Below are 144179 nucleotides of genomic sequence, written 5' to 3' on the forward strand. Positions count from 1 at the left end.
ATGGTAACATTGGCATCCGACCACCTGCCTATACTTATTTCGCTCGAGCGTACCGCCGACTTCATCGTCACCGAAAAACACTTCCCGGCGGAGGCCGCAAACTTAGCGAGAGAACGTGACCTTATAAGGCAGCTTGATCCAGGCGACCCCCAAATAAGGGATATAAACCAACGCATCAGATTGCTTGTGGATGAACACAAGCGGGCGAAATGGGAGGAGCACCTAAGAGGTTGTAACCTCTCTACCGGTGTGGGTAAACTTTGGTCCACCGTAAAGTCCCTATCGAATCCGGCTAAGCACAAAGACAAAGTTTCCATCGCCTTTGGCGAAAAAGTGCTGTCGGATGCGAAAAAATGCGCGAGCGCTTTCTGCCGACAATATATAATACATTCTATGGTCAACAAAGATAGACGGAGGGCCAACAGACACGCACATAAATACAAATTCAGCGCGTCACCAATCACCATCACCGCTAAAGAAGTTGAGGACGCCATTGGTCGCACTAAACCATCCAAAGCAGTGGGCCCAGAAGGCATAGCCATGCCGATGCTTAAAAGCCTAGGGAAAGAGGGTTTCAAATATTTAGCGCAGGTCTTCAACTTGTCTCTTTCCACCTTTGTCATACCCGAGAAATGGAAAATGGCCAAGGTGGTCCCGCTACTAAAGCCTGGTAAACCAGCTAACATAGGAAAGTCGTATAGTCCGATATCTCTCCTATCGCCAGTGGCAAAGACGCTCGAAGCCATTTTGCTCCCTTATTTCCAAGCAAATTTGCAGCTAGCCTCTCATCAGCATGGCTTCAGAAAACTCCATAGCACTACCTCCGCGCTAAATGCCATTAGAACCCAGATAAATAGCGGTTTAAATCAAAACCCCCACCATATAACAGTACTCGTAGCGCTAGACCTATCAAAAGCTTTTGATACGGTCAACCATGGCTCGTTACTGGAAGACCTGGAAGGGTCTACCCTTCCCACATGTCTTAAAAGGTGGACCGCAAATTATCTGGGTGGTCGGCAGGCATCGGTGCAATTTAGAAACGAAACATCACAACCAAGGAGAATTAAACAAGGGGTGCCACAGGGTGGTGTCCTATCCCCACTTTTGTTTAATTTCTACATATCTAAGCTACCTTCACCACCGGAAGGAGTCACAATCGTTTCCTACGCCGATGACTGCACAGTAATGGCGACAGGCCCAGGCCGACAGATCGATGAGCTATGCAATAAAATAAACGGCTACCTCCCTGATCTCTCCAGTTTTTTCGCCTCGCGAAACCTGACATTATCACCGACTAAATCTTCCGCGACCTTATTTACAACATGGACGTCCCAAATGTCGACCATTTTCAACATCCACGTCGACCAAACAGTTCCTGTTAAATACCCAGAAACCTGGGCATCCCAACAGACATCTGATTGATGAGCCAGCACCGCCTAGGGGCTTAAGGAGTCATCTCCGTAAGCATTTTGAGGAAATACGGCACCTGAGAACTCAGCCGTATGAAGCAAAAAAACACAATCAGGTCCTTGGTGAACTCCACAAACAGGCGTCGGACCTTTATGCCAGGAATTGTCCGGTGAATCCAGTACTCAGGGAACAGTACCCAAAACTTGCGGAAGAGGAACGTATACTCCCCAGGGAAACGCGAGTCACTCCGGCTCAACTTCGTTCTGGATACTGTAACAGGTTAAACTCTTACATATCCAGAATCAACCCCGACATACAAAATGTATGCCCCCTTGCAATGTGTTCCCACATGAGACCAACCATCTCTTTAATTGTAATGTGGAACCAACGCCTCTAACACCCCTTTCATTATGGTCCACCCCTATTGAAACCGCAAGTTTCCTTGGACTCCCGTTAGAGGATATTGATGACAATTTGTGATCGGTCGCAGCTATTAGGTGGAGCGAAACATTAATACAACAACAGCAACAGGCTAGCTGCAAATTTGCTTTGAAGTAGGAGAGCAAAATGGCTTCAAGCGTCTTGGCTACTGGCGATAGGAGAGATATCGGGCGATATGACTCTCCTATTTTAGCTGGTTTCCCAGGCTTTAGTAGCGAGACCACCTTGGCCATTTTCCATTTGGGAATGACGAAGGTGGAAAGAGACAGGCTGAAGACATGCGGTAAATATTCGAAACCCTCTTTCCGTTGGCTTTTAAGCATCGTCATGGCTATGCCGTCTGGGCCCATTGCTTTGGATGGTTTAGCATTACCGATGGCATCCTCAACCTCTTAGGCGGTGATGGTAATTGGAGACGTGCTGAATTTATGCTTATGTGCGTGTCTGTTGGCCCTCCGTCTATCTTTGTCGACCGTATAATGCATTATATATTGTCGGCAGAAAGCGCTCGCGCATTTTTTCGCATCCGACAGCACTTTGGAAATTTTGTCATTGTACTTAGACGGATTCGATAGGGACTTTACTGTGGACCAAAGCTCACCTACACCGGCAGAGAGGTTACAACCGCTTAGGTGCTTCTTCCACTTCTCTCGCTTGTGCTACCGGAGCGTACCTTATCTGTATCCGGCAAAGGACCATCACATCGATAACACTCCCCAAAGCTTTCAGGGAGCAACCTTATCACTACAACAACAACAACAAGAAGGGGTGGGGGCTGATGTTCGGCATTGCTACCCACTCTACTACGGAGCTTGTAGTTATGAGTGAGAGCGGCCGTATGAGCTGGTGGCGTCGTAGGGCGCGAGCAGCAACGGGTACTTGTTGTGGCTTGCTGAACAGCAGAGCTACTGGAAGGTAGTGGGGGGCACTAAGGCGTAGACTACGGGGCGCCCTTGGGCGTGAACAGCAAGGAGCCACAAAAGATTTATAAAAGTTACGAGGACGTCTGGTTTTGGGATCTAGCCCAGAACAACCTGTCCGATGCAACCATCCCTTGCACGTGACACACTGACAAGAGTATGACCGTCCTAAAAGGATTCTTTTCCGGCAAACGCAGCAAAACCATTTCTCAGGACCGGGGCCAGGAGACGGACCCGGATTGGGTTCGATACCTTCCCGGAGCAGGAGATTATGGCGCAGTCCCGCTGCAAGGAGCTGTTGGGAGGATGACAACTTGTGGGAGGGGCACAACAAATTAAAAGGGGTTACACTGAAATGACAGTCCTTGGTCGTGAAAAACCCGAGTCGCTCTGGTACATAGAACCGACAGCCTTGGGAAGCGAACTTTACCTACTCTTCTGAAATTGCTGCGCATAAAATTAGTACTAAATTTGGATACGCATTAAACTCAGATGCAACTGAAATATGTGTCTATGTTCACCGCTATTTATTACCTATACAAATGGTGTGTGTTCACTATTCACCGCAACCGATTCAGCTTTAACAGGTTATACACTATGACCACCAGAGGTGCGTATCTCCGCTTTTCGGTACAACATGTACTGTAGCTAGTTGCCGCTAGATGGGTCTCCTAAACATTGTCTAAGTGAGGACAAGCATTTTTTTTACCCGCAAACGTAGACGTATATACGTGTAAAAACAAAACGGATATTGTTTTTTTCTAGTATGTATGAATTATTCATGTTAATAGTTTATATCATGATACAAAAAATGGAGGTAGTTCCATTTGGTGTGACGTCAGCCACTTGACTTTTGCGGGGACAATGACAATTTCACCAAAAACAAGCTACCAGATTGAAAAATGTTACGAATTTTTCTAATTTTGATGTATTTCATATTAACGAATACGACTAAATTACTTTCATAGTTATTTTAAATAAAAAAGAAAAAAATTAGTCTTGGAAATATTTCAATACGAAATATCAGCCTAGAAAAGAAGGGTTTCAATAAGTTTTTAGAGCTCCCGAAAATTGTTTTGGTGGAAGAAATATGGAAGTATGCAAAGCAAGTGAATATAGCCTTCTTAAGTGTCCGTACGTTTGCTCAGAACATTTTGACAAAACATACACGTTTGTCAATTGATTGCTCAAAGGAGGTCGTTATAAACCAACACCGCAATTTCTTGGTAAATTGACTACGAGTCCACTTATTTTATTTTTTTATTTATTTAATAATTCAAGTGTTGCGCGTTAGGAGGGAATTGTTAAACCATTTTTTAGGGATAACCATTAGCCTGCAGGATAGCCACTAGTTATGAGAGTGTTTTTGCCGGTTGTACCAGGTTCACCTTGGGGCAACCCTGCCTATACACATTCTGTGCCCTTTTAGCATTGACATAGGTGTGCAGACTTTGGAGGTACACTTTTTCTCAACATGCCCTGAGAAATTTCCACTTTAGAGGCATGGTAATGGGGCCATGCTAAAACAACAAAATTTTCGTGTATTTTTTTTTCTGTCTAGGGGTCAAGCTGCCATAAAATTATGAGTCATTAACCAATGTATGAGTCATTATCCACTATTTTTTAATAAAATTGCATGTTTTACTCTATTCTCAATCGATATATATGCACATAAATCGTGCTAAAGCATATTATTATTGTCTCAGATGACCATTGCGTTTTCATCCTAAAGGAAATTTCCATCTCGAAAACCACAATTTCGCCTTAAACAGTAACGGTATGGCAACGCTTCTGCCAAAACAACCAACATTATGAAACTTCAAAAATCCCCAAATACGTCAACAAATTTTGAGTGGATCTACCTTATTTTTGTATCATGGTTTAAGCTGGAGTCATTGGTGCCGTATGTCGTATCGCTGTATCCGTATCCCTAACGTAATCAGCTGTTTATCGTTACGACGGTAAACCAAAACCCAATTGGTTGGCTACGATACGGTTACGACTTTAGCGGCACCAATAATCGATTGCATTGATTCTCATAAGATTGGTCGAATCAGCTGTTATAAGGTTACCGATACGGTTACCGATAAAGCACCAATGTCTCCAGCTTTATACAACAATCATATTGACTTTTTAAATTAATAAACGAATTCAACTACCATGAGTTGCCCTTTGGTGTTTAAAACCAACTTTTATTTGGAATGTGTCTATAGAAAATGTAAAAAATAAGAGCAGCTACTTAGCAAAAAATTTTGAAATATGTTAAAAAGGGTTAAAAAATGTTTGGAAAAACTATGGAAAAAATGATATAAGTAATCGAACAGCTATTAACTTGTGATTGATTCTGTTTATTAATGTGAACGTTTTTTAAAACATTCGCCACTTGCATGAATTCACAATGGATATATATTCAACTACTTTTTCCGACTCCTACTTAGAACTCCGTACAAAACTATCGATAAGAGATTTTTTTGATATAGAACCCAAAGTATTGGTACCTAAATGTAATCTTATTAGGATCGTACCATCTCTACGGCCATAGGCTCACTGGTGTGCGATTATTCAGAAGTTAACAAATGGAAATAACTGGAGCCGAGCAAACTGAAAATAAATATGAGCACAATGAAGATGTGGAACAGGAATATAAACTGATTGAAAAAGCTTATGAAAACTTTAGCAGGTTAGCCACAAATACATATGACACAAGTAGACTAAAGAAATATTAAATTCTTCACTAGTGGTAACTATGAGCGTTGCTTGGAAGTTCTTGACGAGCTGGAAAAATGTAAAGGAATCAATAGCAAGCTTCAACATAATCGCGCAGTAACAAAATTTTATCAATCGGGATGTAAAGATCATGGCACACTATTGATGGCGCTCAGCTGCGAAAATGCCGACCAAGTGAGTAAATTTTATTTGCTTTATTTCAGATCCATATTAATAACAATTATGTATTTTGTGGCCTGAGTTCGTTTAGTAATTGCCACATGGCTAATTCATCCTCTTTTAGTGTCTGCATACGTTGATGCTTCTCTTGGCGAATTTGTTCTGTAAGCATTTTTGCTTGTTCAGCATGTTTACGCAGAGTTTTTCCTATTGACTTGTGCTGCTCGTCTAATTCGTATATGGTACGGTGGCAGTGATTAAGTAAAATTAACACCTTTTCAGCTTGAAAACAAAAAAATTACTGAGTTTTGTGAAAAATTTGGAAAAAATAGCAAAAAAAAAAAATACCTTCTTGTGTTTTCTTCTCACAATCCTTTTCCACTTGAGATTTCATGTCATTAAAAGTGTTTTGAATACCTTCTTTGTAGCTTTCGCGTAGCATACGAATAAAATCAACATGAGATATGTAACTATAATTAACGGATGTGTCGCATTGCGAAAGTGATGAATTTGTATCCATTTTCAATAGAGAATAAAATTTGTTTGTAGTTCCAAAAGCTCAAACTGTCAACTGATTGATTGTATGATATAAAAATATAACGGCTTCCGGTTATTTCTTTTTACCGTTACCCACGATGCAATAAAAGACAGGTGATGTCAGTAGTAAAACAAACAAAATTTGACGGCGCTCTAAATCCGTTCTTGAATTTTAAGGCTGTAGGGATGGAAAATTGTTGCTACTATTTTGCTGATTTGAATACTTAATGAAATAAGTGTCTCTTTGTGGAAAAATGCCAACCTTGTTAATATGTACTTTGGCGCTGGGGGAATAATCTACCTAACACACGTTTTCACCCTGTTGCTGAAGTCCTTTGTCATTCCGGAACAATGGAAAATGGCAAGGATAATTCCACTACTAAAGCCCGGCAAACCAGCTAACCAATAGCTAGTAGCGAAGACATTAGAAACCGTTTTGCTCCCCAATTTCACGGCAAATCTTCGCGTAGCCAACGGCTACCACAAAATGCGCACCACGCTAAATGTGATTAACACTCAGATTGATTACGGACTAAATCAGGAAAATCCCGATCATAGGACGGTGCTCGTGGCACTTGACCTGTAGAAAGTTTTTGACAAAGTCAACCACGGAGCGCTACTCCAAGACATAGAAGGCTCACATTTTCCCCCTTGTCTAAAAAGATGGACCGCCAATTATCTGAATGGTCGGCAAACGTCCGTTCAATTTAGGAACGAAATCTAAAAACCTGGGAAAATTATACAGAGGGTACCACAGGGTAGTTTCCTATACCTGCATTTAATTTCTACATATCAAAACACCCAAATCATTTCCCATACCGACAACTAGACAATTATGGCAGCAGGACCTGGCTCTCCAATTGATGAATTAGTTTCTAAAATAAACAACTATCTCCCCGATCTTTCTAGTTTCTTCATCTCGCGCAACCTGGCATTATCACCGACACAATTCACGGCCACGTGGAACGGATGTCGTTGGACGTTCACGTCGATGGTGTCACCCCACCAACTGTCAGTCACCCAAAGATATTAGAGGTAACGTTCGATAATACTCTGACCTTCAAGACGCATGTCACCGAAATTGTATCTATGAGTACAAACCCGCAACAAAATCCTCAAATCGCTTGCCAGAAGCACCGGGGAAGAGATAAAGAAACGGCCGGCCGCTAATGAGCCACTCGTCACCAGTTTAGTCGCCCGGTCTTAAAAACACAAAGGGCTGCAGGCCTGTTAAAACGCTACAATTAGAACTGCCACTGAATGTCTCCTTATGACCCCGAACACCATAATGGGCCAAAGAGCTCAACATTAAAGAGCACAACGAAATGCTGAACAAGCAGTTGTAACATTAAATTGTCATAAACCAGGACATCCTAGCAAACAATTGCTGGAGCTAGATCCGCCTACACGGGGGTTAAGGGAACATCTCCATAAGCACTGCGACGAAATCCGGCACCTACCAGCACAGCCATTTGATCCAGACAAGCATAAGCAGGCCCTAAGCCAAATCCACTCAAAATCGGTAAAAGCTTTTGCCAGGATGCGCCCAGTGAACACTAATATGCAATATCCCACACTTACAGAAGAAGAAAGCACACTACCAACGGAAACACGAGTCACCCTGTCCTAACTTCGTTCTGGATACTGTAACAGGTTAAACTCTTGTCCAGAATCAACCACGTCATACGTAATGTATGTGGGATTAGGTACTTAAGTACTAATTAGTCAACCATACTGGCAACATCAAAATTGGTATGTTAAAGGCAACCCTTTAACATAACCGTACCAACTTGACGAAAGAAGGCCAACATGGTCGACCTAGCCCCCCAGCGGGTTAGGTGGTTAGGCGGGCACACCGCCGCCGCCGATTAAGTGACCGGCGTAAACCTCTGATTTGAATGCTGCACTTCAGAGTATCAGATTGTCCACAACTGATGAATATGGAAATATACTGCTGACGTCAATGGTATGTTTTATGATCTGGAACAACATCATTAACTTGCGGATGAGTATCTGGGAGGCTTGTAAAGCGAAAATTAAAAAAATAATATTTGGAAAGGTTTTGTTTATATGCATTTAAGGAAATCGATCCTCGGCTTTTGCTTCAAAATCTTGCGGATCGATCAAAACATTTCGGGAGTAGCTCCTTGCGGAGAATGGTCCCATTTTGTAGCGTAGTTTCACCGAAGGAGATGTGCAGGGCTAAGTCTAATGCCCGTCGTCGGCACGATTTCTTTAAATCATTTGTGGCTACATGCTGGTCACGCACAAAGGCGACTTACGGATGCTATCAATTGCACAGTTTTAACGATTAGCATCAATGCTGGCTTATTGTTGATCGCGCCAAAGGGCGCCTTCAATTTTTTCGGCTGTTTCTAAGAGCTACAATTCCCGACGTGCAAACAGTAGCAATCCCGACCACCAGTCGCTACCACGCATCCTGGTCCTTATACCATATGCCAGCACAGATGCTATAGGACTGCGACTTCGAACTCATCCTTCGTCGACGTCACTTTCCTAGAAGCTCTAGGTGTAGCTCCGAAGACTTTTTGGCGGATGTTTTTGTCGCACTATGCTTCCGAGCTACACAAAAAAAAAAAACACCTTGAAACATTAGGAAGTAACTATTCTGCCAAGGATGCCGAACTTGACATCATATGCAGTCTAAGTGGATATCATTGCGTAACTCATGGGTGAAAATCGTATAATCCTTGGCGCACTATATAATTTAAACTTACAAGGACCATGGATAAAAGTTTTAAAATATAGACCAAAATTTGCAGACGTTTGTATTCGATAAATTTACTTCAATAGCCTTCGTTTCCGGCCTTATGATATAAGAGCTCATTTTGGATTAACGCCTTCAGTTTTCAGACTAGGTCGACTATCCCCTACGTTAGGGTAGCAGAACACCCGGTCATTTGTTCGAATGTCTTGAGAGAGCTTTTACTTCACCACTTTGAGTGTTCTTGCGAAGGACATAGCCTACCCTGGTTAAAAAATGTGCCTACGTATTCACATATGTAACAGGATAGGCTAGAATCAATGTCATTCACTTCAAGTGACTAGTTGGGGATAGGCCCGCCAACTTTAGGAAATGTCAAACCGGGAGACTTGGGTGTTGAATGATGAAGTGTGAAAATCAAAATTAAGATTTCAGACACTATTTTATAGTTAAACAAATAAAGTGATTTTTCAAACCCTTCTCATACGTGTTGAAGATATATGCAACTTAAGTGTGAGCTGAGAATCATTTTAAAGGAGAATTTCAACCACTGGAGCCTACTAAAGGATTTTGCATCAATGATTTCGCTTATTCTTTCAGCCAATCGGGATATAAAATTCGGCATCTTTTTCGGGTAATTTGCTTTTTTAACAACTTGAGGACAATTTGAAAATGTGTTCGACAATTTGGGATATTTTATTTAAATTCATTGTACTTTATTAATTTTTTGAAAAAATTATGCGAAGTGAGCATTTAAATTTATTATATATGTAACTTTTCTTTAAGTGTTTCGTTTTAATAACTTGGTGAATTGGGTGGTGCAAAATCCGTGTTAAGCTGACATCGGAAGCGCCTGTTTTTTTAAATAACTTTTGAACGATTAGAAAGTGTTAAATTTCGCAATTGGATTTTGATAACTGGAAGTGATGTGCATCCCTTGATACCCCTTTCGACAATATCAGATCAATTTTCGAGATGAACTGCAAATGGCCTAGACAGTCTCAAAAGAGTAGAAAATATAGTATCGCGCCGAACGCAGCCGCGCTGATCTTTTTGACATTCGGCGGCGGCGTGCGAAAAACAACGAGAATCGGCGGCGTTTATCTCTAGTTAGAATATACCCGCGATAGGTATGCCTGTCGTAAGAGGCGACTAAAATACCAAATTGTCAACCTCACCTATCCGTGGCGAATCCTGTTTAACAGCCGAGGCTCTGGCGACCCCGAACTCCTCATGAATGTAGAGGGTGGGAGGGCGGTCATGGCCTAGAAGGTCGAATGTAGTCATAACAAATCGTTCCCGAGATGGTCGGACTTGGTACCGGATCTGCATCCGGCAAAGGACCATCAACATCGATAACACTCCCAAGGCCTTCGGGAAGTGTCCTTATCACTACAACATGGCCGACCTAGCTTAACTGCCCGTTTTTCAGAGAGATAGAGTCCGTTGTCAGCTGTCGCCGTGTTAATAAGTAAAATGTAAGAAGTCAAGGTGTTGTTAACTGCTAGTAATAACTTAATATGACAAAATGTAACGCTTCCCAAGGCCGGCGGTTGTATGTACCGGAGCGACTCGGTGGTACCCGGCTGTGCCGAAGATTTCATACCTTTCATGAATGGGGCTGAACAATAATCGTATCCCGTTCGTAATCTCCCAATAATCGGATGTATAAAATAAGAAATATATAGATGTACATTCCTAAACGATTTTTAAGATAAATATAAAATAAAAAATGGCAAAAAACCCCCTTATCTGAACGATCGGTTGTATGGAATATATATTATATATAGCTCCAATCGAAATGATTTTACAGGAAATCTTCTATGATATATTAGAATATATATCACCAAGTTTCACGTTTTTATATTGGATACTAAGGGAGAAATGGCCAAAAATGTTTCTATCTGAATGATCGGTTGTATGGGATAGGTATATACTATATACATATAGCTCCGATCAAAGTGATTTTTTCAGGAAATCTTCTATGACATTTAGAATAAATATCACAAAGTTTAACGTTTTTATATTGGAAATGAAGGGAGAAATGGCTAAACATCTTTCTATCTGAACGATCGGTTGTCTGGGATATATATTATATATAGCTCCGATCGAAATGATTTTTTCACGAAATCTATGATATATTAGAATAAATATCACCAAGTTTAACGTTTTTATATTGGAAATTAAGGGAGAAATTGCCAAAAATCTTTCTATCTGAACGATCGGTTGTATGGGATATATATTATATATAGCTCCGATCGATATATAGAATATATTAGAATATATATCACTATGTTTCACGCCAAAAATCTTTCTATCTGAACGACCGGTTGTATGGGATATATACTATATATAGCTCCGATCTAAGTGATTTTTTCAGGATATCTTCTATGATATATTAGAATATTGTAACGAATTTGCTGCAAATCCTCTTATTTGCAATCCTCTGCTAAGTTCGAATCACTAAACTGTTGAATAAATAACTCCAATATTGAATAATGGAAAAATGGCCTTTATTAAAGTACTTCACAATAACACTTATACTTTGCTACTCGCTGGCTTAATAACCAACTGACTGATAACTCAAATGAAACTCTACTATTGGCCGCCAGATCGCGTGCTTAATCAAACTGATTGATAGCTCAACTCAAACTGAATTACTTCTTACTCGCCTGCCCCGCTTTTATAGTTTACGCTGCATACTTCTAGGCTCTTCGATTTCCAGAAGTTACTAGTTAGTTCAGCTACAAAATCGCCAGCCACAACTTCGTGCACAAATTATTTCTCTCTCTTGTGACAACTCAGATAAGATATATGCATGTGTTTGTGCATTGCCGCTCCGCTGCTCGTATACGTACATATGTGTAGACGCAATTATTTATTCGTTTATGTAGATACATAATGATTGAATTATTTATGTGAATGTTTGTAGTTTACAGTCTCTCGCGCATACATAGGCGTATAAGTAAATGCATCTGTGTGTGACATCTTTCGGCTGCCTTATATATGTGTATACATGATTTGATTATTGACGTAAATACTGCTTATCGTGGCCTTGGCATCGCCTTAGTGTGGTAGTGGTATAACTTAGTGATTTTAATATCCGTGACACTGCCCTCCACCTAAGTCTGATCGTCCCGATCAGACAAATCTCTCGATCTAAACGTTGCCAGCCTTTCCAAATGGACCACTTTCATTTTGGTTCGTGGTTTACCGATGGTTTGTATGCGGTACACTACATCGTTGATCCGTTTTACAACTTTGTATGGGCCTTCCCAATTACACTGCAATTTCGAGGACAAACCTTTTTTACGTTGTGGGTTGTATAACAGCACCAAATCTCCTTCCTGAAAACCTTCTGAATTAATTGCTTTATCATATCTGGCTTTCACCTTGTCACTCATAATCTTTGTTCGTTGCCTTATCAGATCATGTATTTCTCTTAGCTCTTCTTCCAAATCATTAGTGGATTTCCTGACATTTCTCTCCGCATTGGCATCTATCCCAAACTTCAAATCAGCTGGCAGTCTAAGGTCATTGCCAAAAATTGCTTTTGCAGGGGTTTGGCCCGTTGTCCCATGCACTGCTAATCGGTAAGCCATCAAGAATAATGGTATACGGGTATCCCATTCTTTATGGTACTTGTCTACTACTTTCCTTAAGTGCTCCTCCAATGTTCTATTGAATCGTTCTACCATACCATCGGATTGAGGATGCAATGCAGTTGTCCGTGTTTTTCGAATGCCCAATGACTTACACATTTCCTGGAACACAGCTGATTCGAAATTCCTGCCTTGGTCAGAATGTAACTCCATTGGTACACCATACCTTGCAACCCATTCGTTTTTAACCACTTCTGCTACTGTTTCTGCTTCTTGGTTTGGGATTGGGTATACCTCTGGCCATTTACTGAAATAATCCATAACCACCAGTACGTATTTGTTTCCGCGGTTGCTAGTAGGAAATGGACCTGCGACATCCATGGCGATGCTTTCAAATGGCGCACCTGAGTTATATTGCTTCATCTGGCCATGACTTCGTGTTCTGGGCCCTTTCGCTCTGCTGCAAACCTCGCAGTTCGCAATCCACTCAGTGACCGACTGACGGCAACCAACCCAATAGAATCTCTGTCTAATCTTCTCGAGCGTCTTCGTGATTCCAAGATGACCTCCGCTTGGACCATTATGCAGCTCGCTGAGCACGTCAGGAATCCTCTTTCTGGGAACAACTATCAGTTTATTCTTGTATTTACCATCCTCACTCTCCCATACTCGATGAAGGCAACCGGATATCAATTCTAAACTGTTCCACTGTGCCCAATATGACTTCGCAATGGGACTCTCTGCTGACATCTCTTCTCTGTTTGGTCTTTCATTTCGTTCGAGCCCTTGCATAACACGTGACAGATCTGCATCTTCTAGCTGGCACTTTCTTAGCTGTTCCTTGTTCCATTCATCTGTACATGTTATATTCATTAGCCGGACATCTATAATGTCTTCTTTAGCCTCGGCTTTTGAACAGTGCTTGCATTCCAAACTACATGGTCTTCGTGACATTGCATCAGCATTTCCATGGGTACTACCTTTTCGATGCTCAATGGAAAAGTCGTAGCTTTGTAGTCGCTCGATCCACCGTGCCAATTGTCCTTCCGGATTACGGAACTGCAGAAGCCATTTCAACGCTGCGTGATCTGTCCTGACACGGAATCGCTGGCCGTAGAGGTATTTGTGAAAATGTTTAATGCACTCTACCAATGCCAACAGCTCTCTCCGCGTAACACAGTAGTTCCTCTCTGGTTTTCCAATCGAACGGCTGTAATATGCAGCTACCTTCTCCTGTCCATCGACCAGTTGTGATAAAACGCCTCCTATAGCATATCCACTCGCATCTGTATCTAGAATAAATGTTGCTCCTGGAATCGGATATGCTAACATTGGGGCAGTGCACAAACGCTCCTTCAATGTTTGGAAAGCCACTTCTTGCTCCTTCTTCCACTCAAAAGCTTTGTTTTTTCTTGTAAGCTCATGGAGGCTATGGGCTACGCTGGAAAAATTTGGTACAAATCGGCGGTAATATGTGCACAGCCCAAGGAAACTTCTCAATTCATGTAGGTTCTGTGGTCTTGGCCAATCCTTTACAGCCTCTATTTTTTCGTTCGCAGTGCAGATGCCCTCTGTCGTTACCTTGTGACCCAAATAATTGACTTCATTTTTAAACAGCGCACACTTTTTGGGACTTAACTTCAGACCAGCGCCAGCTATTCTCTGGAAAACTTCCTCCAAGTTCTTAAGATGTTCATCAAAGTTCTTGCCCAATACGATGATGTCGTCCAGGTACACCAAGCATGTTTTCCAATGTAGTCCTTTCAGTACCTGGTCCATGAGTCTCTCAAAAGTAGCTGGTGCATTACAAAGTCCAAAAGGCATCACTGTAAATTGCCAAAGACCATCACCGACACTGAAGGCTGTTTTCTCTTTATCTTCCTCCTTCACCTCCACTTGCCAGTAGCCGCTTTTCAAGTCCAGCGTGGAAAACCATTTCGTACCAGATAGCGAGTCCAGAGTGTCGTCAATTCTTGGCAATGGGTAGCTATCCTTTTTCGTTACGTCATTCAACTTCCGGTAGTCCCCGCAAAACCTCATTTTTCCATCCTTCTTTTTTACAAGTACTACCGGTGAGCTCCATGGACTAGCTGATGGTTCGATGACGCCGCTGTCGCTCATTTCTTGAATGATTTGACTCACAACTTCCCGCTTCGCCAGTGGAACACTACGTGGAGCTTGACGGATCGGCCTCGCATCTCCAGTGTCAATTTGGTGTTTCACAACGTTGGTGCGGCCTGGTTTAGAATCATCCTGGTCAAATATGTTCGCGTACTTTAGGAGCAGTTGTTTTGCCTTACTCTGATATGCTTCCTCTAGCCCCTGCATCCATGCCGTGATGTCATTTGAAAGATCAGTATTACTAGCTGAAACGTGTTCCTGGAGCTGTTCACAGTTAATAACTAATTCAGCCTCTTGGCATCTTCCCAAAATAGCTCCTTTAGTCAGTTTGAGTGGTGACTCGAACTCATTGAGTACTCTTACGGGAATACGTCCATCTTGTTTTGTCATCGCCAGGGTTTTTCCTACAAGTATGTTTAGTGCTGATTTGTTTGCTGCTTCGACAACCCACAATTTGTTTGTCCCACAATCTCCATCAACCTTTGCCCAGATGACTGCTTCGGATTTTGGTGGTATTTGCTGACTCTCTTCCACCAGCACTCGTTTACTGCTGTAGCCTCTCTCGTAGCCGAAATTAAGTGGTATATCCATGTTTTTATATCGCATCGTCTTGCTTTGCATGTCGATCTTGATGCCCTGGTCGATTAAGAAGTCCGCTCCAATTATGATTTCATCAACAATCTCTGCCACTATAAAATTGTGTAGTACCGTGACGTTCCCAATTGCTACTTCACATGCTACTTCTCCAATTACCTGGGTGTCCTCTACCGTGGCTGTACGTAATCTTGCTCCAAGCAATGGTCTTATCTTTTTGTTGACTAAATCCGCTCGAATGATGGAATGGGATGCACCCGTATCTACAGTCAGTAACCGTTCCTTTCCGTCCACATGTCCTCCAACAGTAAGATTGCTCGATCTTCTTCCAATCTGCGAGATAGAGATTATGGGGCATTCAATTGCGGGAGCCAGCTGTCGCTCCTTGCGGCTGACTCGATTTAGTTTAACGATTGAGTGGTCTTGGAGATTTGCTCATCACCTTCTGCTCTGCGTTTACGACCACCCACATTGTTGAAGCTATTGGGACCGCTGCTGCAATGTCGTGCAATATGACCTGGGTTGCCGCACTTGAAACATTTAATAACTCCGGCATTTTTCTGTTGTGATCCCTTCAGTGCTTCCAAAATAGTGTCTACCCAATCTGGTCTTTCCACTTCCACACGATGAGCTTTGTATGCTGGTTTACTCAATAGTGAGGCCGTTTCCTGAGTCAATGCATGTGATACCGTTTCAGCAAATGTCAGCTTTGGGTTTGCGTATATAGCTCGCTTCGTTTCCACATCCCGTATGCCATTTATGAAACTCTGGATTTTTACCCTTTCAGTGTATTCCACGGGTGCGTCCGCATTTGCAAGATGAGCCAATCTTTCAATATCTGAAGCAAACTCCTGCAATGTCTCATTTGCTTTTTGGTAGCGGTTTTGCAACTCAATTTGGAATATCTGTTTTCTATGCTCGCTTCCATAACGTCGTTCTACAGCAGCTATCAATGCTTCATAATTGTTCCGCTCTCCTTCGGGAATCGTCTGTAGGATTTCCGCTGCTGGCCCTTCAATGCCACGAACAGTGCAGCAACTTTATCTTCCGCATTCCAGTTGTTCACTGCTGCGGTCTTCTCAAACTGTAGCTTGAAGACCTGGAAAGGAACAGAACCGTCAAAAGATGGAGTTTTTACCTTCGTATTGCTTGCTGAAACAACTGGGCGAATTAGTTGCAACTCCTGTATACGACCTCTCAATGTTTCAATCTCGGCATCGATTTTGTTCTCAAGTTGCAAAATTTTTGTGTCTTGCGCCTCCATCTTCGAAGAAATACGTCCTTCTTGCTCTTCCAGTTGTGCAGAGATCTGCGCTGATATTTGTGCCGACATTTCGGACATTCGTGCCTCTTGTGCTTCAATCTTCGATGTTATACGGTTCTCCTGCGATTCCAGTTGAGATGCTATACGTGTCTCCTGTGATTCCATCTGTGATGACATATACGTTTTCTGTTCTTCCAGTTGTGTTTCCATCTTGGATGTTATACGTGTCTCTTGCGCTTCCAGTTGGGATGCCAATTGCGACGACATTGATGCTACTGTCGATGTTTGTGCAGATATTGCAGCCAATATCATGTTCAAGTGTGTGCTGGTAACCGTCTGCGATGTTTCGTTTTTCTCTTCAATTTTTGTTGTTGTTTCGTCCCCATCAGGATAAAAGACAAACTCGTCCACATCAATTCCTTGCGACTCCATTACCTCTCGTAGCCGTGCTTGAAGTTCAATCTTATTGCCGGTTGTATTTAATCCACGGTTCTCCAACTCCTTTTTCAGTTGCTGGATCTTCAATTCACTGAACTTTGCCATGTCCAAGTTGAATTCCCAATCTTCGGAATTTATTCAACAATTCCTCTTCTGACACCAATTGTAACGAATTTGCTGCAAATCCTCTTATTTGCAATCCTCTGCTAAGTTCGAATCACTAAACTGTTGAATAAATAACTCCAATATTGAATAATGGAAAAATGGCCTTTATTAAAGTACTTCACAATAACACTTATACTTTGCTACTCGCTGGCTTAATAACCAAACTGACTGATAACTCAAATGAAACTCTACTATTGGCCGCCAGATCGCGTGCTTAATCAAACTGATTGATAGCTCAACTCAAACTGAATTACTTCTTACTCGCCTGCCCCGCTTTTATAGTTTACGCTGCATACTTCTATGCTCTTCGATTTCCAGAAGTTACTAGTTAGTTCGGCTACAAAATCGCCAGCCACAACTACGTGCACAAATTATTTCTCTCTCTTGTGACAACTCAGATAAGATATATGCATGTGTTTGTGCATTGCCGCTCCGCTGCTCGTATACGTACATATGTGTAGACGCAATTATTTATTCGTTTATGTAGATACATAATGATTGAATTATTTATGTGAATGTTTGTAGTTTACAGTCTCTCGCGCATACATAGGCGTATAAGTAAATGCATCTGTGTGTGACATCTTTCGGCTGCCTTATATATGTGTATATGTAGTGGCTTTGATCTTGGCGAAAATAAAAACCGTAAAACCATCTACTTAATATTTAACTTTATTGAGTATTAAAATATCACATACAAAATTATTAATTTACTTTAAGTTATATATTGACAAAATTGCGTGTGGTCGCGACGAGCTGCTGATACGAAAGAGGTAGAACCTCAGAAAATGAAAAATGACCTAACGGGCTACTAGCGGTCGTCTCGACATACTCATAGTTGCCATATTGGCAAGTAGTTAGAAAATATTGAAAGAATAGTAGGGCGGTAGTCACTACACTACTCCCCTTCTTAGAAAAAGGAAAAATATTATGATTTCATTACAGTTTACAACAAAAAAAATTTTTTTTTTTTTTTTTACAAATGAGAAAATTTATAGCTTTGTGAATTTAACTGCAGCGGCTTGATGTGGTGGTATTGAATTTTCGGCTTGCTGTCCCAGCTCGCTTGTAAACTCGTTAGCAGTATAGACAGGTTTTAATCTGTCTATGGAGATAGCGGTGTGATTGCGTTTGTAGTCGACGATGAAATACTTTTCGTGACGTGTAATTACCTTGTATGGACCCTCGTAAGGTGATGAAAATGATATTTCGATGTGATCATTACGTACGAATACGTGTGAGCAAGTATCTAGATCTTTAAAATAGAAAATAGATTTCTTACCGTGCCGTGACATTTCAGTTGGTGCTAAATTTTTGAAGTGGTTCTTCAAAGCTGCCAACACATCTGTGGCTGTTACATGTTTGTTCGAGGGAGATAAGAATTCGCCGGGTAAACGTATCTGTTCTCCATACACTAGCTCGGCTGGGGTGGCCCCAATGTCCTCCTTCCAAGCTGCTCGTAGACCAAGTAGTACGACTGGTAAAGCTTCTGTCCACGTCTCACGATGGCATAGCAAGGCAGATTTTAATTGGCGATGGAGACGTTCGACCAACCCGTTTGACTGGGGATGGTATGGCGACGTTCGCAGATGCTTAATACCAAGGATTTGTGACAGCATGTTAAAAAGTAGCGATTCAAACTGCCGGCCTTGGTCAGACGTGATACGTTTGGGTACCCCATACCTTGATATCCAATTTGCAATCAGTGCTCGCGCAACAGTTTCCGCCGTGCCATTTTCCAACGGTATTGCCTCAGGAAATCGAGTAAAACGATCGATGATTGTAAAACATTGATTGTAGCCTCTGGATGAAGGCAGAGAAACCAAATCAATGTGTATGTGTTCGAATCGTTGAGACGGGAGTTGAAAATTTGCTGGATGCGTTGATACATGGCGCTGAATTTTGTTGCGCTGGCACTCCAAACATGATTTTGCCCATTCTCTGCAGTCTTTGTTGACCGATGGCCAGACATAACGTTGACTCACTAGCTTTTGCGATGCTTTGATTCCGGGATGTGCAAGTGAATGGAGGGACTCGAAGACTCGTTTGCGTAGAGATGCGGAGACATACGGTCGTATTGCCCCTGTTGCAATATCGCAATATACTGCTGGTTGGCCGTCTTCGATCTGTATTCTCCGAAATTTCAGGGACGACGTGTTGTGATGACTCAGTAGTTGTTTCAGCTCTGCGTCATTTTCTTGTGCCGTCGCTAATTCTTGAACTTTTATGGTTGCAGAAATGGTTTCTACTCGTGACAATGTGTCGGCGACAATATTAAGGTGGCCAGAAACGTGTCGTATGTCGGAACTAAATTGCCCAATAAAATCTAACCGACGGAACTGCCAAGGTGAGGCTCGCTCGGTGCGTTGCTGGAAAGCATGTTGTAGAGGCTTATGATCCGTATATATCACCACATGACGACCTTCAAATATATGGCGAAAATGCTTCACTGCCTCGTAGATAGCATGCAACTCCCGATCGTACGTCGATAATTTCTGTATGGCAGGTGATAGTTTTTTGCTAAAAAATGCCAAAGGCTGCCATCTGCTTTCCACCCGTTGCTGAAGAACTGCTCCGATGCCGTAATCCGATGCGTCCGTGAAAATTGCCCATTGTGCTTTTGTGTCTGGATGAACCAGAAGGGTGCTCCGTGCTAGTGCGTCCTTCGCGTTGCTAAATGCGGTTTCAAGTTCTTTAGTCCAATTGACTTTTTGGGAGTTCTTAATATTTGGACCTTCTAGCAGTGCATTAAGAGGTGCAAGAATCTCAGCAGCGTTCTTGATGAATTTTCTGTAGAAATTAATAGTGCCAAGAAATCTTCGCAAACTTTTAATGGTGGTGGGGAAGTTAATCTCAAGTATAGATTTAACTTTGTCAGTCAATGGGGTGATACCCTCCTTATTTATAGTGTGGCCCAAAAATGTGACTTCTGCTTGGCCCAGATTCGATTTGGCGGGATTTATTACTATACCATACTTCTGTAGTCGCTGGAATAGTAGCTCAAGGTGTTGCAAATGTTCACTCTCGTTGGCAGAGGCAACTAATATGTCGTCGACATATACAAACAAAAACGGCAGGTCACGTGTCACCTCATCTATAAATCGCTGAAACGTCTGGGCGGCATTTCGTAAGCCGAATGTCATGTAGGGAAACTCAAAAAGTCCAAAGGGCGTTATTATGGCTGTTTTGCATATATCTTCTGCGGCTACAGGGATCTGATGAAACGCACGGACAAGATCTATGGTTGAAAAAACTTGTTTTCCATGAAGTGTTGCGTTGAAATCTTCCAGATAACGGACGGGGTATTTGTCGGGTATCGTGCGTGCGTTCAGGCCTCTGTAGTCCCCACAAGGTCGCCAACCCCCAGAGCTCTTCTGAGTTAGGTGAAGGGGCGATGACCAGGGGCTGTTCGACGGTCGGGCAATACCAAGTTTTATCATCATCTAAAATTCGTCACGTGCCGCTTTGAGCTTATCCGGTGGCAATCGCCGAGCTTTATTTGTCACAGGCGGTCCATCCGTAGTACGGATGTGGTGTACGATCGGGAGTTGCATGTCTCTTCGGTTTTGAGACGCCTTCTGGGTTTGAGATATCGGGATACTTACGTAGTAGGTTGTGGTATACAGTGTCACCTTGAATAGCTTTTATTGATACCATGTCAGCCGAATGAGCTAAAAATCCCGATGACGTCAATCCAGTTTGACCATCTCGCAGACATCTTCGTTTTAGGTCGACTAACAAATCAAAATGACTTAAAAAGTCGGCCCCGATGATTGGTTTGGTGACGTCAGCGATGATGAATTTCCAAAGGAACTCACGACGAAGACCCAGATTTAGTGATAACAAAGTCGTTCCGTATGTTTGGATAATAGAACCGTTTGCAGCTTGAAGCTGGTAACTAACTTCAATGGGTTTGCTTCTCAACCGCGTGCATGGGAAAACTGAGAGATCCGAACCAGTGTCCACGAGGAATCGTGCACCAGAGGATCGGTCTTTGATGTACAGGCGGTGGGAATTAGATATGGGATCACTGTCCGCCATTAGTGACTCCCATCGGCGTTTCCCGAGTATTTGCAGCCACTCTTACAACGTTTGGCATTTTTGCCGAACTTGGCATGATAATAACAAAAACCCTCTGACTTCACTCCATTTGTTTTATGTTGACTACGGGACCTGGACCTGGAGTGCTGACGTGTTTTGTGTCTAGATTCACGCTTGTTAATAATGGAAGTCAATGCAGCTACTTGTTTGGTTAGGTCTGAAATTTGTTGTGTTAAATCCGAACCCACAGCATTTGCCGTTACAGATGACACCTGTCTCTTTTGCAGAATTTCGTGTAGCTTGTCTGCGCTAACGCCTAAATTTTCTACCGAGGTATTTGTTTGCAGTGCTAGCATAGCCCGAGTATCTTGGGGTAAAGCCGACAACCATTTTGCCTTAAGTACGTCCTCGTCGACGCCCGGCACCAACGATTTTAGGTGACGCAGAAACTGAGGAGTGCGGTCGCCAATTTCCTCGCCGTCAAGAAGCTGTTGAAGTTTGGCTTCCTTTGACTTTGAGAAACTTGCTATTAGTTGAGTTTTTAGCGTTAAAAAGGGTGTCGTTGCGGGCGGATCGACGATAATGTCTTCAACTTCAGCAGCGTAACGCGCTTCGAGAACAGAAATCGCATGGTAAAATTTATCGAAATCACTCACCACTTTTAAAACTCTGAATTGTGCTTCAATTTGGGCTATCCATAGTGATGGCTTATCCGGATTAAATGGTATAGGCCGGATAACGCTGGATGTGGTTTGAAAAGGCTTAACATCGGCCATGTTTTCTTCCGCATTTTTCACGTGGGTCATTTTGGAAAAATGTAAGATTATTGAGTGCACGATGAAATTATTTAATTGACGCGAATAATTTGCACTATAAGTTTTCCCAACCTCGAAGTATTTTTGATGTAGAGTCTTCCGTGTTGCATGTCGCGTTTAAAATTGAGATATAAAATCCAAATTTATCTGTGCAATCGGGGTCACCAATGTAGTGGCTTTGATCTTGGCGAAAATAAAAACCGTAAAACCATCTACTTAATATTTAACTTTATTGAGTATTAAAATATCACATACAAAATTATTAATTTACTTTAAGTTATATATTGACAAAATTGCGTGTGGTCGCGACGAGCTGCTGATACGAAAGAGGTAGAACCTCAGAAAATGAAAAATGACCTAACGGGCTACTAGCGGTCGTCTCGACATACTCATAGTTGCCATATTGGCAAGTAGTTAGAAAATATTGAAAGAATAGTAGGGCGGTAGTCACTACATATACATGATTTGATTATTGACGTAAATACTGCTTATCGTGGCCTTGGCATCGCCTTAGTGATGGTATAACTTAGTGATGTTAATATCCGTGACAATATATATCAGCGACTTTCACGTTTATACTTTTTAAATTGCGGCAGGAATGACCAAAATCGTCTTATCTGAACGATCGGTTGTATGGGAGATATATGTTATAGTGGTCCGATCCTACCGGATCCGACAAATGTCTAATATAATACAAAAATACATCCTTGTACCAAATTTCATTGAGATATCTCAAAATTTGAGGGACTAGTTTGTGTTCAAACATATAGACGGACAGACGGACGGACAGACGGACATGGCTATATCAACTCAGTTCGTCGCCCTGATCAATTCGGTATACTTAATGATGAGTCTATCTTCTATATTTCTCAACGTTACAAACATCGGACCAAAGTTAATATACCATTTCATGTTCATGAAAGGTATAAAAAGAAGGAAATAGCTTAAACTTTTAAATTATTAAATATTACAACCAACAAGGAAGATAAACTAAAATTAAAAGAAAAAATTGGGGACTTAAGAAATAAAAAATAAATATAGGGAAAATTCTCATTACAAATGAAAATAAAACTTTTTCAGTAAATTGGAATGCTCAGGTCGTCCTTATAAAAACCCTTTAAATTTGGAAATTTTTTTCTCACTGATGTTTCCCCAAGATAGAAATGAACAAATGGGAACAAATCTATGAAGCATTATCTGAAGAAAAAATTAAGGCAGAAAAAGCATAAAAATGCATAAATAACAAGTAAGGAAGGCTAAGTTCGTGTGTAACCGAACATTACGAGCTATGGAGACAAAATAAGGGAAAATCACCATGTAGGAAAACGAACCTAGGGTAACCCTGGAATGTGTTTGTATGACATGTGTATCAAATGGAAGGTATTAAAGAGTATTTTAAGAGGGAGTGGGCCATAGTTCTATAGGTGGACGCCATTTAGGGATATTGCCATAAAGGTGGACCAGGGCTGACTCTAGAATTTGTTTGCACGATATGGGTATCAAATGAAAGGTGTTAATGAGTATTTTAAAAGGGTGTGGGCCTTAGTTTTATAGGTGGACGCCTTTTCGAGATATCGCCATAAAGGTAGACCAGGGGTAACTCTAGAATTTGTTTGTGCGATATGGGTATCAAATGAAAGGTGTTAATGAGTATTTTAAAAGGGAGTGGGCCTTAGTTCTATAGGTGGACGCCTTTTCGAGATATCGCCATAAACGTGGACCAGGGGTGACTCTAGAATGCATTTGTACAATATGGGTATCAAACTAAAGGTGTTAATGAGTATTTTAAAAGGGAGTGGACCTTAGTTCTATCGGTGGACGCCTTTTCGAGATATCGCCATAAAGGTGGACCAGGGGTGACTCTAGAATTTGTTTGTACGATATGGGTATCAAACGAAAGGTGATAATGAATATTTTAAAAGGGAGTGGGCCTTAGTTCTATAGGTGGACACCTTTTCGAGATATCGCCATAAAGGTGGACCAGGGGCGACTCTATAATGTGTTTGTACGATATGGGTATCAAATTAGAGGTATTAATGATGGTTTTAAAAGGGAGTGGTGGTAGTTGTATATGTGAAGGCGTTTTCGAGATATCGACCAATATGGGTATCAAACGAAAGATTTTAATGAGTATTTTAAAAGGGCGTGTACCTTAGTTCTATAGGTGGACGCCTTTTCGAGATATCGCCATAAAGGTGGAGCAGCTAGAATTTGTTTGTACAATATGGGTGTCAAATGAAAGGTGTTAATGAGTATTTTAAAATGGCGTGGGCCTTAGTTCTATAGGTGACGCCTTTTCGAGATATCGCCATAAAGGTGGACCAGGGGTGACTCTGGAATTTGTTTGTACGATATGGGTATCAAATGAAAGGTGTTAATGAGGATTTTAAAAGGGAGTGGCCTTAGTTCTATAGGTGGAGGCCTTTTCGAGATATCACCATAAAGGTGGACCAGGGGTGACTCTAGAATTTGTTTGTACGATATGGATATCAAATGAAAGGTGTTAATGAGTATTTTAAAAGGGAGTGGGCCTTAGTTCTATGGGTGGACGCCTTTTCGAGATATCGCCATAAAGGTGGACCAGGGGTGACTCTAGAATTTGTTTGTACGATATGGGTATCAAGTTAAAGGTATTAATGAGGGTTTTAAATGGGAGTGGTGGTAGTTGTATATGTGAAGGAGTTTTCGAGATATCGACCAAAATGTGGACCAGGGTGGCCCAGAACATCATCTGTCGGGTACCGCTAATTTATTTATATATGTAATACCACGAAAAGTATTCCTGCCAAGATTCCAAGGGCTTTTGATTTCGCTCTGTAGAACTTTTTCATTTTCTTCTACTTAATATGGTAGGTGTCACACCCATTTTACAAAGTTTTTTTCTAAAGTTATATTTTGCGTCAATAGACCAATGCAATTACCATGTTTCATCCCTTTTTTCGTATTTGGTATATAATTATGGCATTTTTCGTAATTTTCGATATCGAAAAAGTGGGCGTGGTCATAGTCGGATTTCGGCCGTTTTTTACACCAATACAAAGTGAGTTCAGATAAGTACGTGAACTGAGTTTAGTAAAGATATATCGATTTTTGCTCAAGTTATCGTGTTAACGGCCGGGCGGAAGGACAGATGGTCGACTGTGTATAAAAACTGGGCGTGGCTTCAACCGATTTCGCCCTTTTTCTCTGAAAACATTTATCGTCCTAGAATCTAAGCCTCTACCAAATTTCACAAGGATTGGTAAATTTTTGTTCGACTTATGGCATTAAAAGTATCCTAGACAAATTAAATGAAAAAGGGCGGAGCCACGCCCATTTTGAAATTTTCTTTTATTTTTGTATTTTGTTGCACCATATCATTACTAGAGTCGAATGTTGACATAATTTACTTATATAGTGTAAAGATATTAACTTTTCTTTTAAAATTTGACTTAAAAAAAAAATTTTTTTAAAGTGGGCGTGGTCGTGTTCTCCGATTTTGCTAATTTTTATTAAGCATACATATAGTAATAAGAGTAAAGTTCCTGCCAAATTTCATCACGATATCTTCAACGACTGCCAAATTACAGCTTGCAAAACTTCTAAATTACCTTCTTTTAAAAGTGGGCGGTGCCACGCCCATTGTCCAAAAGTTTACCAATTTGCTATTCTGCGTCGTAATTTCAATTCACCTACCAAGTTTCATCGCTTTATCCGTATTTGGTAATGAATTATCGCACATTTTCGATTTTTCGAAATTTTCGATATCGAAAAAGTGGGCGTGGATATAGTGCGATATCGTTCATTTTAAATAGCGATCTGAGATGAGTGCTCAGGAACCTACTTACCAAATTTCATCAAGATACCTCAAAATTTACTCAAGTTATCGTGTTAACGGACGGAAGGACGGACAGACGGACATGGCTCAATCAAATTTTTTTTCGATACTGATGATTTTGATATATGGAAGTCTATACTTTATACCTGTACAACCAACCGTTATCCAATCAAAGTTAATATACTCTGTGAGCTCTGCTCAACTGAGTATAAAAACACCACGATAAAACCAGAAACCATAGTAAAACATTTAAACACGATCGTAGAAGCCCTAAATAATATAGAACAAGTGATCAAAACAGTAAATAATATACTCACTAAAGAACACCAAACAGAAGCTTACCAATTCTTTTACCACGTACGTGACAAAATTAGTATCCTCTTTAGCCAGATACAACATAGAAATCACTATACCAACTACAGTAGAGGAAAAACTCCAGTTTGATTTTAGCTCAGTTCTAACCGAACTTTCCCGAAACCGCACCCCATCACCAGCATTCAGTCACACTTCCTCAGTGGAAGAAAATAAACCACTGGATCTCCCACTCATTAATATCACAATGACACAAACCATAATAGAATTCACCAAACCGCCTCATCAGTGCTACCAGAGTTTGATGGCAAGCCTGAAAATTTGCATAGTTTCTTAGACGCCCTTGATATCTTCGACCAAATCAAGGATAATCATGAAACCTTAGCTATAACCATGATAAAGGCCAAGCTAAAAGGCACGGCAAGAAATTTTATTAGCAACGAAACTACAATTGCACAAATAAAATTAAAATTGTGAAATGCAATAAAAGGCGAATAAGTGGAGGTTTTGACAGCAAAACTCCTGAATATCCAACAACGCAGTAAACAGCAAACCAATACACTGCGGAGGGAGTATATCTCGGATGGCTTAAACCCAGACTTGACAACCAGATATGCGACCCAAGCAGCAGTCAAAGCGATGTGTAAGAACTGCTCCAACGAGCAAGTGAAAATGATCATGCAAGCAGGAACTTTCACAACGATGAACGATGCAATTTCAAAGTTCACAAACAGCTGCACGGAACACCATTTTAAATATACGGCAACAAAATCAATTTCGAAGTAATTTCCGTGGAGGTTATCGAAATAACAACTACGGAAGTTATTGAGGCAGAAGATTCAGACCACAACCAAGGTATAACAATAACAATACCACAAAACCGAATAATAATAACCAAAGGGTTGCAACCCAAAATGGAAATAGGAATTATAGCCAGACACGTAACGTACGCAATTGTACGCACCAGGAAAACCAGCAGAGTCCACTTCAAGAGCAATAAGCAGAAAATATGTGTATTAAACCTACACTTAAATAGCTACATATCCACTAAAACGACTCTAAATAACTCAGTTTCAAATCTCCTAGTAGACACGGGAGCAGATATTTCAATCATAAACAAGAATCAAATAAATACAACACAAATAATAGATTTAAAGGGCATAGGTCAAGGTATCACCAGCACAATAGGCACAGTCAAAGCGGACTTAAAAGGTGATGACCTTCTAATTTATCATAAATTTCACGTCGTAGAAGACGACTTCCCAATACCATGCGATGAAATCATAGGTTTAGACTTTATTAAAAAATATAATTGCATTCTAGATTATGGCAAAACAGAAGATAAACCATATGATTTTCCACAAACAATTTAGCAAACACAATCACAAATAAAGATCAAACTTTCGTCAGAATTATTAACACAACAAATAAAAACGCAACCATTCAAAATTACAAAATTAATACTGAAAATTTAGATAACTACACACTAATTGAAACAAACACACACAATAAACAGAGTAAGGACACAGAAAAATTAAAAAGATTAACCAAAAATTTGTCAATTCTCAATTAACATCATTATGCACAGAGTTCTTAGACATATTTGCACTAGAGAGAGAACCAATTTCCTCTAATAATTTTTACAAACAAACAATACACATGAAAGATGACACACCAGTTTACATAAAAAACTATAGATTGCCCGAGACACAAAAAGGGGAAATAAGCACACAGGTTAATAAGTTGATCGAAGATGACATTATAGATGGAGATTGGTAGTTGACTACAGAAAAGTAAACAAAAAATGAACAGCGGATAAATTCCCACTTCAAAGAATTGATGATATTTTAGACCAACTTTTCATCAAATAGAATTACACCCAGATTCCAGGGATTAACCTCATTCACAGCTGAAAATGGCACATACAGATATAAAAGACTACCTTATGGATTGAAAGTAGCACCGAATTAATTCCAAAGAATGATGACACTAGCATTTTCAGGTCTCAAACCTTCTCAAGCGTTCCTTTATATGGATGACTTAACACATGTTAAAAAACACACTTACGACACACTTACACACACACTTACGAGACGTGTTCTCCACATGTAGAAAGTACAACCTAAAATTACATCCAGATAAATGTCTATTTTTCAACCAAGAAGTAACCTATTTAGGCCATAAATCTACAAGCAAGGGAATACTACCCGACCCAAGCAAATTTGAAACAGTTCAAAACTACCCAACACCAAAAACAGCTGATGAAGCTAAACGGTTCGTAACATTCTGCAATTACTACAGAACATTTGTACCGAACTTCGCAGAATACTTAAGAAAACTAACTAGGCTTTGAAAAAAGAAAGTCTCCTTTGAGTGGACGGAAGAATGTCAAAGCCTTTTTCTACCAAAAGGAAGCATTAATTAGTCCAAAACTTTTGCAATACCCAGACTTCAATAAATAATTCTGCATAACAACAGACGCTAGTGGGTATGCTTGCTGAGCAGTCCTGAGTCAAGAACACGGTGGCAAACAGTTACCAATTGCTTACGCTTCTAGGTCATTCACAAAAGGTGAAAACAATAAAGCCGCAATTGAAAAGGAACTAGCCGCAATCCATTGGCAAAAAATTTTTTATTAAAACGGAACATCGCCCTTTAACTCTTTCCGGGGCGGTGGTATGAAATTTATACCACTTATTCAAATATTTTTCCTGCATTTTATGCGCATTGGTATACTTCTTTTACCACTTATACAGGCAAATTTAAGTTTATATGTAAAAAAAAAAAAATATAACAAGTGTGTGAAAGAGATACATATATATGTTTTTTATGTACAAAAATAAAAGTAAAATAGTGAAGTATTGAAGTGTTACTCAGAATTTATCATATTTTGTAAATAAAAGCACGTGCAGCATCGGTTTCCTGCAATTTAAGAAAAGTGTTTTGAATTAATTACTCAGCCAGTGGAATAAAAATAAACAAAAGTGTTAGCGTGGAAAGTGTTTAAAGTTGCTGGTATAAAAAGTATACCACCGCGCATTATATACGTACTTGAGTGACAATGGCTAAAAAACTTAATTGATTCTTGAACTGAAAAAGCAGTTGATATATGGCTGCGGAACAGCGCGAACCAATCGAAAATTTCTTCCTATCGATATTAAACCCGGTAAGCAGTTAAAAAGGGGGGAATATGATTGGCAAATTAGTGATTCCGGTATACTCTTTATGAAGTGGATTGACAAAAGAGAGGTTACAGCTTTATCTAAATTTCATGATCCTAGTAAATTTGTAAAGGTACAACGCCAAAGCGATGGTTCTCTCAAAGAAATCGAAAGGCCTGAAATAATACACGACTATAACATGCACATGAATAATGTTGACAAGTTAGATCAGCTAAAGAAGTACTACGAGCTGAATAGAAAAAGCCGCAAGTGGTGGCACCGAATATTTTTTCACTTTCTTGATGTTGCAGTGGTGAATTCTTTTATTATTTCTAAAAGTCTAGGGTACCACTTACCCCTTAAGGACTTTAAACTTGATTTGATTTCAATACTATGCATTTCAGCATCACCACCTACTCTTGGAACCAAAAATAAAAAGCAAGCTAGAGTCCGCATAAAGAAAAACAAACCCTATGTAGATCCAAGCCTACGATCCTCGTCATCCCACCAACCAGCCAGATCAACCTTACGTAGATGTGCGTACTGCAGCACGACAAGCCACCAAAGAAGACTCAGTGGATGTGCTCCACTTGTAATGTGCCAATTTGCCTCAGCAAAACAAAAACTTGCTTCAATGAGTTTCATAAGTAATCCTCGCATTCTATGCGCGATGGTATAAAAATCCTACCACATCCTTGTGCAAAATCCTGCAAGGATAAAATTTTTTTTTTTTACATTTTCTTCACTAAATGTCTTAAATAAATGAAATAAAATAATCTTTGTGTTTAATTTTTAGCGATTTCTTTCAGTGCCCCGGAAAGAGTTAACACATCTTTTCTCGATGAATAACCCTTCATCAAAATTAACACGAGTAGGACTCCATTTAGAGGAATATGATTTTGAAGTGGAGTACATTGCCGGAAAAGAAAACCACATAGCGGACGCATTGTCTCGCATAAACATAACAAACTTAAAAGAAATGTCAGTGTAAGCATGCAAAATAATAAAATTCACAACTAGATCAACAACTAAAAGTATTAAAAATAATGTTAAAATTGAAGAAAGTCACACAAGAGAACCCAAAATATATGAAGCGCTAAATAAATTTGAATAAAAAAAACATGTCAGGCTCGTTTTCAATCCCCCGAAATTATATTTCAAAAAGGGAAAGAAAATTTGTAGCACTATAAATACAAGCAACCTAATTGTTGATGATAAAATTCACTTAGGACAATTCTTTATCAGGCTTGAAAAAGAAGCCGCCAATTTAGGACTTGTACAAATACAGTTGTCCTTAGGGGACAAATTGTTTAAAAGTAATTACACTGCAGTAGGCAAATTTATAGAAGAAAGTACCAAGGTTCTCAAAAAATTAACAATAGCACTAACCCCAGAGGTTAGATATGTGGCAAATCCCGGGAAAATTAAAGAAATTCTGCAGAAATATCATGACAATCCTATTAATGGTGGCCACCCAGGAATAAATCGCATGATACAGAAAATCAAGCAAAACTATAGCTGGAAAAATATGCGAGGTGACATAAAGAAATACTTAAATAACTGCATCCACTGCAAAAGAATAAGGTCAATAAACATATAAAAGAACCAATGGCAATAACGGAGACACCTCCAAAGGCCTTTGATATAGTACAGACCGATACGGTCGGACCATTACCGAAATCGATAAATGTAAACGAATACGCAGTTGCCATTATATGCGATCTCACCAAATACTTGTAGCAATCCCAGTCCCGAGTAAACATGCGATAACAGTTGCTAAAGCTGTATTCGAGCACTTCATTCTGACTTATGGTTTCATTAAAACAATCGTAACAGACATGGGAACCGAATACAAAAATAGCTTATTCGAAGAACTATGCAAACTGCTAAAAATTGAGCATAAAGTCTGAACACCATACCATCATCAAACTTTGGGCACTGTAGAGCGTAGTCACAGAACGTTTAATGAATATGTACGTTCATATATATCCAGTGACAAAGATGATTGGGATGAATACCTCAGGTATTTCGCGTACTGTTGCAATACGACGCCATCGACCGTACACGGGTCCTTACGAGCTTATATTCGCGAAAAACCCCCCGGCCTACGAATTTCTAGATGAAAATAAAATAAACCCAGTGTATAATCACGAGGCCTATGATAATGAAATAAAATACAGATTACAAATAGCCCAACAACGAGCTAGGAAATTAGTCCAAGACACTAAAGAAAAACAAAAAACCAACTATGATAGAAGTAGCTACAGTAAGGAAATAAGTATAGGTGACCTAGTATTAGTTAGAAATGACCCGGGCCATAAGTTAGATAATAAATATAAGGGACAGTATAAAGTAAAGAATATTGATAAAAATAACAATTTCACCCTGATACCACATAGAGTAGAAAATAGTGATAGGAACAATAAAAATAAGGAAATAATAGTCCATAAAAATAGGCTTAAACCAATATAAAACATCTGATGGTAAGTCACTTAATTCACAAAAAAAAATACCTTTTTCTTCACAAAGCATTCCAGTTTACTAATCAAACAAAAATCAGCACAATAGATAAGTAAGAAAGAAAATGTAAAAAAAAAATAATACAAATTCATGTTGGCATCAAGTTACCGTTACTTCATAATAAATTTTTAAACATAAACAGATTTTAAGTGGGTCGACACACTTAAAATTCTGATATGTAAAAACAAATGCCAATAATGATTTTTAATAATCGGGGATTGCCCATATTGCTTTTTTTTTTTTAAATGTATGAAAGCATTTATTTGTCCGTCCTGATGTCACGTTGTTTAAATTTTTCCCAAATTATTAAATAAATTATAAAATTAAAAAATTGCTTCAAATAAATGCTTTCATACATTTAAAAAAAAAAAAATATGGGCAATCCCCGATTATTAAAAATCATACAAACAGACAAAATTGGTTAATTCGTTGTAGTTCTATAAATAGAACGAAAACAGCAACAAAACCAAAGTTTCTTTGAAAACCGCCGTACCAAGCATAGCTTTAACACATAATTGCATACGAAGTATGCAATGTGTAAAAGATTAAAATATGCAAAAAGAAGGCAATTGGGAAAGACTTCACAACAGGCATGACGTAGCTGAATGCGTTTACAACCATTTCAACTATCGTAGGGGTGCGAGTTCGACTCCCACTCCCGGGAGAAAAGGCTTTGAAGAGAGTTACAAGGTATAATCGAAACAGCTGTCGCCTTGTCCGTCCTGATGTCACGTTGTTTAAATTTTTCCCAAATTATTAAATAAATTATAAAATTAAAAAATTGCTTCAAATAAATGCTTTCATACATTTAAAAAAAAAAGCAATATGGGCAATCCCCGATTATTAAAAATCATACAAACAGACAAAATTGGTTAATTCGTTGTAGTTCTATAAATAGAACGAAAACAGCAACAAAACCAAAGTTTCTTTGAAAACCGCCGTACCAAGCATAGCTTTAACACATAATTGCATACGAAGTATGCAATGTGTAAAAGATTAAAATATGCAAAAAGAAGGCAATTGGGAAAGACTTCACAACAGGCATGACGTAGCTGAATGCGTTTACAACCATTTCAACTATCGTAGGGGTGCGAGTTCGACTCCCGCTCCCGGGAGAAAAGGCTTTGAAGAGATTTACAAGGTATAATCGAAACAGCTGTCGCCTTGTCCGTCCTGATGTCACGTTGTTTAAATTTTTCCCAAATTATTAAATAAATTATAAAATTAAAAAATTGCTTCAAATAAATGCTTTCATACATTTAAAAAAAAGCAATATGGGCAATCCCCGATTATTAAAAATCATACAAACAGACAAAATTGGTTAATTCGTTGTAGTTCTATAAATAGAACGAAAACAGCAACAAAACCAAAGTTTCTTTGAAAACCGCCGTACCAAGCATAGCTTTAACACATAATTGCGTACGAAGTATGCAATGTGTAAAAGATTAAAATATGCAAAAAGAAGGGAATTGGGAAAGACTTCACAACAGGCATGACGTAGCTGAATGCGTTTACAACCATTTCAACTATCGTAGGGGTGCGAGTTCGACTCCCACTCCCGGGAGAAAAGGCTTTGAAGAGATTTACAAGGTATAATCGAAACAGCTGTCGCCTTTTCCGTCCTGATGTCACGTTGTTTAAATTTTTCCCAAATTATTAAATAAATTATAAAATTAAAAAATTGCTTCAAATAAATGCTTTCATACATTTAAAAAAAAAGCAATATGGGCAATCCCCGATTATTAAAAATCATACAAACAGACAAAATTGGTTAATTCGTTGTAGTTCTATAAATAGAACGAAAACAGCAACAAAACCAAAGTTTCTTTGAAAACCGCCGTACCAAGCATAGCTTTAACACATAATTGCATACGAAGTATGCAATGTGTAAAAGATTAAAATATGCAAAAAGAAGGCAATCGGGAAAGACTTCACAACAGGCATGACGTAGCTGAATGCGTTTACAACCATTTCAACTATCGTAGGGGTGCGAGTTCGACTCCCACTCCCGGGAGAAAAGGCTTTGAAGAGATTTACAAGGTATAATCGAAACAGCTGTCGCCTTGTCCGTCCTGATGTCACGTTGTTTAAATTTTTCCCAAATTATTAAATAAATTATAAAATTAAAAAATTGCTTCAAATAAATGCTTTCATACATTTAAAAAAAAAAAAGCAACATGGGCAATCCCCGATTATTAAAAATCATACAAACAGACAAAATTGGTTAATTCGTTGTAGTTCTATAAATAGAACGAAAACAGCAACAAAACCAAAGTTTCTTTGAAAACCGCCGTACCAAGCATAGCTTTAACACATAATTGCATACGAAGTATGCAATGTGTAAAAGATTAAAATATGCAAAAAGAAGGCAATTGGCAAAGACTTCACAACAGGCATGACGTAGCTGAATGCGTTTACAACCATTTCAACTATCGTAGGGGTGCGAGTTCGACTCCCACTCCCGGGAGAAAAGGCTTTGAAGAGATTTACAAGGTATAATCGAAACAGCTGTCGCCTTGTCCGTCCTGATGTCACGTTGTTTAAATTTTTCCCAAATTATTAAATAAATTATAAAATTAAAAAATTGCTTCAAATAAATGCTTTCATACATTTAAAAAAAAAAAGCAATATGGGCAATCCCCGATTATTAAAAATCATACAAACAGACAAAATTGGTTAATTCGTTGTAGTTCTATAAATAGAACGAAAACAGCAACAAAACCAAAGTTTCTTTGAAAACCGCCGTACCAAGCATAGCTTTAACACATAATTGCATACGAAGTATGCAATGTGTAAAAGATTAAAATATGCAAAAAGAAGGCAATTGGGAAAGACTTCACAACAGGCATGACGTAGCTGAATGCGTTTACAACCATTTCAACTATCGTAGGGGTGCGAGTTCGACTCCCACTCCCGGGAGAAAAGGCTTTGAAGAGATTTACAAGGTATAATCGAAACAGCTGTCGCCTTGTCCGTCCTGATGTCACGTTGTTTAAATTTTTCCCAAATTATTAAATAAATTATAAAATTAAAAAATTGCTTCAAATAAATGCTTTCATACATTTAAAAAAAAAACCAATATGGGCAATCCCCGATTATTAAAAATCATACAAACAGACAAAATTGGTTAATTCGTTGTAGTTCTATAAATAGAACGAAAACAGCAACAAAACCAAAGTTTCTTTGAAAACCGCCGTACCAAGCATAGATTTAACACATAATTGCATACGAAGTATGCAATGTGTAAAAGATTAAAATATGCAAAAAGAAGGCAATTGGGAAAGACTTCACAACAGGCATGACGTAGCTGAATGCGTTTACAACCATTTCAACTATCGTAGGGGTGCGAGTTCGACTCCCACTCCCGGGAGAAAAGGCTTTGAAGAGATTTACAAGGTATAATCGAAACAGCTGTCGCCTTGTCCGTCCTGATGTCACGTTGTTTAAATTTTTCCCAAATTATTAAATAAATTATAAAACTAAAAAATTGCTTCAAATAAATGCTTTCATACATTTAAAAAAAAAAGCAATATAGGCAATCCCCGATTATTAAAAATCATACAAACAGACAAAATTGGTTAATTCGTTGTAGTTCTATAAATAGAACGAAAACAGCAACAAAGCCAAAGTTTCTTTGAAAACCGCCGTACCAAGCATAGCTTTAACACATAATTGCATACGAAGTATGCAATGTGTAAAAGATTAAAATATGCAAAAAGAAGGCAATTGGGAAAGACTTCACAACAGGCATAACGTAGCTGAATGTGTTTACAACCATTTCAACTATCGTAGGGGTGCGAGTTCGACTCCCACTCCCGGGAGAAAAGGCTTTGAAGAGAGTTACAAGGTATAATCGAAACAGCTGTCGCCTTGTCCGTCCTGATGTCACTTTGTTTAAATTTTTCCCAAATTATTAAATAAATTATAAAATTAAAAAATTGCTTCAAATAAATGCTTTCATACATTTAAAAAAAAAAGCAATATGGGCAATCCCCGATTATTAAAAATCATACAAACAGACAAAATTGGTTAATTCGTTGTAGTTCTATAAATAGAACGAAAACAGCAACAAAACCAAAGTTTCTTTGAAAACCGCCGTACCAAGCATAGCTTTAACACATAATTGCATACGAAGTATGCAATGTGTAAAAGATTAAAATATGCAAAAAGAAGGCAATTGGGAAAGACTTCACAACAGGCATGACGTAGCTGAATGCGTTTACAACCATTTCAACTATCGTAGGGGTGCGAGTTCGACTCCCACTCCCGGGAGAAAAGGCTTTGAAGAGATTTACAAGGTATAATCGAAACAGCTGTCGCCTTGTCCGTCCTGATGTCACGTTGTTTAAATTTTTCCCAAATTATTAAATAAATTATAAAATTAAAAAATTGCTTCAAATAAATGCTTTCATACATTTAAAAAAAAAAACCAATATGGGCAATCCCCGATTATTAAAAATCATACAAACAGACAAAATTGGTTAATTCGTTGTAGTTCTATAAATAGAACGAAAACAGCAACAAAACCAAAGTTTCTTTGAAAACCGCCGTACCAAGCATAGCTTTAACACATAATTGCATACGAAGTATGCAATGTGTAAAAGATTAAAATATGCAAAAAGAAGGCAATTGGGAAAGACTTCACAACAGGCATGACGTAGCTGAATGCGTTTACAACCATTTCAACTATCGTAGGGGTGCGAGTTCGACTCCCACTCCCGGGAGAAAAGGCTTTGAAGAGATTTACAAGGTATAATCGAAACAGCTGTCGCCTTGTCCGTCCTGATGTCACGTTGTTTAAATTTTTCCCAAATTATTAAATAAATTATAAAATTAAAAAATTGCTTCAAATAAATGCTTTCATACATTTAAAAAAAAAGCAATATGGGCAATCCCCGATTATTAAAAATCATACAAACAGACAAAATTGGTTAATTCGTTGTAGTTCTATAAATAGAACGAAAACAGCAACAAAACCAAAGTTTCTTTGAAAACCGCCGTACCAAGCATAGCTTTAACACATAATGGCATACGAAGTATGCAATGTGTAAAAGATTAAAATATGCAAAAAGAAGGCAATTGGGAAAGACTTCACAACAGGCATGACGTAGCTGAATGCGTTTACAACCATTTCAACTATCGTAGGGGTGCGAGTTCGACTCCCACTCCCGGGAGAAAAGGCTTTGAAGAGATTTACAAGGTATAATCGAAACAGCTGTCGCCTTGTCCGTCCTGATGTCACGTTGTTTAAATTTTTCCCAAATTATTAAATGTCAATAACACTTAATACGTAATCATAAACATACAACCATACAAAAAATAAATACAAAAAAGATTTTAGTAAATACGAAAGTCAGCATATTACAAACAAATGCAAACAGAAAATAATGTAAATAAACTCTTTGTTTCCCATATCAAGTAACTGCTATGCAATAAATTATAATATAACCCAAAAACAATTAAAATCCTTTTCTAATTCAAACAAAACTCAAGTGGGCCATTAAGACTCTGAAAAATTCGTATACTCCTTTTTCTTGGATGGTGTGGTACTATGCACGATACCAATTTATGTCAATATGTTTGCACTATTATTCATCATATTCTAATACCCTTATACTGTCTATGCAGACCACCAATATAGTATGCACATTACAATGTTGACCCAAATACATTTCATTTACCCCACACAGCGGGAGTTCAACATCACTCACTAATGCCGACGGCAAGACCCGTATCTAGTTACAATACACTGGCATATTGACGAGCCCGCTAATAGCGTGACCAAGTGTCAATGACAACTCGTCAATACGCCTGCCAAAATATTCACAGTTACAATTGGTAAAAATAGATCGAACTAACCCACCCAGCATTTTTTGAAATTATTAATCATATTAGAGTCTTTTGCGAGTCTCCAGCATGATCAAAATAAGCATATATGCGCTCATTTTCTGATCAGAAAAGACTCCCTCGTCGGGAGAAAATGGTACCCTACGCGCGACTACACTTGGTGAGCCTCTTTTAACCCATATTTCTAATCAGTAATTAGTCTTTTTCGAGTCATATTTACCATCATTTATGAGTCTTGTGGGAATAATTTTTAAGTGTGTTTTAAAGCTTTTGCTTTAATTGACTCCCTCTTATGAGTGAAAAATTATTTATTGAAAAAGCAACAACAAAATGTAAAGCAGACAAAAATTGTTTACTCAATCATATTTCGATCCCCAATGTGATCAATTTGTGATCACTTTACATTTTGTTGTTGCTTTTTCAATAAATCATATTTCACTATAAGAGGGAGTCGATTTCGAGTCTTCTTTTGATCGCAGAATTGATTAAATAGTTTTTAGTCGTCAAAAGGAGTTGAAAATGTTTCATTGTGGTGATTTATACTTTAATCAATCTTCCATATGCTATGTGGGAATATGCTGACTCAGTATGTAAATATTAAGAATGCAATTTATTAGTGTTAGTGTAATTATGTATGTGTAGACTAGACAAATTTGTATAAAAGGGAAGACAATTTTAAATAAAAGACAATTGCTTTGTAACGCTATTCATCAGCGTATCAACAACACTTTCTTTTTCTAAACCAATCATTACACTATCCCCTAGCAGTAATAGGCGAACGAAGCAATTGTCACTATAAGGGCAACGCAAGCTGAGGAATAATCAGTGAGTTTGATTTTAACACGCTATAAGAAAAGTACGCGAGTAATTTAATTGTGAAGTACTACTACCAAAATAGTGTTGTCAGTAAAGAACATTTTGATATACTGAATATTTGAGTTATTAATTCGACAGTTCAGCGATTTGAACGATAACAGAAGGTGCAGGATAATGAAGAATTTCCCTAAATCCGCTATTGGATTGGTCGGAACGCTATGCTAACTATACTTTGACCTCAAGAGAAACTTTAATAATCTTTCTTTATTTTTGAAGCGTTCAACAGTTGGCTGTCTACACCATTCAATATTCAGAAATTGATTGGAAATTCAATCAATATACTGCTTTTAATGGATATTATTTGGAAGAACTTTATTAAGTTTTGCATTGAATTTTTCATTAATGGTTAACTTACCTTACTATTGCAAATTTATTTCGTGGCGATACAAAAAAATTTAGTGAAAATAACCATATATGTAATACTCCTAGTACAATATTCTCGCAATGAGTTTTGTATTCGAAATCAAAAAAAGAGAGCCTACATGATTTTTGTGATAGTTGCAGCATAAGTGCGACAAGCAATAATCAAAATTTAGGTACATTCGATTATTGAATACAAAAACAAAAACATTTAAACAGCAATATATCGGCACTGTGATGTTTGTGAGTGCTCGGAGCCTGTAGTAGCAATATAGAAGTATTACATATATGTTAAATACAATAAAACGTGCGATTTAATTATAAAAATTTATTAAATTTTTCATCATAAAATTCCGACTTCTCTTTTCAGGCCGGACTTGCCACAAGTTCTAGTTCAGTACAGAAATTGTCTGTTAGTCCAATTGCACGATACAATATAGCGGTAATTTACTATCATCGGCACATGTATCAAACTGCTGTGGATATGCTTATTGCTCTTGTCAACCAACTTGATGAGCTGGAACAACAAATCGCAGGTTTGGTTAGTACATTTATGCTACGATTGCTGCTCGTAACCAACCAGCTACGTAAGGCGACCGCGTTTCTAGAAATGTTACAATCACCTGAACATAAGGGCAAACTTAATTTGAGCCGAGATGTGTTGGCGACCGAAGAAACAACGTCTACTGCATTATCACCCCCTTACTCACCCAATCATGAAAACGTGCAACAAGCTTACAAATTTTTAGCTCTACAGACGTATGTTCTCAACCGAAAACCCATTGTAGTGACTGAGGATGGCGTGAGTGCAAATAACTAAAATGTATACCGTCACTCACACCGAAAGTACACCAAGGCATCACCAGAATTTGGACAAGACCGGAAAGTGACAAATATAAGTTCAAATGAGTCCAAGATCATGGTTACAAAAGTTGGTTGTGACCTTATATAATATAATAATAAAATATTTTAGTTTTTATAAAACTCATAAAGTTCAGAATTTTGTGTATATGATATTGGAAACATTGCTATAGCAAATGAAAGCTACAGATCGTGAACAACTTTTTTCATTTTTGATTTTTTCTTTGCATATTTTGTTTTGTTTTGAGAGTTGTTAATTTGCTATTCAAAATTGAAAAAATAAACTACGAATTTTGATGTTGCGTATTTGCCTACGTCATGGCAAATGCGTAGCCGTATAACTTTTTGCTGTTTTGTATAAAAATGCTACATAAATTCATATTTTGTTAGATTGCCCGAGTTTGAATGTGCAACCCTGAAGTAACCTTTTGATAGTTTTTGTTTCGATATGGAAGATGAGTGAAACCCCGACTCTTTTGCTATTTCTCTTCAAAATGCTCCATTCTCTACGATAAAAAGACTGTCCTTACTCGTCCGGAAATGTTTTTTGTATGAAAATTCCGAATAATATTGCTCTGGAAGATTTATTTTAATGTTTTTATTTATTGTTTTTGTTGTAGTTGTTGTTTTGTTACGCTTAGGGTTTTGTTTGGTCTTGCTTTTTTTGCGAACAATTTAACAACAAATCTTCTGACCAAAACCGAATTATTGTGGGTGATCAGCAGTACAAAAATTAATTATAATTTTCTATTTAATTTACACAAAACACCAAAAAATTATACAAGAACGTTGTATATCCAGATCTCGATTCATGAATAATGAAAATTTTTGAAACAGAAAAATTAAAATTGATGATAAAATATTGAAATGCATATCGCTCATTTACTTCAATAGTGTCATAACTCAAAAAACATGACTTTTGAGTTAATAACATATAAGCGTACCCAATATCATGATCTATGTTGTATAAAAAAATCTTTGTGATCAGTTAAAAACTTACCACGTGTTATAAAAATGAAAATAAGCCTTTATATGCGCAACATATGGCAGTTAAAATCTTTGAATGGCTCTCCTGGAAAATTGCGTTCTTTGGGTTATGACACTATTGAAGTAAATGAGCGATGTGTACATATTAAAATCAAAGTGGTATAACAGTTAAGTTGAAATAAAATAAAGTAATCAACTAAACTTAAATAAGACAAGCATCCTACAATTGTCAACCTCACTTACCCAAGGAGAATCCTCTTACGTATATAAATGTCCCAGGGTGTGTTGAAGCCGCAAAATAATAAAAACAATATTGCTAAAGTGCTTTTTGATGTCATGTTGCCTAGAAGGTTTAATATGGTAATATTAAATCGTCCCCGAGATGGTCGAGTTAGTACCTTACTGGTGCTTGCTAACAGAACGTACTAGATCTAAATATGAAATTTTCGAACCAATAGCCATTTGCTATTGTCAATCAGAAAATAAGTTATGTCTGACTGGCCTTAGATCTTACTATGACTTCATAAGAGAGACATAAAACACATCGAAATTTGCATTAACAACTACTTGACTTTCGGCGTGAGTGACTATTGTACGTGCTGTTGAAATTTCTATATATTATTTAATTTATGGCTGTAGTCGGCGGAGTATTCGGCACTTAAAGCGCATCAATATTATATCATGAAGGATTTCCAAATGGCAGCCAAACAGCTGAAAAAAGTTAACGAAATTGAATCAAATAATCATAAGTAAGTTTTACAAAAATATTATTGCAATGTCGGGATCCTCTATTTACATAACGGTCTTTTCTTCTAACCAAAACTTTTTTTTTGCACATTCGAATAGCAACATGTTGAACACTTGCATAGCCAACAATATGGGCGTCATTCATTTACGTGTACGTCATTATGCCATTGCTGCAAAGTTCTTTCAGGATGCTATAACATTCGATAAATGTATATCAGGCAATCTACGTAATGCTTCACTTTATCAAAAGGGCACTGTACGCACTAGTGAAATACTTTATAATTTAGGTGTTGCAATGCTCCACTTGCGTCGTCCCAAAGAAGCCTATAAATGCTTCTATGTGTCCCTAAAAGCATATCATAGTAATCCGCGTTTATGGTTTCGCATATCGGAAGCTTGTATTATGGATCACGAAATGGTATGAACAAAGTATATAGTGCTTAAAATATATGAAATTTTTTTATTTGCAGAAAATGCTGGAGGAAGACCAAAAGCCAATTGTTACATCTGTAGTGAATTCTGGTGGTCGTAAAATGTACTTTTTGAAACCCACTAAAAGTATAACATATTCGTAAGTAAATTTTTCTTATACCTGTTTTGTTATGCTCAGCGTGCTTTGCACACAGAGTATATTAACTTTGATTGGATAACGGTTGGTTGTACAGGTATAAAGGAATCGAGATAGATATAGACTTCTATATATCAAAATCATCAGTGTCGAAAGAAAATTTGATTGAGCCATGTCCGTCCGTCCGTCCGTCTGTCCGTTAGCACGACAACTTGAGTAAATTTTGAGATATTTTCACCAAATTTGGTACACGAGCTTTTCTGGACCCAAATAGATTGGTATTGAAAATGAGCGAAATCGGATGATAACCACGCCCACTTTTTATATATAACATTTGGGAAAACACAAAAACCTGATTATTTAGTAAATAATGCACCTAGAATGTTGAAATTTGACGTGTGGACTGACATTGAGACACCGCCCACTTGTGATGAAATCAATTTTACAAATATTATTAATCATAAATCAAAAATCGTTAAACCTATCGTAAAATTCGGCAGAGAGGTTTCCTTTACTATAAGGAATGCTTTGAAGAAAAATTAACGAAATCGGTTAAGGACCGCGCCCACTTATATATAAAAGGGTCGTGGACGAATAAAATAAGCTATATCTTTGCAAAAAAAAGAGCTCTATATCAATGGTATTTCATTTTCCAAGTGGATTTATAACAATAAATAGGAAAAACTTCAAATTTTAACAAGTAAGGAAGACTAAGTTCGGGTGTAACCAAACATTACATACTCAGCTGAGAGCTTTGGAGACAAAATAAGGGGAAATCACCATTTAGCAAAATGAACCCAGGGTAACCCTGGAATGTGTATCAAATGAAAGGTGTTAATGATTATTTAAAACGTAGTGGGCCTTAGTTCTATAGGTGGACGCCTTTTCGAGATATCACAATAAGGGTGGACCAGGGGTGACTCTAGAATGTGTTTGTACGATATGGGTATCAAATTAAAAGTATTAATGAGGATTTAAAAGGTAGTAGCCCTTAGTTGTATATGTGAAGGCGTTTTCGAGATATCGACCAAAATGTGGACCAGGGTAACCCAGAACATCTTCTGTCGGGTACCGCTAATTTTTTTATATATGTCATACCACGAACAGTATTCCTGCCAAGATTCCAAGGGCTTTTGATTTCGCCCTGCAGAACTTTTTCATTTTCTTCTACTTAATATGGTAGGTGTCACACCCATTTTACAAAGTTTTTTCTAAAGTTTTATTTTGCGTCAATAAACCAATCCAATTACCATGTTTCATCTCTTTTTTCATATTTGGTACAGAATTATGGCATTTTTTTAATTTTTCGTAATTTTCGATATCGGAAAAGTGGGCGTGGTCATAGTCGGATTTCGGCCATATTTTATACCAAGATAAAGTGACTTCAGATAAGTACGTGAGCTAAGTTTAGTTAAGATATATCGTTTTTTGCGCAAGTTATCGTGTTAACGGCCGAGCGGAAGGACAGACGGTCGACTGTGTATAAAAACTGGGCGTGGCTTCAACCGATTTCGCCCATTTTCACAGTTAACAGTTATCGTCACAGAATCTATGTCTCTACCAAATTTCACAAGGATTGGTAAATTTTTGTTCGACTTATGGCATTAAAAGTATTCTAGACGAATTAAACGAAAAAGGGCGGAGTTACGCCCATTTTGAAATTTTCTTTTATCTTTGTATTTTGTTGCACCATATCATTACTGGAGTCGAATGTTGACATAATTTACTTTTATACTGTAAAGATATTACATTTTTTGCTAAAATTTGACTTAAAAAAAGTTTTCTTTAAAAGTGGGCGTGCTCGTCATCCGATTTCACTAAGTTTTATTTAGCACACATATGGTAATAGGAGTAACGTGCCTACCAAATTTCATCATGATATCTTCAACGACTGTCAAAGTACAGCTTGCAAAACTTTTAAATTACCTTCTTTTAAAAGTGGGCGGTGCCACGCCCATTGTCCAACATTTTTCTAATTTTCTATTTTGCGTCATAAGGTCAACGCAAGTTTCATCGCTTTATCCGTCTTTGGTAATGAATTATCGCACTTTTTCGGTTTTTCGAAATTTTCTATATCGAAAAAGTGGGCGTTGTTGTAGTCCGATTTCGTTCATTTTAAATAGCGATCTGAGATGAGCGCCCAGGAACCTACATACCAAATTTCATCAAGATACCTCAAAATTTACTCAAGTTATCGTGTTTACAGACGGACGGACGGACGGACATGGCTAAATGAATTTCTTTTTTCACCCAGATCATTTTGATATATAGAAGTCTATATCTATCTCGATTAGTTTATGCCGTTACGGATTACCGTTATGCGAACAAAGTTAACCCTAGGACTTATACCCAAGTACAGGTGTGGCCAGTAGCTACATTGGAGTGATGTAGCTCCTAAATCGCTAAAGATATTGACTTGAAATTTTTGATCTAGGAAAACGAAGTAAATCTACGTCGATTGGTGTCTTATTTGTCTAGGTCCATGCATTGATGAGATATAAGCTTTCAAAGTTGACACCTACGACTTCTTATACCCGGGTACAGGTGTGGCCAGTAGCTTTTTTTCTCGTTTTTTCTCATTTTTTGAAGGAAAAAAAATTTTATTTATTATTTTCTTTATAAAATATTATTTTATTGATTATTTCTTATAACTAAATATGCAAACAAATTTAAATTATTCAATTGTCTTCATTATTTTCACAAATATTACATGTAAATGTATTTGAAGAATGCTGTATGCATATTGGGCGCTGACATATTCTGCACATGTTACGCGTTCGTCTTCTGTGTTGGTCATGGATGTAGCAGAGAAAACAGCTTCCAACCTGCTGTTTCTTTGGTTTCGCACCAGCAGCTGCAGACGTTGATGGCCTATTGTCAGCACTTCCTTGCAAGGCCGTACTTATGAAACTCGCGACTGCAATTTTTGTGTTGAAGTTCCGCATCACTTGCTGATTCACCGACCGCTCTTCAATTATGGGCATAGACAGTTCCTTGGCGAGCAGGCGAAGAAATCTCTTACGCTTCGCGTTGGTGCATCTGATGTTGGGATTATTCTCATAATATATGATTTACGATGCCAATGCCGTCAAATCAATTATATTGAAGAATAGGGACAACGGCCAACGCTTTGTCATCCTTTGGCAAGTATATTCTCCAAGCAATTGGTCCATCACGTCCACTCCTCCTTTTGTCTTGTTATAAAACTCGATCATTTCTGGTTTGCCGCTTTCGCCAATGTAATCATCGTCATGCATTGATGATAGCAATATAACTGCCTTGTTTTTTTTCGGCACATAGGAGCAAATGGATATGTTGGGCCTAAAACCGAATGTACTTGACCTCTCTGCACGATCTTTGTGTGCCAACATCTCCTTTGGTATGTAGGGCTTATTTTTCCGCAGAGTTCCAACTGCCGTCAAATTCATGGATGACAAGCTTTCCAGTAGATTTAGGGATGTAAAAAAATTGTCCATCGTTATATTTCGGCTCCATGAAAGCGGCTTACTAAATCCTTGACCACGCGTTCACCCTGGTTAGTTTCCCGTCCCGTAGGTGCTTGGCCAGTATATATTTGTCCATGCAGTGGATATGCGTTTTTGGCATCACATACCCACCACACTTTGATGCCATATTTTGCCGATTTCGATGGGATGTATTGCGTGAAACGGGTGCGGCCACGATATGGAAAGAGCTGCTCGTCTACCGTTAGATATTCACTTGGCTTATATGACTGCTCAAAGTTGTAGTTCATCATGGTCCACAGCTCGGATATTGGTGCAGCTTTGTCAGTTACCAAACGTTGTGCCCGTGTGTTGCCATCGTCAAACCTCATAAACCGCAGTATGGCCTGAAAGCGGTTAATGCCCATTGACGCACTATATAATGGACAATTTTCCACCGACCACAAGTCCGCGCACATTCGGCATTGCTGCGGTTAGCGCCAATCATAATAAGCACTCCAATGAACGCATACATTTCGCTCAAAGTAACCTTCTTCCATATTTTTGGTTCCGCCTCTGGATGTTTTGCGTTTAATTCCGCATATGTAGCTTCTGCTTTTTTGTTGGTGTAGCGTACTATAATATTCACCATTTCCGGAGTCATAAAACATTTATATGTATTGACTATTGACATCATAGTAGTTGTTCTTGCGGGCCCACTTCGCTGTCGCAAAATGTTTTGTTGCCTAGTTTGGCGTGCAAGTCGTGGCTGTGAGCTCCATATGGTACTATCACGTGCTACAAATTCAGCTGCACGCAAATTAATCTCCTCAGAATCATCCGCAGCATCGGATTCATCGTCAGATTCTTCGTAATCAGCCTCATCTACCTGGGCATTGTCAATTGTGTAATAAGGGTCTTCTACATCCGATTCAACCACGCCATCTGCTACTGCTACTTGTTCGCTTTTATCCCCTTCAGGGTCGGAAAATATTTCATCATCTGAGATTTAGTCAAGCAGGTTTTTTATGTACTGCTCTTTTTCAGTGTCAGAAATCTATATAAAAATAATTAATTTTTATTCCATTTATGAAATTATATTTGAGTTATTTGTATTTACCTCATATATTGATTCGAAGACAAATATTCCATGTTCCTTCTGCTATCCAACTTCACACTTCAAAAGAACGCTTTACAATGAATATAAACTCGCAAAACTGCCGTTTATATAGCTGCAACCCTTAAGTTTCTGGAAGCATTTCTTACCTGCCAGGTAGTTGGATTATATCAAATGTTGTTTGTCAGCAAATTCTAGCAAGGGTACAATATAATGTCTTCTTCTAAATAATTAAGAGTGCGCGAAAAAGGTTGTATTCTAAAAATTCTAACAACAATAGAAATTATTGACTTCTTAGAAATAACTTAGAATGCGCGCAATTCTTAGAAGCAGGCTACAAATATATGTTTATAACTACTTAAAATGTTCGCAAGACAGTCAGCTACAACATTGCATTAAAAAAAATAACTTGTTTCTCAGAAAAAATGAGAAAAAACGGGTAAAACAGGCTACTGGCCACACCTGTACCCGGGTATAAGAAGTCGTAGTAAAAGTTGGGTATAAGTCCTAGGGTTAATATACTCTGTGAGCTCTGTTCAGCTGAGTATAAAAAATAGGCGTAGCACCGCCCCTTTTATGACTAAGCAATTTTCTATATTTCGGGAGCCATAACTCGAAGAAAAATTAACGGATCGTAATAAAATTGGGTACACAAATTTTCCCTATAGTAGAAAATATTTCTAGTAAAAATAGACGGGATCGGTTAAAGACTACGGCAACTTAGATACAAAACAAGTTTAAAAGGGTCGTAGACTAGAATAATAAGCTATATCTTAGCAAAAAATAGTTTTGAATCAATGATATTTCACTTATCAAGTTTCATCGTAAGAGGAAATGGGGAGACTTTTTTTTAAACGGGTGGTGCCACGTGTTATGTAGAAAAGTAATGTATCTGAAATGAAATGTACAATTTAAAGTCACGCTGAGTATATAATGTTCGGTTCCACCCGAACTTAGACACCTTTACTTGTTTTATGTTTAGCGAATGTCTATTCCGATTCACATTCATATTCTATTTTTTGTTTTCTTTATTTCTATTTATGCCCTTATGGCAATGTATTGCTGCCAATATTTATCTTATTCTTATAAATATTTCTTTTTATTCGTATTCCTCTTTCTTCTTCTGTTGTTGTTGTAGCAGTGCTTCATCCCATCCAATAGGTCTGACCAATCACAAATTGTCGTCAATGTCCTCTAACGGGAGTCCGAGGAAACTGGCTGTTTCAACAGGGGTGGACCATAATGAAAGGGGTGTTAGAGGCGTTGGTTCCACATTACAATTAAAGAGATGGTTGGTGTCATGTGGGGACACAGTGCAAGCAGGACACACATTTTGTATGTCGGGGTTGATTTTGGATAGGTAAGAGTTTAACCTGTTACAGTATCCAGATCGAAGTTGAGCTAGAGTGACTCGTGTTCCCCTAGGGAGCGTGCGTTCCTCTTCTGCAAGTTTGGGGTATTGTTCTTTGAGTACAGGATTCACCGGGCAATTCCTGACATAGAGGTTCGACGCCTGTTTGTGGAGTTCACTGAGGACCTGCTTGTGTTTTTTGGCTTCATACGGCTGTGTTCTCAGTTGCCGCATTTCCTCATAATGCTTACTGAGATGATTCCTTAAGCCCCTGGATGGTGTTGGTTCATCAATCAGATGTCTGTTGGGATGCCCAGGTTTCTAGGTATTCAACAGAAACTGTTTGGTTAGCATTTCATTTCTTTCCCTTATTGGGAGTATTCTCACCTCATTATGTAGATGGTGTTCTGTGGACATAAGGAGACAACCCGTGGCGGTTCAGGGCAGTATTTTGGCAGGCCTGTACCTTCCAGTGGGTAATCTTTAGACTTGGCGACCATATCGGGAACGCGTAGCATGCAATCGGCTGGCCAACTGCTTTGTAAGTGGTAATGAGCGTTTCTTTATCTTTTCCCCAAGTGCTGCCAGCAAGAGATTTGAGGATTTTATTACGGCTCTGGATTTTCGGTGTAATTGCGGCTGCATGCTCACCAAAATTTAGATCCTGATCGAACGTCACACCCAAGATTTTGGGGTGTATGACGGTCGGTAGCGTAGTGTCATTGTAACCCCATTTAATTTGTTGTGTCCCTCCTACAAAATGTCTTTCTCCTTCTATTTCATTTCATCTCCATTTTCTGGAGAGATTGTCTGATAAATTGCATGTCATAGCACCATCTAGGGCTTAATACCAATATAAAACTGCTACAATGTGCTTTTTCCCGGGGACTTCTGATTTGTAGGAGCGGGAATATATACCCGGAAAGCTCCTCGCATCAGCGAATTCTCCTCGAGTTTTATCTGAAGCATCGATCAGCGCATCGTCAATAATAATGAATTGATAATTAAGCAATAAGTACTCTTATTAATTTTGTCTGTATAAATGTAGAAGACAAATTTTGAGGGCTCAAAGCAAAACTTAAATGAGAAAGTATCTCGTCGGGACACAGTATTTAACCGCATTGAACATCTTGAGGACGAAATATTTGTCCTAAAAATAAAATTATCCACAGAAAGTCAAAGAGAAAACAAAGTATTAAAACTTTAAACCTAGAAGCTGGCATCTCCTTTCGGGATGAAGGCACGATATATATTAATGCTCCGGAAGCGCATCAAGAATGCTTCTAAATTATCATAAGTCATCGAGTTCCAAAGACTGCCTACGTAAGTTGCCCAAGGTTTACACCAACTAAGGCATGACTTGGCTGAATGTGTTTGTAACACTTCAATCATCGTAGGAGTGCGGGTTCAAATCCCACTCCCGGGAGAAAAGGCTTTGAAGAGATTTACAAGGTATAATCGAAACAGCTATCGCCTTGTCCGTCTTGATGTCACGTTGTTCAAATTTTTCCCAAATTATTAAATAAATTATAAATGCAAAATTGCTTCAAATAAATGTTTTCATACATTTAAAGCAATAAGGATAATCCCCGCTTAAAAACTCATACACAGATTCTAAATTAGATTTACGAAGAACTTTAACAAAAACGTACTCACAATTTTCTAATTTTTTACGAACGAAAAAGTTTTCTTTGTTATCACGAAAAACTACAACGAACAAGCGAAAAATATTCTCTTTTTTGTGAAGAGCGTCATTAGAAAATCATGTTCTTTATTATTATTTGAAACAATTAATTCAACAGGTATTCTAAGTGTTTGGCCATAAACAAGTTCAGCAGATGAACATTTTGAATCTTCTTTAATTGAAGTTCGTAAACCAAGAAGAATGAACGGCAAACTGGCAGTCCAATGAACCGAGTCGTTTGATGCTATAATTGCTGCTTTTAAAGTTCGATGAAATCTCTCTATCATGCCATTTGCTTGGGGAAGATGTATGGAGATGTATGAATTAAAAGGTTAGTTAATTCCGTAAAAAATTTTGAAGTGAATTGTGAACCTTCATCTACTGTAATATTCAATGGTATACCAAATCGTGGCATATAATTTTGAATAAAATTTTTTAATATAGTATTTGTTTGAAATGTCTTTTAAGTGGATAAGCTTCAGGCCAACGTGAAAATCTGTCAATAATTGTTAAAATATAACAATTTTCATTTGAAACAGGAAGAGGTCCGACAATATCCCTATGAATATGTTCAAAACGACCTGATGGTATTTGAATTTTTCGAATAGGAGATTTAGTATGTCTTGAAATTTTGGATTTTTGACAATTGATTCAAGATGAAGTCCAATAATTAATTTCTTTACGCATGTTAGGCCAATAATATTTATTTTAAACTAATTTTCCAGTTGTTCTTATACTTCGATGTGAGTGAATTTTGTCAAATATAATTCTTCTCATAGAATGTGGCACATAAGGTCTAAAAGGTTGTAGAGAAACATCGCACCATATATTTAAATTAATAACTGGAATATGAATTTCTTTTAAATTATTATTTAAAAATTAAAGTATAAATTACAAAGTATAATATTTTGTTATAATAATTAACACTGTATCAACATTCGCCACAATACAAATAAAAACCGTTCAACCGATTTAAAATTGGGTACATAGATAATGTATCACTTTGACACCAATTTAAAAAACATTAACATTTTATTATGTATGCCAATATTACTATCAAACGAAAACTATTTATGTCGCATTTCAACAAAAATGTTTTAAGGATATCTGCCACCTAGGGTTGCCACCTCACTTTTATATATGTATATTAGAGTGGGTCGATTTATTAACCGATATCGCGCCATAGATTTATCGATAGGATTTGGGCTCAGGAAAAAAAATTTCCACTACGCATACCCAAAAAATAATTTTCGAGCCTGCAAAATTTAAGTTTTTGACTTTTTTCGACCTTGATTTTTAAGGTTTTTTTCATAACCTACTTTGGTCATTTAATAACCAAAAATGGTCGCTAAAAACGACGTCGATAGCATTTTTTTGAAAAAAAATTTTTTTGGGTCGGACAGGGTATACATATTGTAACGAATTTACTGCAAATCCTCTTATTTGCAACCTTCTGCTAAGTTCGAATCACTAAACTGTTGAATAAATAACTCCACTATTCAATAATGCAAAATGGCCTTTAATAAAGTTCTTCACAATATAACGTACTTCACTACTAATGCTCGCCAGGTGGCTTCTTAAATCAAACTGATTGTAGCGCTTCTACTGTTGCTGCCTTTTATACTCTTTGATTTCCTCGTTGCATCTTCTAGGCGCTTCCAGAATCTACTTAGTTACTGCTATAAAATTATAACTACAGATGCACGTGTATAGCTTCTCATATGCGCGTGTATTTGTGAGCGACACTTCCACAATTATAATTGCATACTTTTGGGAGCATCTCAGATAAGATATCTGCATGTGTTTGTGCGTTGCTTCTTCGCTGCGTATACGTACATATGTGTAGACATGACGTGCATCAAGTCACTGCTTAGCATCGTCTTAGAGATGATAGTATCCCTTAGTGCTGCTAATATTCGTTACACTGCCCGCCACCTAAGTCTGATCGTCCCAATCAGACAAATCTCTCGCCAAGAAACCTTCCGAATTATTGTTCTCATCGTACCTGCGTTTCATCTTACTACTCATTATCCTGGATCGTTCCCTCGCACTCTGTTGTTTGGCAAATGAACTACTTCGCAGAGCTTGCGCTTGACGGATTGGCTTCGCATAATCAGTATTGTTCCCACGTTTCACAACAGTGCTGCGAACTACTGCGATTACTGCTGAACCTTTCCTCCAAACTAAAGTTAATTGGTACATCCTGGTTCTCATAACGCTTAACCCTTCTCTGCATATCGATCTTCATGTCATGGTCAACTAAGAAGTCCACTCCCAATATGACTTCATCAATAATCTCCGCCACAATGAATTTGTGTAGAACCATTACCTTCCCAATTAAGTCTTCACATATTACTTCTCCCTGGACTTGGTTATACTGTTGTTGTTGTTGTTGTAGCAATGCTCGCCCCACCTAATAGCCGCGATCGATCACAAATTGTCATCAATATCCTCTAACGGGAGTCCAAGGAAACTTGCCGTTTCAACAGGGGTGGACCATAAGGAAAGGGGTGTTAGAGGCGTTGGTTCCACATTACAATTGAAGAGATGGTTGGTGTCATGTTGGGACACATTGCAAGCGGGGCATACATTTTGTATGTCAGGGTTGATTCTGGATAGGTAAGAGTTTAACCTGTTACAGTATCCAGAACGAAGTTGAGCAAGAGTGACACGCGTTTCCCTGGGGAGTATGCGTTCCTCTTCCGCAAGTTTTGGATAATTTTCGTTAAGTACTGGATTCACCGGGCAATTCCCGGCATAAAGGTCCGACGCCTGTTTATGGAGTTCACCAAGGACCTGCTTGTGTTTTTTCACTTCATACGGCTGGGTTCTCAGGTGCCGTATTTCCTCAAAATGCTTACGGAGATGACTCCTTAAGCCCCTAGGCGGTGCTGGTTCATCAATCAGATGTCTGTTGGGATGCCCAGGTTTCTGGGTATTCAACAGGAACTGTTTGGTCAGCATCTCATTTCTCTCCCTGATGGGGAGTATTCTCGCCTCATTATGCAGATGGTGTTCTGGGGACATAAGAAGACAGCCCGTGGCGATTCTGAGAGCAGTATTTTGGCAGGCCTGTAGTTTCTTCCAGTGGGTGATTTTTAGGCTTGGCGACCATATGGGTGACGCGTAGCACGTAATCGGCTGGCTAATTGCTTTGTATGTAGTCATGAGCGTTTCTTTATCTTTTCCCCAAGTACTGCCAGCGAGGGATTTGAGGATTTTGTTACGGCTCTGAATTCTCGGAACAATTGCGGCTGCGTGCTCGCCAAAATGTAGATCCTGATCAAACGTCACACCCAAGATTTTGGGGTGTCGGACAGTCGGTAGCGTAGTGCCATCGACGTGGATGTTCAAAATGGTCGACATTTGGGGCGTCCATGTTGTAAATAAGGTCGCGGAAGATTTAGTCGGTGATAATGCCAGGTTTCGCGAGGCGAAAAAACTGGAGAGATCAGGGAGGTAGCCGTTTATTTTATTGCATAGCGCATCGATCTTTGGGCCTGGGCCTGTGGCCATTATTGTGCAGTCATCGCCGTAGGAAACGATTGTGACTCCTTCCGGTGGTGAAGGTAGCTTAGATATGTAGAAATTTAACAAAAGTGGGGATAGGACACCACCCTGTGGCACCCCCTGTTTAATTCTCCTTGGTTTTGATGTTTCGTTTCTAAATTGCACCGATGCCTGCCGACCACCCAGATAATTTGCGGTCCACCTTTTAAGACATGGGGGAAGGGTAGACCCTTCCAGGTCCTGCAGTAACGAGCCATGGTTGACCGTATCAAAAGCTTTTGATAGGTCTAGCGCTACGAGTACTGTTCTATGGTGGGGGTATTGATTTAAACCGCAATTTATCTGGGTGCTAATGGCATTCAGCGCGGTGGTAGTGCTATGGAGTTTTCTGAAGCCATGCTGATGAGGGGCTGGCTGCAAATTTGCTGGGAAATAAGGGAGCATAATGGCTTCAAGCGTCTTTGCCACTGGCGATAGGAGAGATATCGGACGATACGACTCACCTATGTTAGCTGGTTTCCCAGGCTTTAGTAGTGGGACCACCTTGGCCATTTTCCATTTCTCAGGTATGACAAAGGTGGAAAGAGACAGATTGAAGACATGTGCTAAATATTTGAACCCCTCTTTCCCTAGGTTTTTAAGCATCGGCATGGCTATGCCGTCTGGGCCCACTGCTTTGGGTGGTTTAGCACGACCAATGGCGTCCTCAACCTCTTTAGCGGTGATGGTGATTGGTGACGCGCTGAATTTGTGTTTATGTGCGCGTCTATTGGCTCTCCGTCTATCTTTGTCGACCGTGAGATGCATTATATATTGTCGGCAGAAAGCGCTCGCGCATTTTTTCACTTTGTCGCCAAAGGCGATGGAAACTTTGTCTTTGTGCTTAGTCGGATTCGATAGGGACTTTACGGTGGACCAAAGTTTACCCACACCGGTAGAGAGGTTACAACCTCTTAGGTGCTCCTCCCATTTCGCCCGCTTGTGTTCATCTACAAGCAATCTGATGCGTTGGTTTATATCCCTTATTTGGGGGTCGCCTGGGTCAAGCTGTCTTATAAGGTCACGTTCTCTCGCTAAGTTTGCGGCCTCCGCCGGGAAGTGGGCCGGATTTCGGGAATTCTCCCGGCGGGAATGAAATGTGCCGAGGCGGATTTAATGACCTTACGGAAGGCACGCTCCCCTTGGCGGGCATCAGTCGGGATAGGGAGGGCAGCTAGGCGGCTGTCTGTAAAGGATTTATATTCTTCCCACTTTCCTTGTTTGAAGTTTATGAAAGTGCGTTTTTCAGTGACGATGAAGTCGGCGTTACGCTCAAGCGAAATAAGTATGGGCAGGTGGTCGGATGCCAATGTTACCATCGGCTGCCAGTTGACGCAGTTTACGAGCTCTGCGCTCACGATTGAGATATCTGGCGAGCTGTGACAGCTTCCTACCATACGTGTGGGGGCGTCTCCGTTTATTGTGCAGAACGTCGTTTCTTCTATTTGATCCGCCAACATCTCACCCCTACTGTCCGCCCGCAAGTTTGAATGCCATAGATCATGATGGGCATTGAAATCGCCTAAGATAATGCGATTGTTGCCAGTGAGTAAGGCCTTGATATTAGGGCGGTATCCACTGGGGCAACAGGTGGCAGGAGGGATGTAGATGTTGATGATTTCTAGGTTTGCATCGCCTGACCGGACAGATAGGCCTTGACGTTCTAAGACATTGTCCCTGCGGTCGATGCCAGGATCAAATATACAATATTGCACAGAGTGGTGTATGATAAACGCGAGACCGCCTCCATTTCCGCTTTCGCGGTCTTTCCTGTGGACGTTATACCCAGAGCAGGTCTGCAATGCAGATCTTGCTGTGAGTTTAGTCTCTTGAATCGCAGCAATGCGGATGTTGTGCCGCTTCATGAAATCGACTATCTCCGTAATCTTCCCAGTTAGTCCATTACAGTTTAACTGCAGAATTCTGAGGTGCATAAGGGGAGACGTCGCCACTCTGGGGGTAAGTGGGTGCGGGGCAGGGGCTGCTGCTCAGCATTGCTTCCGACTCTACAACGAAGATTGTAGTTATGAGTGGTAGCAGCTGTTTGAGTTGTTGGCGCCGTGGGGCGCGAGCAGCAGCGGGTACTTGTTGTGGCTTGCTGAGCAGCGGGGCTGCTGGAAGGTAGTGGGGGGCGCTTAGACGTAGACTACGGGATGCCCTTGGGCGTGAACAGCAAGAAGCCACAAACGATTTATAAAAGTTACGTGGACGTCGGGTTTTGGGATCAAGCCCAGAACAACCTGTCCGATGCAACCATCCCTTGCACGAGACACACTGAACAGAGTATGACCGTCCTAAAAAGATTCTTTTCCGGCAGATGCAGCAAAACCATTTCTCAGGACCGGGGTCAGGAGACGGACCCGGATTGGATTCGATGCCTTCCCGGAGTAAGAGAATATGGAGCAGTCCTGCTGCAAGGAGCTGCTGGGAGGATGACAATTTGTGGGAGGGACGAAACAAATTAGATGGGGTCACACTGAAATGACAGTCCTTGGTCGGGAAAAATCCCGAGTCGCTCCGGTACATAGAACCGACTGCCTTGGGAGGCGACTTGGTTATACTCGCCTGTGACCGTACGCAACCTTGCTCCAGGTAATGGCTTTACTCTCCTATTGACCAAATCAGATCGGATTAAGGAGTGAGATGCGCCCGTATCTACAGTCAGTACACGGTCCTTGCCATCCAGCTTTCCTTTGACGGCAAGACTGCTCGACTTTCTTCCAATTTGCGAGATAGATATCACAGGACATTCAACAGCTGGAGCTAGCTCTCGATCTTTACATCTGGCACGCTTTTGCTCATCTCCTCCAGCTTTGCGTTTACGGCCACCCAAGTTGGAACTACCAGGACCAGTGCTGAAATGACGAGCAATGTGACCTGGGTTACCGCACTTGAAACATTTGATTGCGCCATTATTCCTCTGTTGCGTTCATTTTAAAGCTTCTAAAATTGCGTCTACCCACTCTGGCCTTCCTACTTCTTTGCGTATGTAGCCCGCTTTGTTTCGACGTCCCGCATGCCATTTATAAAGCTCTGAATCTTTACCCTTTCAGTGTATTCCACGGGTGCGTCCGCATTCGCTAAATGTGCTAGCCTTTCAACATCCGGCGCAAACTCTTGCAATGTTTCACCAGGCCTCTGGAAGCGGTTCAGCAACTCCATTTGGGATATCTGTCTCCAATGCTCAGTTCCGTATCGTCTCTCTAGAGCGCCCAGCAATGCTTCATAACAGTTCCGTTCGCCCTCTGGAATGGTTTGTAAAATCTCAGCTGCAGGCCCTTTCAATGCCATGATCAGTGCAGCAACTTTGTCTTCATTCCAGTTGTTCACTGTTGCGGTCTTCTCAAATTGTAGCTTAAAGACCTGGAAAGGAATAGAACCGTCAAAGGATGGTGTTTTTACCTTTGGATTACTCGCTGAAACTGCTGGGCGATTTAGTTGCAACATCCACCTCGGAGTCAATTTTTTTCTCAAACTGTAAAATTTTTGTATCTTGCGCCTCCAACGTCGAGGCAATACGTCCCTGCTCTTCTAGTTGAGCAGAGATCTGTGATGATATCTGTGCTAAAATTTGCGCCGACATTTCGGATATTCGTGCCTATTGTGCTTCAATCTTCGCTGTTATTTCAGATGACATTTTTGCAATACGTGTCTCCTGTGATTCCATCTTGGATGCCATATATGTCTTCTGTTCTTCCATATTGGATGTTATACGGTTGTCCTGGGATTCTAGTTGAGATGCCATATATGTCTTCTGTTCTTCCAGTTGAGATGACATTTGCGACGACATTGATGTTACTGTCGATGTTTGTGCAGATATTGCAGCCAATATCATGTTCAAGTCTGTGCTCGTAACTGTCTGCGATGTTTCATTTTTCTCTTCAATTTTTGTTGTCTCCTCGCCATCAAGAGGAAAGACATACTCTTCCACGTTAAATCCTTCTGCTTCCATTGCCTCTCGTAATCGTGCTTGAAGTTCGATTTTAATGCCGCTTGTATTCAATCCACGGCTCTCCAACTCCTTCTTCAGCTGCTGTATCTTCAATTCACTCCACTTTGCCATGTCCAAGTTGTATTCGCAGTCTTCGGAATTTATTCAACAATTCCTCTTCTGACACCAATTGTAACGAATTTACTGCAAATCCTCTTATTTGCACCCTTCTGCTAAGTTCGAATCACTAAACTGTTGAATAAATAACTCCACTATTCAATAATGCAAAATGGCCTTTATTAAAGTTCTTCACAATATAACGTACGTCACTACTATTGCTCGCCAGGTGGCTTCTTAAATCAAACTGATTGTAGCGCCTCTACTGTTGCTGCCTTTTATACTTTTTGATTTCCTCGTTGCATCTTCTAGGCGCTTCCAGAATTTACTTAGTTACTGCTATAAAATTATAACTACAGATGTACGTGTATAGCTTCTCATATGCACGTGTATTTGTGAGCGCACTTCCACAATTATAATTGCATCTCAGATAAGATATCTGCATGTGTTTGTGCGTTGCTTCTCCGCTGCGTCTACGTACATATGAACATTTTTTAGTAGGTCATGAAAAAACCCTTAAAAATCAGGGTCGAAAAAAGTCAAAAAGATGAAATTTCGCAGGCTCGAAAATTATTTTTTTGGGTATGCGTAGTGGAACTTTTTTTCCCTGAACCCAAATCCTATCGAAAAATCAATGGCGCGATATCGGTTAACTTTCGTCCATACAAATCGACCCACCCTAATGTATATATCTTTAAATATTGGCTACTAGATAAGATAGATAATTTAATTGAGGATTGCACTGCGACCATTTGTCTATTGTGCTCTCATCTCCTTCACAGCACCTCATCAAAGCCGACCTCCCTGATGAACCCTAGCAGTTCACTTGGCTTGAGGGATTTAATGTGGGATTGCTCTGGCCATGGTGACCCCATAGACTTAGCCCTTGCGTCTTGAGATTGCGTCACATTCCAGGAGGATATGGTCCGCCGTTTCCGCCGATCGATCACAAATTCGGCATGTGTTGTTAGATAGTATGCCCAGTTTCTGCATGTGGCTGTTCAGTCTACAATGTCCTGTAAGAATAGCTGTTAGGATTCCTTAGGTTATCTTTCGAGAAGCCTATTATTACCCTATGTAGTAATTGAACGCTCATTTTACTTTTTTAATAAAATATTACAATTTTATATTTTTTTATTTAAAATATTAACCACACACAAAATATTTTATCAATCAATACTAAAATTTTTTTAAAAATATCCAAATAAAAAATGAAAATAAAATTATTGAATAAACTAATGAAATTACAAAGTATATAAAGTTAAAGTAAAATTTATAATGTATTGAAAGGAACCCTACACTCTACATCGAGTCGTGCTATAACCTCCTAACAGTAACTTAGATTGTCTCAGGCCTGGCGTATTGCGCCAGTGTTCTTCTCTCTTTCCCTCTCTTCTACTAATAAATGTCCCCTAAATTCCTGTGGGCCTACTGGCAGGAACGGCTCGGGACCGATGCGTCGTGCCGTTCCTGCCTCTCTGGTAAGACTGTCCGCCTGCTCATTACCCTCAACTCACCCGTGGCCTGGGACCCAGGCCAACAGCACTTCGTTGTGTACTGCTAGTTGGTTTAGCTTTTCTACGCACTCAAGAACCAGTGCTGACTTTATTTCGAACACCGATATTGCCTTGAGTGCGGTCGGAATGTCACTGTGTATGGCGATTGTTTCATTGAGTATCCGCACTCGAGCTTCAGATCAGCGCACTGGCTTAAGGCGAATACTTCCGCTTGTAAAATGCACGGGTATGCTCCCAGAGTTACTGATATCTTGGCTCTGGGTCCGAAGAATCTGACTCCAATTTCTTCTGGCATATTCGAGCCATCAGTGTACCATACGTTGAATGATATCCAGTCTGCTTCCTTCCATGTACTCTTGTCTCCCAATTTTACTTTATACCATTTCTCAAAAACTATCTACCTGAGGATATCAAATCTCGGGATTTGAGAGATTGGGATCTTCTCTCTCAGTTCCTCCATGTTCCGGGACGATATGACTTGCTTTGCTCTAGCCCTCCTTGGCGACATTCACGAGGTTTCGCTTGGCTGACTTCTCCATCGCTATGTGTAGCGGGGTTAGATCGAGGATAGCCTCAAGCGTTGTTGTGGGGCATGTGCGAATAGCTCCCGTGATGCACACACACCCCAGTCGCTGAAGTTTTGTCAGCGTTTGCCTCGTCGTCGCTCGAGTTGTTCTCGATGTCCAGGCAATCGAGCCATATGTTATCATGGGTTTTACATTCATGGAATATATATCCATCTTAGTACATGTGGGCCCCATTATTTGCCCGCTAGACGTTTGCATACCATGATGGACCTCGTGGACCTAGTTTTCATGGTTCCATATTCTAGTGCTACGCCATCTATTGTTATTGTTCTTAGGGCTGGTAGGACCCTTCTTCTGGTGAAGGGGATGATGGGCGTCTTGGATAGGTTGATGATAAGCCCCACACAGGCCACCATCCCCTTGTATTGTTAAATGCTCTCTGTATTATGTCAAGAGCGATGTGAGATGTGTTGTAAAAAGCAACCTCGATGTCAAGGAAAGCGCAGGGCACTGTTTCCTCTGCTTTGAACGCCCTCTGGATTTCAATTGATAACTGGTACAGAGCTGTGTCCGGGGACCTATCCGCTCGGTAGGCGTGTTGGCTGTGATATAGGGGCCAGCTCCTGAGAGCGTTCGATCGGATCTCATGGTCTATTATCTGTTCCATTGCCTTCAAGGAAAAGGGGTTAGACTTATTGGTCTGAAGGACTTTGCTGTGAGTAGTCCTTTTTACCTTATTTTGGTATGAAAAGAACTTTTGCTATTCCCCACACCATGGGTATGTAGCCCAGCACCAAACTCTCTCTAATGATACTGGCGAGATGTGGGATAATCTGTGGTCCCTGCTGTGCAGGATAGATACCATCCACCCCCGGAGATTTGTATTTATCAAAGGATTCCACTGCCTATCTGACTCTGGCCTCACAAAAGAGGGAATTGCCTAAGTGTCAGTCCGATGGGGTTGGTCTCATTCCGAGGAATACAGGTTCCGGTACTTTCGGAGAGGCATCAGGAAAATGCGCTTCCAGCAGGGATTTTGCTCGCTCTTCCACCGTTCGGTATAAGTACAGTCTGGAAGCTTGACTGCTAGGTTAAAATCTCTCTGCTCTGTTGCAATTCCCTCACAGAAATTCCTAAAACTTTCCATTTTCGCTTTCCTTATCTCTTTATTGTACTCTGTTAGTTTTTGTGTGTATTCCTCACAGTTGTCGGTCCTCCTTGCCATGTTAAGGAGTTTTCGGACGTTCCTCCTTAGTAATGTAAGGTCATGCTACCACCCTTTTTCTTTTTTTTTTTCTTACCCTTTACTGTGGTGACCCGGCAACTGGAGTTGAAGGCATCTATCATTATTTGATTGGCCCTTTCCACTCTACTCTCTAACTCGGTACAATTAATGCTTCTGCAATTATTCTTGAGGCTATCTACGTTTGCCTCTACAATATTCTTGGCTTGCCTTCATACAGCACTCAGCTCAAACCTTATTATCATGTGATCCGAAAGGTAGAGTTCTGCTGAGACCCTTCATTTCGAGATCATATTCTCAGTTAGGTTGTTGCCAAGTGTTATATCAAGGACTTCTGCCCCAGCTGTTGTAACAAACGTCGGTTTATTCCCAACGTTGTATATATTCAAATCATTACTGGCTATATATTCTAGCAAACACTAACCCCTTAGGTTGGTATCACTGCTTCCCCACTCCGTGTTGTGGGAGTTTGCATCGCTTCCTATAATTAGTGGAGGTTTGGCTCTTCTGCAGTGCCCCACCAACTTCCGCACGTTTTTTAGAGGGGCCGTCTGTAATGCAAAAATAGCTGATATCTGCTTTAGACATTACGCACGCTCTAGGTCTCTGCTGAGAGAGATCCCAAATCACTCTATTGTTACTTACATTAAGGCCTCTCACCGGTCCCTTGTAAGCCCAAGGCTCTTGAATGAGGGCAATTCCCACATCATACGAGGCGAACTTCGTCGCCAGTACAGCCGAAGCTGCAGTGGCGTGATGGAGGTTGATCTGGGTGACTTGTATGCTTATGCGGGTCATTTTGGCCCGGCCGGCCTCATCGGATCGTCATCGTCCGACAACTCGCTTTCGGTTTCGCCCGTCTGTCCAGTACCAGCTCCTGGAAGTCGAGGCCCTCGATGAGCTATTGTGTGGTAGGAATATATGTAATGTAGCTTTAATCCGTTCATGTGTACTGAGAAGGATTCTTCGTCTATGCCCACGACGAGACGTAGGCCCGTTTCCTCAGCTCTACAATTGATCACACGCCATCTCTGCGTTTTGAGGCCCTCGTTTTAGTTCGCGAGGAGCCGGATCGCGAATTCTCTGGGGCGTTCCGCACTTCTGGGGGAGGAACATGGTCACATTATGTATGGACGGTATGTCATGTTGTTGTTGTTGTTGTTGTTGTAGCGATTAGGTTACTCCCCGAAGGCTTTGGGGAGTGTTATCGATGTGATGGTCCTTTGTCGGATACAGATCCGATACGCTCCGGTAACACAGCACCATTAAGGTGCTGGCCCGACCATCTCGGGAACGATTTATATGGCCACACTGAACCTTCAGGCCATCCCTCCCTCCCCACCCCCAAGTTCCATGAGGAGCTTGGGGTCGCCAGAGCCTCGTCTGTTAGTGAAACGGGATTCGCCGCTCGAAGGTGAGGTTGACAATTGGGTTGGAGAAGCTATATGTTGCGCTACACAACCCCTTCAATCCCGACGGTATGTCATCCCCGCGTCTTGTACACAATGATGGCCCTGTCCACCCCTCAATGGTTGGTATAAAGTCTACGAAACACTGCTGTTTTCTCGTCCTCGCAGTCTACGAGGAGGAGTTGTTGTTGTTGTTGTTGTTGTAGCGATTAGCTTACTCCCCGAAGGCTTTTGGGAGTGTTATCGATGTGATGGTCCTTTGTCGGATACAGATCCGATACGCTCCGGTAACACAGCACCATTAAGGTGGTGGCCCGACCATCTCGGGAACGATTTATATGGCCACATTGAACCTTCAGGCCATCCCTTCCTCCCCACCCCCAAGTTCCATGACGAGCTTGGGGTCGCCAGAGCCTCGTCTGTTAGTGAAACGGGATTCGCCGCTCGAAGGTGAGGTTGAAAATTGGGTTGGAGAAGCTATATATTGCGCTACACAACCCCTTGAATCCCACGAGGAGGAGTCGTGCTCGGAAGTACACCCCCCAAAAGACTAGGGCATGCCCACACCCCCTGAAGACTCCATCCATGTTAGGGGGCTTAGAATATCCCCTCGGTAGGTGTGCCTGTCGTAAGAGGCAACTAAAATACCAAATTGAATCAAGGGGTTGCCAGCGCAATATATATTTAGCTTCTTTAACCCTATTGTCAACCTCACCTACCCGTGGCGAATCCTGTTTCATTAACAGCCGAGGCTCTGGCGACCCCGAACTCCTGATGGATCTAGGAGGTGGGAGGGCGGTATGTCCTAGAAGGTTTCATGTGGTCATACCAAATCGTTCCCGAGATGGACTGGCTAGTACCTTTATGGTGCTTGTTACCGGAACGTTACGAATCTGTATGCAGCAAAGGACCATCAACCCCAAGGCCTTCGGGGAGTGTCCTTAACGCTACAACAACAACACTCCATCCATGATCAGCTCCTGGAGATTTTTTAGGTTATCTTGATTGAGGGCATCCGCTGGGTAGTACAGCCATTCGGACACCTATGAGGGCGTCCGAATAGCTCTGCTGCCTCAGCGGGTTTCCCAGTCGCCCTGGCCAAATTCTTCCCGACCATTGGTTAGTGCTCAGGGGAGTGTGGGCCCTTTGGTCGGAGTTTCCTCCGGAGTTTTTGAGGCGGAGCGGGTGTATGCCGTTGGCTGTCTCTTATTTCCTGCTCTGCCTCCTCGTTCGGTAGCCACTGTTCTTTGCCCGTGGTCTCATTTATGCCTGTGCTCATCTGCCCTGGCTCTTGCCTCGCTGGGAGACAGGCCGTCCTCAAGGTATCGGAGATACTATTTTACTCCAGACCCACCTAGTCCTAGGTGCCTTCTGTCAGCGCTCCTGGTCTGACCCGTGGTGGTAGTGCAGCTTGCCTGCCTCTATTACACTCCGCCGGGTAACGCTCTCGGTTGTTCCCTTTCTGGGACCTATGTGAGCTGTTTCCTTAGTTATGCTCCGACGGTGAGCGCCTAGTCTTACTCGACCCTCTAGAGGGGCTGCTGGGGTCGTTGGTGGTGTTACTCCCACTTAGGTTTTTAGGTAGACTGTCGAAGCCCCGCTTCGCGCCTGTGTCCCGTTCTTCGGCGGTCATTTTCTTTATTTTCTCCGTGGCCCCGCGATGCACATTGGTGATACTGGGCCCTCCATGGGTCGCGGGCTTATCGCCTGACGCCGCCTCCAGCTCCCATTGTTTGTTTTAGCCTCGCTTCTCATCAGTGGCCTAGAGGGATCGCGGGGTTTCGTCGTGTTTGTTGTTTATGCTCTTTTATGAGCGCTGCTCTCCTTGGGTGGTATTACCTTTGGGGTTCGCGTTTTTAAGAGCCGGTTCTCTGCGCACTCCTGCGTTGGTAGAGGGAATTTCATCCTCCCTCTGGTGCTCTAAAAAGAGCATTGCCTCCTCTGTTGTGAGGCTTTCCAAGAATTGCCTGGAGTATCTGCGCGGCCTTCTGCTGCTATGCCCGCTTCTCTTCTTAGAGCCATTTTGGTTGTGTTGGTGATGTTCCTGAGGTGACAGTTCCTGCTTACCGCTCGCATTCGAACACATCTATCAGGTGAGCGCGGTCACACCGTCCCCATCTGACCAATTCGTATCGCCTGCGATCTGTGAAAGACCCTGCACCGCTACATGGTGACTGTCTTCGCAGGCTCCTATCTCGGCAGTGGCTCAAAAGCTTCTGAACAAAAAGAAAAAAAATTAAAAATTAATGTTACGCTTACGCAATAAACAATTATTATTTTTCGAGCTATATAAAAAACTTAATAACTATTAGTTGTAGCACGAACCTAACAAAAAAAATATTTAAAGGGGATTTTAATTGAAACAATAAATTTTTTTTTTCAGACAAGACCAAAACATCACTGAGAGTCATCCGAACCTTAATTTTGCTGCAATGGCCTTGCGAAATGCCCTCACTCTCACCACCTATTATAAAAGTGTTTTTGAAATAACCAAAGGTGATGAACCAACCATGGGTGCCGAAGAATCTGAAAGTTGGCGTGATGTTAAGGATAATAATTTTTGTAATCCCTCGAGACCAATTTCAAAAAATTCGCTTGATAATATGCTTTGTGCCATACATGCGGCATACAGTTATGTTTCGCTACGCATAGGCGATTATGTTTGTGCTCTTGAAATGGCGCAGGAGCTGTTAAAGGCAGAAAAACTTTCCGATGCACATAGGTAAATATATGAGCCAATCCACAATTTATTTTGCCTACGGTTTTTATCACAAATGCATTTATTATATACTTTGAATACGAGAGCTGAGTAAGCCATCTTCTTCTCCTTGTTGTGATAAGGAGACTACCCATACTCCTTTAGCTCGAGCGATCAGCCGAATTTATCACCACTGCAAAACGAAATTTCATAAACTTTAAAAAAAAAAGAAAGTGGGAAGACTATAAAAAATATACTGACAATCGCGTTGCTGCCCTCCTAATCCTGACGGATGCCCGTCAAGGGGAGCGTGCTTTTCGCATTGAATCCGGTCATTTTATTCCCGCTGGAAGAATCTCGGAAATCCGGCCACATTTTCCAGCGGCCGCAACTTTACCAAAGGAACATGACCTGATAAGACAGCATGACCCTGTTGACCCCCAAATAAGAGACATAAACCAACGCATTAAATAGCTTGTGGATAAACATATGCGGGTGAGTTGGTAGGAGTAACCTCTATACCGGTATAAGTAAGCTATGGTCTACCGTAAAGTTTCTATCGAACCTGACTTAGCACAGAATACTTCCCATCAGAGAGAGAGGTTCCTCCAGAACCCCCCAGCGGGTTAGAGGGTTAGAATATACCCGCAGTAGGTATGCCTGCCGTAAGAGGCGACTAAAATAGCAAATAGATTCAAGGGGTTGTGTAGCGCAACCCTTTCAGGTTGCCAGCGCAATATATAGCTTATCCAAACCCAATTTTCAACCTCACCTATCCTTGGAGAATCCTGCTTCATTAACAGCCGAGGCTCTGGCGACCCCGAGCTCCTCATGGATCTAGCGGGTGGGAGGGCGGGATGGCCTAGAATGTTGCATTCCGAGATGGTCGGGCTTGGTGCCGGAACTGCATCCGGCAAAGGACCATCAACATCGGTAACACTCCCCAAGGCCTTCGGGGAGTGTCCTTATCGCTACAACAACAGCTAACTGAACAGTTTCTGCTGAATACCCAGAAACGCTCCAGCGGGTTAGGGGGTCAGAATATACCCGCGTTAGGTATGCCTGTCGTAAGAGGCGACTAAAATACCAGATTCAAGAGGCTGTGTAGCGCAACCCTTTCAGGTTGCCAGCGCAATATATAGATTCTCCAAATCCAATTGTCAACCTCACCTATCCGTGGCGAATCCTGTTTCACTAACAGACAATGCTTCTGGCGACCCCAAGCTACTCATGGAACTTGGGGGTGGGGAGAGGGATGACCTGAAGGTTTAATATGGCCATATAAATCGTTCCCGAGATGGTCGGGCTAGCACCTTAATGGTACTGTGTTACCGAGCGTACCGGATCTGTATCCGGCAAAGGACCATCATATCGGTAACACTCCCCAAAGACTTCGGGGAGTAACCTTATCGCTACAACAACAATACCCAGAAGCCTAGGCATCCCAACAGACATCTGATTGATGAGCCAACACCGCCTAGGGGCTTATGGAGTAATCTTCGTAGGCATTATGAGGAAATATGGTAGCTGAGAACACAGCCGTATGAAGCCAAAAAACACAAGCAAGTCCTCAGTGAACTCCACAAACAGGCGTCGGACCTCTATGTCAGGAATTGCCCGGTGAATCCTGTACTCAAAAAAGGATACCCTAAATTTGCAGAAGAGGAACGCACACTCCCTAGGGAAACGTGAGTCACTCTAACTCAACTTCGATCTGGATACTGTAACAGGTTAAACTCTTACCTAACCAGAATCAACCCCGACATACAAAACATATGACCTGCTTGTAATGTGTCCCCACATGACACCAACCACCTCTTTAACTGTATTGTGTTAACCAACGCCTCTAACACCCCTCTCATTATGGTCCACCCCTGTTGAAACAGCAAGTTTCCTTGGACTCCCGTTAGAGGACATTGATGAAAATTTGTGAGTGGTCGGACCTATTGGATGGGGTGAAGCACTGCTACAACAACAACAAGGTTTTGTGTATTCTGTGCTGATCAGGAAATAAACAGATCCTACAATGTGCCAGATCACTGCAGTGTTTCCCGGCAGAACAAGTAGCCGAGATCAAAGCAGTAGAACCACTGGAGGAAAATAGCTAAAACTGCAGCCGCGTCAACTTTAATATTGACAGCGAGGCGGCAGTTAAGGCAATAATCTCGCATAGAGAACAAGATCTAAAAATGTGTTACGGAGAGTTGCATGTGACTGACCAAGCAGAAAAGGCGTACGACCAAGCACGGAGCTGCAAAGATTCGAAGATGTGTGGAAAGTTACTCTTATCGCTTAAAAGAGAGGCATGTATCCTAATGATATTCTGTCTGGATACAGCCTGACTTCACATGCTTTTAAACTAAACCTTGTCAGTAATAGAAGATCTAGAAAGTGTGAATTGCAGGACATAATCGGTGACGGACTCTAGCTATGAGAAGTGACACAACTATCGGATCGGCATAGAAAAAACATGTAGCAAAGGTCCTAGAAAGCATCTACTATTTGCCAATACGATGGATATTGATAGGGTTGCAGCTGTTGTTGTAGCGAAAAGGACTCTCCCCGAAAGTTTTGGGAGAATGTTATCGTTGTTGATGGTCCTTTGCCGGATATAGATCCGGTGCGTTCCGGTAACAAGCACCATTAAAGTACTAGCCCGACCATCTCGGAAACGATTTATTATGAGCCGTCTAGACTCCATCCCCTAGTTCCGTGAGGAACTTGGGGTCTCCAGACTCTGTAAAGACGTGTATGATACATGAATATTTGTAACAGGATTAGCATCGCGTAGGTGAGGTAAACAACTGGGTTGCGGAAGCTATGAATTGCGCTTATCAACCCCTTGAATCCCAAATTTTGATAAGGTTGTTGTTGTTGTAGCAGTGCTTTGCCCAACCTAACAGCCGCGAACAATTGTCATCAATATCCTCTAACGGGAGTCCAAGGAAACTTGCTGTTTCAACACGGGTGGACCATAATGAAAGGGGTTTTAGAGGCGTTGGTCCACAGTACAATTAAAGAGATGGTTGGTGTCATGTGGGGACACATTGCAAGCGGGGCATATATTTTGTATGTCGGGGTTGATTCTGGATATGTAAGAGTTTAACCTGTTACAGTATCCAGAACGAAGTTGAGCCAGAGTTACTTGCGTTTCCCTGGGGAGTATGCGTTCCTCTTCCGCAAGTTTCGGTACTGTTCCCTGAGTACTGGATTCACCAGGCAATTCCTGGCATAACGGTCCGACGCCTGTTTGCGCAGTTCACCAAGGACCCGCTTGTGTTTTATGCTTCATACGGCTGAGTTCTCAGGTGCCGTATTTCCTTAAAATGCTTAGGGAGATGACTCCTTAAGTCCCTAGGCGGTGTTGGCTCATCAATCAGATGTCTGTTGGGATGCCCAGGTTTCTAGGTATTCAACCGGAACTGTTTGGATAGCATCTCATTTCTCTCCCTGGTGGGGAGTATTCTCGCCTTATTATGTTCTGGGGACATAAGAAGACAGCCCGTGGCGGTTCTGAGCGCAGTATTTTGGCAGGCCTGTAGCTTATTCCAGTAAGTTATTTTTAGGCTTGGCGACCATATAGGGGACGCGTAGCATGCAATCGCCTGGCCAATTGCTTTTTAAGTGGTAATGAGCGTTTCTTTGTCTTTTCCCCAAGCCAGCAAGGGATTTGAGGATTTTATTACGGCTCTGGATTTTCCGTACAATTGCGGCTGCATGCTCAAAAAATTTAGATCCTGATCAAACGTCCATGTGGTAAATAAAGTCGCGGAAGATTTAGTCGGTGATAATGCCAGGTTTCGCGAGGCGAAAAAACTGGAGAGATCGGGGAGGTAGCCGTTTATTCTGTTGCAGAGCTCATCGATCTGTGGGCCTAGGCCTGTAGCCATTATTGTGCAGTCATCGGCGTATGAAACGATAGTGACTCCTTCTGGTGGTGAAGGTAGCTTAGATATGTAGAAATTAAACAAAAGTTGGGATAGGACACCACTCTGTGGCACCCCTTGTTTAATTCTTTTGGTTTTGATGTTTCGTTTCTAAATTGCACCGATGCCTGCCGTCCACCCAGATAATTTGCGGTCCACCTTTTAAGACATGAGGAAGGGTAGACCCTTCCAAGTCTTGCAGTAACGTGCCATGGTTGACCGTATCAAAAGCTTTTGATAGGTCTAGCGCTACGAGTACTGTTTATGGTGGGAGTTTTGATTTAAACCGCAATTTATCTGGGTGCTGATGGCATTTAGCGCGGTGGTGGTGCTATGGAGTTTTCTGAAGCCATGCTGATGACAGGCTAGCTGCAAATTTGCTTGGAAGTAGGGTAGCAAAATGGCTTCAAGCGTCTTTGCTACTGGCGATAGGAGAGATATCGGACGATACGACTCTCCTATGTTAGCTGGTTTGCCAGGCTAGCGGGACCACCTTGGCCATTTTCCATTTTTCGGGTATGACAAAGGTGGAAAGAGACAGAGTGAAGACATGTGCTAGGAATTTGAAACCCTCTTTCCCTAGGCTTTTAAGCATCGGCATGGCTATGCCGTCTGGGCCCACTGCTTTGGACGGTTTAGCGTCACCAATGGCATCCTCAACCTCTCTGGCGGTGATGGTAATTGGTGACGCGCTGAATTTATGTTCATGTGCGTGTCTGTTGGCCCTCCGTCTATCTTTGTCGACCGTAGAATGCATTACATATTGACGGCAGAAAGCGCTCGCGCATTTTTTCGCATCCAACATCACTTTGGAAACTTTGTCATTGTGCCTAGACGGATTCGATAGGGACTTTACGGTGGACCAACGTTTACCTACACCGGCAGAGAGATTACAACCGCTTAGGTGCTCCTCCCATTTCGCCCGATTGTGTTCATCCACAAGCAATCTGATGCGTTGGTTTATATCCCTTATTTGGGGGTCACCGGGATCGAGCTGTCTTATAAGGTCACGTTCTCTCGCTAAATTTGCGGCCTCCGCCGGAAAGTGGGTCCGAACGTGCCGAGGCGGATTCAATAACCTTGCGGAAAGCACGCTCCCCTTGGCGGGCATCAGTCGAGATAGGTAGGGCAGCAAAGAGGTTGTCTGTAAAAGATTGTATTCGTCCCACTTTTGATAAGGTCTTTGGGTTTGGCCGGTATGGGCATTCAGTGCAATTACAGTCCTCCCTGACCGTCCAGTTCAACCTAACCTAATTCAAGGGCTCCGTTCAGTTATTGAAATTTGAAATGTATACTTTTCTTTCATACGTTTTATATCTGAAAAACGTGTAAATTTAAAAACTCACACTTACTAAACCTCTCTCCATGCCTTATAAACATATAATTTTCCGGATTGAAGCCCATTCTATTGATTTGTATAAATATGAAACTGATAATAACTCACTTTTTTAATATGAGGATATGGATATAACACCTGCTAGTAGTCTAGCTCACATACGTCATCAATCAAACTTACCATTACAGAGCTATTTTTAAAGGGGTTGTTAGTTCTTGAAATGTATGCAACCTTACTAGACCGTGTATTGCGGATAATCGACAATTTACCCGAGACACTACTAATAGAACTCAGAACGGATTTTCTTAATATTTGAATGAATAAATTAATTTCTTTTTCTTCTTCTAGACTTTTAGGTCACATGTATGCCGGCGAGGCACTAATAATGTTAGACAAATTGGGCGAAGCACGAACGCATTTTGAGCCAACATTTGTATCTTCGTTGAATGCTTTCGATTTTGAGACAAAGGATTGGGGTGTAAAATCATTGGATGCTGCACAAAACGTTGTGCGATATAATTTGGCGGTTGTAATGGCGTTGCAGGGAGATTTCGAATTGTCAAGAAACGTTTTGAGTAGTTGCACGCACTCGATTGTGGCACACAAAGTTCTAGCACTCAAGACTTATCTCGATATAAAAACGGGCAAATGTATATAGTACTTTAAGAGCTTGAGGAGCAGGCACGGATAAATAAAAATTGTAATCTATTGTAACGTATGGTGAGCGTTAAAACTAAACAAGTCTTTTATTGCAAATAAGAAGTAAAGCCAGTTAAATCAGAAGCTTAATACCAAACTCACAAATCTAGTTAAGAATATCGGATCTGTCTTACTATGCTCGATTTACCTCCGAGGAAATTTAGACCCAGTTTACATACAACGAGATTGTCTTCATTTTCATACTTAACTCCTAAGGGTTAATTATATAACTAGATTTCCCATATAAATGTTTCCCTTCGATATTCGGTAATTATGATAAAATTGTAGAGGTGCCGATTTTGTTCATAGAAAAAGTTCCACCTCTTATCTAGTTCCTAGGGATGGAACATATTTAAACGCGGAAATTATCTATGGAAAGTTTCCTGTAGATAAGAGCATGGGTAAAAGTGGTTTAGACCGAGATATTTGCGCCGTGGTCCTTTTTAGATTTTCCTACAAACCTCAAGTTTTATGCCGACTCCGAACGGCTGCTGCAAGGCCGATAACTTTCAAAGAAGCTTTTCATGCCAGATATACATTCGGAGAGTTTGCCAAGCCTCTGAGGTACGGATCGGTATTTGAAGCATTGCTATGCCGCTGATAATTAATTTAGCTTATAACACTAACGTTGGATGATCCAAAGAGTAGCATGGGGAAACAGTCACTATTGCTTAAAATTTCAATGAATAGAAACATGTAAATTTTAAAATTATATCTGAACCAGAACTTTTATGGAATATTGAATACTTAGCCCTACTCCCTACTCAATCAAGCCTTTGCATAGCTTTGCAATGCACAATAACAACAATACACACACAATGTTTGAAGTAGGCTTATATAAAACTTCTATTAGGAATAAATTTAAAAAGTAAGCTACACGTTTATTACGGTATCCGTCCAATTGCTTGCAGGGGAAAGTGAATCGATTCATGATAAAGGAGTTCAGGACATTGGTTAACAAATATAAACGAAAGACACAACAGCGGAGACCGTAACAGACGTGATAGTTTTTAAAATAAATACGCCAAAAGTGTATTAGCTCAAAACAAAATTACTGTTTTTAACCGTTTCCAGAAGAATCTCATAATACTTGCACTCTTGTAATTATCGACACATGTTCTAAATATTCTGCCAATATATAGTTTAATTCATATATATACATAAATTGCTGATTAAAAGGTGTCCCTATTGGACCGTAAAGATTTAGTTGTCTTTCTTCATTTCCAGAAGTATCTCTTAAGATCTCATAATACTTGCAATCTTGTAATTGTCGACATATTTCTAAATCTTCTGCCAATATATAGTTTAATTCATTTATATACATAAATTGCTGATTTAAAGGTTTCCCTATTGGACCGAAAGACTTAGTTGTCTTTCTTCATTCTTGTTGACGTCATTCTATAGATAATTGAATCTCTGCCGGGATCCATATCCGCAATCGCGTAGCAAACTGCCAATAGCGAAAGTCCTAAAGCAACCATGAACCACAAAATGATGTTGAAAATTACTGGATAGTTTTGATCATAATATGCAGCAAGATTGTAAGTATTCTGTTCATGAAAAGAAAATATTAATCTCCAACTTGTGTGTTTGCATGAAATTAGTGCTTACCGTTTTTGTTCCAAGAAGAGCATCACGTTTTTTACGTAAAATGTTGTCATCATGAGCGATAACTATGAAGAGTAATGATTTGTCCGATTCATTTTCAGTCAGTTCCTGAATTGAATTAAGACTTTTAACTAATCTTAACTTAGTATTCTCCACATCAGCTTTTACTAGTTTCGAAACATTAATTTTTCCAAAAACAATCTCCTTGTTAGATTTTACATGTACATTCACGCAATCTCTAAGTTCCTATGATCAATAATGCAGATTAAAAAATAAATGAATGATACAAATAAAAAAATTCAGTTTTACACACATTTGTGTTGGTTAGAGTAATGTCACAAAGACCTTGTGCTTGTGCCCATGTCAGCATCAGGTCATCCAATGAAGATGAAACTGATTTTCCTTCGACTGTATATCTCACGTTGTCATCATTTAAAGGCAATTCCTTCAAACCAATAACTTCAACTATAACTGCCTTCTGTGGAAATGCAAATGGATCTTTGATTAAAAGGCCAGGAAAATCAGCAGAGTCCGACACACCGTAACCTTTTGCTGCTCTTATAACATCGCCCACCTGTTCACTGGGTAGGGTCACTGGCAACCGTTGAAAGGCTAGCGATTCAGGTGTATTTAACACGTAAAAGCTACCATCAGCTTTTACTGAAAAATAAATAAAGTTACTGGATTCATTAAAATGTAAGCAATATTGGTCGTTGATAGGAGCAAAATCAATACGCATACGCCACCCTACTTCATCACCTTGTATGTGTATGTATAACTGAGCATTTTACAGGATCTTTAAATTCCTAATCGCAAAAATATTTGGTTACTCACCTGCTAAAAAGCAGTACACGAAAATTGCCAAAAACCTTAACATTTTCTTTATTCCAGTGGCCTGACGAAAATTGATCATATGACAATTTCGATGGCAAATTAGAGTTGGCAAATATCCGTGTAGTCACAGTAACGAGTAAAAAACGCTGTGACTAATGCGGCAGTTACTCATGAACGTAGGTACCAAAAACGTGTCAGCTGACACGACCTATCTTATGAGTGTGCAATGTAAACGAAAACTCACCGACGTGCAACACCCGTACGTACGTAGCCAGGAACGAAGAAATCAAAACAGTTTTGATTTTTTCCGTAAGAACGTGTCAGCTGATCGCTCTCTCACTAGACAGAGTTGCCTAGTAAACTTTTGTGCGCTAATTTTTGACCGTTTGCAGTTTTATGCAAAAACACCTAATTAAAGTTTGAAAATTCTGAAAATAATTCGAAATAATAATGTAAAAGTGCAGATTATAAATATGTAATATATTTATATTTATTTAATATTAATTCCAGCCTTTTACAACATCAAAAATTAAATTGGAAAAAGTTGATGTTTCCATAAGCATGCATGCAAAATGGTCAATGGCAACAGTAGGGGGACTCATGTAACCGTATAAATGCCTTATAAAGTGTGTAAACGTATAAATTTATCTAGTGCGTAAACGGACTGTCAAATTTTGTATGAAAAATCATTTACACAATTTGTATAAATTTACGCGCATATTTCATTGTGTAAACGCGGTAAACTCAAAGGAACACAACCTTGCAGACATTACAGCAGGCATTTTCATCAGAAATCTCTAACATCAGCAAGCCATTTACAAGAATATCTTAGTAAAGACGTTTTAGTTTTGATTTTTCACTTAAACTTGGCATTTTTTAATTTGTATAACAATCAAAAAAATTTTGTGTGGCAATAATACAGCTGATAAACAATCAAGTTTATCAAGAGTATTACTAGGTGCGTTCATATAACAGCGTGTGTAAATGGATATAATTTTACACCTTATAAGTTTATATGCTTTCATGAGTCCCCCTAGTGCTTATCTGTAAACATTACACACACAAATATGTTATGTACATGTACACAGACGCACACATTGATTTCTACGGGCTTGAGGGTTCGGTCAAACGTGCTTCGTACGACAAACGTCCGTACGTACGGCACACGTCGGTGGGTAATTGATGCTTAAGAGGTCACAATCACATATAACGTTGTTCCACAAAAATCGCGTGATCGGCGAACATTATGGCAAATACGACTACAACAAAAAAACGTCCAGGACAAGGGGACTTCGTTTCACCGTTGGCAGGGATGCACCTTAACGTTAAGCCAATCGTTTATCAAAAAAATTTCACCGTTTCCGTTGAAACACTTCGAAATATTATCGATAAAACGTAATACTTTATATTTTAATTGTGCTGGCAATGCTATAGCCATGGTGAAGCCGTAAGGTGGTAACAGCGAGCGGACATACACACACAAACTCCATCCCTACAAGACGGAGGTAACTAGTTCACCCACACATTCAAAGCTTTTTTCGCTCTCCACTAACACATCGACGTTTCTTGCTGTCATCGAAATGACAGCGTCATCTTAATACCGCAATTTAGGCCCTTATTATGAATGTCACCGTGAATGTTTGCGTCGCATTCACTCACATTCACCCAGAATTCGTATTATATAACTTCTTACGTATTCGGGTTCGTTCTCTTACGTAGTCAATACGTATTCACTGAGACTGTCAAGCCCAATACGTAGCCAGTATAGCCACTTATTAATTTTGTTATTTCGGAAAAGTTTGCAGTGCAATTTTTTCGGAATAACATCGTTTTAACGAGCTGGCAATATTACAGGGACACACCTGACAAATGTTACAAACAATTGTAAACAATGGAGAAAACTTCATCTATGGAGAAAACAGTGTAAAGCAATAAATCAATAGATTATTAATATTGTTTGGTAATATTTTTATGTGAAGTGTTTATTATTGTTATTATTGACTTGTTGTGAACTACATACAATAAATTTATAAAAGAAAACAAACATATGCCTGAGTGTATCACTTTAGCCTCCTTCAACCAAAGTTTGTTTCAGATTTCTTGTTCTAACTTCATTATAAAATTGCTTCAATGTTCCTTCAAATTGTATGTCGGGGTTGATTCTGGATAAGTAAGAATTTAACATGTAACAGGTATCCAGATTGAAGTTGAGCTAGAGTGACTCGCGTCTCCCTTCTGCTTTCCTTCTCTGCGAGTTTGGGTTATTTAACTTTAAGAACGGGGTTCGCAGGGCAGTTTCTGGCATAGAGGCCCAGGATCCGACATTGAATGTCATCAAAGGCATTTGCATCATGGACAATTATGGCAATCGCATTTTCGCCAAGTACTATGACAAAAACGTCCTTCTAACTGTATGTAGAAAAACGTTTGGTATTGGAAAATATTATGTTGGCATTTGATGAGATCTGTGATGGCGGGTAAGTGGGAGATATGTTTTGTAAGTTGTGAAATAGTTCAAGAGCTGACGTGGTTACATCATTTTTAATCAGACTAGATATTAGGCTAACTGAAAGTGTAACAGCTCTTTATAAAGGTTCTTTGTTATATTAAACTAATACTGTAACGTTTTTTTTTTTTTTGAGACTTTTATGGTGATGTATGGTAACACAAAAGACTCTTGAAAGCACAGGGGTAAGGTTGCAGTATATCTGATCTTTAAATTAAAAACTGCAACGAAATGCTTAGCATGTAGTTTCTGTTGGGTTTTAACTATGTGGACACTTCAGGCAAATAGGGCGTCACCACCGCGTAACTTCTAATTCTTCGATAATACAGTCTTGACAAATAGCTGCTAAAACCTCAACATTGTTTTAGCAATCAAAGATGTTCTTCTTTGCACTATCGAAAAAAACGAATACTTTGCATAGGCAAACGGGGCTGTGAACTGATGTCGTTGTTGTCGTAGCTGTGCTTCGCCCCATCCAATAGGTGAGACCGATCACAAATTTTCATCAATACCCTCTAACGGAAGTCCAAGGAAACTTGCTGTTTCAACAGGGGTGGATCATAATTAGAGGAGTGTTAGAGGATGCCACCGTGGTGTGATGGTAGCGTGCTCCGCCTATCACACCGTATGCCCTGGGTTCAACTCTCGGGCAAAGCAACATCAAAATTTTAGAAATAAGATTTTTCAATTAGAAGAAAATTTTTCTAAGCGGGGTCGTCCCTCGGTAGTGTCTGGCAAGCGCTCCGATTGTATTTCTGCCATGAAAAGCTCTCAGTGAAAACTCATCTGCCTTGCAGATGCCGTTCGGAGTCGGCATAAAACATGTAGGTCCCGTCCGGCCAATTTGTAGGGAAAAATCAAGAGGAGCACGACGGAAATTGGAAGAGAAGCTCGGCCTTAGATCTCTTCGGAGGTTATCGCGCCTTACATTTATTTTATTTTAGTTAGAGGACTTGGTTCCACAATACAGTTGAAGAGATGGTTGGTGTCATGTGGGGACACGTTACAAGATGGACATATGTTTTGTATGTCGGGGTTGATTCTGAATAGGTAATAGTTTAACCTGTTACAGATCGAAGTTGAGCTAGAGTGACTCGCGTTTCCCTGGGTAGTGTGCGTTCCTCTTCTGAAAGTTTTGGGTATTATTCTTTGAGTACTGGATTCACCGGGCAATTCCTGGCATAAAAGTCCGATGCCTGTTTGTGGAGTTCACTGAGGACCTACTTGTGTTTTTTGGCTTCATACGGCTGTGTTGTCAGGTGCTGTATTTCCTCATAATGCTTACGGAGATTACTCCTTAAGACCCTGGGCGGTGTTGGCTCATCAATCAGATGTCTGTTGGGATTCCCATGTTTCTGGGTATTCAACCGGAACTGTTTGGTTAGCATCTAATTTCTCTCCCTGATGGGGAGTATTCTCGCCTCATTGTGTAAATGGTGTTCTGGGGACATAAGAAGACAACCCGAGGAGGTTCTAAGGGCAGTAGTTTGGCAGGCCTGTAGCTTTTTACACTCGAGTAGTCTTTAGGCTTGGCGATCACATCGGGGAGGCGTAGCATGCTATCGGCTAGCTAATTGCTTTGTAAATGGTAATGAGCGTTTCTTTATCTTTACCCCAAGTGATGCCGGCAAGAGATTTGAGGATTTTATTACGGCTATGGATTTTAGGAATCGAACGTCACACGTAGGAATTTTGGGTGTAAGACAGACGGTAGCGTGACGTCACCGACGTGGATGTTCAATATGGTCGACATTTGGCGCATTCCTGTTATAAATAAAGTCGCCGATGATTTGGTCGGTGACAATGTCAGGGTTCGCGAAGCGAAAGAATTGGAGAGATCAGGAGATAGTTGTCAATTTTATTACCTATCTCATCGATGGGTGGCCCGGACCTGTAGCCATTATCGTGCAGTGAGGGGCTTCGATATATAGAAGTTAAACAGAAGCGAGGATAGGACACCACCCTGTGGTACCCCTTACCTAATTCCTCTGGGCTTAGATGTTGCGTACCTGAATTGTACCGATGCTTGTCGATTATTTGCGATACACTTTTGAGACTCGAAATAATTCACTACGTTGTTCGAGAATCAGCAGAATCACCGATTTATAAGAACATTTTAAAAAAAGTAGCACGGAGGTATAATTATTATAGTTATTAAAAAATCCGCAATAAAATTATTATTTTTTATTTTTCTATTACTCAGAATTAATTTTTGTTGTTGTAGCGATAAAGAAACTCCCCGAAGGTTTCAGGGAGTGTTATTGATGGTCCTTTACCGGATAAATATCCGGTATGTTCCGGTAACAAGCACCATTAAGGTACAAGCTCGACCATGTCGGGAACGATTTAATATGACCACATTGAACCTTCTAGGCCATACCAACATTTTTTCTGAGGGACTTTTATTACAAAAGGAATAACTGTTCTGGTTCCTGGCTATAATTTGTATAGGCTTCGCTTATATTTTTTTTATTCCTGTAAAATTTTTTGATGAAGTGTACATTGAACGAAGCTCTAAATAAAACCTTTATATCTATGGAAAATTTCAATCTTTTTTTCCCGAAATGCTAAGATTTTTACTCAAAAATTATAAAAAAAACGACAATGAAAAAACCAAGTGAATGAAGCAAACGCGACCCAGAAGCAAGTGAATATTTTGACAGTAAAAATGAGTGTTCGTGACACTTTGCGTCGCTATATAATACGAAAAAACGTAAGACAATCACCTACAGTCACCGATAGTCACTGAGAGTCACCGAAGTGAATGAATGCTCTTATATGATACGAATTTGGTTTCACCTGGGTGAAAGTGACACTTCGCGTCGCTTTGCGTTATACATAATAACGCCATTATTAATTATTCCGGGAAACATTTTAAAACGATGGAAAACTGTAATTGTGGTAACTAAACTAAAAAACTAAAAAAGTGCTTGTGCTAGGGGCTTTTAGGCATTGTTTACTATATAGTTTGGCAGCTTAAGTAGAGGTTATGTTGCGAATAGAGTGGAACGCAGTGGACTAGGCAGTCGAATGTCATATAATGAAGGAATGGTGTTCGGAGTTTTTTCAAAGTTAAAAAAAAAATTATAAAAGCTTTAATAATAAATAAAACTATTGATTTAATAACAACAAAAACGCCATATATATTCTGTGTACATAAATTTGTAAGGATTATCCCACTTTAAAATTTGAATTAAATAATCTAAAGTTTTTTTTGAAACTGAGTCGAGAACTGTGCGTGTGAATGTGCGAATTTTCATCGATCAGCTGTTGCGCTACTTGGTAAAATTTACAATGCTTTTAGTTGTGACGTGTGTTAGCTGTTTAGGCACTTCTAAATTAAGCCCCCATTACTGATACTTAGCATAGACTTGACTTGACTTGGCGTAAACTTGGCAACTTAGCCACGATTATACTCCACTTGGCGCATAAAATCTGGCATCATAATCAGCGTTGAAATTTATTTTTAAATAAATGTCAATTTGAATGACAAAATGAAATGGAAACAAACAAATGGCATCTCAAAATGTAAACGTCACTTAGAACTTACATAGAAAATCAAAATTCAACAGACTTCTAAGTCAAGTTAACTTTTGAGTAATCAGTAACATGCAATGTTCATTTAACAGAACTGTAAGTGACAGTTCGCAAGCCAAGTCAAGTCTATGCTAAGTATCAGTAATGGAGCCTTTAACCTGGCGCACTAACTAGAGGCAGCCAAGTCCTCTTGCCACCAATTGGAATTGGAAGATTCCCAAAACCAAAAAAGGTAACGTTTTCAAGACAGTGCACAACCTAAACAAATGTGGTATCAAAAGACGCGCATCGAGATCCGTTTTTAGAATCTGAAAGTTGTATAGAATCCACGGGATGGCCTAGAACGTTTCAGGTGGTCATAATAAATCGCTCCCGGGGAGTGTCCTTATCGCTACAACCAAAGCAACATTATTTACTCTCTGCTTTTCATTCATACGTATGTGTATTTTTAAATAATACAAAAAATGTTATATTTTTCTAATATATATCATCTCTGCCGGGGTGCGATTCAGCTCAGGATATGCCAAAACAACAAGAAACCTACAATTAAATGCAGATTCACGTGTAATTTGCCAAGGATTTACTGGTAAACAAGGTACTTTCCACAACCAACATGCTTTGGAATACGGTACAAAATTGGTTGGATGTATTTTCCCAAAAAAGGGTGGAACTACGCATCTTGGTTTGCCAGTATTTGCTTCGGTAATTTATATTGATTTGTATTGATTAAAAATTGCAATAGTAGATAATGTAATGTGAATTAAAATTGAATAGGTAGCCGAAGCAAAAAATGCAACTGATCCGCATGCAACTGTTGTTTATGTGCCGCTACCGGGAGCTGCTGCTACTATCGTAGCAGTATTACAAGCACGACATTTCTTTGATTTGTTGCATAATCGAAATTGTGCCCTAACATGATATGGTTCGCGTTAAGCACGCTATGTTAAAGCAAAATAAATCTCGTCTAGTCAGGCCCGATTGTCCAGGATCATCGCACCAGAAAGAGTAAGTAAATTGCCTACCATATTAAATATATAAACAACATGTATTTTGTTAGTGATAATTTGTCATGCTTTTGTTGATAATCAACTGAAGAAGGCAAATACCAAAGAGTTCGAAGTTCATGTAAATACCAATTGATTTCTTTAAATAGCGTTTGGAGAACAAAACCCATATGTATGTATGCATACAACTGCATAGAAAAGGAGGGATTAATTAATTATGATCAGTAGATTTATAGGATTTTTATTATTTTCCCTGCGTCGCCGTTGCCATTACATTGCGTTAAGAGAGGACATCAACACCTTACCCACAACCAGTTAAAATTTTAGTAAATTTTGCTCTTTTCATTACTGATTCAAAACGTGGGAAGTTATATATGTAGCATTCCATGGAGAATGGTAAATTTTAGCAGACTTTCGCATTGCGGTCATTATTAATATTCAATCCCTAGAAGGTTCAATGTAGTCATATCAATAGGTCCGGAGATGGTCGGGTTAGTACCATAATGGTGCTTGTTACCGGAACGTAGATAGATAATTTATTGAGGATTGCACAGTGACTTGCATATCTCCTTCACAGCACCTCATCGTAGCCGACTTCCTTGATGAACCCTAGCAGAGTTCTTGGCTTGAGGGATTAAATGTGGGAATGCACTGGCCATGGTGAGCCCATAAACTTAGCCCTACGTTTTGAGATTGCTCTGCTCTGCTCGTCTGCTGATCGATCACAAAATCGGCATGTGTTATTCGATAGTATGCCCACTTTCTGCATACGGCTGCTCAGTCTATAATGCCCTGTAAGAATAGCTCTTGGGATTCTTCGGTTATCTTTCGATAGGTCTATTATTTCCCTGTAGCGACTTGTGCTATAACTTCCTAGCAGTAACTCAGATTGTCTCAAACCTGGCGTATTGCTCCAGTGTTCTTCTCTCTTCCCCCCCCCCCCACCCCCCCCCCCCCCCCCCTTCTAATAAATGCCCCTGTGAGCCAACTGACAGGAACGGCTCGGGATCGATGGGTCATGCAGTTCCTGCCTCTCTTTCCGGGTTGTCCGCCTGCTCTTGTTGTAGCAGTGCTTCGCCCCATCCAATAGGTGCGACAGATCACAAATTGTCAACAATGTCCTCTAACGGGAGTCCAAGGAAACAGAAAGTTTCAACAGGGGTGGACCATAATGAGAGGAGTGCTAGAGGCGTTGATTCCACAATACAGCTAAAGAAATGGTTGGTGTCATGTGGGGACACATTATAAGCAGGACATATGTTTTGTATGTCGGGGTTGATTCTGGATAGGTAAGAGTTTAACCTGTTACAGTATCCTGATCGAAGTTGGACTAGAGTGACTCCCGTTTCCTTAGGGAGACTGCGTTCCTACTCTGCTAGTTTTTTTCTTTGAGTACAGGATTCACCGGGCAATTCCTGGCATAGAGGTCCGACGCCTGTTTGTGGAGTTCACTCAGGACCTGCTTGTGTTTTTCAGCTTCATACGGCTGTGTTCTCAGGTGCCGTATTTTCTCATTATGTAATGAGGGCGTGAACAACAAGAAGCCACAAAAGATTTGTAAAAGTTACGAGGACGTCGGGTTTTGGGATCAAGCCCAGAGCAACCTGTCCGATGCAACCATCCCTTGCACATGACACACTGACAAGAGTATGACGGTCCTAAAAAGATTCTTTTCCGGCAAACGCAGCAAAACCATTTCTCATGACCGGGGTCAGGAGGACACGGATTGGGTTCGATACCTTCCCGGAGGAGGAGTATGGCACAGACCTGCTCCATGGATCTGCTGGGAGGATGATAATTTATGGGAGAGACGCAACAAACTAAACACTAGAGTCCGCCTGCTCATTACCCTGTACTCCCCTATGGCCTGGGACCCAGTGCAACAGTACTACGTGGTGCACCCAAGGACCAGTGCTGACTTTATTTCGAACGCCACAATTGCCTTTAGTGGGGCCTGACTGTCTGTCTGACTATGGCAATTGTTTCATTGGAGTATCAGCGCTGAAGGTTCAGCTTAGCACACCAACATATGGCGAATACTTCCGCTTGAAAGCTGTTATGGATTACATCAAAAATAATTTTTGCCACATCAACTAAATGATTTTTGGCTAAGAGCTGACAATAAAATTAACACAATATTTACTATTTGTTTTATTTTATTGTAACGTAGAAATAAAATTCTCTTTTAACAGCCACATATTATTTCAAATAATCTTTTCTAGTGTAGCGTCATGTAGTGCCAGCCAACTAAAAACTAAAATAGCTGGCATCACCCCCACATGCAACCATGCATGTATGCACTTGGCGTTACTGGGTGAAAGAGTCGAATGACGGAGAGAATTCTGATTGGCTGAATCTTCCGTTACTCGACTCTATCACGCCACTGCATCATGCGATTTTACCGCTATGCACTTTTGGCACATGTGGGGGTGATGCCAGCTATTTTAGTTTTTAGTTTTATTTTTAGTTGGCTGGCACTAAATGACGCTACACTAGTTATTTGGTAACATTTTCATACATTTCTGATAAATTTAATGATGATTATAAATTTTAATTATTCAATATAGCATGTTCGGATATCAATGAGTGGCTTTACTTGCTTTTTTCGCTGCAAAATTTTTTATAATAATATCAAAATTTAACTGTCTTGCCAAAACGGATGCAACACAGAGCGTGGCAAGTCCTAAAACTCGCTCTTTATATGAACACGATCTATGAAAGTCTTTCATTCTTGAAAGGACGCTGAAGGAACGTTCTGCACTAGATACAGTGACAGATAAAGTGCAAAAGGTACGTAAACCAATACAAAAGTTGGGGAAAAATTGTATACATATTTTGAAAATAGACGGCATTTAGCAATTCCAATGGTGACAGACCTTTATCAAAATTTGCTTCGTAAATGTGTTTCAAGTGAACTATTGCACATTCTAAGCTTTGAGAAATATCCGACTTGTATTTTTCGACAAATTTTGCTGCGCTCGCCCGAACCGTAGTTTCATCCATGTCTTAAATTGCCACAAAAAGGAAAACTTTTCGTTCAAATTTCTCATAGCTGCAAATCGTTCAGTAATGCCAGTGATTACCGAATCAACGATCACCAAGAATGTATTGTTTTTGAAATCAGACTCTGAATCATCCGTAATCATCTCATTTAAATTATCTTCGGAACGCCTTTTGGGTTTTCTCTTTCGAATGTCCGGAAACTTTGGCGAGATGTTCAATTGAATAGCAACTGTTTTGCATTCGTTTAAAATAGTTTCCCATTGGTTCCTGATCAACTTCAAATCAGCTAATAAGGCATCTAGATGTCGGACCTCAACATCTGTGGTGGCGTCTCTCGCTTGGAGGACCACGCTTCTTTCATTAATGGTAGGGTTTTGAACCAAATTGAGGACAGCAAGATACATTCGAACTTGTTGATGTACTTGAGAATGCCGGTAACATCGCCGTATGCTTGCGCAGTCAAATTTGGCTTTTGGCTGAAAGACTATGAAGAGAGCTAGGTACATTTTTTTTGAGGATGTCACATCGTTGTGGAGTGCTGCCGAAGAAAATAATTGCAGCCGTACAACATTCTGCAGCATCAACACCACATAAATTGATAGCGTTTTCTTTTCTGAAATAAATTGTTGCCTAAGTAAATGGTAATACTCTACCCCATCGGGTTACGGGGTCAGAATATACCCGCGGTAGGTATGCCTGTCGTATGCGTAAGAGGGGACCAAAATATCAGATTCCAGGAGCTGTGTAGCGCAACCCTGCAGGTTGCCAGCGCAATATATAGCTTCCCCAAAACTAATTGTCAACCTCACCTATCCGCGGCGAATCCTGTTTCACTAACAGACGAGGCTCTGGCGACCCCAAGCTCCTCATGTAACTTGGGATGGGGAGGGAGGGGATGGCCTGAAAGTTTAATGTGGTCACATAAATCGTTCCCGAGATGGTCGGGCTAGCACCTTAATGGTGCTGTGGTACCGGATCTGTATCCGGCAAAGAACCATCACATCGATAATACTCCTCAAAGCCTTTGGGGAGCAACCTTATCGCTACAACAACAACAACAATAGAGTTACTCCTACCCCAGAAAATGGTCAACATTTATAGTGCATACAAAGAACATTTCAACTCACCAAATTCACTCATATTAACAGAGTATATGTAGAACTTAAGAGCGAATTGAGAGTTTCACAAAGTTGCACTGCCACACCGCCATTTTATACAGGGTAAAAGTGTAACGCTTTTGCGTAGCGAGCAGGCAAGAATTTTCACAAAAGAACGAAATACCCCGTAAAGGCGTTGCCTGTTTTTTAGAATAGAACAACAACGCTTGCGTAACACTTTATCCAGAAAATAAAACGCTATCATAGCTGCGGGTTGCACAAGGCGAGTAATCAGCATTCGAGTTTTTGTCGAGAATGTGACGTAGTGCTCCGTTGGCGCCGTTGTCGTACCCTTGTGCACGACAATCTTCAATCATGTATGGCAAAATTAGATCAGCGATTTTCTGAGCAGTTTTTTGGTTACAATTCACGAAAGCCAAAATCTGTTCTGGAATTGTAAATTTGTTGCTTTCGAATTGAAATGGAGTGAGCGCAAAATGAACGTAGTCAACGTGACTAGCATCAAGGATAGCATCAACGATAATAGCAAAATACTTAGCTTTCTTGCCTTGATCTAATATAGTTTCCCTCACATGCTTTGCACAAATTTCTATAAACTCATTCTGAATGTCTGAGGAAAGATAGTGAACTTGTAAACGTTTGTGCTGCTATTGTGAAATCCTAACTTTCTCCAAATGATCTCTAAGTATCGGATCATAATGGCTTATGAGATCTTACATGCCCAAAAAATGTCCATCCTTTCGCTTTTTGAAAAAAAAAAATAGTGTCCAAAATTCTATATAAAATTTCTTTCCACTTTTGAGTTTCAGTGATTAGCTGTTCATTGATAAGTGTATCAGTTGTAGCCTCCTTTCGAATTAGGTTTTGTAAAGATCGCCATTGAATATAACATTTAATGCGATCTTCAGTATTTTCGTGTGATGGCAGTTTAGCGTATAGCTTCTTCCATACCTGGAATTTCGAATATTCGCCAGGACAACAAATTTACGATTTAAAGTATTGGTGCTTAACAGACGACATGGTAGGAAATAAAAAGCATTGCTACTGGCACTCCACACCAACCAGTGACGCTCCACTTTCTCTCCATTTGGCAAGATTCTGTTTAACAACGAGGTAGCAAATGCCTCGTCATGACAATCACGTGGAAAAATAACAGGGCACTTTTGATGACCTCGACGAATTATTTCGTTAACTTCTTCAGATCGCAATAACTCATTATTCACGGTATCGATATCGAAGTCGTTTAAATAATCTAGACTTTGATACAGAGTTGGTGGTATTGTTGGAAGGCTTTTCGAAGATGAACCTTCATCAGTGTTACCACGAAAACTTTACGATTTCGGATTCATGTAAACATATATTTTTGTTTGATGTTTTTATTGTCTCCTCACTGTTCGAGGGACCAGGTAAAAAATCATTATCAATATTCGTTGCTTTTGAAATTCGGCTTAAAATTTCCACATGGAACAACTAAAGACTCTCCTGAATTAAAAAAAATGTCTTAGTACCTCTAAATCGCAGGCCCCCCCGAGAAATACCGGGCCCCCTGAGAAATATCGTGCCCTGCGCTTGCCAGGCTAAGGCTCCAGCTATTAGGAGTGATAAAGCTGTCAGATCTAGAAGCACCAAGTGGCTTAAGTCCTAGGAAGCTTCTAGTATTTGTCAAGAGGACGGAGTTTTTTTATAACATAGGTCCTGGTTCTTGATAGGGTTTTCAGCTTGGTCGTTAAAACAAACTTCTGGTAACACCACGGACTCATTCAGTCTATGTGAGATCCTCATGAACCGGCCACTTCAACGTAACCTATATTTTGTGTTTTGGTTTTTACTTTAGAATCTACCGGTTAAGTAATCGATGTCAGTTAACTAAGCGCCTTCAAATGTAGATCCATAAGGAACATGAGGTCGCCAGAGCCTCGGCTGTTAAAGAAACAGGATTCGCCACGGGTAGGTGACGTTGACAATTGGGTTGGAGAGGCTATATATTGCGCTGGCAACCCATTGAAAGGATTGCGCTACAAAACCCCTTGAATCAATTTGGTATTTTAGTCGCGTCTTACGACAGGCATAGCTCCAGCGGGTTAGTGGGCTTAGAGTACCACTAACCCGCTGGAGCCATGAGAAGAGTGAGTGCACTTTGGGTGTCGCAAGGCAAGTTCCGTCGTGCCTGGTGTTGTTGGGTGAGCGGCCAGGCAAGGCAGCAGGGTACACATGAACCATTCAGGAGGATACCCTCGCTGAGCCCAGAAAATCTGGGAAAATTAGATGTACTGCTCAGATCCAGCAAAAGAGTATGTTCTGTACTGGCATATGATAAACTTGCAGACAACCAAACGTTTACTTTCCTGTCCAAAAGGGAATTGGTGCTCGGCACTGCTGCTAAAGAAGAATAGACGTAGTCATATCAATTCGTTCCCGGGTTACTCGGGGAAAGCAGTTTTAGCAGTACTTTGCCCGTTTAAATTTGCACATCCATTCAAAGAACTTCGCATAATGGATTAAACAGTCATCTGCATTTATTCGTTTTTGTTTTTGTAGCACGCCTAATTTACTATCTATTACCCCAACATCTATCAATTATCCCTTGTTATAATCTTCGGGTACCCCCGCTACCGGAAGATGCCTTGGCATGGTGGAGGTTCACTTGAATTTACTTTACAGGTCCTGATTCTGGTTATCTGAAATCCCCTTGAGTATCTTGCATTTATTAAGCACTTCCGGTTTTTTTTAAAAACTTATTATCTATCCTTAATGATATTCGTTTCTTTTTCATTCTAGGTAATTCGATTTGACGATGTGGGCATAGCGAATTCCAGCTGTGGCTGTAAGAAGAACGTACATTTGCTCAAACTACAAGAAAACTGCGACAACTGTCCCTCGGCCTTTTTATTATCACATATAAGGCCCTACCACGCATATTATGGGAAAGGGTCAAGTTCAAAGGCTCAACACACCTGCAAATCGACTTTGATAGCACGAAATGGGGCTGCATATATTCCGGTATTATATCTACAAAACTCATATCTATGCAAACTGATACTAACAACACCACCCGCGCAGGAAAAATTGAGCACCATCAGTGTGAGCTTCGAAACTCAAAATGGTTTCAGAAAGGCCACGAGTACGAATGAGTTTATGTCTTTACATATGTAGTTTGTACATATAAATATGCACATATGTAAGGTTTACTAGAAAATTAAGGAAATTATTTGTAAAAACCATTGTATACATAATTTATTCATAATTAAATATTATTTAAACAAAAGGGACGCGTTTCATTCATATAAAAAGCGAATTGACAGAAGGTAACCGGTACGGGTAACCGATAGGCCAGTTACCCGTTTTGTTGTTGTTGCATATGTTTTGGTTAGCGATAACGAAAACATACCTAATGAAGTAACTTAAAACTGTAAATAACATCGAGCGAGAAGGGATGTCGAAAACACAATAGGTAAGAGCGAGAAAGCGAGTCACACGTACACAATTTTGAGAGAGCGCATGCGTTAAGCTGGAGTCATTGGTGCCGTATGTCGTATCGCTGTATCCGTATCCCTAAAGTAATCAGCTGTTTATCGTTACGACGGTAAACCAAAACCCAATTGGTTGGCTACGATACGGTTACGACTTTAGCGGCACCAATAATCGATTGCATTGATTCTCATAAGGTTGGTCGAATCAGCTGTTATAAGGTTACCGATACGATTACCGATAAAGCACCAATGTCTCCAGCTTTACCTTTTTCACGACAGCAATGTAAAAGTCATTAAGACGATAATTGGTGACCAAGTTATTGGTAACGATTAAGTAATAGATTAGGTAACGGGTACCTGTCTTGTAGGGATGTAATTTGTTTGTGTAATTCGTTAGTGGTAATGTCAAAAATACCTGAGAAATGTTCGTACTGTCAAAATTCATGAGAAAAGTTGCAATCAGCTTGGCTAATGCTTTCACCATTGTACAGGGCTTTCACCTTTAATGACTCTGCCATCAATCAGCTTTTCCAGCATAGTTTGAAATTAATAATCAACATAAACGATTTGATTTCGTTTTGATATGGCAGAAAACGAAACAAAATCATTTCGTTAATTTGACGTTCTTAACGTTAATAAACGAAACGAAATGACTTTGCTTCGTTTATTAACGTTAATTATCGTAACGAAATGATATCGGTTCGTTGGATAAGCATGCCTGACCGTTGGCAACATCGTGGTTAATGGTTGGCACACAATCGTTGGCAATAGTGACGTTTTCGAATAATACACCAAATTCAATCTCGCGACCCATGATTCAATTACTAGAGGTTTGTTCTTCAATGACGGCAGAGCTTTGACACTCCCAAATTGAAAAATCTGGACGAGTTGCTTTTACGAAGTAAGGAAACCGGGTAATAATTAAATCCCCTTTAACGAAAATTGTAGTAGAAAAGTACCTTTAGTAGTTACTACTAAGTAGTATATTAGTAGTGATAATAAATTTGTAAATGCCAATAGGTTTTGGAGGAAAAAATTAATTTTCTACTAAATATTTCGTGAATTGAAGAAAAGCTATGTCGGTTTAGAATTTTATTCAAAAATACAATATATCAAAATTTGTTTCGAAAACTCCCTATATGAGCACAAGTTCAATGCATTTTGACATAAGAGGTAGTTAATGAAAAGCATTCTGAGGCGTTCTTCAATCTATTCTAATAAAGGGCGTTTTTGTGACAAATCATGAAATGGGAAGTTTTTGAAAAATATTTTGAGATAGGACGATATTGAAAAGGCATCCGACATGGTCTAACAAAAAAAAAATAAAAGAATATGGCTTATTGTCTTAGAACTTCATATTCCGGTCTTGACTATGACAGAAGAATTCAGATTTTATGCGGTCCTGCAACACAAGGAGTATTCACCTTTTTATTCTGAAATTTCGGAAAGCTCCTTTACGTCAAGTATTCATGGAAGTGTTCCGGATAAACCGTTAATTTAGAATACTCGGAACACGTTCGTTTGATACTACCTCACAAGGTCCGAATATACATAATATTCAAAATATAAACCGATTCCCCAAATTCTTAAATGGAGACGAATGTTTCGAACATACGAAATGAATAAGTTAACGTGCTCAATGAGTACATTTCGTTATGGCATCTTCATTATTTACTAGTGCCATTTTTACGTGAATCGATTTACTAGTCGAGTTTTTGATGTTGAACGATGAATTTTGAGGTGTTTTAGGATTCGTTTGTTCACAGGTTTATGGAAGTGCGCGATTCTTTGGTGTCCGTACTTTTCATAAAACCCATGTTCAGCCACACTAATAGATCATGGCATAGTTAATAAATTCATCATACAATTAAAATAAATGTTCTAAGGAATTATGCAATTTAGTACTTATCGGGTATTTGTAAACTGATTGCTTCCTATTTCTACTACTAAAATTTTTCGAAAAATCGCAAAGAAACAACACAGTTAACGGATGTCAATTCGATTTGGGAGCAAAATGGCTGCAATTGTCAAAAAATTTGTCTGTCGAGCAAACCTCTCGTGATTGAATCATGCTCGCGACCTACCATTTTTTAAAAGAACTTGCAACATATAAATTATTTTTACTATATTAATTAAACTACTGATTTTGATGTTGCGTATTTGCCATGGCGTAGCAAATGCATACCCGAGTAATTTTTTGGCGTTTTGTGTGAAATAACTACATTGTTTTATTTACTTTTGTTAATTCCATTGCCATATTAATTTATGCAAAATTTAAATATTCACAACTCCTGACTAAAATTATTTTATTTCAATGTAAAATAATTTATCAAATTGTTGTATTAGGAAAATATTTATATATATAAATAAATATTTAAACGATATTTAAAATCACGAGACAAGCTTTATCAATTGGAAAATCAATTGTCTGAGCGGGGTCGATCTCGGCAGCAGTTTGGCAAATACTCCGAGGCACTGCTGCCGTGAAAATGTTCTCAGCAAAAAATCATCTGCTTTCAGATGCTATTCCCAGTCGGCATAAAATATGAGCAGTAATAATTCTGTAGCCATAAGCAGTAGTTGGTTAAGCTAAGCTTAAACTAAGTTGGCTTAAACTCTAGTCAAATTTAAACTCCTGTTAAACTACTGAGCAGTTTTTCAGTCACAGTTTAAGGCCGCTTTTGAAGTATGTTTTTTTACGGCAACATTGGTTTTTATTATCTAGATAATTTGTAGATACGACAATAGCTGGATTTTGTTTACCTAACAAACATTTAAAAGATATTAAGGTGAAGAGGGAGCATTGTAGGGTCGTTCATTCGCCACAAAGTGGGACGGCTACGATAGGAATTCACCACACAATTTACCCCTAGTTCGTTTTCACCATCTGGATTAAAAAAATCAAGAGCCTGGGCATTCGCACAATTTTAGTGATGTAAATTGCATGGCGCCAGCGCCAATGCCGATGCCAGCTCAATGGTAGCTCATTGACGCAATGACTCCAAGCAAATTTTGACGCTGCTCAAGCATATATGACACTACTTTATTTTTGCTTGGATTAAAAAAATAAATAAATGTAAGGCGCGATAACAACCGAAGAGATCTAAGGCCGAGCTTCTCTTCCAATTTGCATCGTGCTCCTCTTGATTTTCCCTACAAATTGAGTTTTCACTGAGAGCTTTTCATGGTAGAAATACACCCGGAGCGCTTGCCAAACACTGCCGAGGGACGACCCCGCTTAGAAAAATTTTCTTCTAATTGAAAACCTTATTTCTAAAATGTTGCTTTGCCCGGGGTTTGAACCCAGGGCATCCGGTGAGGTAGGCGGAGCACGCTACCATCACACCACGGTGGCCGCCGCTTGGATTCCAAGCTAAAAAAAACTGACGAAACTTTATCGGAACTTCAAAACACAACAACAATTTCTATCATGAAAAAGCGAGACCACTATTCCCCAAAAATTAGTGAGTTTGACATGTTTTTGTTTATGTTTTACATTCTATTTTTACATCAACACTTTTAGCAATAAAAACAATGCAAATAACACGCGAAAATTATTTCGGTCTCTAATGGTTCTCGTTTTTCACAAGAAAGTTGATTTTAATTGTGTTTTTATTTTCAAACTAAAAACAAAATTTTCATGTGCCAGAAAAAAATAATAAAAAGCGGCCGAATGTCAAAGAGCCTATCGAAATACAAACTGGCTCGTTTGTTTTTAATGAACTAGAATGTATTCTCCTTGTATTTCGTTAGTTTTCTGAAATATAGTTTACACACTTACACCAGTCCTGAAGCCGTATTAGGAGGGAGTGTGACAAAAAATTGAAGATAAAATACACGAAAATAAAGTAGTGTCATATACATTGTTTACTATATAGTTTGGCAGCTTAAATAGAGGTTATGTTGCGAATAGAGTGGAAGGCAGTGGACTAGGCAGTCGAATGTCATATAATGAAGGAATGGTGTTCGGAGTTTTTTCAAAGTTAAAAAAAAAAATGATAAAAGCTTAAATATAAATAAAACTATTGTTTTAATAACAACAAAAAAGCCTTATATATTCTGTATACATAAATTCGTAAGGATTATCTCACTTTAAAATTTGAGTTAAATAATCTAAAGTTTTTTTTGAAACTGAGTCGAGAACTGTGCGTGTGAATGTGCGAATTTTCACCGATCAGCTGTTAGTTGCGCTACTTGGTAACATTTACAATGGTCATATAGCTATCAGTAGTAGTAGCATTGTAAATTTTACCAAGTAGCGCAACTAACAGCTGATCGGTGAAAATTCGCACATTCACACGGACAGTTCTCGACTCAGTTTCAAAACAAAACTTTAGATTATTTAATTAAAATTTTAAAGAGAGATAATCCTTACAAATTTATGTATACAGAATATATATGGGGTTTTTGTTGTTATTAAAATAATAGTTTTATTTATATTAAAGCCTTTATCATTTTTTTTTTTAACTTTGAAAAATCTCCGAACACCATTCCTTCATTATATGACATTCGACTGCCTAGTCCACTGCCTTCCACTCTATTCGAAACATAACCTCTACTTAAGCTGCCAAACTATATAGTAAACAATGAGTAGTAGTGAGTGCGTAGTACATTTTACTTGCGCTATTGAGTGAAATGATTTTTGTGTGTCAGGCAAATAAATGCGCGGACATAACAACCGGAGTCATTTTTGAGTTATATATTTTAGATTTAGTGCGCAAAGAATACGACACTCTTGTAATTTGCCGGATTGTTTGTATACCAAAACAATAAAAAAAAATTGGTCTTTTCTTTGTGATTTGGGAATCTTTACCGGTGAATTTTGTTCCAAATGAAAATAATAACTGGCAACCACGACGTTAAAATCGACCAAAGTGAGTGACAAATGCTTTCTTTTCTCATGTATAAACGCATATAAAAATCTTCATCTATGTAAAAATCCATAAAAAATTAAATAATAGTCGTATTTTTAACAGGAAAAACTTCATTTGAACTTAAATTGTGTTGTTTTTGTCGCTTGGTACGCAATAGAGTTAATTGTTACTGAACTAATTGTTCGCATTCTGTTTATTTGTTCAATATTGTTACACCTGTCACACCGGTTCAAAAGCTCTCCAAAAAACACTGCACACTATCCCCAGTGATCAGCGAAAATGGCTAACTTGTTGGAAAATCAATTGCTGACTGCAACTCAAATGATTGAAAAACAATTGGATCAGCAGCTTAATCAGTTGGACAATTTGGATACCGATGATTTAAAATCCTTAAGAGAACAGCGACTCAAAGAAATGAAGGAACTGAATCATAAAAAACAGGAGTGGCTTAAAAATGTATGTTATAATATCCTTCAATATCTACGTTTATTTCTTTTATCATACTAGGGATGTGCCTGTGGGTAATAAACTTTATTTTACATAGGGTCATGGAACATATACCGAGTTGGTTGACGAAAAAGAGTTCTTTGAAGTATCCAAAAAATCGCCAAATATTGTTTGTCATTTCTATAGAGATTCTACAGAACGCTGCCGGATTGTTGATATGCACTTGAAAATACTCGCAAGCAAGCACGTTGATGCAAAATTTTGTAAAGTCAATGCAGAGAAGTCACCTTTCCTAACTCAAAGATTGCGCATAAAAGTTATTCCCACAATTGCTTTAGTCAAAGATAGTAAAACCAAAGACTTTATAGTAGGATTCACAGATTTGGGCAATTGCGACGATTTCTCAACTGAAATGTTAGAATGGCGAATAGCACAATCTGGTGTCATTGATTACAAGGTAAATTAAATACATTTATATCTCAAAGTACATGTATTTTCGGCTAGGAACTTAATCCGTCGGTGAACCGAACAGCTATCATCGACATTCACTAAGAACATGTCTATTTATTTCTCAACTTCCATTAGGCGAACGTCGTAGATGTCATAATGCTGTTGTTGGCGATAGACACTCTGAAGGTTTTGAGTAGTGTTATCGATTTTGATGGTTCATTGCCGGATATAAATCCGGTAAGGTCCGATAACAAGCACCAATAAGGTACCGGCATTTTTTCCGACCAAGGACTGTCATTTCAATGTTGCGCCCTCCCACAAATTGTCATCCTCCCAGCAGCTCCTTGCAGCGGGACTGCTCCATATTCTCTTGCTCCGGGAAGGTATTGAATCCAATCCAGGTCCGTCTCCTGACCCCGGTCCTGAGAAATGGTTTTGCTGCATCTGTCGGAAAAGAATCTTTAGGACGGCCATACTCTGTTCAGTGTGTCTCGTGTAAGGGATGGTTGCATCGGACAGGTTGCTCTGGGCTTGATCCCAAAATCCGACGTTGTTGTTGTTGTCGTTGTAGCAATGCTCGCCCCACCTAATAGCCGCGACCGATCACAAATTGTCATCAATATCCAAGGAAACTTGCCGTTTCAACAGGGGTGGACCATAAGGAAAGGGGTGTTAGAGGGGTTGGTTCCACATTACAATTAAAGATATGGTTGGTGTCATGTGGGGACACATTGCAAGCGGGGCATACATTTTGTATGTCGGGGTTGATTCTGTATAGGTAAGAGTTTAACCTGTTACAGTATCCAGAACGAAGTTGAGCAAGAGTGACACGCGTTTCCCTGAGGAGTATGCGTTCCTCTTCCGCGAGTTCTGGATATTTTTCTTCAAGTACTGGATTCACCGGGCAATTCCCGACATAAAGGTCCGACGCCTGTCTATGGAGTTCACCAAGGACCTGCTTGTGTTTTTTCGCTTCATACGGCTGGGTTCTCAGGTGCCGTATTTCCTCAAAATGCTTACGGAGATGACTCCTTAGGCCCCTAGGCGGTGCTGGTTCGTCAATCAGATGTCTGTTGGGATGCCCAGGTTTCTGGGTATTCAACAGAAACTGTTTGGTCAGCATCTCATTTCTCTCCCTGATGGGGAGTATTCTCGCCTCATTATGCAGATGGTGTTCTGGGGACATAAGAAGACAGCCCGTGGCGATTCTGAGAGCAGTATTTTGGCAGGCCTGTAGTTTCTTCCAGTGGGTAGTTTTTAGGCTTGGCGACCATATGGGTGACGCGTAGCACGTAATCGGCTGGCTAATTGCTTTGTATGTGGTCATGAGCGTTTCTTTATCTTTTCCCCAGGTACTGCCAGCAAGGGATTTGAGGATTTTATTACGGCTCTGAATTCTCGGAACAATTGCGGTTGCGTGCGCACCAAAATGTAGATCCTGATCAAACGTCACACCCAAGATTTTGGGGTGTAGGACAGTCGGTAGCGTAGTGCCATCGACGTGGATGTTCAATATGGTCGACATTTGGGGCGTCCATGTTGTAAATAAGGTCGCGGAAGATTTAGTCGGTGACAATGCCAGGTTTCGCGAGGCGAAAAAACTGGAGAGATCAGGGAGATAGCCGTTTATTTTATTGCATAGCTCATCGATCTCTGGGCCTGGGCCTGTGGCCATTATTGTGCAGTCATCGGCGTAGGAAACGATTGTGACTCCTTCCGGTGGTGAAGGTAGCTTAGATATGTAGAAATTAAACAAAAGTGGGGATAGGACACCACCCTGTGGCACCCCTTGTTTAATTCTCCTTGGTTTTGATGTTTCGTTTCTGAATTGCACCGATGCCTGCCGACCACCCAGATAATTTGCGGTCCACCTTTTAAGACATGGGGGAAGGGTAGACCCTTCCAGGTCTTGCAGTAATGAGCCATGGTTGACCGTATCAAAGGCTTTTGATAGGTCTAGCGCGACGAGTACTGTTCTATGGTGGGGGTATTGATTCAAACCGTAATTTATCTGGGTGCTAATGACATTTAGCGCGGAGGTAGTGCTATAGAGTTTTCTGAAGCCATGCTGATGAGGGGCTAGCTGCAAATGTGCTTGGAAATAAGGGAGCAAAATGGCTTCAAGCGTCTTTGCCACTGGCGATAGGAGAGATATCGGACGATATGACTCACCTACGTTAGCTGGTTTCCTAGGCTTTACTAGCGGGACCACCTACGACGTCCACGTAACTTATAAATCTTTTGTGGCTCTTTGCTGTTCACGCCCAAGGGCGTCCCGTAGTCTACGCCTAAGCGCCCCCACTACCTTCCAGCAGCCCCGCTACTCAGCAAGCCACAACAAGTACCCGCTGCTGCTCGCGCCCCATGGCGCCAACAACTCAAACAGCTGCTACCACTCATAACTACTATCTTCGTAGTAGAGTCGGTAGTAATGCTGAGCATCAGCCCCTGCCTCCGTCTCCTCCCCCCCCCCCCCCCCCCCTCTTTTCCGGCAACAATCGTGTAGGTCAGGGAAACACCCTTAGTCCCTACCTCCGTTTGCACCGTTTGGCAGCACAAAATATATATGTTTGCGCCATCCGCCCAATGCAGCTCCTGTCTTGGGTGGTGCCACTTTCCTAGATGTTCTGGTCTCCGCGACGGCAACCCCCCGACGGGTTTCATCGCGCCATGTTGCCAGGTCGCAAACCCAAAACATCCGGGTACCCCAATGCTTGCCCAAGGACGCCCAGTCTCAGGGCCACATAAGCAATTGCGTCCTAGAATTCTGCAGTTAAACTGTAATGGACTAAGTGGGAAGATTACGGAGATAGTCGATTTCATGAAGCGGCACAACATCCGCATTGCTGCGATTCAAGAGACTAAACTCAGCAAGATCTGCATTGCAGATCTGCTCTGGGTATAATGTCCACAGAAAAGATCGCGAGAGCGGAAATGGAGGCGCCTCGCGTTTATCATACACCACTCTGTGTAATATTATATATTTGATTCTGGCATCGACCGCAGGGACAATGTCTTAGAACGTCAAGGCCTATCTGTCCGGTCAGGCGATTCAAACCTAGAAATCATCAACATCTACATCCCTCCTGCCACCTGTTGCCCTAGTAGATACCGCCCTAATATCAGCGCCTTACTCACTGGCAACAATCGCATTATCTTAGGCGATTTCAATGCCCATCACGATCTATGGCATTCAAATATGCGGGCGAACAGTAGGGGTGAGATGTTGGCGGATCAAATAGAAGAAACGACGTTCTGCACAATAAACGGAGACGCCCCCACACGAATGGTAGGAAGCTGTCACAGTTCGCCAGATATCTCAATCGCTGGCGCAGGACTCGCAAACTGCGTCAAATGGCAGCCGATGGTAACATTGGCATCCGACCACCTGCCAATAATTATTTCGCTCGAGCGTACCGCCGACTTCATCGTCACAGAAAAACGCACTTTCATAAACTTCAAAAAAGGAAAGTGGGACGAATATAAATCTTTTACAGACAACCTCTTTTCTGCCCTCCCTATCCCGACTGATGCCAGCCAAGGGGAGCGTGCCTTCCGCAAGGTCATTGAATCCGCCTCGGCACGTTTCATTCCCGCAGGGAGAATTCCCGAAATTCGGGCCCACTTCCCGGCGGAGGCCGCAAAATTAGCGAGAGAACGTGACCTTATAAGACAGTTTGATCCAGGCGACCCCCAAATAAGGGATATAAACCAACGCATCAGATTGCTTGTGGATGAACACAAGTGGGCGAAATGGGAGGAGCACCTAAGAGGTTGTAACCTCTCTACCGGTGTGGGTAAACTTTGGTCCACCGTAAAGTCCCTATCGAATCCGTCTAAGCACAAAGACAAAATTTCCATCGCTTTTGGCGATAAAGTGATGTCGGATGCGAAAAAATACGCGAGCGCTTTCTGCCGACAATATATAATGCATTCTACGGTCGACAAAGATAGACGGAGGGCCAACAGACACGCACATAAACACAAATTCAGCGCGTCACCAATCACCATCACCGCTAAAGAGGTTGAGGACGCCATTGGTCACGCTAAACCATCCAAAGCAGTGGGCGCAGACGCCATAGCCATGCCGATGCTTAAAAGCCTAGGGAAAGAGGGTTTCAAATATTTAGCGCATGTCTTCAACCTGTCTCTTTCCACCTTTGTCATACCCGAAAAATGGCCAAGGTGGTCCCGCTACTAAAGCCCGGGAAACCAGCTAACATAGGAGAGTCGTATCGTCCGATATCTCTCCTATCGCCAGTAGCAAAGACGCTTGAAGCCATTTTGCTCCCCTATTTTCAAGAAAATTTGCAGCTAGCCTGTCATCAGCATGGCTTCAGAAAACTCCATAGCACTACCACCGCGCTAAATGCCATTAGCACCCAGATAAATTGCAACACCCAGATAAACATGGACGTCCCAAATGTCGACCATTTCGAACATCCACGTCGATGGCACTACGCTACCGACTCCTACACCCCAAAATCTTGGGCGTGACGTTTGATCAGGATCTATATTTTGGTGAGCACGCAGCCGCAATTGTTCCGAGAATTCAGAGCCGTAACAAAATCCTCAAATCCCTCGCTGGCAGTACTTGGGGAAAAGATAAAGAAACGCTCATGACTACATACAAAGCAATTAGCCAGCCGATTACGTGCTACGCGTCACCCATATGGTCTCCAAATCTTAAAATTACCCACTGGAAGAAACTACAGGCCTGCCAAAATACTGCTCTCAGAATCGCCATGGGCTGTCTTCTTATGTCCCCAGAACACCGTCTGCATAAATGAGATGCTGACCAAACAGTTCCTGTTGAATACCCAGAAACCTGAGCATCCCAACAGACATCTGATTGATGAGCCAGCACCGCCTAGGGTCTTAAGGAGTCAGCTCCGTAAGCAATTTGAGGAAATACGGCACCTGAGAACCCAGCCGTATGAAGCGAAAAAACAAGCAGGTCCTTGGTGAACTACACAAACAGGCGTCGGACCTTTATGCCGGGAATTGCCCGGTGAATCCAGTACTCAAAGAAAAGTATCCAAAACTCGCAGAAGAGGAACGCATACTCCCCAGGGAAACGCGTGTCACTCTTGCTCAACTTCGTTCTGGATACTGTAACAGGTTAAACTCTTACCTATCCAGAATCAACCCCGACATACAAAATGTATGCCCCGCTTGCAATGTGTCCCCACATGACACCAACCATCTCTTTAATTGTAATGTGGAACCAACGCCTCTAACACCCCTTTCCTTATGGTCCACCCCTGTTGAAACAGCAAGTTTCCTTGGACTCCCGTTAGAGGATATTGATGACAATTTGTGATCGGTCGCGGCTGTTAGCTGGGGCGAAGCACTGCTACAACAACAACAACAACAGGTACCGGCACCACTATCTCAGGAACGGATTCACATGACCACATTTCATGACAAAATTGGGGCTGTCAGACCCTCGCCTGCCAATTATGTCTATAATACATTCATATTGTACCAGATTTCTCCTCGGATAGGTGAGGTTGGCAGTTGGGTTGCGGAAGCTGTGTAGCTATACGTTTTTTATTACGCTTATCAACCCCTTGGGGAGTGTTATCGATGTTGATGGTCCTTTGCCGGATGCAGATCCGGTACGTTCCGATAAAAAGCACCTTAAAGGTACTAGTCCGACCATCCCGGGAACGACCACATACAACACTAGGCCATAACGCTCACCCACCCCTCAATTTGGTATTTTAGTCGCCTCTTACGACAGGCATACCTACCATGGGTTTATTCTAAGCCCCCCAACGTCGTACTCCCTTATAACTTCATTTATTCAAATGTACGTTCTAATCTATTGGTTCAAACGGAGTGTATAGTTTTTAACATAGCATGTAGTCATCGTTGGGTTGGTGATTTACATAAATCATTACCATGATTTGCATAAAATCATTACATCCGTTGTGGTTTTGTGCACTGTAGGGTTAGGCCATCATTGGCAGGTACTACCGTAAAAGTATGCATATAAATTTTATTTATACACGCTTAACGTGGACATACCTAATGTAATGATTGGTTTAGAAAAAGAAATTGTTGATATGCTGATGGTTAGCGTTACAAAGCAATTGTCTTTATTGACGAAATTCATTTCTATTTATACAAAAGTTCTTAACCTACACATACATGCTTACATTAATGTTTACATACTAAAAGTGCATGACTTAATAATGAGAAATGGTTTGTCAGCTTATTATTATTATGACCTACATATTGTCAATATGATCCGCTCTTGAGCAGTTTGGTATGACGCATCAATATATTGGGCGATTTGGCAAATGCGAATGAACTCATGGTGGTTATCTGCGTCAATTAGATATGAAAGTTTGTTTGTAAGTATATTCGTTAAGCGTGTTTGAACTGAGGTGAATTCCACGCAATACTACACTAAAATATGTGGATAACTGACTCATAGAACGATCCCACATTTGCTGCAACGACAACAGCAACGGCAGTTTGCTGACCGATATGAGTCCGGCATGCTCCGGTACTACTTCGGGGAGTATCTTTATCACTATAAGAAGCAGCAGGCGTCTGCAATGGCCAGTAGACTCACCTTGGTTATATCTTCTCCAAATGATGTTGAGCGATAACTGGCCATCTAATGTGAAGGAAAGCAGAATATAAAGTTACAAATCACTACCCATTTCGGCACCGGGTCTGCGCTGCACATATGGCACTGTATGAACTGAACTTCATTATGTTTTAACCCTGTAAAAGTAGTTGGTTTTCGGATCCTATCGACAGATAACCTCGCTAATTTCTTTTAGAAATGTTGTGTCGGCTAAGTGGAGCTAGAACTACAGATTCGGAAGTGAGATCAAGATACAGATCATGTTTGGTTTAATTTCTGCGAACTTGCTGAGACAATCATCCCAATTTTACTTCTTGTTATATAGCAAGGATGCCACAAGGTCATGGCATACCGCTTTACCAAAATATTTAGGATTTTTTAACGTAATTTAACATAAAATAAGGCACTGCCTACGTTACACAAAGCCCTGCTAACGTTACACGTGCGAAAACTGAGTATCTCTACATATAATAAAATTGTAACCGTTGATCTCTGTACATTGCAGATATACAGAAAATAAAAAAAGAAGCCAGTGGAATGCAAATAAACAGTTTTAAAATTTCTGTCGGTCTTACTGTCTGTCTGTCCTTATGTTTGTGCGCGGGTCACTAAAATTGGAATGTTGGAATTGAATGAAACTTTCACCATTGCATTACTAGATGTCTACTTTAAGATTTAAGATATCTCTTATTTCGATAGCCCAACCAATTTTGGAGTTATCGACCAATATATGGGCCAAGGGTGATCCAAAATGTGTTAGTACAATATGGGTATCAAATAAAAGGTACTGATGAGTGCTGCAATAAGTAATTCTATTAAATTCAATATCTCGAATTGTTTCAGAGATATCTCCTTAAATATTGGAGGGAAATGGATAAGGTTTGTAAGATTCATTGAGACCTTCATCCTAATTTTACTTTATGATATATCGCAAGGGTGTTACAAGGCTGGTTGTGATTGCATTACACAAAGAATGGAAAGTTACAGTTACGAAAATTGAGTAAACAAATTTAATTATTCTCGAAAGAATTTCTGTTTTTTTTTGTTGGCGAACGTGGACGGGCTTGAACTGCTTTAGATACAGCCTTTCCTAGCGACTGAACAGATTTGTAGGCCGTGTGGCGTTCACTCTTATCATCGTCGCTAACAGCTATATTGTCATGATTGACTTTAGCCAATCTCATTCCTGCTCGACACTTTCTTACCCTCTCACGAACAGCTTCTCGATTTGCTTTTTGAATTTCATTCATAGCTTTCAGTGGTAATTTTTTCACATCTGCTCTCTTTTTTCCCTATATTTCTTCAATAATACCGCTTGTTGGTTTTTTTTTTTTTTTGTAGTCCCCATATTGAGGCGAGCTCTTCAGGTTTTCTTTATTTATTTATTTATTTATTAAAAAATTTATTTACATAACTAAATTACATACATAAACGTTAAATTAGGCAGGCAACTAACTACTGTGGTCTTCGGCCTAATAGAGTAATTTCGATACGTATTCATAGTAATATAAATTGAGTAATAAAAAAAAAAAGAAAAAAAAAACAAAAAAAAAGGTTTTCTTTATATTTTTTATTTTTCTGAGCTTTCCTCTCCTGTGTAAGAGAACGGAAAGGAACAATTTTATTTTAAATAAAAAATCACTGCTAACGTTACATATTATTTAAGCTAACAATGTTTTCAAATCTTTGGAAATTTAACTTTTTTTAATTGAACCGTGAGATAATTGAGTAATAAAAAAAAAAAAAGAAAAAAAAAAACAAAAAAAAGGTTTTCTTTATATTTTTTATTTTTCTGAGCTTTCCTCTCCTGTGTAAGAGAACGGAAAGGAACAATTTTATTTTAAATAAAAAATCACTGCTAACGTTACATATTATTTAAGCTAACAATGTTTTCAAATCTTTGGAAATTTAACTTTTTTTTTTTTTTTTTTTTTTTTTTTAATTGAACCGTGAGATATACGTGCCCGAAGAAGATTTAATGATGAACTGTACGAGCTATACGCAGACATCAACATAGTCCAGCGAATTAAAACGCAGCGGCTGCGCTGGCTAGGCCATGTTATGCGAATGAAAGATGATGCTCCGGCGAAGAAAGTGTTTCTATCGGAACCCGCCTATGGAAGCAGAGGTAGAGGGCGGCCCCCACTCCGTTGGAAGGACCAGGTGGAAAACGATTTAAACTCCCTTGGTGTGACCAATTGGCGCCGGTTGGCGGAGCGAAGGAGCGACTGGCGCGCCTTGTTGGACGGCCATAACCGTTTAGACGGTTAAGCGCCAATTAAGTAAGTAAGTAAGAGATATACGTGTAATATTAAAAAAATATATAAACAAATTAAATTAAAACGTATTTTAACATGTTTTAAAAAAACTTTTTTGGTTTTTCACTGCTAACGTTGCATACGATTTTTGCGGCACATTTATTTTTCACATAACTGCTAGTTGGAACATAACTTTTTTAAAAACTTTACGTGTTATGATATTATAGCTAATTTTCTAATAGATAAAACTTGAACTGCTAAATTTTGTCGCAACAAACACGTTATATTTACCTTTTTGTTTGCTGAACTACTTCCGACCATATTTTTTTTATTCACAACGTTTTATAAAAAGAGCGAAAGGTTAATTTAAAACGACTAAAATTGAATGACACTATTTTCAACAGCTACTATAATATGTCATGAACCCCGCAAGATCCCAGTGCTTGCAATATTTGACAAAAAAAACAAAACTACTTGGTTTACTTTCCCAGAAAATCGGTCATATGTGTATGTCTTTATTGGGTAACATCTCGTAAACAAGTATTTTATAGAGAAATAATAACATAGCATCACAAAAAAAACGAAATCACCATTATCTTTGGAAGTTGCTGGTCTCGGCTTCTTTCGTATATTTGAGAGCCTTACATTAGTCAATAGAAAATATTTCAAGCGGTGGTGCGGCTGAGAAGAGACCGTATAATAAAGTCAACCTTCACGTTAAGAGGCGAAATATACGTTCGACCAAGCAATGACTCCCAGCCTGGCAAAATTTCGGCACTTGATAAGATGCATTGTTTCTAAAACGTACATATTTATATATGCTGGTGTGTATGTGTTAGGTTATTCTATAACTTTATTTATGTATTTCTCTTTTTTTCCCTTTCAATTTATACCCTCTTCAGATTTAAATGTAAAGATGGCCCATTTGAGTAGCGTATGTAATGTAAGCATTTTACTTTCTTCTAATTGTCTAATAGTTGTCTTGGGCTCTGTGCATAGTGTACCTATACCAAGTGTGTTCACTAAGCGATAAACGTCAAAACTACAAACAGCCTCGCTCACCTGATGGAAATCTCAGGTCTAGAGTCGCATTTTTAGTCTCAACGACAACATTTTTGACTACCAATCGTATGGACTTTTCAATTTTTCAATCATTCGGAGCATTCGGTAATGGTATCCATTTTGAATTCGCTGTCATTCCGAATCCAGCGAGTGCCTGTCAGAATGCTTGACAGATAAGTCAACACACTTGTACTTGTACACTATGGCTCTGTGCATGGTGGAATAACCAGGTGAAGTAAGCCGTCAATTGTCTCGCTCTAAATTCTTCTTTGTTCTGACATTCGGCTATCTGAAAATTTTTCACCAATGTTGTCCACGAAAAGTGTTGCTTTTTGCATTTTTCAGGAGTAAAATATGCCACTTTTAGTACTTTTTTCACATAAACTATGAGGTGAATATCTATAGACATTTACTGGATTTAATTACAGAAATTCATCAGTTAGGGTATCTTTGGTGTTCTCTTCTATAAGTAAGGCCGTGCTAAACTAATACTTCCATATTAGGCCGGGTCGATTTGTGGGGAGGCAAAAAAATCGTCCATTGCTCTGTGAAAATTTATTCTAGGGATCAAAATAAGAAACTTTGCCGAAGGAATCATACCTCTTAAAACGAATTCTGATGTCGCCCCTTTGGGTCGTAGGGGCAAATTTTGAAAAATCCCACTTTGAAATGCCTATGTTTTTTCTTTTTGGAGTTTATTTTTCTCTTTAGAAATTTATTTAGTCAGAACATATGTAAATGAAAAAAGGAATTTAACTTAGTAATAGATAGATAATAGTCAAAATTTCGGCACTTGATAAGATGCATTGTTTCTAAAACGTACATATTTATGTATGCTGGTGTGTATGTGTTAGGTTATTCTATAAGTTTATTTATGTATTTTTCTTTTTTCCCTTTCAATTTATACCCTCTTCAGATTTAAATGTAAAGATGGCCCATTTGAGTAGCGTATGTAATGTAAGCATTTTACTTTCTTCTAATTGTCTAATAGTTGTCTTGGGCTCTGTGCATGGTGGAATAACCAGGTGAAGTAAGCCGTCAATTGTCTCGCTCTAAATTCTTCTTTGTTCTGTCATTCGGCTATCTGACAATTTTTCACCAATGTTGTCCACGAAAAGTGTTGCTTTTTGCATTTTTCAGGAGTAAAATATGCCACTTTTAGTACTTTTTTCACATAAACTATGAGGTGAATATCGATAGACATTTACTGGATTTAATTACAGAAATTCATCAGTTAGGGTATCTTTGGTGTTCTCTTCCATAAGTAAGGCCGTGCTAAACTAATACTTCCATATTAGGCCGGGTCGATTTGTGGGGAGGCAAAAAATCGCCCATTGCTCTGTGAAAATTTATTCTAGGGATCAAAATAAGAAACTTTGCCGAAGGAATCATACCTCTTAAAACGAATTCTGATGTCGCCCCTTTGTGTCGTAGGGGCAAATTTTGAAAAATCCCACTTTGAAATGCCTATGTTTTTTTCTTTTTGGAGTTTATTTATTTAGTCAGAACATATGTAAATGAAAAAATGAATTTAACTTAGTAATAGAAAACAAATTAAAAAAAATTATTAGAAATTAGCGTTTTTACAACCCCCTTTTAAAACCAAGGCATCACTGTGATGCATTTGCATGTCGTAAACATAGTTGTGTGGGTTTTTTATTCAACCGTTTTAAAAAATGAAGGTATCACTGCGACATAATTGCAGATCGTAAAATTGTGTGTGTTGTTTTTTTTAAGCCACTACAAGACACAGCAGGTAGAATTGAAATTGCCCCCACCCAAAAGTTCGACCCAAAGGGGGGGGGGGGACATCAGAATTCGTTTTAGAGATATGGTTCCTTCTTTGATCCCTAGATTACGATTTTCACAGAGCAATGAACGATTTTTAAATCGACCCGCCCTAATACATATGTATGTTTAATTTCATATTCAACCAAGGATTTTCCCCTGTACAGTACTAGTGAAGACTTTCGAAGAATGTTTTTCTTATTCCTACAAGAACCCCAAAATTGTCGTATTATACCTTATTTTGAAAAAACTTCGGCTAAACAGTGGTATGCTAAATATACAAAAAATTGTAACTCACTGTTGCTGTTTGGCCCTAAAAATCAGAACAGTAAGATGAGAGGAATGTTACACTTAAGGATTGTTATTTAGAATATATGAATCCAGCTCGTTTCGGATCAGTATCTTATCGTTCTACGCCGACCACCGCTGGGCCAGTCTTTCCCCTGACATATTTTGGTAAATAATAACTTGGTAACATTAGTAATACATCATGAATTAAACTTTCAAGAATTTTTGGGGATCTTCTGATTAAGTTTGTTGTTATATATTAGAAGAGCATATTTTTTAATCCCGAATCTCAACGAAACATCAATAAAGCAGATGAACATGTCAATGAATTTTAAGGGAGGAAACACATTTAAGATTATCACGATCACTTCCAAGCGTGACTGTAAAACTTTTCATCGAACCCGAAACCCATTTAAGTTCCGCCAAAGACAGAAAAGTACAACTAAATAACTGACGTACATATTGTAAACCCACTATGTACATGTAGCTTAAGTTATTACAAGTTAAGCAACCCTGTTGTAAATATTGTAAAACTATCGATAGGAAAATAGAGGGCAACCTTGAAAATAAATATGGTGGCCGGCACTTCCGGTAAATCTAAAGACTAGAAAAGTCGTGTTTCAACTTAATCCTTAAACATCGTATAAAATAATTGAAATACCTAACCAATTTACAATATGTATGTACTTTATATGAATAACAATTTTTTTTATGTCCGGATTTTCAATGAAAGTTTCTACTACAGTTGAAATTGAGGTCAGTTAAAGTGGCCAAATTGAATTTTTTATTTTTATTCGATCCTAAAAGTAATGTTAACTCGCACTGTTGCTTTGTATTCAATTTTGCATTGGCGTTAGGTGGCACTGATATGCTGAAAACAGTAATTTTTGTAATGGCTTTCGTAGCAAGGTATTTATTTTTCTACTCCTATTTCTTCAAAGCGGGTAAAATTTTTACCCTCTTCTGACCGTGACATCACTACCGTTTCAGATAGCGTATATCTTCCGTCTTTTTTTATTTACTTCACCTGGTGAATCCACCATGAGCTCTGTGCATTGTTTACTATATAGTTTGGCAGCTTAAGTAGAGGTTATGTTGCGAATAGAGTGGAAGGCAGTGGACTAGGCAGTCGAATGTCATATAATGAAGGAATGGTGTTCGGAGATTTTTCAAAGTTAAAAAAAAAAATGATAAAAGCTTTAATATAAATAAAACTATTGTTTTAATAACAACAAAAACGCCATATATATTCTGTATACATAAATTTGTAAGGATTATCTCACTTTAAAATTTGAATTAAATAATCTAAAGTTTTGTTTTGAAACTGAGTCGAGAACTGTGCGTGTGAATGTGCGAATTTTCACCGATCAGCTGTTAGTTGCGCTACTTGGTAAAATTTACAATGGCTCTGTGTTTGTTTAGATTTATTTTCCTAGCGTAGCGCATGTGGTGCTGTTGATAATAGCCTTGTTATGATAAATTTGCTCTGCCAGCAACACAAAGGACTTAACAACCATAGCTCCAATGCCAAAAGTTTAAATAATGAAAAAATGGAAATTGCAAGGTTTCTTTTTGAGACATCTGCAATTGATGTCATTTGTGTGACTGAAACCTGGTTTTCACATGAAATAGATGATATTCACTTGACAATCAATAACTATAGATTATTTCGCAATGATAGAATCGATAAAAAAGGAATATTTGTTAAAAATAATATTCAATCTAAAGTGGTATTGAGATCTGAAAGCCCAGGGGTGGAGTACTTATTTCTTGTGCTTTGTGATAATCGTGTTAAAATGTTAGTAGCGTGCGTATACAACCCCCATAGATCTAGAGATCTTGATATCCCCTTTTCATCCTTGGCCTTTTATATATTTGATTATGATTACCTCATTGTAGGTGGAGACCTAAATGTCAACCTTCTTGTTCGTGAGTGTTTCAGTGATAAATTGTGCAATAATGTTGCCGCAGCAGGCCTGTCTTTTGTTAATACTAATGTACCTACAAGATACGCTAAAAATTGTTGTCCTAGTCTACTAGATTATTTTATTATCTCCGACCCTGAAATTGTTTTAAACTTTGACCAAATATCCTTTTTATCAGACCATGACCTTGTTTTTTGTACTCTAGATCTGAAGTTTGACCGTGATAATCAGCCCTATTCTGCATTTCGACTTGGATTTGAATTTTTTCGATTTGGCAATTTTGGTATTCTGTGTTCCAGTCTCTTTCGATCCAACTTCGAATCGTTCGACTTTGTTGATTCGTCTTTCCGATCATAGTTCCGTTTTTCTAAGTTGCAAATTTGTTGGCGGAAAAATATTTTCTTTTTATTTTTTATTAATTTATAACAGAATTTTAACAAAAATGTAAGTAAAACTTGTTGAGAAACGTAAAAGGCTTGATGGTGATTGTTTTTTAAACGGTTTTATTTAGGTTGACTTGACAGGCTGCACGGCCGGCCGGCCAGCGCGAATTTTGTAATTAAAATTTAAGTAATTTCCCGATAAGCTACAAGCTTGGAACTTGGAATGTAGTTCAGAACCCGATGACAATGCAATAAGAAAAAAATCGCCGCTAGGTGGCGCAAGGATCGAGATATTCACAAAAATCGTATTTGTGGTCCGATTTCGCTCATATTTGGAGCACGTAATACATACAGGAATAGAAAGCGACCTATGACAAAAAATCGCCGCTAGGTGGTGCAAGGATCGAGATATTCACAAAAATCGTATTTGTGGTCCGATTTCGCTCATATTTGGAACACGTAATACATACGTGAATAGAAAGCGACCTATTAAAAATCGCCTCTAGGTGGCGCAAGGATCGAGATATTCTAAAAAAAGTATTTGTGGTCCGATTTGGCTCATATTTGGAAATCATATTTGACATACAGAAATAGAAACCACTTTAGTAAAAAAATTCACGCTAGGTGTCGCAAAAATTGAGATATTCAAAAAACTCGTACTTGTCTGTCCGATTTGGTTCTTTGAACAAATATTATATACAGTCCGGTAGAAGTGACATCAAAATACTTTGGAGCACATAAGTTCAAATTATGTTAGTGAAATTTTTGTAAAAAATTCATTTCCCGGTAGGAGTGACGTCAAAATACTTTGGAGCACATAAGTTCAAATTTTGTTATTGAAATTTCAGTATAAAAAATCTAGTCCCGTTAGAAGAGACGTCAAAATACTTTGGAGCACATAAGTTCAAATTTTGTTATTGAAATTTAATTACAAAAATTCTAGTCCCGTTAGAAGAGACGTCAAAATACTTTGGAGCACATAAGTTCAAATTTTGTTAGTGAAATTTAATTACAAAAATTCATTTCCCGGTAGAAGTGACGTCAGAATACTTTGGAGCAAATTTTGCTAGTGAAATTTCAGTGTAATAAAATAAATAAAAAAAAATTTTAATTTAAACGGTTTTATTGAAAGAAATACTTACATTAAGTAATAATAATACTAAAAGATAGAAAGTAAAATATGTAATTAAAAAAAAAAATTTTAGTTAAACGGTTTTATTGAAAACAATACTTACATTAAGTAGTAATAATCCTAAAAGAAATTTAAATTGAAATTTATGAAAATGTGAGGCGTAGCATAACCTGATTAAGGTTCACTTGGTCTTACTTATGACTATCAATAGAAATTTGACGCGTCCAACGCTTTTATTTAATTGTCTGATCAACGCCCTAGATTGATGAGGAGTGTGATGACTAGTACCCAGGACCTACCTATTTATTTTCTATCTTTTATTATTATTACTACTTAATGTAAGTATTGTTTTCAATGAAACCGTTTAACTTAAAAATTTTGTTTAAATTATTTTATTATATGTTTCCAACACAAGTGCAGTATGAGACGTTGGCTAATTTAATGGCAACAAAGCGGGATATGATGACTCCTGAGAAGCCAGCCTTCGCATAAAATTCTTGCTTCGCTTGTATTTTCTCCTCTTCACTTTGTTCAAATTTTATCCACTGAGGGCATAATTTTGGTTGCATTACATCCAGAAACGTAGGCAGTGACTTTGACACTGTTGACTCTCCCATTCCTACATTAAAATCCGCCCCTATTCCATGCTGGTAACTGCCTTCTGCAAAAAATCTCAAAGCAGCTACTACAATATTAAGGGCAGATGTCGATGCCGAAGTCCTTGGACGAATTTGCCCCGCAAAAGTATCTAACACATACTTGAAAGCATCCTTATTAAGTCGAAATTTTTTTTGAACCTAAATAAGAAAATAAGTCATTAAACTTTACCACTTTTAAGTTCAATTTCTTACAATTCGTCACCCATCTCAAATGGATTACACAAATTTCGCAATATTTGCCTTTCCATTATCGCCTGGCCGTTTTCGTATGCGTTGCTTTCCAACTCTACAAATAATGCCGCGGCTATTGATTCCATTATAATAGACAGCTATAATTTATATCTGTTCGTTGGGTCCAGTTATATGCCAAAGCAGCTGCCGGAGTAGAGGAGGGGGAAGCGAAAATGTAAACAATCCTTGCGGAAAGAATAAATAAATCTTCATAGAGTATTTTAGTCCAGTGCAATAAAATTAGCATCCATAAAATTCAGAAAATGTCAACTATATCCGTGCAGGAATCAGTTTTAACAAAACTTGGTGGCTACGGCATGAAATTGGCCAAAAGAACGACAAAAAAACATACAATTATGAAAGCACTTCACTCAAAAAAATATAACACTACGGCAATATATTCCATCATGTAATAATAAAGGTGATGTCAACATCATAACCTCACTTTTTCGGCAGCTCTCAATTCCAGTATTTACGTGTATTTCAAAAGTATTAAATTTGGATTGCTTAATTTTTGGTACAAATTGTTCAAATAAATTAGTTTTCTGCAAAATTTTGTCTATATTCTGTTAGGGAATACAAAGTTACGTTAATCTTTTTGGCTAAAACAATTCCAGTAATGGCTTATATAGTTATAATATTTCTAAACGTATAGTAAAATTTACTACGATCGTAGTAGAACTCAAAGGCAGTTACGTATGATAGACAACCCTCTAAATTGTGCATGCCGAACTTGTCAGAATAAGGGAAAACGTCAACGGGATGAGAACACCTGAATATTCATTTCATCATGATATATTTTATTGCTTTTTTTGTACAAAATGGCGTGGATAATAAAATATAAACGTTTTTCAGTGTTTTTTACAAATTTTCTTTAATTTATTTTGTTCCAATGTTCACACATTCCGTAAAAACAGCTGATTTCCAAAAATCATTAGAACGGAGCGTAGAACGGGAACGTAATCGAAATGCAGAATAGGGGTGAATAGGTTTAGTAGCAGAGCTGGGTAAATTCAATTCCATTACATTACCCATTACATTCCTCCGTAATTGGAAAAAGTAATCAATTCCTTTCCTCCACAGCAAAGGAATTGATTACATTTCAATTCCTCAAAAAAATACCAAAAGTCATTTCGTTTTTTGAGGCTCAAGTACAAAAAATTTTTTGTTCGTTATTGGAAAAAAAAACTGCTCAAATGTAATTTCTGCCCCAGTACTTTCGAAAAGAATTGCAAATGTAATTGAAAACTTCGCAATTACATTACAAGGAATGGAAAAAGTACTTTCGAATTTCCCATTCCATTCCTCAAAGGAAATGCGAAAGTAATTGAAAAACTACAAGTTAGTTTGTGTATAGGAACTTACTACGGTTGATGTGGGTGACTTTTCGGGTCACAATTTTCATTATTTCATCAGATTTTTCTTGTGAGTGGTAACTGAAAGCATTTGGAAGCACCAATGAATATAAAATCATTATCCTCTTAAAGTTTACAGCAAAGTAAGGGCATCCCTTTCCTTCCTCCGCTATCAAAGGGTGGTGACTATAGGAAAGCAGCATACTTTTTAATTTTCTTTGATACATTCACCTGGCATAACGTAAACACCATTAATTATTTAAAATGAGTTTTCTTTTGTTGTTACATATTTCACAAATGTAATTTAGAAAACAGGATTCCGACACAGATGTAAAATGTATTCCAATAAAAAACAATTTGTGTTGATGAAATTGTAAATTTTTCGCATGAATTATCTGGCTTTATATTGGAAAAGGGTTTGGAAGTATGCTTCTAATATCCCTCACTAAGGTAGGCCGAATACCTTAGCGCCGGACCGTGAGGCGCAGCGGTTTAGGACTGGCATCTACGCCGTTTCGCCTCATAGGAGGGCAGCGGAATGTCGGTGACCAAGAACTGCCAACTCCCTAATTCACTGCGTTATTCGGACGATTTGCAGTCAGGGGATAAATTCGAACGAAGCCTTCCCGATACCGGACCACTCGGGAAGTATTGATGGCATTACCACAGTAAGGGGCGCTGTTGGGGAGGACGGTTCTTTCCCCGTATATAATACTGAACCGCTGAGCCCGCCCTGTCGGGCAGGTGGTCATACGACGAAGTTGAACGACTCATTATCTAATTCTTATAAGGACGGTGATAATAGGAGGACTGAGTCACAAGCTAAAAACGACAAAAACGCATTAAGCGATGCGTCGGACCCGGGGAGCGAGCGTAGTGCTGATTCAATGAACTCCGTGTTGGAAAAGCATACAACTTAAAACGGAGTAGAAGGGTACTGGGCAGAGGAAGTAGTAGAGCCCTGTCGCATTACGGATCAGCACTAAGAATTGTCCAACGCCTGGGAGCAGTGGTCGACCCAACAGAAGCGGAGGTCGAGCGCTTGGAATGGGCTCATGAGGCGGTAGAAGTAGGTCGAAGGCAGTTCAAAAGGTTTGCTGAGAGAAACTCTCGGCACTACAACCGGTACGAGTAGGAAGAAATGTCGAATGGCAGAATGAAGAGGCACCGTTCGGCGGAAGGCGAAGTCTGCCTTCAAGAGTCTGAAATGACCCAGTCCCAGAGCCGCGAGGCCTAAAGCTGTAGGATAGGTAGCCCCAATAGCGAGATAGCAACTACCTCGAAAGCTGCAAGTCAGAGGAAGGACATCAAAAGTGGCGAAGTGCCAACTAGGGAAGTATGAGATAAGCCAAAGAGAGAAAAAGCTAAGACTCCGGCTTTTCCCGAGAAGATGAATGATGTGGCAAGGTAGTCACTGACTTTGGCGCTGGTTGATCCTTTCGGACAGATGACTACTGAAAGGTCTAGATCTGTAGAAAGGGAGCTCATTTACTTAATGCTAAAGATAATACGGGAACAACCACGTAAGGCCCTGGTGTGAAGATGATAGCGTCCGCGAACTTGCTGTGGCTGGAGGAAGTGGGTCCAAACCTCCAAAGCCAAGGAACGAACGCGAAGTTCGAGGTGGTGGATAAAGCGCAAATCCCCACGGTACCAAAAGTTAAAGTATGGATACCATGCGTGATGAAGTCGAAGGATACACTGCGACTTCTGCAGAATCAGAATCCGAATATACCGACACAGGATTGGACATTCGGATCTATACATTGATTTCCATTGTGCTGCAATATCACCAGGCTCAGCGCTATGATTCTAGCCCACCTGATATATGTTTAAAAATTAAAAAAAGATTCTGTAAAGTCCTTGTCTAACCCGATAAAACACAATGATAATATATCCATCACCTTCAGCGATACAACTCTGGTGACTCGAACGCATGCGTGAGCGGGTTTTGCCGGCAATTTTAAATGCCCGGAATTTTTAATTCCCCGGATGAGGGGAACATAGACACAACCACGACGTGTGACCCACCCCACAGAGGTTTAAGAAGCCATGAAAAAAGCCAAACCTTGTAAATCAATAGGTCAAAATGGAGTAGTCATGCCAATGCTAAAACATCTTGGCGCTGAGAGAGAAAGCTACCTGACGCACATTTTCAAGCCCGGGAAACCGGCTAACGAAGGTGAGTTATAACGACCGGTATCACTCCGTTCGCGAGTAGCGAAGACATTAGAAATGAATTGCAAGTCATTGAAGGCAGTGCTTGTGTTTTAAAAACATTTTCTTATGGTCCAAAAAGTTACTATGGCCTCATAAAATCACCGCTTGAATCGCAAAAATATTTTTTACACTAAGAATTTTTCAATTACTTTTGCAATTCCTTTGAGGAATGGGAAATTCGAAAGTACTTTTTCCATTCCTTGTAATGTAATTGGAAAATTTTCAATTACATTTGCAATTCCTTTCGAAATTACTTGGACAGAAATTACATTTGAAGAAAGTATTTTTTTTTTTTTCAATTACAAACAAAAAATTTTTTGTACTTGAGCCTCAAAAAACGAAATTACTTTTTTTGCTGTGGAGGAAAGGAATTGATTTCTTTCCTCAAGTACATGTAATAGGGAAGCGACGAGTATTGATTACCTAAAGTAATCATTACTACCTAGCTCTGTTAAGTAGTACCTATATCACGGTGGGTTTAAAAAAAATTTTATGTCGATCACCCGGGAAATTTTTTCTGTGGGCTTATTCTAGGAGGTACCTTGTGTAAAAAAAAGCCAACCGCGAAATCGCATATTCGGCGCTTTTTTTTTTTTTTAGTCATTTGAAGTTTTTCATTTTTTAAATTTTGAAATTACGCGTTATTGATAGGAAAATCTATTTTAAAGCGGTAATAATCATGTTTCTTTGCAAAAAGTAATGTAAACACAATGCATACAATGCAAACAGTTATTTTAAACAAAATTTACAAATTTTAATGTTTGAAACCACAAAAGTTCGTTAATCAGCTTCTCCAATTTATTTAAATCACAAATGGCAACTATTGTATTGGCAAATTGCTCTCAATAAACGACTAGAGTATTCTGGACGAGATATTTTAACACTGTACTTAACCCACGTTTTTTTTAAAATCTGCATTGCTCGCTCGAAAAAGCGCGTCCTTTTCCATGTTTTGAACAAAAGTAAAGCACGTGTTCAGTTACAACATGAACTTTAGGTGTAATACCAATTTTCATGTCCTCATAACTTGATTTAAATTTATTAATATGCACTTTGAATTGCGGGTCTAGATTATGCGAAAAGCAAGAGTGAACTACCAGACCAAAATCTTGAAAACACTGAACATATTTCATACATTTACCGCCATGTTTTTCTGAAATTCTTCTCAAAATATCTACATTTTTAAGCAATTTTTTGCAGGAATTGCCGTTAAAAGAAGACTGTCTGAACTAAACTTCACGATCTACATGGCATTATTTCACCCATTTATTACTTTCTATTTAAAATTCTTTTAACATGCTTTCATAAAGTTTATTTATAACGCCAAATAAGAGATGAAGTTCCGGAGGTGGAGTGAACTCTATTATTTCAATGTCTTCATAAAAATCAAAGAGTGGTTTCTTTACAAAATTTTAAAAAAACTGAGCATGTTCTTTTTTAACTCCGTTTTCTTCCCGAGCTCTAACATTTTTTAAGCATTCGCCAAGTATTTTAAGCGTACCGCACGTATTTAAATCGTCACTAGATACTGTACACCAAGTGCAAGGATATTTACTGGCATTACTCATAATGCCTATTAAAATATTCGCTAATTTCAAGTCTGTTGCGATTTTACACTTAAATTTATCAAGCTTTAATAACGTCCATAATAATGAAACATTTTCATAATTTTCTTGAGTTGATTCAAATATACCAATGAAAAAAATGTTAAAGCTTGGGAAGAAAACAGAGGTAAAAAAAGAACACGCTCACTTTTTAAAAATTGTGTAAAGAAACCACTATTTGATTTTGATGAAGACATTTGCCGTCTTTCAGTGAGTTTTACAGCTCCGGCTCACGCTCAATTCTCACGGGAATGCTCTGGATTATTGAGAGACTTGAGAAGCAGATGTCGTGAAATTTTCACACACGTGAAATGTGATAGGCAGATGTCGCCGCTGTTTTTCATTTAACTCATACAGCGAAAGGCTAAGCAGCGACATCTATTTTTCAAAAAGTAGGTATATTAAAGGCCAACCTAAAAAGAAGTAATTAACAAATTATCTGGCTCACAAATTGAACCAGACTTCTATCTGGATTTATCTGGCTCAAATCGTTGTTGTTGCATTTACATGCAAAATAATTTATCTGGCTCAGGATTTTGCCACCGGATGATAGCTATTGAAATAATAGAGTGATTCCACCTCCTGAACTTCATCTCTTACTTGGCGTTATAAATAAACTTTATGAAATCATGTTAAAAGAAATAGAAAGTAATGAATGGGGTGAAGAATGCCATGTAGATCGTGAATTTTAGTTCGGACAGTCTTCTTTTAACGGCAATTCCTGCAAAAAATTGCTTAAAAATGTAGATATTTTGAGAAGAATTTCAGAAAAACATGGCGGTAAATGTATGAAATATGTTCAGTGTTTTCAAGATTTTGGTCTGGTAGTTAACTCTTGCTTTTCGCATAATCTAGACCCGCAATTCAAAGTGCATATTAATAAATTTAAATCAAATTATGAGGACATGAAAATTGGTATTACACCTAAAGTTCATGTTGTAATTGAACACGTGCTTTACTTTTGTTCAAAACATGGAAAAGGACGCGCTTTTTCGAGCGAGCAAAGCAGATTTTAAAACGACGTGGGTTAAATACAGTGTTAAAATATCTCGCCCAGAATACTCTAGTCGTTTATTGAGAGCAGTTTGCCAATACAATAGTTGCCATTTGTGATTTAAATAAATTGGAGAAGCTGATTAACAAACTTTTGTGGTTTCAAACAAAAAATGCATTATTTTGTAAATTTTGTTTAAAAAAACTGTTTGCATTGTATGTAACGTTACATAAAATAAATGTTTACATTATTTTTTGCAAAGAAACATGATTATTACAGCTTTAAAATAGATTTGCCTATCAATAACGCCTGATTTCAAAATTTACAAAATTAAAAGCTTCAAATGACTCTAAAAAAACGCCGTATATACGATTTCACGGTTGGCTTTTTTTGACACTAGGCACCTCCTAGAATAAGCCCACAGAAAAATTCTCCGGGTGGTCGGCAGAAAAATTTAAATTTTTTTAAACCCACCGTGATACCTTTAGAGAGTACAGCTCACTTGACAATAATGCTTTATTTTATGATTTGTCTTGTATTGACTGGAGTGAATGTTGGTATTTGGGTACTGTTAATGAAGAACTCACTTTCCTTAATAGCAAAATATTGGAGGCCTATGACAAGTACATTCCGGAAGATTTTAGGCCCATAAGTATTTTACCAGTGCTCTCTAAAGTGTTTGAAAGCCTATTAGCAAACAGATCAGTTCGCATGTTACCGGGCACAATTTACTTTCGTCAAACTAGTCAGGTTTTAGAGCTAAACACAGCTGTTCAACAGCTTTGATAAAAATACTTGATGACATACGCGTATCATTTGATAAACGCCACTTAACCCTTCTGTGTCTGCTTGACTTTTCGAAAGCATTTGACTCAGTCGATCGATCACACGCTACTATTTCATAAGCTACAGCATTATTTTGGTTTTGGCAGTAACGCTCGGAGGTTGATGGAAAGTTACTTGTCTGACAGGTATCAGGTTGTCAGTAATGGATCAGATGTATCGGAGCCAAAGAAAGTGGTGACTGGTGTTCCGCAAGGGTCCATACTTGGTCCATTGCTTTTCAGTCTTTTTCCTGAATGATGTGTTTTATGTCTGCGAGTTTGTAAGTATGCATGCATATGCTGATGATATTCAGCTTTATTTATCCGATGGTTTTAGCAATATGCTTGACCTCTGTCGTAAAATAAATAACGATTTATCTGCTATTTTATGTTGGGCGAATAAAAATGGACTTTGTCTAAACGCAGCTAAATCATATGTTGTGCCCATTGCCAGAAAAAGTATCGCAAATCTTACAATACCTGACCTAAGTATAGGGACCGCTACGGTGAAGACCGTTAGTAAAGTTAGAAACATTGGTGTTATAATTAATACTAGTTTTCCTGAGACTGATCATATCAACTCCGGGGTAGGAAAGGTGTATGGCACGCTGCGCAGTTTGCGACAGTCCGCGCCTTGTACGCCATAACATATCAAAAGAAAGCTTACCATCCAACTCGTTATACCCCTTATTACATACTCAGAGCTGATCTACAATAAGGTTGACTCAAGATCTACCTATAAAATGGAGGTTGCCTTTAACTACGCCACTCGGTGTATCTATGGCTTACTTGAGTTTGAACATATATCCGCTTGGAGATCTAGACTTCTGGGCTGTAACATGTCTGATTATCAGAAGGCAAGGAGTTGCATTTTTCTGACTGATCCTAACTGATCCTAACAAAAACACAGGCATACTTACTTGTATAATAAAATCGTATCTAATAGGTCTCTCGGCTCATGCACTCTATTCGTACCTGCTTTTAATTATGCACCTCCGACTAGGCACCACCACGCGTCTCTGGAATTCAATCCCTGCTTCTGTAAGAAACTCTGTACCAAAACAACAAGTGATAGACATATTCTTAACAGCTACTTTTCTAATCTTGGAACTTAAATTGGCTATCTAAAATTATTTCAAACTACTTCTCTATACTTCTTCTATACACTTTCTTATACTCGTTTTTTATATTTTTTGATCTGTTCATTTATATAACTTAAATTAACGTTCAGGAATATTTTGTTTCATATACAAATTTATAATTGTATTGTAATACCTGGTTGTTGTAGTCTTAAAAGATTTCATTATCTTAATGTACTAATGTGATTAAATAAATACAATACAATACATATAGACTTTTATTTCGAATGGTATCAGGAGTAAATGGCCCATATAAATGTTTTACAAGCGAGTGCCCGTTTAAGGACTTTTCATAAGTCAAATATTTTTTTTTACGAATTCTTAAAAAATTATTTATTATATAAGCTATTTTTGCCAGTAAACCGGTACTAAATTGTCAGAAAAGGCTTGGAAATATATTTATAATAAACGTGCATGGTAATTGTGAGCTTTAGGCCAAGAAATTTATAATAAAAATAATTCTGATAAGGCAGCACAATGGAAAACAAATCTAGAAGCGTGTTCTTAGTTGGTAAGTCTTTGAAACTAAGTAAATATAAGAAAATAAATAAACAAATTGTTCTACATAGGAAACATGGCGGAACGATACAAGGTGGCAGCACGGAACAGCTGATTATACGCTTTTTTTATTTGATTTGATACATCAACTTCCGACGCAGTACGATTTTGACATTTGTCTATCGAATTTACAAAAACAATGTACCTACATTGAATTTTATTTAAGTTTGTAGGTATGTCACCATGCTGCCACCTTGTATCGTTCCGCCATGATAGAAAAAAAAATGCTTGAATGCAGATGCGCTTCCCAGCAAAAGAGAGGTGTTGAGTGTATTTTGTTATTTAATGCAAAACAAAAGTGCAAAAGACAGTGCTTTATTTTGGGCAGAAAGACTAATCAATCTATATGAAAAATTCGAAATTCCAGTGAAAAGACGTGACGGAATTGAAAGAATTATCCCACTAAATTATAATAGCTATAAGAAAATAAAAAAATAAAAAGTTTAACAACTCTTTGGAGGAACTGTTGATATTTCGCATACAAATGCACTAAAAATGTTGGTAAACCAAAAAAAAAACAAAAAGCAATCAATTTCCTAATAGAGCATGGTGAATCACTTGCAGCAGCGCGATTAAAAGTGTCACTAAGTTCCAAAAATGTATGCAGTGAAATGTCTCCTATAAACGACTCTTCTCCTGAAGATCCGACCGGTGTTATTTCTGGTGCTTCAGATGAGGAAGAGTACATTCCTATAAATGACTCCTCTCCAGAAGATCAGTGCAATGTTATTTCCGGTGATTCAGTTGAGGAAGAGTACATTCCGGACATATGTGACAACAACACTTTTCATGCTTCGAAGAATAAAAAAATTTAATTGGCTAACCACGTAAAAAACGTAGTGGATGGCGCATTAACACAAGTGCTAGATAGGTACCAAATCAGCAATGTTGCAGCTGCAGCAATTATATGCCGTTACATGTTTCAGCAGCACATATCCGTAAGCAACGTCATGAAAACAGGGAATTATTTTACAGAAAAGTCAAAGATCAATTCTCTGCTAACGCAACATATACAGTACACTGGGATGGTAAAGTGCTAGAGGACTGCGCAACTGGGGACCAAAAAGGATCTAACAGATTAGCCATCAGTGTGCCATCACAAGGTAATTCAAAAGTTCTGGGAATACCAAAAATTAATAGGCAGACCGGTGCTATTGAAGGTGCTGCTGTACATACCGCAATGGTTGATTGGGCATACAAAACCATATAAGGGCTATGTGCTTTGACACCACTGCAAGCAACACTAGCACTTCCATTGGAGCCTGTGCTACGATTGAGCAAAAGGTTGGAAAGCACCATTTGCATTTCGCATGCAAACACCATATGTGACCCGGCCTATGAAAAGGTGGCTTATGACTCAAAAAAGAAATTGCGAGAAACAGCTGTTAAAGATAAACAATGCATTTCTTCAGTTTCTTAGTAGTTTTCTTTTTTTTTTTTGAGTCATAAGTGACCTTTTCATAGGCCGGGTCATATATATCTGATTTGCTGGTTGTAGCCGCATTCAAAATATCAGTAGAGAAAACCACAACAGGACCTAAAAATTTCGAAAAGCGTGGCCAAAAATAATACAGGAGGATTATGAGTATGGTGTAGAAGACGCAGATGTAGCTGAATTTTTTACCGATGATATAAGATCCTAGTTGATAGCTTTTATTAACGACCAAATCAAAAATAAAGTAGATAGCACTAGACCTGACTACATAGAGATGCTGAACCTACGTTCGCTATTTATTGGACAGGAAATACCGGGCTACAAAATTTCCAAACCCGGCGCAGTCAGTCACGCTAGATGGATGGCAAAAATTATATACTGCCTGAAAATTTTTCTTTTTAGAAAACAAATTGCAATTTCTTGTATGTAAAACAGATTTAGGTACCTAACCAGCATTAAATAAAACATGTTTAATTCCATATTTCAGCACATACATTTCACAACATACGGAGATTCAACATATTTGTGGTACGTGTATACATGAAATATTGGTTTTTGTGCCAATTAGCACCAAAAGCACCAGCCAATGATTTCAGATTGTTTAAAGATTTAGAATACGTTTAATTGATGCGAATATATAGAAGAATCATTTCAGAGTAAAACGCGTGGGCATTTGTGGTACTTAAATGAGTCCAATATTGCATTGGCTTTTTTTTGATGACGAGGTTAGTTTTGACATGAAAAGAAAAATGCTGTCAAATTAAAAAAAAAAAAAACGGCCATCCTGATAATCCAAAAAGAATCGATCTACCCGTAGATGTGCTCAATATTTCACAACTATGAGATTTCGTTACGAGCCAAACATATTTCATTTTTGATACTTTACTCGACAAAAGCGTGACTAATATTAACACGGATTACTTAAGAACAGATCCAACCAAGCACTTGGCAAGAAAATGAAAACTACATATTAGCAAAAACATTAGTATCAAAATTATTATATGATATATAGAACATGGTATAGCACTAATAACCCGTTTTAATACAGCTCTAACTCATCAGGAAGAGCAAAAGCAATTTATATTACATGCAGTGGAGCAACATTACAAAAACTTGCCGTCACGAAACACATCAAAGAAACAATTTATAGATTATTTAAACAAAAAGTGTCCAAAGAAAATGTCTAATATTGTTTTATAGACTTCAAAACGTTTCATATTATTATTTAATTTGATTCTTTACTTAATATTTACCATTTTACTTTAACATAGCATATAAAGTTAGAACTGTGCCCCTGAATTATCTCATTCTGTATGTTTTTATAAATTTAAAAACCGTTTTTACTTAGTTTTACGTCATCCCACCATTGCAAAAATGTTAATAAAATTAAAATGCAATGTTAAAATGAAACTGTGGTTAATATCCTACCAAACGGTGCATAGCTTATCTAATCCATTATTTTGCATGTATTTTATTTGACCACTACAAAAAAATAAAAAATAAAAATTAACTTCAACTTATTACAAGTCCTTGAAAGGACACTCGCAGGTACAACATTTATATGGGCAATTTACTCCTGACCCCAATATAAATAAAAGTCCTTATGTCATTATTTCTCCTAAAATTACTGGTTTATGAGATATTAGCCAATACAGACATATACAATTTTTTAGTGCATTTTTAGCTTTTAGGTCAAATTTCCATGAAATTTTTTCGCTACAGATGGCCAGATTTTTTACAGATCTTATTTTTATCCCCATTCTTTCAGAAAATGCGTGGGGAGCGAAGAAAATAAGCACTTTATTTCTGTGGGTCTTATGGTATATATGTACTATATGTAATGTTGGTATGTACTGAAACTTATTTGGTTTTTCATTGGTCCTAGTGTGTACTAGACTGTCATTATTTTGGCCTTGAAAACGACTTCATAGCTTAAAAGGACATTAAACGGAAATGTGAAGTGTCTCAAAGCCAAAATAATGACATATCAATTTTAAAAATCGGACGTCAAATAACCAAGTTACAACGAAAAACCGTTTTGGCTGTATTTCGAAGGATCAAAAAAAAAATTAAAAAAAATTTTTCCGAAACCCTCTCAACATAATCTTCAAATTTAGGGGCGGACATTAGCAACTTTTTTTTGTATAGGGGCCAACCCAGTCTAGTACACACTAGGACCAATGAAAAACCAAATAAGTTTCAGTACATACCAACATTATTCGACTGCCGTCACTCTCTAAAAGTAGTAATGATGCCCATAAATGCTGCACTGCTGGCAAAGCTTAGCTTAAGCCCGGTCTTGGGAGGATATCGGCATTTGTTTGTTTGATACGTAGTTACAGAAACACTCATGGGAGGTTTTCAATTTTACACGTCGAATCTAATAATTTTTAGTTTATTTTAATTAAACCTTTCTTCTTCCAAACTTTCTACCCTATCCTAACATGTCAACAATTCTAATTTCAGGGAGACTTGATGACCCCACCTGATGTGAAAAAGAAATCCTACATCAATCGAGTAAACAAGACTATACGCAGTGGTTACGATTCAGATGATTCCGATATAGATTTTGATAACTAACAGAACTTTTAGAAGCAGCTGGCAGCTGGAAAATTCACAGTGTGTCTTTAGAAAAAAAACCCTAGGGTGAAAAAGAGCTTGCTTAGAAAAATTTAACTCAAACATAACTTAAATTAATGATAACAAAATCTATCATAAGAAAACTTGAACTCCAAAGTTGAGGAAGCAATACACACTTAAAAGCTATTAACAAAATAGCGCGCAAAAAATATTTATGCCACATACATTCTAAGCGTAGGACATACAAATATACGAATCTAAGATAGTATCAAATAGCTTCAGGAAATGCGAATACATGATCCAATTAAAGGTTTATCAACTTTTCTAATAAAACTGCTTTTATCTGGTTATATACTTTCTTGTCTTTTTATATTATTTATTCATATTTCTGATATCAGGTTAACACCTGAAACAAACAACAACAAAAAAGAAAACAAATTATCGCTTTTAAAAGTGGTGTGGCTTGTTAGTATTGTCCTTCACAGGAAACTGTTGAGAAAAGACATTCAAAAATCTTTTTTTACTAGGTCTCTTAGTCTAAGAGTCTTAGATTATTTACAATATTTATTTTTATACTATTTCAGAAAAGGGAATAAAGAACAAAAATACATATGCATGCCTAATTAGTTACTGCAAACTACCAATTTTATTTTTAAGAAATCATCATTTGTGCTCTTTTTTATGTTCGTTTCACAAGTACAATAAAAATTCACGTATAACATGTAGAACGCTCTTTATTTAACTGTAATTGCAAGTACGAAATTATGAGGCGCTTACGGTAATGAAGTATTACCTGCCACTCAACTCGTGATATCCTGAAGTCAAGGTACCCTACAAAATTATACTAACACACAGACTAGCAAGCTAAAGAGGCCAGTTGTCTCAAATGCATTTATACGAATGGAGAATAACGAATGGGCAAAAAGTGATGTTGAAAAAGCAAATACTTTCGCACGTCACCTAAAACGATATTGAACCGCATGATATTGAACCCCCACTAAGAACAACTAAGGAAGTGGAAACTACCTTAAGACATCAATACCAAATGGATCTACCCATAAAAAAATTCTCAATATCGGAGGTAAAAACCGTAATTGCAAAAGTCAAGCAAAAAAAGCTTCGAGCTAAGACCTTATCAATGGCACTATTCTAAAAAATGTATCCCACAAGGCATACAATTCCTGACACAATTGTTTAATGCAGTACTAACAACTCAATTCATACCCCCACAGTGGAAAGTTTCGCAGATGAAAATAATTCTGAAACCCGGAAAGCCAGCTGATAGAGTTGGATGTTGTTGTTGTAGCGATAAGAACACTCCCCGAAGGTCTTGGACTATACGCAGGTCTTGGGGAGTGTTATCGATGTTGATGGTCCTTTGCCGGATGCAGATCCGGTACGTTCCGGTACCAAGCCCGACCATCTCGGGAACGATTTATTATGGCCACATGCGACCTTTTAGGCCATCCCGCCCTCACCACCCCCTGCATCCATGAGGAGTTCGGGGTCGTCTCGGCTGTTAATGAAACAGGATTCGCCACGGATAGATCAGGTTGACAATTGGGTTTGAAGAAGTTATATACTGCGCTGGCAACCTGAAAGGTTTGCGCTACACAACCCCTTGAATCTATTTGGTATTCTAGTCGCCTCTTACGACAGGCATAGCTACCTCGGGTATATTCTAACCCCCTAACCCGCTGGGGTGATACAGTTGCATCTTACAGATCTATTAGTCTACTCCCTATCGTCTCAAAAGTCATGGAAGTTCTCTTCCTTAAAAGGCTCTTGCCCATAATAGAAGAGCGTAAGATTATACCCAATCACCAGGTTGGCTTCAGAAGAGGGCACGGAACAATTGAGCAGGTCCACAGACACACCGAGCAAATATACGACGCTTTTGAGAAGAAAAAATACTGCACAGCTGATTTTCTAGATATTTCACAAGCTTTTGATCGCGTATGGCATGACGGACTTCTCTATTAAATAACATACACCCTCCCTATAAACCACATCTTATTTGTATAATCATATCTAAAATATCGTTATTTCTTCGTTAAACAAGGTGTAGAGCAGACTGCCCTTTATGAGTGCTTAGCAGGCGTCCCGCCAGGCAGTGTAATGGGCCCAATACTTTATCTACTTTACACGTATGACCTCCCAATAGCAGAAGGAGTCACTATTGGAACGTTTGCCGATGATACTGCGGTGCTGGCCGTGGACTCTAACCCTAGCGTGGCTTCACTCAAGCTCCAAGGAAGTTTAAATAAAATTACCCATTGGCTGAAAGAATGGAGGATTAAATCCAATGAATTAAAATCCGTTCAAGTGACGTTTACTACCAGACGCAACACTTGCCCACCCGTTAAACTCAAACATATTAATATACCACAAAGCGACGAAACAAAGTACCCTGGTATGTACCTCGACAGAAAATTAACTTGGAGGACCTACATATTCAACAAAAGATAAGCTCTTGGTATCAAACTAAGAAATCTTTGCTTTACTCAGCCACCATAAAACCCATTTGAACATATGGAATACAACTGTGGGGAACTGCAGGAAACTCAAACATAAAAATTCTCATATATGTAATACTCCTTCCTATATTGCTACAAAAGGCTAGGTACATTCACAAAGATCAGAGTGCCAATATATTGATGTTTAAACGTTATTGTTTTATGTACCATGGTTCAATTATATGGTTGGCTCATCCGATCAGCTGATTTTATTTATTTCATTTCAAAAGGAGATGGCAAACTCAAAATGAAACCAACACATTGGCAACATTTTCTTACACATACAAAAACTGCTAAGTTTTATGTTTCCATTCCATACCATTCGTACTAACACCAATACACAGATTTTGAAAATTTGAACAGACATATTTTGTTATTGCACAGATGAGCCAACCATATAGTTGAACCATGGAATGTACCTAAATTAAAATTTTTTCTTGTCGCACTTATGCCATAGTGTACCTATACAAGTGTGTTCACTAAGCGATAAACGTCAAAACTACAAACAGCCTCGCTCACCTGATGGAAATCTCAGGTCTAGAGTCGCATTTTTGGTCTCAACGACAACATTTTTGTCTACCAATCGTCTCGACTTTTTCAATTTTTCAGTCATTCGGCGCATTCGGTAATGGTATCCATTTTGAATTCGCTGTCATGCCGAATCCAGCGAGTGCCTGTCAGAATGCTTGACAGATAAGTCAACACACTTGTACTTGTACACTATGACTTATGCTGCTACAATCACAAAAATTGTATAGGCTATCTTGCATGGCGGAATGATATCGTTCGGTATCGTTCCGCCATGCTATCTTGTTTTGATTTCGAATTCAAAACACATTGCGAGTATTTTCTATTAGCAATATAGGAGTATTACATATATGAAAATTCTCCAAAGATTCAAATCGAAAACCCTTAGAATGATTGTAAACGCACCCTACTATTGTGGCTAACAACCAGCTACACCGGGATCTAAACGTTCCAACTATAGCTGAAGAAATCAAAGAGTATGCTATTTCATACAACACGAGGCTTCTAACTCACCCCAACCCATTCATTGTAGCCGTGTCAGCCAGACCCTACTAGTTTCACGCGCCTGAAAAGAAAGTGAATCACGGATCCTCAACAATGATGAATTCTCAAAAAAAAAAAAATGGATGCACTCATTGTCAATTGACTGTTCTTATCTCCTCATGAAAATTCGTTTTAATGTACCCTCTCGTATCCTAGGTGTTGCTAGAATGGTATATGCAATGAAAGGTCCCCTTAGGAAGATACTTACTCAATTTAATGATTATTCCTATTCCTTGGCGTTTGATTTTAGTTGTAGTAAATTTACATTTAAGAACCTGATCATTAGACACTTGTCATAAACTTAACTATACCTTTTATATAAGCTGTGTTAAGTTAAATTTTTGTATTCGAACAGTCTGTAAACACCTTGTTTGTTGATTAAATAAATAAATAAATAAAATGCGAGGCGCGATAAGCTCCGAAAAGATTTTATGCCGAGCATATATGTAAGCTTCTCTTCCAATTTGCGTCGTGCTCCTTTTAATTTTTCCTTCAAATGGGCGGGACGGGACCTTCATTATGAATTTTTTACTCAGGAGCTTCTCATGGCAGAAATAAACTCGGGAGTATTTGCAAAATCACTACCAAGGGCCGACCCCACTTAGAAACACTTTTTTTTTTCTAATCGACTCCTTACCTACAAACATATTTAATTGAAAAAACTGTTTCTAAATTTTCGAGGTTGCTTTGCCCGGGTCTTGGGCGCAGGATCTACGTTGTGGTAGGCGGAGTACGCTACCTCCACAAGGTAAGTCGGTAGACATGGCATTGCATAATGTGGCTTTAGGCTTTGCCGGGACAATGTCTTTAAACGAGCGATCATGGGTGACCTTAATTACATTGAAGTACATCCAGCTCCAACCAGATGGATCAGCTGCATGCTAAATTGGAGGAAGATAACTTCAAAAGGGGGGTTATATGAGGCCACGGAATCAGTGGAGAGACGCACACCGCAGGGTATTACGACTCTGCAGCGACTTGGTTATTAATCACCCAACAAGAAGAGTAAACGTAATGTAAGTTTTTAATAAGTTTTTTCAAAAAAAAATATTAAGCGTCAAATAATCGAAACGACTCCTTGCTTTCAAGCTTATAAATGTAAACTTATAAAAATTGTTAAGATAAAGCTTTTTATAAATACTTTCCTAATGTTTTTTAAACGATAGTTTTTATTTCAATCGATTATGTCAATAATTTATACGCATTATACATGTGCACACATATATACTTTCCTAGGTTAGGTTAGGTAGAACTGGTCGGTCCATGAGGACCTCACATAGACTGAATAAGTCCGCGGTGTTACCAGAAGTTTGTTTTAACGACCAAACTGAAAAACCCTATAAAAAACCAGGACCTATGTTATAAAATAACACCGTCCTCTTGGCAAATACTAGAAGCTTCCTAGGATTTAAGCCACTTGCTGCTTCTAAATCTGACAGCTGTATCACCCCTAATAGCTGGAGTCTTAGGCTGGCAAGCGCAGGGCAAGATCAACAGAACGTGCTCGATCGTTTCCTCCTCCAATCCGCACTTCTTACATCTGCTATCACTGGCCAAGCCTAATTTAAGGGCACGTGACGCCAGAACGCAGTGTCCAGTCAGAATACCCGTCATGAGTCTACAGCCCTCTCTTTTTAATGATATAAGCAACTTTGTTAGTCTAAGGTTGTAAGACCTGCACATAATCTTCGACACTTTACAGCCCTGCGCTTGAACCCACGCCTTTCCTGCTTGGTCGATCATGTGCACCTCTCGCCTTCGCTTAATTTCGCCCAGTCTAATTGGGACGTCTACGGAGCAAGCTTCAAAGGATGCGCCCTTTTTAGCTAATTCATCCGCTTTTTCATTCCCATATGCCCTGGGACCCAACATAGATGTATGCTTCTCCCTGTCTCGATTCTCTCCAGGGACTGCTTACATTCTAACACGCATTTAGATGCTGTTCTATGCGAGATTATTGCCTTAATTGCTGCTTGACTGTCAATATAAAAGTTAACACGTTTGCAGCTTGGGCTATTTTCTTCCATGGTTTCTGCTGCTTTGGTTACGGGTACTATTTCCGCTTGGAAAACGCTACAGTAATCCGGCAGCCTGTAGGATCTGTTTATTTCCGGATCAGCACAGTATACCGCAGACCCTACTCCTTCCACTACTTTGGAACCATCTGTGTACACATGTATCGCCTCGTCCGCCATTTGAGCACCCTTGCGCCACCGTCCACCTCTATGTTGGCCTTAAGATCGTCCTCGAAGCGCAGATAGGGAATCAGGTAGTATCTTCGTCTTGTGATTGATGACGCTATACTACTATGGTCTAATGGTCGGCGATCAAGCTGCCCGAGGCACCGAGCCTGGTTGCCGTTGTTAAGGCTATGTTCTTTGCTACCAGGTCTACAGGTGGAATGTGCAGAATGGCATACAGTGCAGCTGTTGGGGTTGTTTTCAGGGCTCCCGTAATGCTAAGCATTGATAGTCTGCATACCCCTCTAATTTTTTGAGGTAGGTTGCTTTTTGTGTGGCTTTCCACCAAACAAGAACTCCATAGTATAGGATAGGGCTTACAATCGCTGTAAAAACCCAATGAGAAAGAGAGGGCGATAAGCCCCACGTACAAGGTTTGTGCAAGGTTTCTTCTGTAGAGTCACCCTCCTAACTTAGGCCTGATCCAATTTGGGACCTTGTACCTCTTTGTAAACAAGACCATATCCGTCTTATCCGCGTTGACTTTCAACCCGACATTTTATGCCCAGGTATGAATATCCCGAAGCGCTCGACCTATCAAAGAGCTAATCGTTGGAAGGCACTTTCCACTTATGACAATTGCAACGTCATCCGCGTAAGCCGTAAGTTTTACGGGCCCCTCATCAAATCGCCTAAGCAGTTGGTTGATGACCAGCGTCCACAGCAGAGGTGATAGCACCCCTCCCTGCGACGTTCACCTGTCCACTGATTTCGTGGCCTCGTACAATCCCCATTTTGATGTAATATTCCTGCAATTTAACATGCAGCCGATCCCTCTGGTTAAGAAGACTCCTAGAGCATATTCCTTATATTCCAGGGCTTTCTCTACGCTTATTACTACCCTATGCAATGCGGTGTCTACCGACTTGCCTTTGGTATACGCATGTTGTGTTGTGGAGAGCAGCTTTTCATCCACGCTGGACTCAAGGTTTTGAGCAGAAATGATGTTAAGCTAATGGGTCTATAATTTTTGGCATACACGTGACCGATCTTTCCCGCCTTTGGTAGGAAAGCTACACGAGCAGTTCTCCAAGAGTGCGGTACATGATTCAGTCTTATGTACCCATCGAATATTATTTTAAGCCATTCCACGAACGCCCTACTTGCGACTTGTAGCATGGCCGGGAATATACTATCTGGGCCCGGCGATTTAAACTTAGAAAACGTCTTCACTGCCCACTCGATCTTGGTATCGGTCACCAAGCCCGGCACTACCCGCTACGTGATCGAAGTGTGAGTGCTGTCTGCTGGCTCTTCTAAACCATCTCCCGATGGGAAATGTGTATCGACAAGCACCTCAAGAGATTCCTCACTATTAAGTGACCATTCCCCATTCTCTTTCTTTATTAGTCCCTGAACTATATTTCCCTTTGCTAGGACTTTTCTCACCCGTGCTGTTTCGCTGGAGCACTCTATGTCCGTACAGAAACTATTCCATGAGATTCTCTTCGCCCTGGAAATTTCACGCTTGTAGATCCTCAGTAGATCCCTGTACTCGTCCCGACACGCTTCGCTTTGCGCGGTCTTTGCTAGCTTAAACATTTCTTTTATCTGTCTTTTTAGAAGACTCACCTCATTGCTCATGAGCACCATGGCGGCTTTGCTTTTCCTATGAATCTTCTTAGAGGGCAAGCTTTGTTATACGCAGTAATAAGCGTCCTAGTTAGGAATTCATTACTCCTCCAGTTCTTCCACATTGGCAACCTCTTTGGGTTGTCCCAGTTTCGTTTCTACCTGGTTTCGTTTCTGGAATTTAGTCCAGTGTTTTGACCTAGGGTTTCTAAAGGTTTTTCCCTTCTCTACCCTCTTTAGGGGATGCTGAAGCTGATATACGCATGGCCGGAGAAGGATGGTCTTTCAAGAACCATCCTATTATATCTTGACATTGCTATATCCAAAACATTATTGGATGTTGGACCAATGTATGTAGGGACATTTCCCTTGTTGGCTACCTGCATTAGCCTCTTGCACTCCATCGGTGGAACCTCCGTAGCATGGGCCATGTAGCAGAATGCCAGGATAAGTGCCTGCTTATTCCTTTGCTCAACAGGCACCACTACGAAGTCCTCAGTAGTGTAATTAGGCAGCATATATGAATGCAGCTGTTTCCTTACCATTACTACAGCTCGCACTCGTCCTTCCGTTTGCGCATAGTAAACGCCAAATCCGCGCGTGCTAAGTCCAGAAACCTTTCCTCCCGATGATAGCCACGGCTTCTGGATCAGCGCCACGTCAAACGAAACCTCCTCAAGGGTTAGGAGTTCGATCGATGCCACTTTACTGTGTTGGAGGTTTATCTGTAGGACTCGCAGCACAATTGGGCTGTTTGTCCCCCTCCAGCACCTTTGTCGTGACGTCGTCGTCCTCCCTTTGTCCTTTTGGTTTAGAGTGTTCGAAGCACCCATCAGCCTCTTGTAACTGTTGTGCCGGGTGTTCCTCTGTGCGACTCACAGCACACTCACTATCTGGCTGTTGGTCCTCTTCCAACACCTTCGTGGTGACGTCGGCTAACTCCACCTGTCTTTTTTCCCTTAGGCTTTTGCGGTCCTTTTCGACTTCGCCCACTTCCAGCGTGTTAGGATTTTTATCCTCAGGACTTCTTTTCCTGAGTCGCATATAAATTTTGCCTGTACCAAAGGACATTTTTCCAAGCTGCGTGTACAATATATCCTCCACCTGCTTGTTTATTTGGAAGATGTAGAACTGACCTTCCTCCGTAGGCCGAGATACAGTAAGTACTTTGACACCTCCGAGAAAGCGGTAGTCTTAGCTTTAACTCCCTTTAGCACCTCCGAGAAAGCCGGAGTCTTAGCGTTATCTCCCTTTGACTTATCTCCCACTTCCGTAGTTGGAGCTTTCCTCTGACTCGCAGCTTTCGAGGTAGTTGTTACCTCGCTATTGGGGCCCATATGTCTTACAGCTTTGGGCTTACTTCTCTTGTCTATGTGACTGCCCTGCCTCGCGGCTCTGGGACTGGGTCATTTCTGCCTTTTGAAAGCAGGTTTGTCGCCTTCCATTCTGCCATTCGACGCTTCTTTCTCCTCGTACCGGTTGCATAACCGAGGGTTTCTAGCAGCAAACCTTTTGAACTGCCTTCGACCTACTTCTACCGCCTCATGGGCCCATTCCAAGCGCTCGATCTCCACTTCTGTTGGAGCGAGAGAGCTCTTTTACTTCCTCTGCTCCGTACCCTTCTCCACTCTTCTACTCCGTTTTCATTTGTGCGCTTTTCCAACACGGAGTGTAATGCGTATTCGTCAGCCTCTTATCATCCTCCTACAATTTGGTAATGAGTCGTTCATCTTGGTCGTACGACCACCTGCCCGACAAGGCGGGCTCAGCGGTCCAGTATTATATACGGGGAAAGAACCGTCATCCACAGCAGCGCCCCTTACTGTGGTAAGGCCATCAACACTTCCCGAGGTGGCCCGGTATCGGGAAGGCTCCGTTCGAATACAGCCGAATTTATCCCCTGGCTGCAAATCGTCCAATAGGCACGGTCCGCATAACACCCTGGATTAGGGGGGTTGGCAGTTCTTGGTCACCGACATCCCGCCGCCCTCCTATGAGGCGAAACGGCGTAGATGCCAGTCCTAAACAGCTCTGCCTCATAGTCGGGCGCTATGGAGATTGGCTAAGCCCTCACACCAACGACAAGGTGAGGGATATAATTTCCTAATATTATACATATATTAAATCAAGTTTAGCTGCAATTCTAACGCATTCTTGGAGAATTCAAAAGCGGTTTAAATGCAGCCATTCATTTTCATATACAAACGTTTATGAAAATAATTTAAAAATATCAACTTAAGTTTAAAAAGTTGACAAATAAAAATTTAAAATTTTTTTTTTTTTTTGTAAACATTTCCCACTCAGCATTTAGGTGATTCAATTTTGAATTTCTTTACATATCAGTACAATTTGATTACTCTTTCTGACTATATAATGAGTTATCATACAAGTGAACAAAAGAAATAATCAAATATGAATACTTTTGATGATCAAAAGATGAAAAGCATTTTTCGATCACTTTTTGGAATCATTTTTGAAATCCTTTGATGATTAGATTTTAATATTTCATAAAAATCAACAAAGAGAATAATCAAATATGAATATTTTTGATGATCAAAAATTGAATATTGTTTTTCAATCACATTTTGGAATCATATTTGAATCAAATGTGTTTACTTTAGGTGATCAAAAATGTTTAATCATTTTTCAATCAGCTTTCGGAATCTTTTCCGACTATCTTTGCTGACTGAACAATAAATACATTTTATACTTGTTAAAATTTTACTTTTCATTGAAAATCTTATTTTTTCACGTGGACACATTTTTTCAATCACGAAGTTAGAAAAAATATATAAAGTGTTTTTTATTTATATAAAGGATATTGTAAATGCTGCTCGTAACCGAAGATGTCCCCAATCATTTCTCCGCCTCCGGCTTCCAAGAAAATACATAATGGTTGGACAATACAAAGTTTGTGAGCTATTTGAACTCCAGGTAAGTGAAACTCTCTTGACATATCTGAATACGGCTTCAACATCCCGTACCTTATCGTTTTTTAAGATATTGACGATCATAACTGATGTTGGATGTTGTAGTCGCAGGTGTATACCAGTCAAGTTTATTTGCGAATTACCTTTGGTTCAAATAGCTCACATCCGCATGCCTTCTTCCCCTGATGCAATATGATTATCGTGTAGTATCTTATTTTGTATGAGATATGAAGAATAAACCATGATAATCGTATTCAAAAGTGATTCAAAAATCTCAACCAAAACGATTGAAATACGTTCACGAATATGGTCAGCAGTCAAATATTACTCTAAAACAATTAAAGTTCAGTTTTACAATGATATCAAATATGAATAAAAAGTGTTTCGAAACATGAATCAAAAATAATTATTCAAGAATAATCACATTTATGGTACATTTTTCTCCCGACGATACATTAATTTTCGAATAGAAAATACCTTTAAATTTGAACGTTTTTAATCATCTTGGGGTATCATATTTGAATATTTTATGATCAAAAATTTCAAAAAATGCTGGCTGGGTTACATTTTACATTCACAGTTAAAATATTTATAAACATTTACCCTTAACGCTTACAAAATGTTTTCTGAAAAACACTAAAATATATTTAATATTAAAAATGCTAATATATCGTTTAACACAGTAAATTTACTTTTAGTTTTAAAAACATTTACAGAAATGCTTGTTGGGCAACCATACAGATGACGTTGCAGTTGTCATAAGTGGCAAGCACCTTCCAAAATTAGCTCTTTGACAAGCCAACCAAGCACGCAAGTCATTTTCTGTCAAAAATGTCTCATGCACATACAACTTGTATGAGAGCAACCCAAATTGAATTTGCTGCGTGAAAACCTAACTCGATTTCCAATTTTTGTTCTGCGTGACATTTAGATTTGAAGTTTGCACACATGCTTTAGAGCTGTGTTTTTTTTCTCATCTATATACGTTTACGCTTAAACTTTATATGGACTGCTAAGCGACAAACTTTAAATACACCTCTGAAATTGCTACGTATAAAATTAGTACTACTGAATTTCAATACGCATTATACTCAGATGTAACTGAAATATATGTCTTTGTTTCACCCTCTGCACTAATTCTATTTATTCTATGCGCGTCCACTATTTATCACAACTTATTCAGCTATATGTTATACACAGAAATACAACAGAGGGTTGTGTCTCTGCTTTTCGGTACACCCTGTTGCTGTACCTAGTTGTTTAACCACAGCCGCTAGATGGGTCTCCTAAGCATTATCTAAGCGAGGATAGGCGTTTTTTTTCACGCGCAAACGAAATGTATACGCGTGTAAAAAAAAAAACCCGGCTATTGTCGCAACGCATGCTTATATGGGTTAGGGCAAAAAACGCCGGTTGTTTGCGTGCGCTAAAAAACGCAGTGCGGTTTTATTAGGTTGGCTTGTGACGGCTCGGGCACTTCGGGGTATATATTAGGGCTCTTGAAAAATTCGACTTATTCGACTAGTCGGTTAACCGACTAACCGGTTGTAACCATTTGCACGGTTTTTAACCGAATATAGATATTCGGTTAACCGTCTAGCAGCGATTAACCGACTACTTGCTTTGTTGCGACTAGTCGACTTTTGGCACATAATCGGTTACCATTAACCGAATATTTCATTTGAAATTTTTTCACAATCACTTTCTAGAAATTTTGCGCTCCTGATACATATTCTGCATGGTAACAATATGCACATACTGTATTTTCCATATTGGCATGGTTGATGATGATGGTCAACCATATTTTTGTCACGATATTTACCTGTTTATATTAAATCTTCTTTATAGGTATCAGTAGCACAAATTTTCTTGTAAGTGGATATGAAAAAACTTTTAAATAAATATTATGTAGGCAACATTTGGATTTTGCTTCAATCAAAATTAATTTTTTCAAAAATATAGTTACCAGAAAGAAAGTTTTAACATATGTAAATACTTTTTTGATAGATTTTTCCCACTAAATATATATAATTAAAGCAAGCAAAACAAGCCATGGGTCAGCATTTGCAAAAGGCAAAACATATGTCTATTAGTATAAGTTAGCTGTTATAAAGGTTTAGGAACTCTAACGCTTGCTCTTGTGGCCCAGAAATATGTAACATAAAGGCATTTCAAGCCTGTACGAGCGTGTGTCAATCAGTGGCAAAGTAAGTTGGAAAGGAAGTTTTTGAAAGACATGAGGTGTATATAATTTCGTGTTCTTGCCGTTAGCTATTGGGAAAAATGATTACCATAGTGAAAAGACTTATCACCATAGAAAATTGCTACCCATTCACATACTCTTTATGTATGAGATTTGAGCCTTTTAAGAATGTATTTTTATTTTACCAAATCCTTTTATATACCGCTTTGCGAACGTGAGTATTTTCTTTTGTCTAATATCTTTGTTATTACTTCGCTTTTCGCAACAATTTAAATGATACGTTAAATAGTAATTTAAAACAGCTAATATATGTACATAAATATGTATTTCACAAGCTATTTGTACTTTTTTGTTTGAAATGGACTCAATTGACAGCAGTGCGTGCAAGTTTTGAAGAATTCAGAATAAGTAATTTGCCCTTGCGGATATTTCAGAACTCAGCACTCGTTCATGTTCATAAAAGGTGTGTGGGGTACTTATTGCGTTAAAAAGTTTTTACAGAGCAATGCATCCGGTACGTTTCGGTACCAAACCCGATCATCTCGCGAACGATTTGTTATGACCACATGCGACCTTTTTGGTCATACATAACATAAATTGTAGAGAAAATTTGTACACCTCATTTTTGCAATGAGTAAAATGTTATTTATTGGCAAACTGCAAATATATGTTAAAGTATTATTCGTAGATAAAGAATTATTCCTCAATAAGTTTTTGGAAGATATATTATTTTTTATGGTGGCGTGGCGTTGTTCGCTTAACACACCAAAGTCCTGGGTTCAAAGCCTGAATTGTGATAAAATGTCGATCCCGAAATACTAAAATTCATTTTTTACTATGTGTAATATGGCAACATGAAAATTCTATATCTTTAATAATACAAGCATGGGCGTAGTCAGCCAAATAATATTGTAACGAATTTAGTGAAATTCCTCCTATTTGCAACCTTCTACGTTCGTATCGCTAAGCTGTTGAATAAAACACTCCAATATTCCGTATTGCACAATTGTCTTTATTAGACTACTTTGAGAGTAGTTAACAATTATACTGCAATTCGAAGCTGACAGCGTGTTTAAAACAAACTGATTGATTCTTACACAGCTTTCGCTCCTTTTATACTCTCTGCTGTCTCTATGACCGCACTGCGTTACCCAGCCTTTACGCACTAAACACACCCCTGAGTGCAAATGGCATCGCTGTCAGCTGTTGCTGAACAGCAGTGCCAATTGCACTCAGCAGTGGCAATTGCATTCAGCAATGTGCAAAATGGCAACTCAGCGTGGGTACATTTTTCACAGTTCAATTGTGCCGGCCGCCTTGACTGACACAAAAAAAAAGAAAGCTTAAACTATACCTACTTAGCTAGTGTAAAATTAACAGAAAACTAAATCTAAGTGACGCTAACGAAACCAAAAGTAAAAGTGTTAAGGAACTAAGTAGAACTAAGTGTTAAAGAAGTAAGTCGAAATAAAAGTGTTAGAGAACCAAAGTTTAAATAAAAAGAAAAAAACTATATTTAGAACTATACGAAATTTATTTAAAAGTAAAAGAAGACACGAGAGACTAAATTATTGAAAACGCAAGTGTGTGCACATAGTGGCGTGTGTGCGTGCAGTATATTTCATGGTGTCCAAGATGGACACCTTTCATGGCGACCGTGGGCCGAAGGCCTGCATATATGGCGAGTGGCCAAAAGGAGGCAAACCTACCAACAGGCGTGGGTGTACCACAGATTAAGTGGAAAAGAAAACCACCACATAAAGGTTACAGAAAAATTTAAATGATATAGTAACAAAATACACATATACAAAAAAGAAAAAATTTTAAAATGAAAAAAATTTACAAAAAACAAAAAAAAAAAAAATTAAAAAACATTTAAAAACCTACAAAAAAAACCATAAAATTAAATAAAAATCCAAAAAAAATATAAAAATGCAATCATTTTACAAAAAAATTTAAAAACATTCAAAAACACAAAAAAAAATTTAAATCATGAAAAACTTTACAAAAAATATAAAAATATTCAAAAATTTTACAAAACAAAAATTGCGGAAAAGGCAACTGAATTAAATAAAAATAAATTTTCTCTAAATTAATTTATTCGGAGATAATAAAAATAAGCGAAATAACTACATAACTTTTTTGTAAAGAAAAACGCAGAAGATCTACAAATACAACATAATCTAGAAAACTAACAACAACAGAGGTAAACTAAAAATTATTAAAAACGGAAAAATCGACAAATTTAATACATAACGGAGAGAATTTATACATACATATGGTAATAATTTGCGAAATTGATAAATTCTAAAATAATATAAACCTAAAACTACAAAAGGGGTACTGTAGCTCAAATACCACATAACGGTCACAGTCAGAACATGGCACAAACAATTACGGCTATATGTACAGCTATACCAATACATAACGCCGAAAACTACAGCAAACATCAGCAGCAGCAGAACGCTAGCAGAGGAGGTTATTTGTAACAGAAGAGGGTATAATATGGCAGACTAGCAGCAGCAGAGAACATTATATTATTCGACCGGCAACGAATAGCGGCTTCAGAAAAATTCGCAGTATCGGTATGGCGCACAGTGTGCACAAAACAAAAGTAGACCATTAAAATTTTCTTTCAACTTGTTTCTTTAAAAAGATTGTAGTTTTGAATTTTCATGCTATCCTATCATTTTGCTATATTATAATTATTTGATCCTATAAATGCCAAACATCAACATCACCTATGTAATTACTATTTTCAAGCAAATTTTATTATTATTAAAACATTACAAAAAATACAAAAAAAAAAAACGAGAAAAGCACAACACAAATACATTTGTAAAAATTTTCCATGAATTTTTTTTAAATAATATGGGTCACAGTTAGACAAAACCAAACTTAAAATTTTCCAATTAATGCATCTAATCAAATAAAATTATTTTTTCTACTTTTTTACATTCAGTATATTTCAACTGTCTTAATCAAAACTTCATAAATATGCAAAAATTTAATCTCGTTGATTCTAAATCCAATTTATAAAAATTTTAATCATTGCAAACTTTCACAAAAACATAACTTTGTAACATTATCATTATAAAAACTTGTTTTTTTGTTTTTGCCCAACTATCCCATATACGTACTTACGTTTTCAAGTGTAACAATTTATTCTGCCAACACAAATATGAGATTTTTGATGGAAATACGGTGCGTCCGTAAACAAACATACATACATTTTTGTTTTTTTTTGCATAAAGCGGTGGTTCCGTAATTAACCAAAAATATTTTTTTTGCGTAAACGGTGGTTCCGTGAACAACCAACGATTTTTTTTTTTTTTAATCACGGTACGTCCGAGGACATTCATATTACAAGTTTGAAAAGATGCGGTGCGCCCGTATCTATAAAAATAAAACCATACAATTTTAATAAAAACGGTGCGTCCGTAATAACACAAACACATTGAGATCTTTTTAATAAAGCGGTGCGTCCGTTATCAACAGCCAAGTCCCTTTACCAAAATAAAATATTTTCCTTTGAAATCAATTTAAGCTAAATTACTTCAATATACATTCAATTTATCATTAAATATTCAATCTTTCATTAAATTGCCGGATAATTCTTTTAATTTCACATCAACATTCAATTCAATTTAAATTTTCGTAAGCAATTTCTACAAATTCGACTTTAATCAGTTTAAATATTTCTTCTTTGCTTCCTACTACATATGTTTCTTAGAAACAAGAAAGTAGCTCCCAAAATTTCAGAACAAGACTCAGATTCCGAAAATTCAGATTCCAATTCCAAAAATTCAGATTCCAATTCCACAAATTTTAATTCCGAAAGTTCCGATTTCGAAAATATTGATTTTAAAAGCCCAGTTTCCGAAGGCTCAACTTCGCCCAGTACAATCAAAAACCTTGTTGTTAGACTTTCTTTGTCTAGAGAATTTCACGGATTTGAGGAATTGCCCGAAACACATATTTCAAATCCTCCTAATTCCGATACAAATATGGCAACTCCTGAGGAAAAAAGATCGTTTATCAGCATGTGTGCTGGTATTATGCGTGAGCCCCTGGGTCTTGAATCTTTCATTAATAAAATTTAGTTATCGACGAATTTGTCGACGAAAATTTAACTGCCACTTGTATTTCATATATTAAATCCAAACTCGATGGTAAAGCTCGAGAAGCGATACCAACTCAAATACTTTCAGTTAATGATATAAAAATAGCACTACGTAACCGTATAAAACCCGACAACTCCAAAGTTGTGGCCGGAATTACACCGATTTCGCAAAACGCGTCGAGGAATTGTCTGATTCTTTAGAGCGTTCGCTCATTATCGAAGGGATTACTCAGGCCAAAGCCCATCAAATAACCATCGAGCAAACAGTTAACGTTTGACGATTGAACGCAAAAACCAGTTTAGTCAAGCCAATCCTCGCTTCAACTGGCTCTAACCAATTTTGTACATTTCTAGACGATACACAAGCCGACATTTCGTTAATTAAAATTTCTTCTCTCAATAAAAATTTGTCAATTAATAACAATGATACAATTAATATTACTGGAGTAACTACAGATACAGTTTCTACATTAGGTACTTTTACAACTAACTTACACTTCTCAAATTTTTATATCAAACATACCTTGCACGTGGTAGACAATGATATCAACATTCCATCAGATGGAATACTTGGTAAGGATTTCCTAAAATCAAATAAATGCGATATCAGCTATGCAACAAATTGCATTTCCTTCTGGATAGGCAATGAAAAGATCGCACTTCCCATCCTTCACGGAATGGAAAGCGATACGTTTGTTATACCACCTCGTTGCGAAGTTTATAGAATTTTCGCCTTGGAAAAAGACTCAGAACCACTTTTCGTGGATTCTCAAGAGATTTCTGACGGTGTTTTCACAGCGAAATGTATAGTTGATACTAGTAATCCGATCATTAAAGTAATAAACACCACAAATAGCGTAAAATACGTAAATAACTGCAACATTCAAACAGAAAAACTTTCTAATTATCACGTTTATAAAATCAATAACCCAGTAAAACAAGATAGTCGTATCAAAGAACTTAAAAACATTTTAGAAAAACAAATACCTAATTATGCTGAAAATAAGCTTATTAACTTATGTTTACAATATTCCGATATTTTTGCGCTAGACAATGATAAAATGACAATAAACAATTTTTATGAACAAAAACTAAGACTAAACGATACGACTCCAGTATACATTAAAAATTACCGCCTACCGTACTCTCAGCGCGAAGAAATAAATAAACAGGTTAATAAATTATTGGAAAACAATCTGATCGAAAATAGTTGTTCGAATTATAACAGTCCCTTGATTTTGGTACCACAAAAAGACCTAAATGGCCAAAAATCGTATATAATGTGCGTTGACTTTAGGGCTGTAAATAAAAAGTTAATTACCGATACATTTCCTTTGGTACGTGTAGACGATATTTTGGATAACCTTGATCGTGCGGAATTCTTTTCTACTTTAGATCTTTTTTCGGGTTTTCACCAAATTCCACTTCGCAAAGATTCAAAGAGACCTAACATCTTTTAGTACTGACCGCTGAGCTTTTCGGTGGAAGGTGTTACCATTTGGTTTAAACGTGGCTCCAAACTCATTTTCAAGAATGATGTCCATTACATTTTTTGGTATTTCGCCCAACCAAGCCTTTATGTATGTAGATGTAGATATAATAGTAATTGGATGTAGCGAAGCACATCATCTCAATAATCTTAAAAAAGTTTTCGAGACCTGTAGGAAGTTCAACTTGCGACTTAACCCAAAAAAATGTAATTTTCTTCGACCTGAAGTAACTTTCTTGGGGCATAAATGCTCAGCAAATGGGTTGCTACCCGACGATTCAAAAATTGAAGCAATTAAAAGGTATCCTAAGCCACGCGATAAAGATGATGTCCGAATATTCGTGGCATTTGCAAATGATTATATGAGATTTATTCCAAATATCGCTTCTTTAGCAGCTCCATTGAATCGTTTGAGTAGAAAACATTTTCAATTTAATTGGGATACGGCATGTGAGTTAGCTTTCGAAAAACTAAGAAAAAGCCTGATTTCTCCAAAACTATTACAATATCCAGATTTCACCAAATAATTTTTAATTACGGTTGATGCTTCAAAGTTAGGTTGTGGTGCGATACTGAGTCAAAATCATAATGGTAACGACTTGCCAATTTGTTTTGCTTCAAAAGCCTTTAGCAAATCGGAACAAAATAAAGCAATAATAGAATTAGAACTTTTGGCAATATATTTTGCAATAAAGCAATTTCGTGCATATATTTATGGCACTCACTTCAAAGTTAAATCAGATCATCGTCCACTAGTTTATCTATTTAATATGAAAGATCCGTCGTCGAAACTTTCCAGAATCCGTTTGGAATTGTCCGAATATAACTTTACCATAGAATATATTAAAGGATAATCTAACGTAGGTGCAGACGCATTATCGCAAATTTGAATTCAAGAACTTAAAAATTCCCATAATCAAATTTTAGCAGTACAGACGAGGTCTATGACGAAACGTCACGAACAACTACAACAATCGGCTGAAGACATAAACGAAAAAAGATATTAAATTACAGGTATTCCACAAATTTTTATATAATTTTTCCAAGAAAATCCATAGGATAAAAAGCCAAATTTGTCATGACAACGATAATGATAAAATCAATTTAAAAATATATGCGCATTTAATACATAAAAAACTCGAGTTACTTAATATTGTGTGCACTAACAAAATAATGCAATTAGATGAATTACTTTTTAAGCTTAAAAAAGAAGCTGGTAAACACGATATTAAGCAAGCAGAATGGCAAAAAGATGATCAGTTATTTAAATATTTTTCTATTTCAAATTTTAAAAGTACAGGGAATTCAATTTTAAAAAATTTACAAATACTATTAATAGAACCTGTCGAAACAGTTGCGGACAACGACAAAAAACTTAAACTAATGGAAATTTGCCACAATGACCTGATATCAGGTGGTCACTGCGGCAATAAAAAGCTTTACGCAAAAATACGTACAAAATATTATTGGAAAGGTATGACCCGTGATTTTGCCACATACGTCAAAAATTGCAAAAAGTGCCTTGTGAATAAATTCAAGCGATTCAAAGAAAATTTGGTGCTTACACCAACACCCTGCAAACGTTTCGATGTCGTAGTTATTGATAAAATAGGACCATTGCCTGAGTCGAATAATGGGAATAGGTTCGCGGTTACCATTATGTGCGACTTAAGCAAATACCTAGTTACTATATCAATCCCTGACAAGACAGCAAAAACAATAGCAACTGCCATTTTTGAAGGCTTCATCCTCATTTATGGCATAATGAAATCAATTAAAACCGATTTAGGTACCGAATATAAAAATGAAATTTTCTCTGAATTAACTAAACTCTTAAAAATCGAACATAATTTTTCTACAGCTTACCATCATGAAACCCTAGGACCCCAGGGGGTTAGGGGGTCAGAATATTCCCTCGGCAGGTATGCCTGTCGTAAGAGGTGACTAAAATACCAGATTCAAGGGGCTGTGTAGCGCAACCCTTCAAGTTGCCAGCGCAATATATAGCTTCTCCAAACCCAATTGTCAACCTCACCTATCCGCGGCGAATCCTGTTTCACTAACAGACGAGGCTCTGGCGACCACAAGTTCCTCATGGAACTTGGGGGTGGGGAGATAGGGGATGGCCTGAAGGTTTAATGTGGCCACATAAATCGTTCCAGAGATGGTCAGGCTAGCACCTTAATGGTGCTGTGGTACCGGAGTGTACCGGATCTGTATCCGGCAAAGGACCATTACATCGATAACACTCCCCAAAGCCTTCGGGGAGCAACCTTATCGCTACAACAACAACAACAACATGAAACCCTAGGTACAATTGAAAGAAATCATCGGGTGTTTAATGAATATTTACGAGCTTTTTTAGATGATAACTTCCCCGAATGGGACGTTTATTTGAAATACATTACATTTACATTTTTGCATAATACAGCTCCTAGTACAGTTTTTGTACTCAGTTGAGCAGAGCCCACAGAGTATATTAAGTTTGATTGGATAACGGTTGATTGTACAGGTATAAAGGAATCGAGATAGATATAGACTTCTATATATCAAAATCATCAGGATCGAAAAAAAAATTTGATTGAGCCATGTCCGTCCGTCCGTCCATCCGTCCGTTAACACGATAACTTGAGTAAATTTTGAGGTATCTTGATGAAATTTGGTATGTAGGTTCCTGAGCACTCATCTCAGATCGCTATTTAAAATGAACGATATCGGACTATAACCACGCCCACTTTTTCGATATCGAAAATTTCGAAAAACCGAAAAAGTGCAATAATTCATTACCAAAGACAGATAAAGCGCTAAAACTTGGTAGGTGAGTTGAAACTATGACGAAGAATAGATAATTAGTAAAATTTTGGACAATGGGCGTGGCACCGCCCACTTTTAAAAGAAGGTAATTTAAAAGTTTTGCAAGCTGTAATTTGGCAGTCGTTGAAGATATCATGATGGACATCATGGCAGGAACGTTACTCCTATTACTATATGTACGCTTAATAAAAATTAGCAAAATCGGAGGAGGACCACGCCCACTTTTAAAACAAATTTTTTTTTTAAGTAAAATTTTAACAAAAAATTTAATATCTTTACAGTATATAAGTAAATTATGTCAACATTCAACTCTAGTAATGATATGGTGCAACAAAAAACAAAAAGTAAAGAAAATTTCAAAATGGGCGTGGCTCCGCCCTTTTTGATTTAGTTTGTCTAGGATACTTTTAATGCCATAAGTCGAACAAAAATTTCCCAATCCTTTTGAAATTTGGTAGAGGCATAGATTTTATGACGTTAACTGTTTTCTGTGAGAAACTGGGCGAAATCGGTTGAAGCCACGCCCAGTTTTTATACACAGTCGTCCGTCTGTCCTTCCGCATGGCCGTTAACACGATAACTTGAGCAAAAACCGACATATCTTTACTGAACTTAGTTCACGTACTTATCTGAACTCACTTTATCTTGGTATAAAAAATGAACGAAATCCGACTATGACCACGCCCACTTTTTCGATATCGAAAATTACGAAAAATGAAAAAAATGCCATAATCCTATACCAAATACGAAAAAAGGGATGAAACATGGCAAT

General features: G+C 39.1%; 5 protein-coding genes and 1 long non-coding RNA gene across 12 annotated transcripts; 4 read left to right on the top strand and 2 right to left on the bottom strand.

Annotated features, from left to right (window-relative positions):
• Positions 1 to 5124: 5124 nt before the first annotated feature.
• Not10 (CCR4-NOT transcription complex subunit 10) lies at positions 5125 to 70601 on the top strand. Of its 3 annotated transcripts, XM_067760486.1 has the most exons (8): positions 5136 to 5451; positions 5510 to 5672; positions 39220 to 39651; positions 41337 to 41446; positions 41544 to 41862; positions 41915 to 42015; positions 64284 to 64622; positions 70209 to 70601. In XM_067760486.1, exons 1-8 carry the CDS (start codon positions 5348 to 5350, stop codon positions 70516 to 70518), a joined length of 1878 nt encoding a protein of 625 aa, XP_067616587.1. In that variant the 5' UTR covers positions 5136 to 5347; the 3' UTR covers positions 70519 to 70601. The 3 variants fall into 3 exon arrangements, with proteins under 3 accessions (XP_067616588.1, XP_067616587.1, XP_067616590.1); XM_067760487.1 differs by lacking the exon at positions 64284 to 64622 and having other exon boundaries at positions 5125 to 5451; XM_067760489.1 differs by lacking the exons at positions 5136 to 5451; positions 5510 to 5672 and adding an exon at positions 38315 to 38438.
• LOC137237165 (uncharacterized) lies at positions 5670 to 6182 on the bottom strand. The gene is made up of 2 exons (XM_067760491.1): positions 6006 to 6182; positions 5670 to 5939 (listed from the first exon to the last, which is right to left on the bottom strand). The coding sequence occupies exons 1-2, from the start codon at positions 6175 to 6177 to the stop codon at positions 5719 to 5721; spliced, it is 393 nt and encodes a 130-aa protein (XP_067616592.1). The 5' UTR covers positions 6178 to 6182; the 3' UTR covers positions 5670 to 5718.
• A 1082-nt stretch (positions 70602 to 71683) lies between the features above and the next one.
• Positions 71684 to 73159, bottom strand: ATP6AP2 (ATPase H(+)-transporting accessory protein 2). The gene is made up of 4 exons (XM_067760490.1): positions 73002 to 73159; positions 72481 to 72827; positions 72171 to 72413; positions 71684 to 72109 (listed from the first exon to the last, which is right to left on the bottom strand). Exons 1-4 carry the CDS (start codon positions 73078 to 73080, stop codon positions 71924 to 71926), a joined length of 855 nt encoding a protein of 284 aa, XP_067616591.1. The 5' UTR covers positions 73081 to 73159; the 3' UTR covers positions 71684 to 71923.
• Positions 73160 to 75015: 1856 nt separating this feature from the next.
• LOC137237166 (succinate--CoA ligase [ADP/GDP-forming] subunit alpha, mitochondrial-like) lies at positions 75016 to 87444 on the top strand. Of its 5 annotated transcripts, none has more exons than XM_067760493.1 (5): positions 75016 to 75478; positions 79557 to 79746; positions 79819 to 80049; positions 82616 to 82838; positions 86948 to 87444. In XM_067760493.1, exons 1-3 carry the CDS (start codon positions 75447 to 75449, stop codon positions 79960 to 79962), a joined length of 366 nt encoding a protein of 121 aa, XP_067616594.1. In that variant the 5' UTR covers positions 75016 to 75446; the 3' UTR covers positions 79963 to 80049; positions 82616 to 82838; positions 86948 to 87444. The 5 variants fall into 5 exon arrangements, 1 of the variants encoding a protein (XP_067616594.1); XR_010948852.1 differs by lacking the exon at positions 75016 to 75478 and adding an exon at positions 78278 to 79276 and having other exon boundaries at positions 86948 to 87443; XR_010948854.1 differs by lacking the exon at positions 75016 to 75478 and adding an exon at positions 79291 to 79480 and having other exon boundaries at positions 79823 to 80049.
• A 5069-nt stretch (positions 87445 to 92513) lies between these two features.
• LOC137237167 (thioredoxin domain-containing protein 9) lies at positions 92514 to 123177 on the top strand. Its single transcript, XM_067760494.1, has 3 exons — positions 92514 to 92969; positions 93058 to 93417; positions 122336 to 123177. Exons 1-3 carry the CDS (start codon positions 92793 to 92795, stop codon positions 122447 to 122449), a joined length of 651 nt encoding a protein of 216 aa, XP_067616595.1. The 5' UTR covers positions 92514 to 92792; the 3' UTR covers positions 122450 to 123177.
• On the top strand, positions 118657 to 122325 carry LOC137237168 (uncharacterized). The gene is made up of 3 exons (XR_010948855.1): positions 118657 to 118931; positions 119878 to 120291; positions 120357 to 122325. It is a non-coding gene; the product is annotated as an uncharacterized lncRNA (long non-coding RNA).
• Positions 123178 to 144179: the final 21002 nt, after the last annotated feature.

The sequence above is a fragment of the Eurosta solidaginis genome, chromosome 1, assembly GCF_040869045.1.
Source record: "Eurosta solidaginis isolate ZX-2024a chromosome 1, ASM4086904v1, whole genome shotgun sequence".
NCBI lineage: Eukaryota > Metazoa > Arthropoda > Insecta > Diptera > Tephritidae > Eurosta > Eurosta solidaginis.

What these genes read in the sequence shown, in the direction of transcription:
- Not10 (XM_067760486.1), top strand. Translation starts at nt 5,348, where the DNA reads ATGGAAATAACTGGAGCCGAGCAAACTGAAAATAAATATGAGCACAAT. An exon ending in GCTTATGAAAACTTTAGCAG is followed by an intron (nt 5,452 to 5,509) that starts GTTAGCCACAAA and finishes ATTCTTCACTAG; the next exon opens with TGGTAACTATGAGCGTTGCT. An exon ending in GCTGCGAAAATGCCGACCAA is followed by an intron (nt 5,673 to 39,219) that starts GTGAGTAAATTT and finishes TTCTCTTTTCAG; the next exon opens with GCCGGACTTGCCACAAGTTC.
- LOC137237165 (XM_067760491.1), bottom strand. Translation starts at nt 6,177, where the DNA reads ATGGATACAAATTCATCACTTTCGCAATGCGACACATCCGTTAATTAT. An exon ending in TGAGAAGAAAACACAAGAAG is followed by an intron (nt 5,940 to 6,005) that starts GTATTTTTTTTT and finishes TTTGTTTTCAAG; the next exon opens with CTGAAAAGGTGTTAATTTTA.
- ATP6AP2 (XM_067760490.1), bottom strand. Translation starts at nt 73,080, where the DNA reads ATGATCAATTTTCGTCAGGCCACTGGAATAAAGAAAATGTTAAGGTTT. An exon ending in CGTGTACTGCTTTTTAGCAG is followed by an intron (nt 72,828 to 73,001) that starts GTGAGTAACCAA and finishes TTTATTTTTCAG; the next exon opens with TAAAAGCTGATGGTAGCTTT. An exon ending in CTCTTCTTGGAACAAAAACG is followed by an intron (nt 72,110 to 72,170) that starts GTAAGCACTAAT and finishes TTTCATGAACAG; the next exon opens with AATACTTACAATCTTGCTGC.
- LOC137237166 (XM_067760493.1), top strand. Translation starts at nt 75,447, where the DNA reads ATGTTGGCATTTGATGAGATCTGTGATGGCGG. An exon ending in GATGAGATCTGTGATGGCGG is followed by an intron (nt 75,479 to 79,556) that starts GTAAGTGGGAGA and finishes GGTGCGATTCAG; the next exon opens with CTCAGGATATGCCAAAACAA. An exon ending in GTTTGCCAGTATTTGCTTCG is followed by an intron (nt 79,747 to 79,818) that starts GTAATTTATATT and finishes AAAATTGAATAG; the next exon opens with GTAGCCGAAGCAAAAAATGC.
- LOC137237167 (XM_067760494.1), top strand. Translation starts at nt 92,793, where the DNA reads ATGGCTAACTTGTTGGAAAATCAATTGCTGACTGCAACTCAAATGATT. An exon ending in AACAGGAGTGGCTTAAAAAT is followed by an intron (nt 92,970 to 93,057) that starts GTATGTTATAAT and finishes TATTTTACATAG; the next exon opens with GGTCATGGAACATATACCGA. An exon ending in CTGGTGTCATTGATTACAAG is followed by an intron (nt 93,418 to 122,335) that starts GTAAATTAAATA and finishes TTCTAATTTCAG; the next exon opens with GGAGACTTGATGACCCCACC.